Raw genomic sequence first — 144,179 nt, forward strand, 5'->3', positions numbered from 1 at the left:
CCGACCTTAAAATAAAAATTCCAAATCCAAGTTTACTAGCTTCGTTCCGAACCCACTCAATCAATTGTTCGCGACTACCGAAGCTCCGATCATTTGTAAATTCTTGCCGAACATCAACCGCATTGATCACAGGATTAACGTCGATAACCGGATCGTTATTAACGCTGACAACTACTGGAACTACTGCGTCATCGTCTTGCACAATATTGTCCGGATGCACCATACCTAACAAATGAAAAAATTAGCAAAAGTTGGCCAAAACAGTTTTTTTACTGCCAGGGCATATTTCGGAAGTTCATTTCCGAAATTTGTTAGGTAATATATTTCGGAAATGAACTTCCGAACCATATCAGTTTCAGCATAAAATTCATCAATCAATGTAGTGAAATAGGGGAATAAATGAGTGATGTTTACCTGAAATTGTAGCTTTATATGCTCCCTTTAACGTGATCAACGGTTTGAAACTTGATTTTAGGACGAAAAATGGATGGAGATTGATTGGGTTTTGGAGAGGGTTTGCGGAAGTTTTAGAGAAAAATGATGAAATAGTGAAGGAGGGAAATTTGTATATGCAGCAATATTTTCGGAAATGAACTTCCGAAAATATTCACGGTTTTGAATTTTTTTGACTTCGGAAATGTATCTCCGAAAACACCACTTTTTTGGTGTTTTCGGAGATGCATTTCCAAAGTAAAAAAAAATTCAAAAAAAAATAACTTCGGAGATGCATCTCCGAAGCAGGGGCAGTTTTGGGTTTTCGCTGGGGGTGACCCCCATAGGGAGGTGGGTAAAGAAATTTTCAATACACAATCCCTTGCCCTCTTATGTAAAGTATGTTACATTTTCCTCTCATGAGAGATGCTCATCTCACAATATCTTTCTTTTTGTCTAGTTGTCAAAATTTTACCTACCCCTTAAAGGTGAATAAATACGATTTTGCGGATTTGAACTCATACTCATGCAATCACTTGCTCATTAAAGATGAAAAATTTATACATTTACATCCATTTTCTGAAAAAACATATTAGAAAAAGTATTAGAACGAATTGTACAATCACATGAACGTGCACCCATGCAATCGCGTAAGTGTGTCTCTGAATTCATACTTGCTTTATTGTTTTGTTTATTTATTGTTTTCACCAGGTTAGACTATGTTTTCCCCCAATTTGTTTGTATTGTTTCTTTTTTAATATATTATTGTGGTAACTATTAAAATTTTATTTTAGAAAAAACTACATTCTCCTCCCATAAAAGATAAATAAATTACATTATTCATCCTCCTCAGATTAAAATATATCTTTTCATCATTCTTTTATAAGCTACTCTTCAATCTCTTCTTAAGTATTTTAGTATAATTTAATATATTAAAACTTTTATGAGGGAACCCTTGTGAAACTATCTAAGTCATGGCCAACGTGGTTTTTTTCATGCGGAATCTCGTTTACTTGGTCACTTTTAATATTTCCTCATTTTCACCCCTTGAGTCTTTCTTGAAGTTGATAGGAAATGTCTCTGTTTTTAGCCACTCGGACTATTACCCTCTTTCTCATTTGCGGACTTACTTCTTCTTGCCTCTTTTCCTTAGATCTAATTTTGTCTTAGGGAGAAAATCTGGACAACTATCCCTTCCTGATTAAGTCTTTGACATCATCCTCCACTTGTACGCATTTGTTTGTGTTGTGGAAGTTACACATGTCGAAATGATAACATCGAGATTTGTCCACTCCCGAACGTTCTCAAAGTGGTTTTGGTGTTTCAACTTGTTTTTCTCTAAATATTTTGTTGATGCATTCTTGCAAGATACACTCTATTGGTACATTTAATGACGTGTAATCTTTGTATCAAGATGTAATGCTCCTTTGGCCTCTCGGTTGCCCCGTGAAAATTTATTGGCTCTTTTTGTTTTCTTGTTTGAATTTTTTGTTTGTTTTTCCTTCTGCTTATTTCTTCCTCCTGAAATCCTTTGTCATAAATTGCCTTACTGACAACCAGTTTTACCTTATATTGTATGAACTTTTCGACCTTTGCCATTAGGACGTTAAAGGTTTTACGAACCCTGATTCAAATACTTCGACAAATTTGGAACCTTTTTTGAGTCTTAGACTTAACATGTACTTCTTCATCGTCTTGCCGGTGCTCATAACTAGTATCGCTTCTCCATTGACCCTTTAGATGTAGGATTATAATGACCCTCTTTCCATTTTCTGATGGATCTCAGACTTTCCAAAAACATGAGTTGTCTTCTTGACGTCGTCAAGTGTATGAAAAGCAAGCACTTTAAAGGGTCTAAATTCGCTGAAAGTATTGGATCTAGAAAAAGATGTATTCAGTTTAATTCACGGTGTCTAGAAGGCCACCCAAGTTAGTGGAAATCTTAGGATCCATCAAACAAGGGAAAGACAAGCTGATATGATCCTACATTAAAAGGTTCAACGTAAAAGTGATACTTGTCAAGGGCGCCAACAATGAGAGGAAGAACTACATGTTAAGTTTATAACTTCAATCGGGGTCCACATTCATTGAAATTATTGGAATCAAGACTTGTAAAATCTTTAACAACTTTGACGAGCTTCTCAAACAAGTGAAAGACGAGCCACTAAGAAGAAGGGAGAATGTAGTTTATTCACCTTTTAGGGGAGGAGATTGTCATTTTAGCTAATATATTTTGTCAAACAAAGGATTTAAGTGTATAATTTATTCACCTTTATGTAGTGTCTGATTGCATGTGGGTGGATTTGTAACCACAACATCCTATTTATTCCTTTTTAAGAGGTGAAATTATAGTCATTGGGGTTGGAAGTTTAATATATTTTGTATAAGATGGGGGGTTAGTGTGTATTTTAACACAAGAAGAGTATAATGTAATATTAATACTTCTCAGGGGAAGAAAAATGTAATACATTTTGCATAAAAGAGGAGAAAAAAGGGTAATGTAGTATGAGTATCTCTCGAAGTAGGAGAGTGTAATTTATTATTCATTTATTTATGTTTTCAACAATAAAATAAATAATATTAATAATTTTTTAAAAATTCTATGAATAATGACAATTTCAATAATATTATTAAAATTTAACTAAATCTAGATATTTGGGATTTGATTGAGGAAAATAAAATTTAATCCGCTTTTAAGATTACATGTTCGAATCTTGCTCCGCAATAACGATCTTTATGTTGGACCATTTCTTACAAAATTTTGTTTCGACTTTAAATAAATTTTGTCCTCTTAAAATTTTGTCGACTTTAAATAAATTTTGTCCTCTTAAATAACTTACTTTTGACAATCCTTATCCAAAATTAAAATAACGCTGAAGTAGTATTTTGTCCTCTTAAATTCGGCCAATTTCTCATCCCACCTTTGCTATATAGGACGCACCTCTGAAAATTCAAAAATGTCTATGGATGAATTTAGTGCGTCTTCGAACGCACAAAATCTTATTTTTTATTAAAATTTAGTTCGGAGATGTATCTCTGAATTTTTGGATGAATTCGGAGAAGTATCACCGAAGATACTATTTGTTTTCCAATTGTCATCAATTTCTCAACAAAATTGAATAAATCAAAATAAATTTTTTCTTGAAATAGAATTTTGTATTATTTCTATAAATATAATTATTATTTATTATTTACTATACTAATAATTATTTTTTATAATAATTATTTCTTAACTAATATATAATTTACATAATAATTATTAGTATAATCATTTTCTTGACTAATATATAATTCATACGTTATTATTCTTTATAATAACTATTTTTATATTATTATATTAATATTTTAGTAATAAAACAAACGATCTAGATTGATATATTTTAATAATAAAATCATGTAAAAGATAATCCATCAAAATACTTTAAAAATAATAATATTTTATTTATTTTAATTCAATGTTTTTTAATATATTATATTATTTTTAATTATTGGTTTTTATATAATTTATTATTTTTTACTAAATATGAATTATTTAATAGAAAAACTTAAAATATAATTATATTTTTACAAGCTTAAAATGAGGTCAAGTAAGAGTTTAATTATTAGTCTATATAGTAGAAACAGTTGTTTTTCAAAAAGAAATAATTATAGTAATTATCAATTTAATTATTATATAATAGTCTATAAAAATATTCTATAATAATTAGTCTACATAAATTATATATTAGTCAAGAAAATAATTATTGTAAAAAATAATAATTTTATAAATAATAATAATATTTATATTTATACAAATAATTAAAAAATTCTATTTCAAGAAAAGACTTTAGAATTTATAAAAGTGAATCCAGAAATTGTCTAAATTTGTAAGGTTGCATATTAGAAGTGTTCAAAATCAAACCGGTCCAATTGAAAATCGTAAAATCGAACCGAACCTGCAAAAAATCATATTTAGTTCGAATATGTTTGAGTCATTTTCTAATAGAACCGTATGGTCGGTTCAATTTGCGGTTTGTATTTTGTAAATCGAATCAAACTAAATCAAAGCGCATTATGTTACAAAATCTTACTGATCAATATATAATTTTAATCAGTACAAGTCAGACTGTAATTTTAAAAAAACTTATATGACATGGCAAAACGATTTGTTTCTATTGGATGACAGTGTAAAACTTTTTTACACTGTCAGTGCACTACCTTTAACCTCATATTTTATTATATTCTTTGTATGATATTTATTTTAATTTACATATCAACAAAAAAATAAAATATTATTTATTTATAAATACTATTTTAAAAAAATAAATTTTATCGTATTCTTTGTATGATATTTATTTAAGAATGTAATTTCATGTATATAATTTTGTAGACTTAAGATAAATTTGTAAGACGCAATTTTACATATTAAATTTTGATTTATTTTGATAATTATAAATTCTTTTTATGGTAATGTATGTATGGTTCAATATTTTTTTTTTTAGAAAAATCGAACCAACTCAAATACATTAGTTTGATTTGGTTTGATTTTATTTTTAAAAATCAACCAAACTAAAACGAACCGCATGTTTTTTCTCTTGCAGTTCGGATAATTTTTAGCGTCAAAACCGTCCAAATCGCACCGCGATAACCCTATCGCATATAAAAAAATAAACTTACTTTTCACAATCCTTATCCAAAATTAAAATAACGCAGACATAGTTGTGTGAATACAAGTCAATTTGATTGATTGAGGAACATGCGTTTGACCGGAAGGCGTGACATGGCGATTCCTTAAGCATTACGTTGCAAAAAATCAGATCAGAAAGTTAAAAATACCAATGAATCATCTTCTGATTCGATTTCCACCAAACAACGCATGAGATGAAGCTTCGCGTTTCAATTTTCTTCTCTCTATTCTTCTTCTTCATCTTCCTCATCTCCACCTCCATCGCCGATGATTCCATCTCCCAATCCCAACAACTCTCCCTCCTCCGCAACGGAAACGAATTATCTCCTTCCGCCCTCGTTCTTCCACCATCACCGTCAGTTCCCAATTCTTCTCATTCTCCACTTTCATCATCTTCTTCTTATTCTGTATTAATAATTCTCACATTTTCATTCAAAAATTTATTGTGCAGAAAACCTGATACGGCACTAGTTGCTGCCCTAGACGGTACTGTTTATCTCGTTGAAAGTGCTTCCGGGAGGGTAATTTGGTCTTTTTCAACTGGATCCTCAATCTACCATTCTTCCGCCAACACTCCTTCTTCTGAACACGTCGAATGTGGTGATGACTGGGAATTAATCTTTCACGATACTCACTTTGGCAAAACGGTATTCTCATTTTGAACTGTATGTCTTGTTTTTTTACTGTACCTTTAATTCATTCTGAAAACAACTTATAGCTTTTCTTCAATAGTATGATCAATTAGTTGTGTTGAAACTTGAAACCTGTAGAGGCTCAAGGAATCTGTTGCTGATTATGTTGCTGTTACACCTATTGTGTCTAAAGATGGAGCTGTTATACTTGGATCCAAAAGGAGCACTGTATTTGAAGTTGATGCAAAAACTGGAAAGCTCCTTAGAAGTTATGGTGCTGCTGATTTTCATAATGCTTCTACTACTGCAGTGTGGAGTGGTGACAAGGACAGGCAAAAAGTTAGTACTTTTGTCGGTGCAAATAATACCGAACTTGCTGATCCAGGAAAGCTTGATTTACCGGAGTTCTTGCTCCAGATAGTTAGGACCGATTATTTTTTACAATCTGTGGGTCCTGGTTCAGGAATAGTGTTGTGGACTATGTCAGTAGCTGAATTTGAGGCTGTATTATTTTGCAAACATAATGAAAATCCTACCTTCAAGGCTTCCCTTGATGCAGAAGGTGAGTATGCTTCTGATGTTGACAGTGGCTTGGATTTTGCTATGCCGTATGCGTGTCCAGACAGTAAGCTCAGAGAAGTCTATCGCCAGCGAAAGAGTTTTCTGTTTGAACCTGCTAACTTCGAAAGATTATCTGATGTTAGTTCTTTTCAAGAACATGATATCCTCCCGATGCCGGTTTCACATCTGATGCTTCCATCACAACCTAAGAGTGAAAAATTCCTCCCCGGTCACAATGGTAATATGATGCTTCCCGGGCCTGTGCCTAATTCTTTGCAGCCAAAAATTAGCTTCTACGATAGTAATGATGATAATGCAGTTGTGCTCCCTCAGCCGCATATGGAGATTGCTGCACCTAGGGAAATTGATCTGAACAGGGTGATTGAATTGTCAATGACATTATTGGCTGTATTATCTGTGGTGTTTCTTTTGATATTTTACCAAAATCGATCTACAAATAAAGCAAAGGTTCAAATCAGTGGCACAGATTTGAAAAGCCCACCTTCTAAGAAAAAGAGAGCACGCAAGTCAGGAAAAAACAATGTCATTGTTGAAAAACAGGATAATCATCTCTATTCAGTTGAGGAGAATATACGAATATATAAGGAAGCAGAAAATGAAGCACGTTTGCTGTATAATAAAGTCAATGGACGCAGGATTGGTAAACTGCATGTATCTAATAAAGAAATTGCGAAGGGGAGTAATGGTACTATTGTTCTTGAGGGGATTTATGAAGGTCGATCAGTTGCTATCAAACGTCTTGTTCAGGCTCATCATGATGTAGCTCATAAAGAAATCCAAAATCTCATTGCTTCTGACTTTCATCCAAATATTGTCCGATGGTACGGCGTGGAATATGATCAAGATTTTGTTTACCTTGCTCTAGAACGTTGTGCATGCAACTTGGATGATTTGATTACTATTTATTCAGATATGTCAGAAAATCCAGTGCTAAACAAAGATCGAGCTTTTGAATTTTTCAAGAAGACCCAGATAGAGACGCAGGGAGATGATACACAGAGTCTTTGGAAAACAAATGGTTATCCATCTCCTCTTTTACTAAAGCTGATGAGGTTAGTAAAACAACATAATTTGATGAACTATTACAGGTCACAGTATATTATTGTCACACCCACTACGTAATTTAAAAAAAAAAAATGTAACAGTTCTTTCTCAGACAAGGCAGAAGAAATGTTAACTGTTGAGTTATAGCAATTGTACCTCTGGATTTTTGTGTATAGTTTGTATTGTATGCTTTAAGGGAACGCTGCTTAAATTTTTCGTACTAGTGAGATTAGTCATGTATGGATGATTGTTACAGTCCCATCAATAAATGGTGCAGCAAAACACAATTAACATACTGTTGCTATAAGGAGGAGTTTGTTAGGACTTAGGATTTGAGATAAGGAGGTGGTTAGGATGTAAAGTCAAGGGGATTTTGTTAGGATTTGACGTATGGAGTCAGTTAGATAGTTAATTATTTACTTGGAGAAGTATTTGTATAATTAGCGGAATACAATGATAGAGGGGTATGATTTGTAAAGGGAAACCCCTGGGAGGAGAGATTTCTCTCCTATTTTCTCTTATCCTTTATCTGTCAATAAAATTGTTCACTTTTTTCAACTCTAAAACATGCCCTAAATGTTTTGATAGTAGAAGTAAAAGCAAGGGCTTTATATGATGGTTCAATTATAGGTTAAGAAATGCTTTTTGTTAAGGTTGATGTGTAGGAGCATTGCTGCGATTAAGGAGAGATGTTTTTTATAAATAACAAGGATGTGTTATCAATAGGGGTGGCAGATCTAGAATAATTTGGTCATTGCCTTGGAATTAGGGAATCCTGGAGGATGAGTAAGATACATGGACGACATGAATGGAGGTAAAACAGAAATGGTAGTAGCAAAAAGATTGAAGGATAGTAAACAAAAGTGATTTGTAAAAGTATACACGACGGGCCCTGTTTTGTTTCCATCTAGGACTACTATATTTAAGCCAAGTATCTGAGGTTGACAGTTCTTCATTTATTGATAGAAGATGAATCCCCACTTTGTGTGTTTAATTTATACATATTTATTTATTTTTAGTTAACACGTTGACTTTTGCATTTATATTGCAACACAGGGATGTGGTCTCTGGGCTTGTTCATTTGCACGAACTAGGAATAATACATCGCGATTTGAAACCCCAAAATGTTTTGATAAACAAGGAAAGATTATTATGTGCCAAGCTTTCTGATATGGGGATTAGCAAGCGACTTCTTGAAGATATGTCTTCATTAGGCCATAGTTCTACTGGTGAGTACAAAAGTTAAGATTGTGTTTTTTTAGCACTCACTGTTGCTAATCAGTAATGTTATTAAACTTGGACCAATCCTTGGCTTGGTTGGGGTGTTTAAGGTCAGTGGGTCACTAGCCGAACCAATGAATCACTAGCTAAACCGCATGAACCAATATATGTTCAATGTATAATGAATATAAATATATAGATATAAATCATTTATATAAGAAATAGATTATTTATCTTCCTCGTATATATGGTTAAATGGTAGCTTTGTTTGGCAGTAAAGTTTCCAATTTGAAGCATTAACTAGTTGAACAAAACACAATTCAACTTGATTCAGTCCGGTTCGATTAGCTTGGAGTTCAAACAGAGTTATTAATCCTAGATAGCGGAGCGGAGCAGCTGACCCCAAAAATGCATTAACTAGTGGAACAAAACACAATTCAACTTGATTCAATCCGGTTCGATTAGCTTGGGGTTCAAAATGAAGCTGAACCGACCGGCGAACTGCCCAGTTCCTTTTGAACGTCTGGACTTTAAAACACTGTTATAATGCACTTTTACCAAAATTATGATACCAAAAACATGATACCGTATGCAACATAGAAAACAGGGAATATTTTTTAAATAGGCTTCTTATTACAGTTTTTTAAGAGCATCTTCCAAAGTTTGTCCCGCAAGAACTCCGATCGTATCAGCAAAGTGGCGACCTTTTCCAAATCTGGTCAAGCGGTTCAGCTGAATTTTCTGGTTTTAAACCAAATTTCGGATGTCATCACCGGTCTGATAGCATTTCCGATCCAATATCGTGACCAAACCAACTTTGGGTCTGATTTTCGGCCGAACAGATCCGATCAGCTGCTCTGGTTCTAATAACATTGCTAATTGATAGTTATGTCTAGTATGATATAAATCTATCCCTATATCATTTTGGTGATCTATCTAACAAATATAGTTCAAAACTTTTTGGCATATTTTTCCCTTCATTTTTCAATTTGAGTGGGTATGCTTTAGCACACTTTATGTATTGCTTAATTTTATACATGAATAGTTCTCCAGCCCTAAATTCTGTATGCTTTTCTGACCACTAAATATGCTGATTCAAACATGCACTTATTGTCTTAATTGCAGGATGTGGCAGTTCGGGTTGGCAAGCACCAGAGCAGCTTCTTCAGGGACGTCAAACACGGGCTGTGGATTTGTTTAGTTTAGGCTGTGTCCTCTTTTTCTGTATGACAGCAGGTAGACATCCATTTGGAGAACGTCTTGAGCGTGATGTCAATATTGTTAACAATAAAAAGGATCTTTTCTTAGTGGAGTTCCTTCCTGAAGCTGAGGATCTTGTTTCTTGTTTATTAAACCATGAACCCTATCTAAGGTATATCATTCTTATTCAATGTGACTTTTAGGAGATTGGAATTTTATTCTTCTGTAACTTCATTAATAGTTTGCAGTATGACATGACTTAATTGATATTCATGTAGCATAAATGATGGATTATATGTGAAATTTTGTTTAGTTTGTTAGTTGCCATCTCAAATAACATGTCAATTGAGTTTATTCCTCTTGTGTTTCAAAATTCAAATCAATATGTATTCACCCTGAATGAACTGCAGAAAGCAGTTACTCAGCTTGTTTTGGAACTAATGCAACCATGCTACTGGTAGATATTTACATCGACCTTCAATGATGTCACTGAAAACCTGTATTTAATGCCGCCGCATGTGTACTTGCAACTGGCTATGTTATATCCAGTATCATTTAAGACATTGCAAGATGAATGAATCCTAAAAAGATTTCACGTGAATAAATTAATTTTTGGTGATTATGGGCCATGGATGAATCCTAAAAAGATTGAAGGGCATTGCCAGAAAATGGTTCATTGTTCTTGTTGTACATGCAAGGGAGCAAAATAATTTATATTCCCTGGAAACTGACAAAGGGATTATGTTGCATGTCATTGTCAAAATGACAAATATATGATTTGACTGCTTAAACTATTAACAATTGGACTGTCTGATAGCCTCTTAGTGACTAGAGGAGCTAGAACTGTGTGTATTTGTGCGTGTGTGTTTTGTCTGGTTGGAAGCTAACACTTTCACTAATGAAATTATTTCATTTAATTGTCAGGCCAAAGGCGATTGAAGTATTGCATCATCCTCTATTTTGGAATTCTGAGATGAGACTTTCATTTCTTCGTGACGTTAGTGACAGGGTGGAACTTGAAGATAGAGAGACTAATTCTGTTCTTTTAGATGAATTAGAGAGCACAGCTCCAATGGCTTTAGGTACAAAATGGGACGAAAAGATGGAACCGAATTTCCTTGCTAACATTGGTCGTTACAGGCGGTATAAATTTGATAGTGTTCGAGACTTGTTGAGGGTCTTGAGAAACAAGCTAAATCATTTTAGAGAATTGCCTCTAGAAATTCAGGTTTCTTCTTGAACTAGTACTTTTTGTAATTTTCTTTTGCCTTATTCTCTGGTTGAGGATTAGGCTTGTCTTAATAAGTTAATTAAGGTTTCTTTTTACTGGCTTATCAGGAACTGATAGGACCTATTCCAGAAGGATTCAATGAGTACTTTACAAGTCGATTTCCAAGGCTTTTGATTGAAGTGTACAAAGTTATATGCAATAATTGCAAAGATGATGAATGTTTTCAAAGATATTTTAGAGACATTGATTAATGCATTAGCCTTTGATCAGATAGATAAGCTGACTTGATAATTTATCAAATAGTAGCAAAGAACAGTTGTATGCATGCAAATTATGTAATGTTATATGTATATTATTACTATTACTATAGTATACATGGCTAGTGAATGTAACCCTTTTAGAGATGAAGGAACCGTAAAGTTTAATGTATTAAAATGTGATTTTTGTTCTTTGAATCAAATAAATTTGTAGAAATAGTGATCCACTTCTTCAAATATCTTAACACTATTTATAATTCAACTTATAATTATTGTTATTGATGAATTGATTATACAAACAAAACATGAATCATTATCATTAAAATTCTTTAAAAAGTACACCATTAAAAGTTATACAATCATAGGTATTTTGTATATCAAAATATAAAAGTGCCATATAAATCATTTCAAAGATTTAAGACACATGATAGTGTTCTCAAATTCTAAAAAAGTGTAATCAATAAACTGACGCTTCTCTCTAGGAGTTATTCTAACAAAACCAAACGATTTTGTCCAAGTATTTATTGCATCCTCAGAGGAGTGCAGAATCAAGCTCCCAACACCTAAGACAATCAATTGTTTCTCGAGCTCATTCAGTAACAATCGACACATTCCTCGTCCTCGATATTGTTCTTTGGTGGCCACGAAAACTATCTCCGCAACATTTTGCCCATAAATCCTTATAGTTGCCACCGTAATCACCTCGCAATTTATCTCTAAAATGACAGTAAAGAACCCAGAAAAATTCAAGCGATTGTTTTTTGATTCTCTGCTAAATATCAAATCTTTAATCAAGTCTCTTCCTGATAAAACATCGATAGTTGGATTAAAACTTTCATACAATAAACTAAGGGCCGCAATCAACTTATTAGAAGTAAAACCTCCACCAATATCTCCATTATCATCATCTATATCACTACTCACATTTTTCACTAATGTCCAAGTTATGTTATCTGCAACCTCAATTGGTTTCCCTAACAACTTCATCAGGTCTAAGAATATGTTTCCACAAACTAAACTGCAAAACCAATCCTTCTTTTTCTTATTACTCTCCACATACCATAATCCAAAGTCTATAAACTTTAAACATCCAAAGTGATACCTTTGCGCACATTGAGCACAAACAAGAACATTATTATCCATGTGATCTTTACACTCTTGTTTGCATTTGGGTCGGCGACATACTTTGCAACAACAGGTTGAACAAAACCAATCATCCTCAGGAACATGATCGAGTCCTAAACAACTAATGTGAAATGAAGAAGGACATCGATCACATAGAATTATATCACCTCCAAGACCACAAACTAAACAAACACTATCGTTATTTGCTTCAACATTCTCTTCGACAACAAAATGATTTTTATTTTGATCACGCTGATCACGCAAACTCAAAGCATCCTTTTGACATTTTAACAACGATCTTCCATCGTCCAACAAAATACTAGTGGATGGTCTATGTCTTGTACAATCCGCATGAGCCTCAAATTTAGTGATAGGAAAAATAACATTACAACAATCGCAAACTATACCGTCATAAGATAAACGCCCTCTCTTGACAATATTATTTCTTCCACGACAAGTCACTTTAGTCCCCGGAGATAAAACTCGATTCCTTATCAACCAAGAAACAAGTGTAGACCTCTCCCTTGCACGACCACCCTCCGAATTCTTCTTAGATTGAGTAACATATTTCTCACTTTTCTTTGATGTTAATGTTGATGTTGTAGTTATAATAGATTTTCCAACACTGCTAGAAATAGAGGTTTCATAATCCTTATCAAAATTTCTTGGTCGCTTTTTTGAACATTCCATTAGAGCTTCTGGACAATACTCCGGTTTAATGTTAATCTCCAGTGAAGGTGAAAGAGAAGTAAAAAATTAAACTAAAAACTTTGTATTATTGTTCAGAAAAGTTTAGCCTATATATCTCTACACATGAAAACAAATGTATTAGAATTTAAACACAATTGTGTTACAATTAAGATATTTCAATTTAGATTTTTTTTTTTAAATATTTGATTTTTTTTTAATGAAAAAGATCTTTGATTTATTTTTTTTTAAAGGAAAATATCTTAGATTGATATTTATTGATTTTTTTTTACTAAAATGTGCAAAATTTGTTAGCTATGAATATTAATTTCATTTCACATAATTTAATATTTCTAAAAATATTATCAGACATAAATAAATAAAAGATTTTAGAATAAAATTTTAAATTTAAAGATTTACTAATTTTACTTTTAAATATGAAGATACACTGTATGCTTGTTTATAATGTATATTTTTTTCGTTGTCGAAGAAAATAATAGTTGACGTACATCATAAGTTATGAAAATAAGCTTATTGTTCATAACAAAGTTTAAGTTTAAGGTTTTGGATACATTTTTAACAACTAATATTGTTCTATTAATCGTAAAATCTATATATGAAAAAGAAAAAAAAAACAATACAAAGTGTTATCAACTTACCGATTTAAATATATGAAGTAAACAAACAAAGTTTTTCTTTCTTTTCAACTTCTTCACCTTTTGAGTTTTTAAAAATCAATAACTAAACAATTGAGATAATTTCTTATCAATTTCTCTCCTTTTTAATATCAAGAGGGGGGTATTTATAATGCCAATTTATAATAGATATTGAAGGAAGGAAATAAAATAGATTGACAAAACTGAAAAATCATATCTTTTCTTTTGAATCTTTTCTTTTGAATGAATCTTTTTTAATTAATTAAATATAGATTTGTTAATTAATAATATAATCATTCCATCTAAACTTGATAACGTGGCATTACTATGATCCTTCTCAAAATTTATTAATTATTTCATATAAAAATCATTTAGATTTCATATTTTATTATGCATTAAATGCAAAAATTACAAGTTCATAAATAAGGAAATATATTATACTTTCCAAAGTAGAAAATTTCAAATTTATTACAAACAAATACTGACATTATTAAATTATTTTTCACTATATAAAATTCAAAAATAAAAATAAAAAATATAAATTTGTCTTTCTACTAAATATATATAAATTAAAGTCTAATTAAAAATCTCTATTTCATCCGTACAAAAAATATGCTTAGTATTCATTCTTATGCTTAGTCTAATTAAAAGAAAAATAACATAGACAATAATACAATCTCTTTACATTATAATAATAAAATGCACTTTTTTAGTATATTAAGGAGCATTAAATGTGTAACCTTTAATTTTAGAACCAACATTCATTTTCGTCCCTCATAAATCCTACATAATCTAAATTACTCCCTCACAAAAAATAGATCTGACTTAATTTTTTATAAAATTTAATCGAATTATATTAGTTCTTGTGTTAATATTTTTTTCAAATTGATTTTTTTCTACTTTTTAATCTGTTTTTTTTTTAATACTGTGACTGCCACGTTAGTTTTTTTTTATTTCTTAAATATTAAATTGATTTTTATTTTTAGTTTTATTTTTAAACACTTATGAATTAATAATATAAAAAAAACCAAAATTGTTTCTTATAAAAAATCGAACTCAAAATCTTTAGAAGACATCTATGTGTCTTAACTACTAGGCCAATGTACAGATAAATAATTTTCATGATTTCTAATAATATTAACAAGTTTTATACATAAAATTTTATCTATGAGGTCTCAAACCTAAATTCCTTTAGCCTAAATATTATTCACTTTACAACTAGACAAATCAATTTCTTGTTAATAATGACTATCATTTACCACTGTAAAAATCAATTTCTATTGTTAGTAAAGCGACTATTATTTACAACAAGACAAATCAATTTCTATTGTTAATAAAGTGACTATCATTTACAACTAAACAAATCAATTTCTATTGTTAGTAAAATGATTATCTTTTACAACTAGACAAATCAATTTCTATTGTTAATAAATTGATTATCATTTACAACTAAACAAATCAATTTCTACTGTTAGTAAAGTGACTATCATTTACAATTAGACAAATCAATTTCTATTGTTAATAAAGTGATTATCATTTACAAATTACAACTAAGATAATCAATTTCTAAGGTTAGTAAAGTGACTATCAATAATAACTAGACAAATCAATTTCTATTGTTAGGAAAGTTACTACCATTTACAAATAGACAAATCAATTTTTATTGTAGTAAATTCACTGTCATATAATCTGAAGGGACTTAGGTTCGAGACACTATTGGTACAAATTTTGTATTTTTTGTTTTAAATTTAGAAATGTTTAACATTACTAGAAATCGTGGAAATTACTTATCATGAATGTACATTGGTCTAGGGGTAAAGACATAAGATATGGTTTAAAGGACCTAGAAAATTTTAGGACTAATATGGTCCCTTTAAATTTTTTAAAGGATTAAATCGAATTGTGTAATTTTTGTGAGGGAGCAAAATGGGTCTTCACTCTTAATTTTAAAAATAAAATAGTTAATCAATTAATATATATATATATATATATATATATATATATATATATATATATATATATATATCAATTAAAATAGTTAAAAGAATATTTATATCAAACTCGATTTATGCCCAAAAATATTCTTTTATGTTAAATATTAATAAAATATAAATTAAATAATAAAATTTTTAATTAAATAAAATTAATATTATTATATTTTTTATATATCAGATAATTCACTTTTTAGATTTATTTAGTTATCAATGTATTTAATTTATATATTAAAATTAAAGTTTAATGAATATACATTGACGATGTAGAATAATTTTACACGATCGTCCAACAAAAAACTATTCATTCGTAATATGATATAAATATTTTACAAATACATGTATGATGTGGAGGGATACACGCCGTTCATTGATTGACAGTCAGAGTCGGCCCAATAAAATTGGAGACCCCGTTCTAATTTAAAAAATAGTCCAATTTATTTTTAAAAAAATTACAATTATAATAATTTAAAATAACACATAAAAAATATAATTATATTAATATGAAAATTTAAAAATATTTAAATATAATTATTTTGACATTGATCAATCTCATTTTTATAATTTATTGGTTTTTATCATAGTATTTTATTAAATTTTTTATTTATTAATTATTTTTATAACATTGTTCTTTTTATAACATTTAATGTAAAAAAAAAAATCAATTTTTACAGATTTTGGGGCCTTTAAAATTTGAGGTCATGTACTGTATATAGAGTCTGCTACTCCTGTACAGGAGTGATCTGATGACAGTTTTAACTGTTAGTGTGTTTTCTAATTAAATTAAACAACTTAAATAGCTGAATTATTAATTATATTTTTAAGCATTAATGAAACAATCTTGGTTAACATGTTTTGTTTTTGTTACAAAGATAAGAACAAACAGAAAAACAGAAAAAGAAAAAAAAAACACAAAATTAAATTATGAGAAATCAAGTTTTAACAAAGTCAGCTATGAGATAGAAGGAGAGTCCTAAAGGAAGAGTCAAATATAAAAATATATCATGATTCTTGGAAGGACGAAACTTAAGAAAAACATTAGCATAAAATTTTCTTTTTCAAAAAAATATGAATGATGAAAGGAGGCCAATTATGGGGAGGAAAAATCAAGTGTTCTAAATTAAAATAACAAATAAAAAGGTTGAATTTAGTTTTTTTTTTTTTAAAGAAAGTCATATAAAATACCTTATATCTCATAATAAAGAATATCATAAGAGTTTAGAATGAATCCAAAAAAAACTTGGAATTCAAGATCCATTGAAGTTACGAAGCTCACTTCTAAAAATAATTTTGATGATTTGACGTGACCCATGCCGTTAATGTTATAGATAATGCCATCATGTCTTGGTTGATTCCATCTAACCAAAACATATTGACTAAATGAGGGATGGAAAAGCAAGAATTGAACATTGAGGATATGTTGCAAGAATTCATGATCAATCAGAAAAGAAATGATGAAACATTTGTGAAACAATATTAGGTTTTGTTTCACCAAACACATTAAAGAAAAGATTAGAATTTTTTACTTGAAATACAATTTTAAGCTAATAAATGGTGTCGGTCTCACCAAAGAAGACTTCAGAGAAAAATTGAGAGCTACTCATAGATTCCTAGCAGGGTCGGCCCGGTGGTGGTGCAAGGAGTGCTACCGCACAGGACCTCTGATTTTTTAGGACCTCAAATTTAAAAAATGAGTTTAATATAAATTAAAAATATATATTATATACGTTAAATTCATTTTTTTATCACATGTTATAGTCTAGCAGAGTGGAAACTACATCATAAATAAAATGAATTTTATTTTATTTAAAATTTAATGGTGTAATTAACTTAATCAATTTTTATTTCTATTATTACACTATGCCAAATTTGTCTTTTAGCAGCACCCCTACGAAAGCGCTTTTAGGAAAAAGCGCTGCTATAGGTTTCGCTAAAAACAAAATTAAAAAACACACAAAAAAAGCGCTCTTATAGGGGGTTACGAAAGCGCTTTCAAAAAGCGCTGGTAAAGGCATGGGTACGAAAGCGCTTTTCAAAAGCGCTCTTATAGAGGAGTTATGAAAGCGCTTTTAAAAGCGCTGCTATAGGTGTAAGGCTACGAAAGCGCTTTTACCCTAAAAAGCGCTGGTAAAGGCATGGGTACGAAGGCGCTTTTCAAAAGCGCTGTCATAGCTGTTTTAAAATAAAAAAATTTAAAAACAAAATTAGACAAAACACGTTTGCCCCTCACAAATCCCTAATTCCCTCTTTCTCTCTTGCCATTATTGCGCCCATAGAACTCAGAAATCCGTCGGAGAAGAAGACCAAGACCGTGAGCCACCATTCCAAATTAGAAAACTCACCGTCTTCGTTGCCATCGTCGTGCGAGAAAACCGTTAGCCACCATACCAACTCAGTCGTCGGAGAAGAAGACTCACCATCTCAGCCACCAGAAGAGGTATGTTTCTAGTTGTTATTACTGTTGTTGTGGTTCTGTTGTCTTTTTTTCAATGGCCACACCTTCTAGTTTTCATTTGAAATAATTTGAACTAGTTCAGTGTTGTTGCCATTACTCCAGTGGTTCTGAGATTAAGATATAGTATTAGTAATCTTCCAGAATTCAGATAGGTTTCAATTGATAAAACTTGTGTTTCCATATTTCTACCATTTGCACGAATTGCCATAGTTGAAATAGAAAAATGGAATGGATTCATGTTGTCATATATGAAAGCGTCTCATTGTATCTTTGCTTTGCTTTAACATTCACTAGATAAGTCTAATCTTGGGTAGTAGGGGGAGCATTCACATGAAAGTTCAAGTAAATGATAGTGAGTGCAGATTCAACGAGTTTAATGAATGATTCTGTTTAGTTAAGATCAACGAACAATGATGTTCCCAATTGATTGAAGCTCTGTTTGGTGAAGGGGAATTTAAACCAAATACTCCCTTTATGATTTGTGCTTACTTGTTGGAGAAACATCAAAAATATTTCCATTGCTTCGTTACTTGCTTTGCTAATCAATCATGCACAACAAATGAGATTTAAGTTCCATATTTTTAAGGTAGCAGATACTAAACAAAGTTATTAACTCAAAACTAGAGGGTAATGAGTATTACTGTATCAGGGAGCAACTTTTTTCAGAACTCAAAAACATTTTAAAAGTACACATTAGAAAGAGAGAAAGAAAAAAAACTTTTTTTAATCTTCTAAAAATATATTTAAGGATAAGAATAGAATTTATTCCTGATCAAAAGTATAGTTTTAATTAATGTGTCCAACTTAGAGGATAATTTTGTTTGATAATTGATTTTGGTTTATGCATTTAATTTATACTGGTATTGTGATGAATTTGCCTGAAATTGCGTGAATATATATGTTGCGTTTTATTGCTCCGGATTCATTCTGTATGCTTGTCTATCCATGTCATTTTATACTCTTCAATTAACTTTTTTATTTTATATTTTTCAGGAATATCTTTGCTAGATAGGGGTTACTTGTGAAGAGTGAAAGTTTGATCGTTTTCAAGAATCTTACATTGTGAGGGTCTAGAAGTTGCTTACTTCTATACAGGTAATTAATTGTTCTCTCTCGCCAAAGTAATATGTTGCGTTTTATTGCTTTAGATTCATTCCGTGTATACTTTGCGTTTTGACAGAAACGCATTATACCGTTTTGTGCCTTAATAATTAGTTGTTTTTGTTTAGCTTAATTAAGACATGGATATGACATGGATGAATTCAAACCGATTGTCGAAAGAGTGCGAGAAAGGGGTATGGGAATTCTTTAAGTTTGCGGTTGCGCACGCTGAAGACCCGATTCGAATGACGTGTCAGGATCTTTAGAACGTGGGACAACAAAAGCAAAGCTTTAGAAGGGCTCCAAAGCTTCCTTGAAAAGTTACGATCAGAAGCTCTTGTACTAACACTCCTTAGAACTGTTGCATAAGAAGAATTCAGGAATCTTGACTTAATTTTGTACACACCAAATGTATCCAGAGTGTTGAGTTTAGAGTCTGATAACGCCACACACCTTCTTACCAAAGTCATAACATATTTAGCAAAAGCTACTCACTACACAAAAACTATTTGAGTACACAATTATTCTCTAAGATACCATGTAAAGTTATCATCAAAACTCGAGGCCAGAGGTAGAATCAATCTTGTTCTTACAATCATGACTAAGAGTGTATTCTCTTCATCCAACTCTTGTCTAGCAACCTTGGCTTCATCACCTTGAGGTTTTCTCTGTTTTGCATTGCAATATCTTGCAAAATGACCAAGTTTTTGACAATTAAGGCATTGTGCTTTACTCTTGTCAAACTTCTTGGTATAGTTGCCATGGCTATCCTTTCTGCAGCTGCTCTCACCCCTTTGATTCGTCGAATTCCTTGAATTTTGTGAATCTTTTCCACCAAAATTTTGAAAATTTCCTTTGTTCTTCACGTGACATTTTCCTTTCAATTTCTTGTTCTTTTCATTGAACTGCGCTTGCAAAGCGACCTCCGTCTTTGCTTTGTCGTTACTCCTCTTATCCATCCTTTATTCATGAGCCTCAAGAGAGCTTTGAGGCTCCTCTTTACTCAACGTCAGAAGATCCTTCGACTCTTCAATCGCCACTACAGTGTTGTTAAATCTTGGTGTCAATGAACGCAAGATTTATGACACAATATTCTGCTTCAAAATAGCTTCTCCACAAGACTTGGTTTGATTCATCAATCGCGTAATTCGCGTTACGTAATCGTTGATTGTTTCCTTTTCCTCCATTTGAATTAATTCAAGTTGCCGTTTGTGAGTTTGTAACCTCACCACCTTTGCTTTAACAACCCCTGCATAAGCCTTTTCCAAGATCTCCCAAGCTTGCTTTGCCGATTCGCAATCGCCAACCTTCTCAAAGTTGTCACCATCCACACAAGAATGAATCAAGAACAACGCCTTGTAATCCTTCTTCTTTTCTTCCTTATGGGCAACCTTTTGTGCATCTGTAGCGTCTACGACGAGTGGATTAACCTCATTCTTGATCACTTCAAGAACATCTTGATACCCAAACAACACCTTCATTTGTTTGGACCATTTGTCATAATTCTTCGCATCTAGGATTGGTAGATTTGTGGGAACATAATTGGAAACGGTGTTTATGTTTGCACGGCGGATTGTGGATAAGAACTAGAGCTCTTGATGCCAAATGTTAGAACATATAATTACACTTTGCAAATCAACGGAGGTTTTTGGTATTTGTGGAGAAGATGGTGATAGATGAAGAGAAATTAGAGAAATGGAGAGTAATTGAGGGTGAGTATCTAAATTGCATTAACCAACTAATACAATCATTCGCCAAATATTACATTATATAAGGGTATTTATACAAAACAAATTGAGACCTAAAATAAGTCATAAAAGTGCCTAAAACCCCAAAACTCGGGCTGGTAATCGGTTACAACAAAAGCTCTAACAGGTTACCACTGAAGCATAACCAAAAATAAAAACAAAACATCTCAGGTGTAACCGGTTACCACTATTACGATAACCGGTTACAACATCTCCAAAACAACTTATCAAGTACCCGAAGTGCTTTTTTTTCGACCCTGTAACCAATTACCATCCCGTAATAACCGGTTACAACACTTGAATTATTGGAAATTCACTTAGCATGTTGAACACCCGCCAACACAAAAGAATAATACTTTTCATAAATTTGATTTTCTATTTAGAGTTACTGCAATAATATCATTTCAGAAATCTGACATTCAATGATAGTTACTGCAATATCAGTTGCAATGGTAAAGATAGAGATGGTTACTAACTAGCAATTTGTATATTATATATTCTACTTGCATAGTTGGTGCAGTTTAAACTTTTTCACTTCCCATGCAAGTTTTATTTCCTAAATAAAACTTTTCAATTTTGTATATTGATCATACTTACACTACTTTGATAAATACTTGTTCACTTCCACCATTAGAAACAGAATCAGCTATGCATGAAGAAGACTGAGCAACATAATCTTTATTAGAATTGATGGAGATTGATCCTCCCTCACTACTTCTATACGAGATTCTCTCCATTTTCTTTCTCTTCGAACGGTTTTTAACAGTCTCTTCTTTTTCATCTACAAAGGTGAGGAAACTCTTCAAACACGTCGATCCCGAGCCAGAGTTTTGGTCAGGAGAATCATGATGTTCTTCTGAGTGGTGCTTGTAGTACTGTCTTATTATCTGTATGAAATATATGAGTAGAGCAAGCAAACAAGCTGATCCACATATTACATAGAGGCCCCAAAAGCTTTTTAGCTTGAGCCTTTCAACTTCAAGCTTTGCACCTTGTGTTAAACAAGCTCTACTCAAAAGCCACTTGTCATGGATTCTTTGTAAGTCTCCATTGTCTACCATTTGCAAAATGGCGGTTGATAGGTCAACTGCTAATGGCGAGTCTCTTGGAAAGGCCTGAAAAATAAAGTTCGAACCACAATTCATCAGTTAGAAACACTAGGCAGATATTTTTGTCGCGAGAAATTGCTAAGAAAACTTGAAAGATACTTACAAATCCCCAACCGTTTCGGGTGAACTCTTGACCTACAACAGTAAACTGACATCGGCTTGAAAGGAATATATCGATATAGGCACGTTGATCGATATAAGCAGCAACACCACCATCTTGAGGACCTTTTGTCAGTGCTCTAGTAACTTGTTCTGGTGTTGTTAAAGGAACAAGCCTAGACTCATCAATACCGATTTCTTGGATTAAATAATCTTTAGCAAATGAGCCTTGACTGTAACCAATTGGTTCTTTCATATTTACTAAACTTTCAATGCCCTTAATTGGTGAAGAAAGTTGTTGTACAGTGAGGATTGATGTTAGACTTGCTGTGTAACTTGAAGTAATTATGAGAACTACAAATAACCATATAAGTAGCACGCAACGACCGAGCGTGCTCACTGTATTTTCCCCTACATAGTTCAGAAAAATATAACATGATTAATCAAAGAGAAGTTAAAACTTCTACTATATAAGTATGTCATAGAAGACAGAGAATTTGAACTTACTATGTGAAAAGAACATTGTTGAAAAGCTAAACCTGCCAAATACAACACAAACAAAATTGAATCCATGCATGTGCTAAATTATTTCAAGCATCATCAACATTGATTTGGCTTTAAAAAAGGCTCAAAGTAGAAAATTTACTTACCAACAAATAGTAATCAATTGTTTTCTGGGTGGTCCTCTAAATTCATCATTCACCCTATGCTCCAAAATCCAAACAACAGTTCCAACTATTATGAAAAACAATGCAGTGACAAACCACATTCTTGGTGTAAATGGAGCCAAAAAGGCCAAAGCACTTGTTTCAGACCCCCTAACAGGTGCTACTACCACTAAACCAGACTCGACGTATGGCTGAGTAAAATCCACCATTTTTGTTCTTTCTGTGGTAATTGCAATGTCACCTACGGCACCGTCGAATTCCTGTAAGAAAATTTGAAAACCGATCTCATAAGATTACTATAAAATCACCCAAACTCAACAAAAGACTATTGAGATGATGATACTCACACCGGTTGTTATTAAACGGACAAGCTCGGTGTTGCTAGGATTGGTCTTGCCATCCCCATATGGAATGAACTTATAAGGGACAGCATAAGGCAAGAGGTTAACTGCAGAGAGAAACACATCAATGCAGAATCCTTGAAATGTATCAGTGCCTGGTACTTGTGACAAAAATTGGCGGTAACTAACGCGTTTCGGTACTCCAATTCTTAATAGCCTTCCGTTGTTCGGAAAAACCCAACCGCGAGGCTTCTGGTATATGTCGCCAGGCCAAATCACAGGGAGTAGCTTTTTGCTTTCCCTGAAATCGTTGCCCGGTTTGGAATGATTTGTTTCTGGAGGAACGGCCGATAATCCAGAATGATTAGACCAATAACCAATCCTCCGTGACCCGGTTCCAATCACATTGATGATTTCATATGCGGGATTAACAAGGTTTCCATCAGGTGCATATTTGAACAAGCCTGTCACACCTGTCATGTTAACCCCATAAAAGTTTTTACGTAACAAGTTTCCTTCATTGAAGACGTTCAACGCTTCGAGATTCAAGCTGTCACCATGCAGTGAAAGTAGTTTTGAATCATTTGTGAAGGTGATTTTGTTCCCTTGCTTGAAAAATGCATCAAGTGCATGAGCAAGAGCATAAATAGTATCATATGCATAGAGAGACAAAAAACTAAGTCCAAGAGGGCCATTAGCAGTATTTCCGCGAGTCAAGTTTTTCCATTTCGAAGCAAACCTTCTTTTAAGCTCCGAATCCGGCGTGTACACGCGCGTTGTCAACACTCCTTGGATTTCATCCATTTTATCAGAAGATAAAGGACTACTTATATCAAGAATAGCTGAAAGAAAAGCAGTGGCTATCCATACATAACCAGTTCCCATCATTCCAAGATTCTTTGCAACACTAAACACTTTCGGACCCCAAAGAGTGTTAGCATGAACAACAATAATTCTTGATTCTGCAAGAGCCACCTGAACAAGCACATTCGTAATCTCCTCCGGAGTTGCTTCGGGGCTCACAGGTGCTTTATATGAGATCCTGCAGCGTCTCTCAGCAAGCTTATCGCCTAATGCAACGATTCCGTTCCTTCCATTGTCATCATCTATATACACAGCAATGACTTCTTTCCATCCATAGTAATCAACAAGGTCTGCTATTGCCGCCATTTGAAAAAGATCACTGTGACATGTTCTAATAAAGAATGGAAATTGAAGCGAAGAAAGCGTAGGGTCTAAAGCTGAAAATGAGAGAAGAGGAACTTGAAGCTCGTTCGCAATATGAGTTATGACATGAGCTGTTACAGAACTATGAGGACCAATTATTGCCACATTGTGTCTAGCCATGACCTGCAAAACTGTAATTAATTATAGTTTAGTTTCGATACACTCTGTAAAAAGTTTTAGACTGTCAACAAATCACAAACATTCATATAATTATGAAACACATACCCTCAGCAATGCTAAGAAAGCCTCTATATTTAGAATCTTCTTGAAGAGAGAGCTTCAACTTGGTCTCGCCGAGAATATTTGGATCTGAATTTACATCTTCAACAGCCGATTCAATCGCGATTTTGATAATCTTACCAACACTAGTATTGAAAGAGAAGAGAGCTCCAATATGTACAAATTCAGGTCTTGTTGAATTATGAATACCAAACACACTTAAAGAGAAGCCATTGTAGAGAATCATTAGAGCCAATAACCAAACTTTAACCATTGTGGGATGAATAATGAGTTGCCTATATAAAAATAGCCATAAAGACAGCAACATAACATAACCTTAAAAACCAAATTGTGTAAATGGCTTACAAAAATTGAGAAGCTTAAGAGACACAAAGCACCAAGCAAAACATAAACACACAACACAAGCAATATTTTGTAAATAGGAAAGAACCAAAGTATCTTCTAATAAAGCAAACAAAAGTAATAGCTTACAATATCAAAACCCCAACAAGGGAAAGAACAAAACTTTAAGGAATATGGTGACTGTGTAAGTAAGTAAGTTGATGAAGTTAAGAGAACGCATACCTTGGAGATTTATAAATGATATATGATGTGGATTCTATAAAAAAACAGCAAAAGGGTGCAGGAAAAAGTGAAACTTGATTGAATTTAAGAATAAAAAGATGAACTTTAACCTGTGGCTAAAAATTGTAGATGGAGAAGGAACCAAAAGTTGGAATAGAGAAAGAGGTTAATAAGCATTATGGAGAAAAGGGTCAAGGCACTAAAGAAAAATGGAGAAAACAACATAAAATAAACGTAAAATAAGCAGGATATTTTTGTTGCTCAATCGATTATCAGTCACAAATGGATATTCTCTCTGTCTCTCCTTTTGTCTTTTTCATTTTTTGTTAGGTCCATTTTTTTTAATCCTTTTTAGTTATTATTTTTTTAGTGTTGGACTGGGAAAAGCCTGGTCCAACAAATGGACTGGAATACCTCTCGAATATGCTACAAGAATGTACGAGATTATAAATTGACTTGATTGTCAGAGTGTTTACGAGTGTATCATCAGTGTCTCTGATCAGTTGTTGTCATATTTTCACAACTTGGATTATTGATCTAGGTTCAGTTGCAATCAATTTGTGTCGATGAAAATGACAATTAGTAGTGGTTTAGCCAGTGAGAATATGTGGGAGATTTGCATGTAATAAAATGAAGATAATTGTCGCTGTAAAGTGTAAAGACAACACAGTCATCTTGTGAGTTTATAATAATTAAAGAAACAGCAATAACACAACCATCTTGTGATGTGAATGTGATGGTTTAGATCTGTGGACTTTTACTACTTTCTCTCAGTGTGTCCATTTACATAGTGGAGAGTGTTGTGGAAGTGGATCTGATTCTGAAAATCATAGAAAAAATCATGATGTCAGTGACCTCAAATTCTCTTCATAGAAAAAATGCAATTGAAAATGATAAGTATATTTTTATTAGGGGTAATTAACTACTATTATTATGGGATTAAGTAGCCTAATCAGATAAGTATATCATGGATTATCTAAGAAAGAAACCTACTTGAAAATGAGTTAAATAGTTTACAAAAATGCTACACCGTATGTACGGACGACACTGTTCATGTACGGACGACACTGTTCATGTACGGACATTTATTTTTAATACCTGAAAGTGCATTAACCAACTTCATTACTGCATTAACCAAATTTTTACACTGCATTAACCAAGTTTGATGACTGCTAAAAATTAATTTTAATACCTGAATGTTGCATTAACCAACTTTATTACTGCATTAACCAAGTTTTTACACAGCATTAACCAAGTTTGGTGACTGTTAAAAATTATTTTTAATAGCTGTATGTTACATTAACATACAGCTGCTAAAAATTATTTTTAATAGCTGTATGTTACATTAACCAACTTCAGCACTGCATTAACCAAGTTTTTACACTGCATTAACCAAATACGGTGAACAGTGTTTGGTGTAAGTATTTGGTGTAATAAATGGTGTAAGAATAGCAATACTCAATAGTTTAATAGCAAGGTTCAAGTCCTAGACCATATGGGGTGTTTGTTCACCTGGATAGATAATATGAGCTCATATAGGTAAAAAGATGATGCAACGCTGATGTCATTCCCATTAAATTATTGGTTAGCGCTATCATGTGTCATAAGGACACAAATTAGAGTTAAATGGAAAAAATTTATCTTAAAAATTGTATGTTAATCTTATTAAAAGTGTATAATTAATATTTTATTATTCTTTTCAAAAACAAAATTTTTATTTGTAGCTTTGTTATATAAGAGCACATGTATAAAGAATCTATATACATGACATGTATTTGTTTCATTGTTCGACATAGCTATGATAATAGCATGATATGTTTTAAGTATTATCAACTTTGCCTTATGTCTCTTTATACCATCCACGCCTTAACCCTCAAATTTGATTGAGAATTATTGTTGAACACACACCCCCAACTCCAATGAAGTTAAGTTTCCCCGCCTCACGTTGTTGGTCCCTAGAAAACAAAATTTTATCAAAATAAAGCATCTTTACATGTTTTCGAGTATTTATATTTCGTTCTTTCGTAAAATAAAAAATTAATAATTAAATTAAATAGTAGATTCAACATAAATTAATCATAAAACTTAAATTTTAAAAAAAAATCAAAATTCTAAATGTGAAATCATCAAAACAATGTACTATCATAATAAGGGTAAATAAATAATAAATTTAATCATTTTTAGTAGGTTGGGTGAGGGCGAGAGTGGCGCAAAGAGTGTCAATACCCCAACCCTGCCCAATTTTTAAAATTCGGGGTTTTTCCCGCACCCACACCTCCCCCAGTTCAATTAATTTTCCTCATTAAATTTGGTGTGAGTTAGTCTAATTCGGTCGGTTTCAAATTTTGTTATCATATTTGACACATCAAATAGCTCATATAAATATTATACGAGTTATCCTCTGTCTTGAATTCAATTTCAATAACAAAATAAGTTTATCTGATATGCATTCAACATGAAGATAATAACAACTTGGAGCATACCACTTTGAAGTCACGCTATAAACTAGGAGTCTTTTCTCAGGTACAATCACCATATTTTTACAACATATTCCATCTATTCACTTTCTACCTACTAACACAATACCTAACTTAGACATCAAAGTATCTTTTGTATGTACACTATACTCTTCTAGAAAAACAATGGAACAAGAAAATAGGAAATGAGATTATAATAAAATAATCTAGTAATGCAAAGAATATAACACTTACTCAATTGATCCAATTTTAAAACTGGAGTATCATCATTGTGTTGCTTATTATTCCAACACTCAATCTCTTATAAATCGATAATAGCGTCAAACTTACACTGGCACCAAGATCAATAAGAGTTTTCTTGAATGTTTTATCCCTAGTTGTATAATGGAAGGTGACACTCCCAGGATTTTTGCACTTTATGTGTATTTTTCTTTGTAATATGAAATTGCACTAATCGCATAATTTGACAATTTCATCACCTATGGTCTTCTTTTCATAAATGATGTTCTTAATAAATATTGCATGATTAGGCATCTTTTATAGTGTTTCAACAAATGGAATGTTGATTTGCCGCTTTTTGAACATTTCAAGGAATTTACCAAAACTTTTTTCATCTTTAGGTTCTCTCAATCTTTGAGGATAAGGCAATCTAATGTATGGTTTTGGTCATTCCCCCTTTACTTCTCAGAGAATTCTTGCCCCTTTTATTGGATTTCAACATTTTCATTTGCTTTAGTGGTGTTGTGAATTTCTTCCTCAACTTTTATAGGTTCGAACGATGAAGTACTCTTACTCATTATTTCTTTAAGTGGAGTTGGATTATCGACCCTTTGAATTCTGATGGTAATAGCATTAAGTTTGCATGATCTCTAGGATTAATGATTTTATTGCTTTGAAGACTTCCTTGAACTTGTTGTGAAAGTTGCTAAGAAATTTGACCAACCTGGATTTCCAAAATTATGATTGATGGGGAAGAACTCTTTTGATCATTCCTTAACTCTTCTTAAAATTTTGCACTTTGGGCAACCATCTTTTCAAGAGTTGTCTCCCAGTATGGCTTCTTTTGTTGAGTTGCAGGTTGATTTGGTGGATTGCCATAGTAATCTCATTATCTTTAACGTACACTTTATTGGTCTCTTTTTGAAAATTTTGGATGAGCAAAGGCATCCTCAGCTAAAGCTATGGAATCAATACTTGTATCTCAAGCAATATTGTTAAATATGACCTTGGACCTCTTGGGAGCTTGATCATCATCTTCTAAGTACAAGTTGCAAATCTAATATACTATAATGCACATAAATATTATGTTAATTTCATCCATATGCATAACTTGTTTCTAAATTAACATCATGGCTTCTGCATACAAACCGTTTTTTATAAGTATTGTTCAAATTAAGAGCAAGTGTAACTGATTACAAAAATTGGTTAACCGGTTACATGAACGTAAAAATGGTTTTTCAAAAATTGTATCAAACATTTTGGTTTTGGTAAATTGTGGCATTTGAAACCCTCGTAATAGCATATTAAAACCGTCACAATTCACACCAGTTAGTAACATTACCTTGTTTTTGAAAAAGTGTCAAGTGTAATTGGTTACACCTTTTGGTTAACTGATTACACCTTTTGGTTAACCTGTTACACATACAAAAATTTCAAATTTTATGCATTACTTCAGCTGTAATCGGTTACGATGATGTGTTAACAGGTTACCACTAAAGCAGTGACATTTTTTGGTTAAAAAATCTAATTCCAGGGTATTTCAAACTTCATCCATCAATCAATTTATTGATTCATCATATTATACTCTTTCATAATGGTATGATACATGTATAAATACTCTTTGTTTCAGATTTTGAAAAATTACCTCTTTCAATTCAATTCAAACTCATTTTCTCTCAAGTTTCAAAACAAGTGCTTCGTGTCATAAACCTTTGTGTGAAACTTACTGCATTCAATTTCATTGCATCATTTAAAGTTTCAACATTACTTCTGAGCACTAGTGTATCATATTATGAATTGCCTACTTGAAAGGGAAGATCAATTCTAGTAATTGATATACATCTTACATATCCAAACTTCTTATTAAAAATACAGAATTCTGTTTGCATACCTTGAGGTCCAGGATTAATGGAAGCAATAGAGTGGAAAAGGAGAGGATTGTTCTCTTTTCTACTTGGTTGAATCATAAAGTGATTTGCCTTAGTGATTTGGTTAATGACGTATGTATAGAGACTAGGATTAGACTTGTATAAGGTTGTAACACTATTGAAATTTAGTACATGTTGTAAGGGGACTATACGTACTCTCGGACTGTGAGAGGAACTCGTATAATCCCTCCATGTTCTTTATTTTTCAACATTTTGACATTTCAGTCAGTTTGATTTTTAACCAGAATCTACCACCTTTTGAAATTCTCAAAAGTTTCATCCTTAGTCTTCTAAATGAATACCCATAATTTTCTAGAATAATCATCTACTATGGATAGAAAATACCTTGCTCCTAAATGTGATGGACACCTAGCAGGCCCCCAAAGATCAACATAGATGTAATCAAGGGATCCATGTGTTATTTGTTTGCCTTTGTTGAACTTCACTCTGCAAAATTTTCCAAGTACACATGGTTCACAACACTTCAGCTTTTTGATTTTGTCTCCACCAAGCAAATTTTGTTTTCCCAATTCGACCAGACCCCTTTCACTGACATGGCCCGATCTCATGTGCCAAATTTATGTCTTCGACAAAGGTTTCGTGGATGCAACATTTGTCGAACCACTTACAACTTCAGCCTCAATGGTATACAAGTCTTGTTTCTTCACGCCTCTCAAGAATTCCTTCGACTCCTTCATGACTTTTAGGATACTTTTCTCTCCTTGGAAAATATATCCTTTCTTGTCAAATTCACAAAGAGAAATTAGATTTCTCTTCAAATCAGGAACATGCCTGACTTCAGTCAACATCCTTATTGACTCATCATGGAGCTTGAATCTCACAGATCCAACATCTTCAATCTTGCAAGCTTTGTTGTTTCCCAACAACACATATCCATCATCTTTATCACATAATTCCTTGAACAAGTCTTTGTTTAGAGTCAAGTGCCAAGTGCAACCCGAATCCATAATCCACTCCTTACTCGAGTCACCGCTTGAAACCACAAGAACATCAGATGATTTGAAATCATCTTGAACAATGGCTGCGTTTCCATTATCCTTACCTCCATGATCTTTCAGGCATTCAGGGAATACCTTTCTTGTGTGATCCTCCTTATTACAATGATAACATAGAATACCAGATGCTTCGTGTAACATCCCATTTAAATATTTAGTCATTTGTGTTATATTTTTATAATTGAGATTGGTAGTGGTTAAATTAAGGGTATTAGTGCAAGGGTAGACTCTAAGTTAATGATTGGGTAATTATTGGAAATGTAATGAGAGTAATATAACAATAATAATAATAGGATATTAGTAGTAGATAATATAAATTATTGTTATTATTGATATTATTATTATTATTCATATTATTGTTATTATTACTATTATTTTAATTATTAGAATTATTGGATTAATTAAATAATAATTGGAATAATAAGAAATTAGGGAATATAGGAGATAATAGAGAGTTAGGGAAAACACTTTTCACATAAAAAGAGAAAGAGGGGAGCTAAGGAAAAGAAAGGGAATCATTCAGTTTCACTATTGCCAAAGGAAATCAAGCTTGGAATTAAGGTAAAGGGAGAATGGGTTCATCCAATGTTGTTTGAATATGAAAGGGTAGTGAAGGTTCCTTTCCCTATTAGGTTTATGTGTATTTTTCTGTTTGCCATGAATTTGATTGTGTTGATACATATGTTGTGACTAAAATTGGTGATTGGATATGTATGAACAATTGTCATGCTGAGTATCTCATAATATGTTGAATTGTTGCTTGAAAATTATGTTGTGATATGTTCTTTATGAACCATGTTGTTGGTGATGGAAATAAGAGATTAGGCATGTAATTGGTATGAAAAATTCCTATTTGTTGAGGGATAATTCTTATAGGATGAGTATAGGTTGATAGAATATGAATTGGGACTGTTTTGGATCGATTTTAGGAGCTTATAAGTGCTACAATGGATAAAAATCACACAGATGCATTTCTGATGCAAATTTGGAAAATTTTTGTCTAAGACGGCCCATATGCGTAATGGGTAAGGCATTACGTGTATGGGGCAAGGCATTACGCGTATGGCAGGGCCATCACGCGTATGGTGGGTGATGGGGAAGTTTTGAAGGGAATTAACTCTGGTCATACGAGTAAGGACTAGCCATTACGCATAAGGACAGGGGCGAGGGAGCAAGGCATTACGCGTAAAACTAGCCATTACGCGTAATTATTGCTAGGGAAACAAGGCAATGCGCGTAACAAACTAGGCATTACGCGTATGACCAAGCCTGTGTAGAATTTTCCCATTTTTGTTATTTCTTTCATGATTTCGCATGCGACGTAAATTCTAAGGATCCCAGAGAGTAATAAGAACATAGATAACTAGAAATTAAACTAGGTCGGTGGCAAATGAGTAAAATGTGGGAGTTTTACGGGGACTTTAAATAGACGAGAGGCTTGTGTGCTCATTTTGTGGATCTCTTACTATTGGATGTTCTACTGGGAATGGTGTAATTCATTGAAGGAATTAGGGTGAGTATGTGGCTCACGTCACGTGTGATCAGTATGGATCGTGATATGTATAATATTATATTGAATTGTGTATAATTGTATGTCATGCATTATCATGTCGTGTTAAGTGGAGATGAGCCTAGGTGTAATTCTATGATGGGTACCTAGTCTCGTCCGGACTCTTAAGGTAGAGTCGTATGGAGATAATTCGTAGTTCAGAGAAATAATTAAGACTTATCCGAATTCTGACGAGAGTCAGGTTAATATAATTGAACCGTATTGGTAATGCTGGTACCACATACATGGAGTTGTGATGGGTGAATCACTGACATACATAATTAAAATATGATTTGTGCATCGTGAATGTGTGGGGTGTTGTTATGTGATTTGTTTGTATATGTGATTGTTGCATTTATGTTGTGAATGCTACTCCTTAGCATGTGATATTCACCGGTTATTATTTGAATGGGATTCTCACCTCTTTTCTGTTGTTGTGTTTGTGCTTCTTTGAAAGTACAGATAATCAAGGTACTTGAATAAGCATGGAGCATGTGTTGCTCGGTTGAGTCTTAGGAGTCGCTCTGATACGTAACACTGGGGAACATGGGATTGCTTTATTTGCATTGTTTTATTTGTTTCATTGTTACATATCTTGTTTTGTTGGATTTATGTTAAACCACGAGTTGGTGAAGTTATTTCTCTTGAGGCCTTAGAGCCATGGAAGTGAATTATTTTTGAACTTCCGCTATAAGATTTATTTGCTGAGCAATAAAAGATAAAGTGATTTGATACTTCATGAGTTTTTACGGGATGTGACATTCCTACTTGTGTGAACTTTGATTGATCTGTGAAAATTATGTTGTTATTTTATAATTAAGTTATGGGAAAACTAGGGTGTTTCACTTCGCCACTATAAGACTTCTGCTAATTTTTACCTTTCTTCTTATCGAACTTATCATCCTTTCGCAAGAATTTTCCCTTAACAGTCAAACCTTCACCAACCGTCGAAGGTTTATGCTCCTTTCATTCGTTTAAGTCCTTAGAATACAAGGCTGATTGAACTTCTTCAAAGATCAGAGACTCCCTTCCATACAAGAGAGTTTCTTTGAAGTGAGCATGTGACCTAGGCAAAACGCACAACAACAACATTGTTTGATCTTCATCATCGATCTTCACATCAATATTTTCAAGATCAAGAATCAGCTTGTTGAACATATTCAACTGCTCTGCCAACACTTTGTCTTTAATCATCTTGAATGAATACAAAGCTTACTTCAGGTAGAGTCGGTTTACTAGTGATTTGGTCATGTACAAACATTCAAGTTTCACCCATAACCCTGATGTCGTCGTCTCCTTTGATACCTGTAGAAGAACCTTATCACCAAGGCTCAACGGAATTGTGTTGTGGGCTTTCTCGATCATGGTCATCATTTATTTTTCCGTTAACGCAGCGTCCATAGCTACCGCTCCCTTCAACGCTCCAAACAACCCTACTGGACTAGTAGGGCTTACATCTTCAAGCGCCACAGACCGAAATCGTTCACTCTGGTGAAATTTTCAATCTCATACTTAGTTGAAATCATCTTCTCCATGCTCACCACACCAATTTGTTATGAAAACGATGCCAAGAACAGAGTATAATAGGGAACACAATGGGAAGCAAAAAAGAACAATAAAGGTTGATTATAACTGTTATTCTTTACTTTCTCTTTGAAACAAGATTATAAGTGTTACAAGAATAACAAATAACTCTCTCACCCTAAATTAGGATTTGTTGTATGCAATAATGAGAGATTAGTATGCTATTTATAATAAACTTAACATACTAAACTAACTAACATACTAAACTAATGGACTTTTCACAAATACCCATTACAAGCTAACTTAGGGTACAAGTTAACTTAAACAATTGGACATAACAAACAGACTCAATTCGAAATACTAACAATCCTAGCATTTCGATACCCACATATTGGAACAAACTTCGATTACAGTATGTAGATCTTCGACAGCAGCATGCGAACAAGCTTCGACCTTATGCATATTCTCTGTCGAACCAGAGGCTACCCTTCGACATAATAGAATTCAATTCAATTCTCACATTATCTTTTAAAGATAGTATGTGCTTGATCTTTTGCAATAAACAAGAAAGCTTGGATGTAAAGTTAGAAGAAAAGTGGCAAAGTTGACAAGGGTCGGTGTCAGCGCAGAGTTAATCTTTTACAAGGCTGAATTTAGCATATGCAATCAATGTGGTGGGTAAATTAATACATAATTCGATGGTGAGACATTTTTGCAAGCTCTAGAGATTATGTTCTATCATATCTCAAAGCAACTTTTAGGAGAAGACTCTTGTTTAAAAAAGGTGGAACTCTAAGTATGAAGGTCTAAATTAGTGTTTATTATGCAAGTTCAGAATTACCTCATGCTATTCTACCTTCTTGTATGGAAATCTTGTTGCTTTGAAAAGTAAGAAGTAAAGTCTAGTTATTTGATCATGTGCTAAAGCAGAATAGAGATATGTCACTACAAAGTTGTGAACTATTTTTGATGAGACAAATGTTATATTATTTAAACATACGCACCTTATTCTATCAACTCATAGATGTTTTTTGTGTAATCAAGATGGAATTAATAAGAGAACTATGGGTTCTCAAAACCAAGAAACACGAGAAGTCGGTATAAAAACCCCGACTACAAAAAGAAAATAAAATTACACGCCAATTTGAACCTATGAAAGATAAAACGAGGGATCTTTGTTTGTTAAACTCATAGAAGCTACAAATGGGATGAGTAATTTTGCCTATAATGGACCATTTTCAAATCAAAGATTTGATATTCCACACCGTATTATCCATATTATCAACTCATAGATGTATTAACAAAATGTTTTACCAATAGAACTATTCAATCTTATTTTAAAAAACTGTCGATATCTCTTCACTAATTTGAGAATGAGTAAGATTAAAATGTAAATAATTACATTTGTATTATTTACATTTATTAATGATATTTATATTAATAATGTAAATATTTTACTTTATTCATATGAAGGTTATTAAATTTAGATTTATCCAACAAGTTAATGTTAATATTGTAAAAACAAGATGATGTTGCACTATAGAAACACCACATGAACAAATGTTCAAGTTGTAGTAACACAAGAAACAAATGGAAGCAAAAGAAGCCACATGTCATTTCTTCTATCTCCCTTTCAATGGTTACCGAAAAACTTGCAATGGCCAATCACTCACACTTTACATTTACCTGCCACTTCTTATCGCTCTCCCGTTTTATCTCTCCTACCTATTTGCTTCTCTTCCTTTTTCTCCAATTCATTCATTATTCTTCACCCCTTTTTGCCATCACCATGTGTTTTCTTCACCATCTCCAAACCAATACCTACACTCTTCTCAATATTTCTCACATGCAAAAATATATATAAATTATCATATGCCATGATGTCACTCACGTTCTTTGCATGGCCTAAATTCTACCTTTTTTCTCAGATCAAGTGAATACCATGTTTTGTATAATAGCTATTTCTTGCTGTGCAATCTTCTAGTGTGTACTTGTTTGAAGAAATTATTATTATTATTTTTTGTGAAATTGGAGTATTATGTAATGGAACAAAAATGGCACCAGGGAATTATTGCAGCTCTCAGTTAGTAGCTATATTAAAAGGTGGTGAGTGTTCCATGGAGGATCAAAATGATGATACTTTGGGGAATTTGAATCAGAATATTGTTGGCAAACCTCCAAGGGATCATTCTGTTAGTATGCGTCATTGCACCAGCTCTTCATGGTTGGCTGATTCGGTTAGTATATCATAACCATCAAATATTTCTTTTACTATTTCACGAATCAAAGCGACAAAGGCCTAATACCGGTGTATCTCCAAACCTTACCAATTTTATTTATATTTTGTTAATTGAGTTGATTAACAACTATGGTATATTTTGGTTATATAGGAATCAAATATTAATAGTGTTAGCATTAAACCAAACACAGAAGATAAATCAGAGTTTCCTCTTATATTAAGATCTGGAAGTTGTTCTGAGAAAGGACCAAAGCAATACATGGAGGATGAATTTGTATGTGTTGATATTCTTCTTGAATTTAAATGTGTTGCTCAACAACTAGATCTTCCATCTCCATCAGCATTTTATGGGGTATGTATATTTCTTCCTAAGTTGAGTTATTTGCATGCATTTAATAAACTCATGGAGATTGTGTAATATTGATTACTATGTAGGTATTTGATGGACATGGTGGTATTGATGCAGCATCATTTATCAAAAAGAACATGTTTAACTTTATAATTGAAGATTCTCAATTCCAATCTAGCACTAAGAAAGCTGTTAAGAATGCATTTGTGAAAGCTGATCATGCATTTAGAGATGCCAGTACACTTGATAGTTCTTCAGGAACCACAGCTCTAATAGCTCTTGTCTTGGGAAGGTAAGGCCAATGACCTAACCACCATCTAGAGTCTGTCTTAAGTTTTTGGAGACCTTGTGCGATACCCTGCCTTGCACACCCTCAAATATGGGTCTGACACCAATTATTTATCTACATTTAATTAAGCTATAAAAATTGGCTAACTTCTTATGTTGCAGGGTCGTGCTGATTGGGAATGCAGGAGATTCACGCGCGGTGTTAGGGAAACGCGGCCGAGCGGTTGAACTTTCAAAAGACCATAAACCAAATTGCACATCTGAAAGATTAAGAATTGAAAAACTAGGTGGTGTTATCTATGATGGATACCTAAATGGACAACTATCAGTGGCACGTGCACTAGGAGATTGGCATATAAAAGGTTCAAAAGGTTCAAAAAGTCCATTAAGCTGTGAGCCAGAGTTAGAGGAAATAGTCCTAACAGAAGAAGATGAGTTTTTGATATTAGGGTGTGATGGATTATGGGATGTTATGAGTAGTCAATGTGCTGTTACAATGGTTAGGAAGGAACTTGTGCAACATAATGATCCTGACATATGTGCTAAGGTACTTGTTACTGAGGCACTTCAAAGAAATAGTTGTGATAATCTAACGGTTGTTGTGGTTTGTTTCTCAGAGGATCCACCTTCTAAAATTGAAATTCCTAGATCACATAGGAGAAGGAGTATTTCTGCTGAAGGTCTTGATCTTCTCAAAGGTGTTTTGAATGGTAGATGAATGGATAAGATTTTAATTATTAGAGATTTGTACAGATTGAGTTGTTGAGTGCTCATACTAGAGATATATGGATCATCAATAAGTCTCTTTTAGCCAAGTGATGAATTGAACAATAGATGACATAATTTGATTGTTGATTCATTCAATTTTGGGTTAGGAGAATTAAGAAGTAAATTAGTTAATTTTTTTTTTTTTTAATGTTTTTCACTTCTTATTAGGTTGTCTTTCATTTTTTTATTTTTGAGTTTATTATTGTATATTTGTAAGGAACATTCAATTTTGTTTTATGATTATGTCTTAAAAGATAACTTTACTTTTTTTTTATAGATGTGTCTAGTCACCATTTAAGCGTCATTATTACTCTTTCTTATCTTAACTATTTATATCAATCGGCAACTCGCTATTGTTTTTTCTTCAAGTAAGGGAACCAAATCCCAAATATCTGCAAACAACCATCTCATATACCATAGCATGCATAACATTCTAGATTGTTTTTAAGTATTATTGACTATCCTTACATATCAACATAAGTCATTTCTACGTAATTTGCGCTCACTCATATACTTTTTTAAAAAATGTATCAAAATACCACTCTTCCCAAGTGTGATTCATGTGAAACTTGCTTAATTAACAATGAAAAGAAGATGCATCTTGTTAGTATAGCTACTATAAATTATTTCTCATAAGACTTCTTTTAACCATGTATATTCATACATGCACAACCTCAAATATTTTATATTCATATGTGAATTTGATTAGTTTATTTAATGTCATTTCACCTAGAAGCATTCAAGATCATGTTGAGTCACACCATGTGTTTTGAAAACTGAAATAACAAGTCACTACACTAATATCTGCAGGGAGGTTGGTATCAGTTTATTTATGGTCATTACACTAATATCTGCAGGGAGGTTGGTATCAGTTTGTTTCTTTGTTTTTTTATCTCATTAGTATTGTCTTAGATTGATAAATAATTTGTTATGGCCAGCTACTCATTATTTAAATTCAGATATAATTGTTATGTACATATTATCCGTTTTATTATGTGTGGCAGATAGTATAGAAATTCACAGGAAGTTATGGAGAACAATAACCTGCATATCTCTGGAAAAAAAGCAAGGGCACGACGATCGCTTATTATGAAAGAAAACTGTTCAAAACGTCAAAGACAGAATTGCAACCAACCTGATTCAATCAATGATACGTTCTATTCTCCTAATTGCTTCACAATGAGACAACCTTTGTCTGAAATCACTCCCTCGGCTCAGAATCAAAAGACTATCGCACAGATTGTCGAAGAAGGGATTATGCTGAGTGCGCGTATGCAGAATTCTGAACCGAGTATAACCAGACATGTGTTTCGAAATAACATGAAGTCATCCCATTTAGATTCCTTGGGAACAAATTTAATGTCTAAGTTTTCTACTGATTGTACAAATGAGAATGGTCATCCAACTACAATTGAGAATGCCCAACATGGGGTGATTTTTTCAACCAACCAATTCTATGATCCTGGAAGTTCTTCCAAGAATCCCATGTAAGGTTCATTTGACCAAATATGCATGCCTGTAGAATGTAACTAATTAGAGTTTATTTAACTTTTATTGACTTTCATATTATGTCAAATTTTATAACAGAAATACCGAAAAGAAAAAACCTATTTGTGGCAGGCCTAAGAAGCAGCTGGGAGTACCAAGTCTTGCCATGAATTTGAATAGTAATCCCCCTAATGAAGCTGTCAACATATCTGTAGCACAACAGCCAACGAGGTACAAGTTCTTAGTTTCATATATGCTCTGTCTTCAATGTTGATGATAATTATAATATTTTTTGAATAACTCACGACCTTAATGATTATGCATGTGTTCAACCATTTCCATGCATGAATATGACCAACTAGCAGTGTTAGCAGTAGAAAAAACAACCGTCGTCAACAAATGCCAATGAAACAGCCACATCATGTATCTGATCGAGCATCACCTGTGTCACCCCCAAAGGCATAACACCTGAAATAAAAGAGCCAGCATGTCCTGTTTTTACCCCTGTAGTCAACTTAGATTTCAACAGCGACTCGGACGAAGATAGCGATTACGACCCTTTTGCAAGTGAGTCAATTGCAAACTCATTAGTTCTGTGTTCAATATTCCCACCTTATTTACGGTTTTATATAAGAAATATATAAGAAACATGTTCATATATTTTATATTACACTTTTTCATCCATTGATAGCTTATTTATCTGATGAGAACTTCTGTTCCGAACCTGAAGATAACGAGGCACCTTTTACAATTCACGACAACTACACCCGTTCTTCTGAAGGTATATCATTTTTTTGACATTTGCTATTTTACAAATATCATAGTAATTTTTTCCTGTCTATTACAATGTAGCTTATTACGACATAGGGGACCCGCTCATCGAATGTCGTTATTGTAAATCCATGATGTGGTATCAAGAACGGATGAATAAAATTTCCCATTCTGCTAATCCGAAGTTTATGTTGTGTTGTTGCAATGGGAAAGTTGAAATACCACTACTAAAACAACCTCCAGAAGTTCTTGCAAAATTGATGTTTGACCAAGATAACGTAGTCAGCAGAAAGTATCAACAACATATTAGAGTTTACAATATGATGTTCGCGTTTACATCGCCGGGTGCAAAGTTGGACAATCGTTTTAACAATGGAGGTGGACCACCAACTTTACGGATACAAGGTCAAACATGCCATCAAATTGGAAGTTTGTTACCTTCTCGAAGAGACACACCCAAGTTTGCTCAATTATATATTTATGACACAGAAAATGAGGTCCCCAATCGAATGAAGTGTCTAAGGTATAAATAATACTAACATGCAATCGTTTTATTTATAAAAATAAACTGAAATTATGATGTATAATGCAGCTGGATATTTATGTAGTCATTACTCACATGTATGCATCTTATTCATAATACTGTTAACCATTTCCTTATGCTTTTATTACTTAGGACTACCAAGAACATTGATCCAGAAGTTGTACAACAACTATCTACAATGATGTATGAACACAATACTCATGTCAAGAGCTTTAAAATGGCAAAACAATGGTTCAATGAAGCGGATACTCAAAACCTGAAGTTGAGACTCATAGCTGACAGATCCACGGATGGAAGAGTGTATAACCAACCGACAGTGTCTGAAGTTGCTGCCTTAGTTGTCGGTGATATTGACACAGCAGAAATGAGGGATATAATTATGCAATACCAAGGAGGCGGACTTAAGCGAATCAACGAGCTCCATGCAAGTTACATGGCCTTCCAATATCCTTTGATTTTTCCCTATGGTGAGGACGGTTATAGACCAAATATTGCCCATAGAGACTTGCCAATTTATCAGAATAGCTTACGAAATAGGCTTACAATAAGAGAATGGCTATCATATCGCATTCAAACAAGGTTAGCTGAACCTAAGACTTTGTTATCTTCACGAAGGTTGTTCCAACAATTTCTTGTCAATGGTTACACGATGTTAGAATCTGAAAAATTAGAATGGATTCGCAAGAATCAACCTAAACTTAGGGTGTCCAAGTATAATTCTGTTAATGACGAGGGTGAACAAAGTCAAATTGCAGGTTCAAGCATCGGTAAAAGAGTGGTTTTGCCTTCGTCCTTTGTTGGCGGTCGTAGGTTTATGGATCAACTTTACTATGATGGCATGGCTATTTGTAGTAAGATTGGTTTTCCGGATTTGCTCATAACTTTCACTTGCAATCCTAATTGGCCGGAAATTCATAGAGTTCTTGGACCACTGCATTTGAAACCACAAGATCGACCGGATGTCGTTTCAAGAATATTCAAAATCAAGTTTGATCAATTGCTAGCAAATTTGACAAAAAATGGTGTATTAGGCAAAGTACTCGCATGTGAGTTGTCCCTTAGCACTTTTCTGGTACTTCTTTTTAATACTAATGTGGATTCTTATGTGTTTTTAACTTTTGTATTCTTTTGATCACTAGATATGTACACCATCGAGTTTCAAAAGAGAGGATTGCCACATGCACATATACTACTCTTTCTGCATCCGTCCAACAAGTATCCACGACCAGAAGACATTGACAGGATCATTAGTGCAGAAGTTCCTGATCCCTTGCAACACCCCAGGCTGTACAATTTGGTTAAGTCTCATATGGTTCATGGTCCCTGTGGCTTGGCAAATTAGAGGTCCATTTGCATGAAAGATGGGAAGTGCTCCAAATATTACCCAAAAAATTTCAACCTAACACTATAGTTGACCAAGATGGGTATCCAGTTTATAGGAGAAGAAACAATGGAAACACAATTGACAAAATGGGATAATCTTTCATAGTGGACATGTTGTACCGCACAGCCCAAGTTTGTTGTTAAAGTACGAAGCACACATCAACATGGAATGGTGCAATCAAAGTACTTCTATCAAGTACCTTTTCAAATACATCAACAAAGGTTCAGACATAATTTCTGCTGTTATACAAGGCCAGTCCAAGGATGCAAATTCGGGGAAAAACAATGTTGACGAAATTAAACAATATTTGGATTGTCGATACATTTCCCCAAGTGAGGCATGTTTGAGGACATTTGCATATTCCATACACGGAAGAAAACCAGCAGTAGAGAGAATGTATTTTCACTTGGAGGGAGAACACTTTGTTTACTACAGAGATCACGAGCAAGTTGGTGATGTTATGCTCAAACCAAGTGTTACCGAATCAATGTTTACAGCTTGGTTTGAGGCAAACAATAGTTTTGAAGAGGCAAGGCTTTTAACTTATGGTGACTTTGTTTCTAAATTTGTTTATCATAAGTAGGAGTTGGAAGCCAAGGAAAAGAGGGTATACCATTGGTCGTCTTTGTTGGGTGCCTCAATGCTCAGGTGAATTGTTTTATTTAAGAATGATGTTAACTGTTGTTAAAGGCCCTTTATGTTATAATGACATCAAGAAAGTTGATGGTGTTCAACATAAGACTTTTAGAAAGGCATGTTTTGCTATGGGTTTCCTTCAAGATGATCGAGAATTTATTGAGGCCTTCAAAGAGGCACATGTTTGGGGTTCAGGTTTATTCTTACGAAAGTTATTTGTGACTATGTTTTTGTCCTCATCCATGAATCGACCTGCACACGTATGGAGAAAGTCTTGGAAGTATTTATCTGATGGTATTCTTTACGAACAACGGTTGGTGGCAAGAAATCAAGGTATCAATTCTCTATATTATTTTACCGTCAATGCTAACTTTGTTGAATTTCATTATACTATAAAATAACTTTGAAAGATTTCCAATATTCTTCTACATAGTTTCTTTGTTCTAAAAATTTTAACACTGTCAAATAATATTCATACTGGTATGTATTAGTATTTGTAGGTAAAATCTCACTTTATTTGTCATTTACCATGCTGCATTGTTTCTTGTTGTCTTTGTTCCAATATCCATTCGCAATGCATCTAACTATGAACATGTTGCTGGTAGTTTTTGTTTATAAAAACAGATACGTGCACATGCATTATGTCCATCAGCTTAACTCAAATACAAAGTGGTGCAGCTTTATTATTCATATTTCAACTTGAATATTTATTGCCATATTAATGTAACTAAACTTTTTCATGGAACCATCCTTAGAATTGACACTTACCGACAAGGAACTTCAACAACTGACTTTGATGGCTATTGAAACACTATTACAAAATAACAACAAAACATTGAAAGACTATAAGCCAATGCCATATCCTAAAGGTTATGTTGTTTCCTTCTCGGGTAATAGGCTTATTTATGATGAGCGTCAATATGATCCTATTGCTCAACAACAGCTATTTGCAAGGTTATACGGTTCTCTAACAAGTATAATGGCTAACAAATAGCCTCTTATATTATGGTTTACATATAAATACCGAGTCTCAATTTCTTATGTACTTATATCATATTTTACTTCATTTCCGTATAGATGAGCAAAGAAGCATTTATGAAGAGATCATGGAAGCTGTAGAGAAACAAAGAGGCGGCGTGTTCTTTTTATATGGATACGGTGGGACCGGAAAGACTTTTATGTGGAACACTTTATCAGCGGCCCTTAGGTCTAAGAAAAAAATTGTCTTGCCTGTTGCATCAAGTGGGATTGCAAGTTTGTTGTTACCAGGTGGAAGAACAGCTCATTCTCGATTTAAGATTCCAGTCCCTACTTTAGATTCTTCTATTTGCAACATTAACAAAAAAGATGATATTGCTGGGCTTCTCAAAGTTACAGATCTAATAATATGGGATGAGGCTCCTATGGCTAACAAGTATTGTTTTGAGGCACTTGACAAGTCATTGAAAGATATTATGAGTGGAACTACACATGGTCAAGATAAGATATTTGGAGGTAAGGTTGTTGTTTTTGGTGGTGACTTCAGGCAAATTCTCCCCGTAGTACCAAGAGGTACTAGATCTGACATTATTTATGCAACAATCAATTCTTCATATCTTTGGGATCATTGTAAAGTCCTAAAGCTCACAAAAAACATGCGGTTACAAAGTGGTGCAGCTACTTCTACAACAGAAGACATTAGGGCATTTTCTGAATGGATTTTACAAATAGGTGATGGGACAATGTGCGAGCCAAATGACGGTTATGCTGATATTTGTATTCCCGAAGAGTTTTTAATTGCAAATTTTTCAGATCCTATTAAAGCTATAGTAGAGGATACATATCCTGATCTTATTCATAATTATCTTGACTCCAACTATCTTCAAAGTCGTGCAATTTTAGCATCAACAATTGAGGTGGTGGATGATATCAACCAATATATCACAACTCTTATTCCAGGTATTCATACAACATTTTATGTAGTTAAATATCGGATTAGAATTGAATGAGTAATACTTAAATAAATTTTACCTAATATGGTATTTTTAATAAATATTGTAGGGGAGGAGAAGGAATATTTTAGCAGTGATTCTATTGACAAATCTTATGCAAATAACTTTGATGGATACGAGCATGTCACACTCGAGTTTCTTAATGCACTCAAAACATCAGGATTTCCAAATCATTCTATCAAGTTGAAAGTTGGTGCGACTATCATGCTAATGCGCAACCTAGACTAATCTGAAGGTCTGTGCAATGGGACACGACTAACAGTGACTAGGCTTGCTAACCATGTCATTGAAGCTAAAATCATTTCTGGTAAAAATGTTGGTAACATCATTTATATTCCAAGAATGTCTTTGTCTCCTTCCCGATCACCATGGCCATTTAAATTGGTGAGAAGACAATTTCCAATAATTGTCTCATTTGCAATGACAATAAACAAGTCTCAAGGACAATCTCTTGACCATGTTGGATTATATTTACCTAAAGAAGTATTTAGCCATGGTCAATTTTATGTGGCTATCTCTAGAGTTAAATCAAAAAAGGGTCTTAGGATTCTTATTCATGACAAAGATAAAGAAGCATTGACTATTACCACCAATGTTGTGTTCAAGGAACTACTCCAAAACATTAAATAGGTATCCTCTTTGCTTCCCCAATGTGAAAATATACTTGCAATTTACTTTATAATTCAAGCTCATACAAGATTTCGCTTTATTGCAAATTTCTTATTCGGGTTACCAATTCTCATTGCAGGAAAACAATTCAAGCATATGGTGCTGGTTTTGAAGTTGGTTGCTTTAACAAATATTTAGTTACTCAATGTAAACAATTATTTGTTAAATCATATTTAAACAACATTTCAGTTTCTACCAAGGTTCTTATTTTGTTAACATGTATTTTGTTCCTGTTACAACTGTCGCACCCCAATTTTTGACCCGCATATTTCATTCATCGTTGGCTTGTCCCATTTTATTTCAAGTATATTCATCATTTAAACATCGCATTGTTGCATATTCTGGAAAAAATGACTTTTTATTAAAGTCAACAAAAATAGCGTATATTTCGCATCTTTTTATATTCTTATTCGAATTACTATGTTTTCGAAATTTTATTTTAGACTCCATAGATTTTAGTTTTTTGTCATCATCATTTTAAATAAAAAATTAGTTTTAGACTTAGTTTAGATTAATTTTAGTTTTAATAGTATTTTGTTTTTTAGGTTAGATTTATTTTTTTTAATAAATTGACTATATTATTAACTTTAAAGTTCATTTTGCTTTTTTTATTTAATTTTTTATTCTTTTGTTTCCAACTATTATCATTATTGTTATTATTTTCATTATTATTATTTCATTTCTCTATCTTTGTTGTATAAAGTCAAAAGAATAAGACAAAAAAAAAGCACATGATGGTCCTTCACGTTTTGCTCATATCACCATCATCCTCCTACAAGCCATACAGAAAACAACAAAGCTCTGCACTTTGCAGTCCCAATACTCCAATTCCTACACCAATTTGTCCAACACAGAATCTGCATCAAGAAAGAACATAAATTAGCAAGCCACATTTGTTCAAATCTGATCCCAATTTCCCCCCAAAACTCATTGATATTCATCTATAAAAGCAGGGGATAGGACAGACGGAAGGGGGGAGGAAACCGATTCAGAGAACAAAAAAAAGAACACACAGAAACTCTACTCAAATATCTGTGAAATCTTCCTCCAAATTTCAGTTTCTAAACCTACAAAAATCTGAATCATCTCCATCTAAACAACTTCACGATTCCAAAAGAACAACTCCATTTTCGATTTCAAAAAAATCTTTCATACTCCCTCTAAAACTGTCCAAAGATCTCTCCAAAACCTCCATAGTCCTCCATCAGAATACACCTCACAAACATTCTTCAAACAACAAAAAACTTTCTTCAATCGACCCTCTGCCCAGAAACCATAACCTTAGCGTTAAAAATCATCCCCTTCATTCATCACTTGCAAAACCGTAACAATCAAAAACAAATACCTCTCACAAAATCAAACAGTGGCTCACGACCTCAACCAACAACCACACACCTCAACGTCATACCACCACGCTTAGCCTCCCATCCATCTTCAACCTTGTATCGTCCATGCTACACCTTCAATAATACTCAGCAAACACACAGGAGACGCATAGATTCAGAAGCGAAAAAGAAGGTATACGAACAAAAAGAGGTTCATAGAGCAAAAAAGTTGAGAAGATCAAGAACATACCCGGGTTTGAATCTTGTTTTCGTTCGCCTTTGATTAAATGTCGTTTTTCCTCTTCTGGTCCCGTGATTTTGTTTGTAAATCATCTCAGAAAATCGTTGTTGAATTACTTTAGAGTTCTTGCTTTTGAACATGTTTTTTTGTTTGATTGATACGCGAAAGTGAGAGAAACAGAACGTGAGTAGAAATAGAGAGATGGAGAGGAAGAGCGTGATTCTTTGTTTCAGAGAAGAAGCGCCGTTTTGGCACTTTAGGTTTTTTTAATAACCTACTTGTTTAGTTTAGAAAGAGCTGGATTCTGGGTTGACCCGGTCCGGCCCGGATTCAATGTTTTTTTAGCATTTTTGTTCAACTTTTAAACTTTGGGCCTCTCACACCCCCATTTAGTTCTTGCTTTAAGTGTATGGTGTTTATTTTTTTTTCTCTTTGTTTCTATTTTAAATTTTAATTTTATTATTTGTTATGTCTTTTTACTATAAGAATAAAACACAAAAAATATTTGTATTATGTAAGTTTTGTTAGATTTTTACTTCTTATATTAAAAATACCAAAAAACATTATGTTGATCTCATTCCAAAAAAATCAATAAACCTTGGTCCAACGCCAAGTCGTTACAAATAATTTCTCGATCCAATGTCGAGTTCCCTTTTCAAAAATTCTTTAAACTATACCGAAAGATCGAGTGACAAGAAGTGTACACCTCTTGAATACCTCGGTCCTTTTGGATTAAAACATTAAATAAAGAGCTTTCTTAATCAAATCAAAGTGATCAAGTGACAAGAAGTGAACACCTCTTGAATACCTTTGGTCCTTTGAATTAAAATCTTCATTAATCAAATCAAAGTGATCCTGTGACAAGAAGTGCACACCTCTTGAATACCTTGATCCTTTGAATCAAAACACACTAATCAAACCGAAAGATCCTGTGACAAGAAGTGCACACCTCTTGAATACCTTGATCTTTCGAATCTTTTTTAATCAAATCAAAAGATTAAGTGACAAGGGGTGCACACCTCTTGAATACCTTGATCTTTTGAATTAAAACACTTTAAGCAAACCAAGAGGTTAAGTGACAAGGGGTGCACACCTCTTGAATACCTTGATCTTTTGAATACATTAATTAACAAGGACAACAAGTGACAATGGGGCTAGCTCCTGTTCAATACCTTGGGTAAAGACGCGCTAGGTGCACACCTATGCTCAATCCTTTGCTAAATGTCCCTTTAAAACACAACCTTAATTTCATTCAAACCTTTTTGCCTTATGGCCATTCTCATTTTAAAACTCTTTTCATAAACGAGACACTTTGTCAAGTTCATATGCGAACATACTTCCACATGTGAAGATCGAATATCTTCCACTCGAATGCGATGATGGCCAAAATCATGTCTTATCTTGATTTAGTCATCCATTCTTGTAGTGATCTCATATCCATGTGCGCGTAGTATTTCCATTTGAAAGCGATCGAGTACCTCTTGCTAAAATCAACCAACAAACATTCGTGGTTCTTTGTCCGAACTACGATTGCTCTGACTTTCCCATTGCACTAGGGAATACGTAGGCACAAGATACAAACGTCTTGGCGAGCATATTAATAAAAAATCATTTCTTTTTTCTTCATAATAAAAAACCTAAAAAATCTTTCTTTTATCTTTTCTCGATTAAAAAGCTAAAGAACGCAAACATTATACTAACACTCAAACACGAAACTAACTAAATGGGTCCCATCGAGTACGATGGAGGTGAGGGGTGCTAATACCTTCCCCTTGCTTAACCGACTCCCGAACCCTAATTTGGTTGCGATGACCATCTTATCCATTTCCTTTTTATTCGTGGGTTTTATCGATATTTTCCCTTTCCTTTTCTGGAATAAATAAAGTTCGGTGGCGACTCTGTTGTACTTCGAGCGCGCGATAAACGCTCGAGTCACATTTTTACCGCTACAGAAAGTGGCGACTCTGCTGGGGATACAATCCTAAGAGGGTCAACCCTAGTTTAGTTTGTTTTATGTTTGAGTGTTTGCTTTTGTTTGTTTATACTTGTGTTTTTTATGCTTATGTTCTTTATATTTATTCTTGTACTATTTATGTTTCTTTACTCTTGCTTTACCGCTTTTTATTTTATTTCTGTATATACTCAATTATGGGTATGGGAATGATATTTGAGTGAAGCTCTCAACCCGAGCTTTTGAAAAACAAGAGAAAAAAACATAAGTTAGGAGGTGGTTGTGTAGTGCTAGTCCCCAAGGTGAACACCTTGAATGGCTAATACGAAAACCCCACTTGGAGGAGACTTATTCATGAAATTTGTCATAAGATGGTTCACCCGTCGCATGACGAAAATCTGATTTCGTCGTTAACTCCAAGGACCTTTAGAACCTGTTCCATCTATGGTGATGTAGACATCTCTACTATCAAAAACCTTAGAGCTAACCTTGTGAGGGGATTCTTGGGTAAAATAATATAGAACTATCCTATTATAAGAAGCTTTCCTCAGTAGGTTCTTTTATTCATTTACATTTATCATTTTAATTCAGTCTTTGTATATCATCGTGTTGCATTCCATATCATATGACATTGCATCATTCCTGCATGTAAAAAAAAAATCATGCATCTTCATTCATACATTCAAGTTGTCAACAAAAGACTCATTTCATTTGTCTTCACCCTCAAGTGGTCTATTTACCGTCAAGTTGATTCCTCAACACATTAAGCTGGGGGCATGAATCTGAAGACTATGGAAAAACTTCAACGAGACCAAGATTTGCTAAGAGCGAAAGTTATCCAGTTGAAGAGCCAATATATCAGACATGACAGATCATCCTCGTCACTGATTATTCACTAGGCCTTGTTTCCTTCTGTTTGCAAATTCCTTGTGTTGTATTGTGTACTGCATTGAACTTTGTTTGTCCCTGAATGTTAATTTTAATGAAATGAACATTGCATATTTGAATCAATCCATTAACATCCATTGTGTGCTTCTTTATGCTTTATCTTTCAAAAAAACAAAAATATATCTCTTGTTCCTTTTTCTTTTATGCAAAGATTGGAGGGAGGATGATGACAACGAAATACCCAAATTGTTAAATTGTATTCTTTTAAATAAAACTTTGCTGATGATGTACAGGCATTGTTTCAATCCCCAAACACTGGAGAAATAAGGAAGTTAATCCCTTGTCAACCCCTTTGAGCCTTCGAAGTTGGAGTTTCTTTTTAAACGAAAAAACCGCAATTTTAACCTGGGGCAGGGTAGTTCTCAGTTAATTTGTTTGTGCATTCAATTACAAGTAAATCATTAAGTACACCTTTCAATAAGGGTTTCAATCAAAAGTGATCAAGATCATTAACCATTATCAAGGCAGTCATTATCTTTCCAAATACAAAAAAAAATATTTCAAAAAAAAAAGAGCCCGCTAAGTCAAAACCTACGAAGGAGACTCAGGCAAAATTGGGGCATCCCGCTGACTGTGATCTCAAATGGAACAGTTAAGGCAAAAGTTAGGGATAATAGAAACAAAAAAGAGAAGTCCATAAATTCCTTGAACAACAATAAAACATTGTGACTATCAAAAGGAAGAGGTGACTGCCATCTCGAAGATTCCCTAGGCCTTTAAACCATCATCATTATCGTAGGTGCAAGTCCAAAAGCCTTTTGGAACCTGAATGCATAATTTGAGTTAATTGAGCGTAGGATTGAAGTTCATCACGAAGAATGGGGTGGGTACAAATGTTTTTGAGCCTATATCCTTTGTTTCTAAAACCGTGAACCAAGCCACGTTACAACCTTCAAAAGACCTAATTGAAGCAAGGTCTATTTTGAAAGCATACTACAACAAGGTTGCGTTAACCTGACTCCTAAAGATCTTTGCAAATCGTTTGTTTTACCATACCTTTTGCTTTATCCATCAATTTGAATGTCTAGACAACTGTGTTTGGACCTTTGATTCACTTTCTATACATCAATAACATCATTCCAATAAATGACTTTGATTTCAAAATATGCTTTGAGCATTGCATTAAAATTACCATTTTTGAATGAACATTTTATTTGCAAGTAAGCACTCATCTTCAAGGAAGTTCAAATGGTCAAGAGACTTGATCAGTGATCCTATCAGGGGCACGTTACTTCAAGATCATGTTGTTCAAGATTTATACTGGGGCAAGTGTTCCCAATATTCATTTCAAGGAACTGAAGCAACAATCAGTCAACAATCAGACAATCAGGGGCATTCTTCTTCGGTGATCCCCAAGCAGTTTAGCAGTCCTTCCCAAAAGGATCATCAGCGTGACATATTAGAATTGGCAATGTTCTTGTGTTGAGGAATCGGAGTTCCAATCTTCCCTCACAAAAGAGTCTACCTCAGTTGCCATAACCAAATGCATTACATTAATCATTCACATCTCATGCATAGAAAAATTCAATATCATGCATCAAAACAAAATCCATACTCATTTTCATTCTTTCAAGGTCCTGTTGTTATCAACACTTTATCTTGTGATCAAAGCCCAACTTACTTAGCATCTACCAAAAGATTTTTATCTCTTCATCCAAAGCTAATCTTGGATTTGTATTTGTCTCTCTTCGTTCAATGCTACTATTGGATGTCTTTTTGTTTCTCTTCGTCCAAAACTACTCTTGGATTTGTATTTGTTTCTCTCTGTCTAAAGCTACTGTTGGACATGTTGTTTCTCACCTTTTATCCAAAGCTACTGTTGGATATCACAACCCCTAGTAAAGTGTTATTCAAAGCTACTATTGAATGATCTTTATATCTTTGAGCGGAAATACCATTCTTTTCTCATCCAAAGCCACTCTTGGATGTTCTTGAGTTTGTTTTTTCCTTCCCCATCCAATGCTACTATTAGATGGTCGCTCGTATTTTCCAAATTTGGTATCCATTTCATCTATTGCTCCTTAGGATGGCTCTCGTATATTGTCAGCTTCAGGTTTCCTTTTTGCATTCAAAGCCACTGTTGAATCTCTTTGGTTTCCGTTTTATCTAAAGCTACTGTTGGATTGTCCCTGATGTTTTTCAGAGTTTGGATTCCATTCGTTCAAAGCTACTCTTGGACGTCTCTGCCATAACTCCAAGTTTGTAGGTCTCCTCTTGCATTCAAAGCCACTCTTGAGTCTTGTTGGTTTCCTTCCATCCAAAGCTACTACTGGATGCCTCCGATGTTTCCCCAGAGTTTGGATTATTTTCAGATTCATTCAAAGCCACTCTTGAATGTCTTTGATGTTTGGTGTCGTCTAAAGACACTCTTAGACGTTCCTACCCAAAGTTTTGTTTCAGATTCATTCAAAGCCACTCTTGAATGTCTTTGATGATTTCCATCGTCTAAAGCTACTCTTAGACATTCCTACTATCTTTTTACCCAGAGTTTTATCCCTCTTTTCTAAGTTTCTCCATCAACAGTTTGTCACTCGTGGCACTAGTTCCCCACATAGTTCAACATATGTCTCATATCATATTGCATTCAAAACAACAAAAAAAGAGTCCATGCATTGCATTTCATTTGCATGTGAAGGACAAAAATTGTGTACTTTGTATTTAAGTCTCTTCACATCTTCGATAGAAGAAACTTAAATAGGGGCATCTGTCGCACCCCAATTTTTGACCCGCATATTTCATTCATCGTTGGCTTGTCCCATTTTATTTCAAGTATATTCATCATTTAAACATCGCATTGTTGCATATTCTGGAAAAAATGACTTTTTATTAAAGTCAACAAAAATAGCGTATATTTCGCATCTTTTTATATTCTTATTCGAATTACTATGTTTTCGAAATTTTATTTTAGACTCCATAGATTTTAGTTTTTTGTCATCATCATTTTAAATAAAAAATTAGTTTTAGACTTAGTTTAGATTAATTTTAGTTTTAATAGTATTTTGTTTTTTAGGTTAGATTTATTTTTTTTAATAAATTGACTATATTATTAACTTTAAAGTTCATTTTGCTTTTTTTATTTAATTTTTTATTCTTTTGTTTCCAACTATTATCATTATTGTTATTATTTTCATTATTATTATTTCATTTCTCTATCTTTGTTGTATAAAGTCAAAAGAATAAGACAAAAAAAAAGCACATGATGGTCCTTCACGTTTTGCTCATATCACCATCATCCTCCTACAAGCCATACAGAAAACAACAAAGCTCTGCACTTTGCAGTCCCAATACTCCAATTCCTACACCAATTTGTCCAACACAGAATCTGCATCAAGAAAGAACATAAATTAGCAAGCCACATTTGTTCAAATCTGATCCCAATTTCCCCCCAAAACTCATTGATATTCATCTATAAAAGCAGGGGATAGGACAGACGGAAGGGGGGAGGAAACCGATTCAGAGAACAAAAAAAAGAACACACAGAAACTCTACTCAAATATCTGTGAAATCTTCCTCCAAATTTCAGTTTCTAAACCTACAAAAATCTAAATCATCTCCATCTAAACAACTTCACGATTCCAAAAGAACAACTCCATTTTCGATTTCAAAAAAATCTTTCATACTCCCTCTAAAACTGTCCAAAGATCTCTCCAAAACCTCCATAGCCCTCCATCAGAATACACCTCACAAACATTCTTCAAACAACAAAAAACTTTCTTCAATCGACCCTCTGCCCAGAAACCATAACCTTAGCGTTAAAAATCATCCCCTTCATTCATCACTTGCAAAACCGTAACAATCAAAAACAAATACCTCTCACAAAATCAAACAGTGGCTCACGACCTCAACCAACAACCACACACCTCAACGTCATACCACCACGCTTAGCCTCCCATCCATCTTCAACCTTGTATCGTCCATGCTACACCTTCAATAATACTCAGCAAACACACAGGAGACGCATAGATTCAGAAGCGAAAAAGAAGGTATACGAACAAAAAGAGGTTCATAGAGCAAAAAAGTTGAGAAGATCAAGAACATACCCGGGTTTGAATCTTGTTTTCGTTCGCCTTTGATTAAATGTCGTTTTTCCTCTTCTGGTCCCGTGATTTTGTTTGTAAATCATCTCAGAAAATCGTTGTTGAATTACTTTAGAGTTCTTGCTTTTGAACATGTTTTTTTGTTTGATTGATACGCGAAAGTGAGAGAAACAGAACGTGAGTAGAAATAGAGAGATGGAGAGGAAGAGCGTGATTCTTTGTTTCAGAGAAGAAGCGCCGTTTTGGCACTTTAGGTTTTTTTAATAACCTACTTGTTTAGTTTAGAAAGAGCTGGATTCTGGGTTGACCCGGTCCGGCCCGGATTCAATGTTTTTTTAGCATTTTTGTTCAACTTTTAAACTTTGGGCCTCTCACACCCCCATTTAGTTCTTGCTTTAAGTGTATGGTGTTTATTTTTTTTTCTCTTTGTTTCTATTTTAAATTTTAATTTTATTATTTGTTATGTCTTTTTACTATAAGAATAAAACACAAAAAATATTTGTATTATGTAAGTTTTGTTAGATTTTTACTTCTTATATTAAAAATACCAAAAAACATTATGTTGATCTCATTCCAAAAAAATCAATAAACCTTGGTCCAACGCCAAGTCGTTACAAATAATTTCTCGATCCAATGTCGAGTTCCCTTTTCAAAAATTCTTTAAACTATACCGAAAGATCGAGTGACAAGAAGTGTACACCTCTTGAATACCTCGGTCCTTTTGGATTAAAACATTAAATAAAGAGCTTTCTTAATCAAATCAAAGTGATCAAGTGACAAGAAGTGAACACCTCTTGAATACCTTTGGTCCTTTGAATTAAAATCTTCATTAATCAAATCAAAGTGATCCTGTGACAAGAAGTGCACACCTCTTGAATACCTTGATCCTTTGAATCAAAACACACTAATCAAACCGAAAGATCCTGTGACAAGAAGTGCACACCTCTTGAATACCTTGATCTTTCGAATCTTTTTTAATCAAATCAAAAGATTAAGTGACAAGGGGTGCACACCTCTTGAATACCTTGATCTTTTGAATTAAAACACTTTAAGCAAACCAAGAGGTTAAGTGACAAGGGGTGCACACCTCTTGAATACCTTGATCTTTTGAATACATTAATTAACAAGGACAACAAGTGACAATGGGGCTAGCTCCTGTTCAATACCTTGGGTAAAGACGCGCTAGGTGCACACCTATGCTCAATCCTTTGCTAAATGTCCCTTTAAAACACAACCTTAATTTCATTCAAACCTTTTTGCCTTATGGCCATTCTCATTTTAAAACTCTTTTCATAAACGAGACACTTTGTCAAGTTCATATGCGAACATACTTCCACATGTGAAGATCGAATATCTTCCACTCGAATGCGATGATGGCCAAAATCATGTCTTATCTTGATTTAGTCATCCATTCTTGTAGTGATCTCATATCCATGTGCGCGTAGTATTTCCATTTGAAAGCGATCGAGTACCTCTTGCTAAAATCAACCAACAAACATTCGTGGTTCTTTGTCCGAACTACGATTGCTCTGACTTTCCCATTGCACTAGGGAATACGTAGGCACAAGATACAAACGTCTTGGCGAGCATAATAATAAAAAATCATTTCTTTTTTCTTCATAATAAAAAACCTAAAAAATCTTTCTTTTATCTTTTCTCGATTAAAAAGCTAAAGAACGCAAACATTATACTAACACTCAAACACGAAACTAACTAAATGGGTCCCATCGAGTACGATGGAGGTGAGGGGTGCTAATACCTTCCCCTTGCTTAACCGACTCCCGAACCCTAATTTGGTTGCGATGACCATCTTATCCATTTCCTTTTTATTCGTGGGTTTTATCGATATTTTCCCTTTCCTTTTCTGGAATAAATAAAGTTCGGTGGCGACTCTGTTGTACTTCGAGCGCGCGATAAACGCTCGAGTCACATTTTTACCGCTACAACAACAAACTATGGAAATTTACTAACAGTAAGGAAACACCTAAGGGTGATTTTTGGATAAATTTTATTAGCATGCCAAGGCGAGTTTTTGATACCTATTTGGCAATTGGGTACTATATTTGAATAGGTTTCTAAATTTATATTCATGGCACACAAGGATACCTGGCAACTTTTTATATTGCATACTATATTTAAATATATATCTATTTAAATAAAGCATTACAGCAATTGGATAAACATGGCACACAAGTGACTGCAACTTTTTGGAAAATTTGAAACAACTAACCAAAATCCATGTCTGCAATATTCCTTTCTATAAACCAAGCATTCTTATAGTAAATTAAAACTCTCATATGATAGGAGGCTTGGAGAAGGTTGGAATTTCATCTTATTCACACCCAAGTTCACCATCATATAAACAATTGTAATCATAGAGTTATAAACAATTTTAAGCATTATGTTATAAACAATTGTTCACCGGCATATAAACAATTGTAACAATACAACTAATCATAAAGTTGTTTTTTAAGACATTGCACTAAATATAACTTAACAACGAACGAGATATAAATACACGGAGAAACATAACTTCATTAACTTGGGGAAGCAAAGTGGAATCACCCAAAATAAAAATCCATTACATGAACGACCAGTACAACATAAATACACGTAAACGCGATTACACTCCCTCCTTAAACGGTTCAACAGCCAAACGACCAATGTGTGCGCCTCCCTGTTTATCCTCAAGGACAACTTGTCTCCTCTCTTCAGCCTTCTCTGTCTGGCATACTCATACCATCCAACCCCTATGTACGCCTCCTCCTCTGTATTTCTCGGCGCGCATCGTAGATCTTCTTGGTACACAATCCCCATATCTGCATCGAAAAGATCGATTTGCGTGGGAAAGGCGGTTAAGAACCTGCAAACTTCCCGCAGAAATACCTGAACAAAAATTAAATTCATTACATCATCATACTGAATCCGGGAAGTTGTTTTGTTAGTCATTATTGTGCAAAGTAACTCTTACAAGTACATTACGCTGCGCAATTCGACCGGATGCAATTGTTTTTGTCCACGAAATTGTATCGTCTTTGTGGGAAAAACTCAAATTTGAATCCATGCTTCCAGAACTGCACAACAGTTACGATAATCAATGACAACCTATAACAAATTTACACATCATGGATTACTATGAGGAAACAATTTCAACACATCCGCCTGGACATTTATGCTGATCATACAAGGGAAATAACAATCGGCAAGTAACTAATTCATACACATATCAGATTATCACTACACACGAAAAATATGAGAAACGCAAAACATATTGAATCGTATGAATTTTGTAAATACAATTTCTTCAGCAATGTGTCAGTTGCAGTATATCAGTTGCACACAATGCATCGATTGCACCATATCATGAGCAGCTTAGAAAACTTCTAAAATTCATTGCATTCTAAACTTCATGGCGTGTGTGATGATATTCAGAACAGTGAAATTCTTCCCAACATATAGTTCAATTTATCAAAGCTAGAAATCATTGAACATTAGGTCAAAAAACAATTTTCAGTTCCTAATAATCTGAATAACTTACCTGAACTCCGACGAAACATCTGAAGGTGGCTCCACAAAGGCTTCCATTTGCAAATCGTGAAACAACTTCAAAGGGATTCATCGTTTGCAGTATATACAATCCCCTTTTTATAATTGAAAATTTGCTTCTCCTAATAGCCAAACAGTCGCACAATGGAGTGCACATTTCAACAAAATATTTTCACCACTGCTATGGGATTCCATGGAGCTCTATAACTTTACCTATCCTAACACGTTTAATGGCTCTTCTATGTTTTTTTTAGATTTTTTACCTGACACGTATCCCCTCCTTTTGACAGAAGTTATCAACAACCTTCAGCTTTAAATGGACAATCTTGCCTATTTTGATTTTGGGCCATGTCAATTACAATCTTTTTATATTTGGGCCCATTATCTTTTATTTTTGGTGGAGCAAGGTTTAAAAAATAAACCTATTTTACAAAATACTAATTTCTAAATTTCTTATGAAACAATAACTTTTTTAATATAGCTTTTTTTCTAAGCTTTTTATATTTCATTTAGGTCAAACTTCGTTACTGCGCATTTTTCTTATCGTTGTTATTATACTACACCACCAAAAAAATGCACCCGTGCGACAGCACGGGTCTCCGACTAGTTAACAATGAAAAGAAGATGCATCTTATTAGTATAGTTACTATAAATTATTTCTCATAAGACTTCTTTTAACCATGTATATTCATACATGCACAACCTCAAATATTTTATATTCATATGTGAATTTGATTAGTTTATTTATAGTCATTTCACCTAGAAGCATTCAAGATCATGTTGAGTCACACCATGTGTTTTGAAAACTGAAATAACAAGTCACATCAAAGACAAAGACACATGGAATTTGGTTATCTAGTTCGATCAAATTTATCTACTATGAGAGTGAGGGGAAGAGAGAGGTTCATTGATCCAATATACTTCAAGAGTTGTTATAAGAGATTATTAGATGGGTTACAAGAAAATAGTCTTCCAAATTCACAAATTCAACTCGTATATTATATTCAAGTGTTTCTCAATCTCTCCTCATTTTAATATATGAGTCACACAAACTTTAGAAGTGTCTGTTTGAATTGGCGGTGGACAAAATTGATTTTGACAGAATTGATTTTAATAGAATTGAGTTTAGTAGAATTGATTTATGTTTTTATACAATTATACAAAAGTGAGTTGAATAGTAAATTTCACTGTAAAAATCACGTTTAAACTCAGAAGCTACAAATCTTAGCTTATAGTACAATCAATTCTGGAGGCAGAATTAATTCTGCTTCAAAAGAACCAAACACCTCAAAATCACTCCAAAATCAATTCTATACCCTTAGAATTGCTTTTGACCTTTCCAAAAATCAAACCAAACATGCACTTAAACTACCTATCAAACACATTGGTCATTTAAATAACACTAGTAGAAGACCCGTGCTTCCGCACGGGTAAATTCATTTATTTCTTAGATTATTCAATAAGATTTGATTGTTGCTCATATATAATTGTTATTATAAAATCACCAATAACTAAAGTATTTAAAAATAAATATATAGCAAATCACTAACATTATAAATCTAATATTTATAATAATTATAAATATTTACAAATATTTTGTTAATTAAAATAAAAAAGGTACTGTGGTGATAGTGACCCGTGAAAATTATGAATTTCCGTGATAAAAATTACAGGAGTTGCTAAAATTTATAAATATCATTCTCATTGTTTCCTTATAAATTATAATACAATAATAAATTGATATTTTCAATGATAAAATTTACAAGAGTTGCATTATAAATTACAAAATTGTAATTTGGAAAAGAAAAATGCATCTGTATATGAACTCAGAGGGTTTTGAAACATCACTCTCCTTTACTCTTCTTCTATGGTTTATATTTTCATCACTTTTAGTACTTGATTCTTTAGCACTTTCCGCCATCTCTCTAGCCTAACGTTAAATATTTACAAATCACCAACATGATAAACTAAATAGGTATAATAACTATAAATATTTATAAATATTACTAATAAAGTAAAATATTTACAAATATTTTATCTAATAATCATTAAACTCTTTGGAACATGGGCAACTTAAAGATTTGTAACATGAACATTCATCATGATATCGGTATGCTATGATTGTACAGTGGCGGATCTTATCCAAAATATTAAGGGATGCAATAAATCCTAGCTTATAGTACAATCAATTCTGAAGGCATAATTAATTCTACTTCAAAAGAACCAAACACCTCAAAATCACTCCAAAATCAATTCTATACCCTTAAAATTGCTTTTGACCATTCCAAAAAACAAACCAAACATGCACTTAAACTACCTATCAAACACATTGGTCATTTAAATAATATATCTAAACTACCTATTACATAACCTAATGCTTAATTTCTTCAATATATATAAAAATAAAAACAATACATAGAAATAAAAAACTTATCAAATGTGAGTTTGATGTTGAATTCTTTGATTGATTGAATGTTATCATGTTGATGGTAGAAATTTGAACATGAATTGAATGAGTTTGAGAGTTTGTGACTTGAGAGTTTGTGACTTGAGAGAGTGAGAGTTCAAAGATTTCGAGAGTTTATAAGTTGGGATGGTACAATTAAAATAAGAAAGGAGAAAAGACTCTAACATATATTTAAAAAATATATTTGGTGCTTCTCAGTAAATTATACATAGATGTATTTCCGTATTATTTTTTAAAGTAGCTTTATGAATTAGTTCGTCCTAAAGTACATTTTCGAAAAGTTTCAATTTTTTATTAGGATGGGGGAGTGAAAAGCAATTCCCATGATAATAATAAAGATTGATTTTGTTGATAGTAGAGTAGTTGTTTGTAACTTGGTTCAATCACCCAGAATTGTGATCCGAGAAAGTTTGACTCATTTGATATCAGAGCTGATCCTCCAAAATTTAAACCGGAGCATATCGGCGGTGGTGATAAGCTAAAAATAAATAAATAATAAGGATTGATTTTGTTGAGAGTAGAGTAGCTGTTTGTCCGTCTCCTACACCATTTCTTGAGAGATGAGAATATTGCAACATTCTTCAATCGGTTCAAGTCCTTACGCACGTTTTATGCAGTGTTATTTGCACTTCCAAGCGCGTTACTCTTCATCTTCTTCTTCTTTGCCCCCAACAGAAGATCACCTATGTCAGCTCATACTTGACCAAAAAACCGCTTCTGAGGCACTCCAAACCTTCAGATGGGCCTCAACCTTCTCCAAATTCACCCATTCCCAATCCACATATCGTGCTTTAATCCACAAGCTCTGCACTTTTCGCCGTTTTGATACTGTCAAGCAACTGCTCGACGAAATGCCTAGCTCAATCGGAGCTTCTCCTGGCGATGGAATCTTCATAACCATAGTCCGGGGACTCTCCCGGGCTGGAATGACACGAAGGGTCATCACAGTTATTGACTTGGCTTACAAGTTTCATGGTACACCTTCGTTGAAGATTTTCAACTCAATTTTGGATGTTCTTGTGAAAGAGGACATTGATATGGCTAGAGAGTTTTATCGAAAGAGTATGATGGAGAGTGGTGTTCATGGGGATGATTATACTTTTGGGATTTTGATGAAAGGTCTTTGTTTAACTAATAGGATTGGTGAAGGTTTTAAGCTTTTGCAGCTTATTAAGTCTAACGGGGCTGCCCCGAATACTGTCATTTACAATACTTTGCTTCATGCACTTTGTAGGAATGGAAAGGTTGGTAGGGCTAGGAGCTTGATGAATGAGATGGTGAGCCCGAATGATGTTACCTTTAATATTTTGATATCTGCGTATTGTAAGGAAGATAATTTGGTTCAAGCTCTTGTTTTGCTTGAGAAGTGTTTTGGAATTGGTCTTGTACCTGATGTTGTTACCATAACTAAGGTGGTTGAGATTCTATGCAACGCTGGCCGTGTAACGGATGCTGCTGAGGTTCTGGAGAGAGTTGAGAGCTTGGGGGGTTCACTTGATGTTGTGGCTTACAACACATTGCTAAAGGGGTTTTGTGGAGTGGGGAAGGTGAAGGTTGGACTTCACTTCCTGAAGCAAATGGAGAATAAAGGCTATCTTCCAAATGTGGATACCTATAATATACTGATATCTGGGTTTTGTGAATCTAGGATGTCGGATTTGGCTCTTGATCTTTTTAATGATATGAAGACAGATGGAATCAAACGGAATTTTGTTACTTTCGACACAATGATTAGAGGTTTGTGTTCAGAAGGAAGAATTGAAGACGGTTTTTCAATTTTGGAGTTAATGGAGGAAACCAAAGAAGGCTCTAAAGGGCACATTAGTCCTTACAATAGCATAATCTATGGTCTATTCAAACAAAATCGTTTCGACGAGGCAGCCGAGTTTCTAACAAAGACTGGAAAATTGTTCCCTAGAGCAATCGACAGAAGCATGACGATTTTACAGCACTGCAAGGAAGGTAATATTGAAGATGCAAAGAATGTATACGATAAGATGATTGATGAAGGTGGAATTCCAAGTATTATAGTTTATAACTCTCTTGTTCACGGCTTTTCGCGACAAGGAAGTATCCGAGAGGCCGTAGAGCTTATAAACGAAATGATAAGTAATAACTGTTTTCCCATTGCATTTACATTCAATGCTATCATCGCCGAGTTTTGTAGAGAAGGAAAAATTGAAAGTGGCTTGAAGTTCATGGAAGATATCACTGCAAGAGGTTGTGTACCAAATACAGAAACTTACAGCCCTTTGATTGACGTGTTATGCGGGAAAGGGGACCTTCAGAAAGGCTTGCAGGTATTTTTGGAAATGGTAGAGAAGGGTATCATTCCTAACCAATTTATTTGGAAAACACTGCTACTTAGTATGAGTCTGCAAAACAATATAAGTAAGAATGTGTCCAATATAGATTATTTACTCTAATGGATTAGGGAGAGTTCAACTTTGTTCTAAAGGGTGGTTACAGCATAGCGATTGTGACATCTTCTTTGGAGAATTCCATGTCAGGTATCAAATAGCATATAAGCTGATAAGAGAATCACTAAATTAGTTTATGAAACTGTAGACTTTGTATCATTTGGTCCCTAAATTATACAAAATCCAACATGCACCTAGTAGTTACTGGTTTGTGCAGACCCCATCTATATGGTTGTGGGTCTCCATGACAGGAGTGAAGACTTGTTTGATGAAATAGATTGAATTATCTTTGCAGAATTCATCATTTCCAATTTTAAACTGTGACTAAAAGTTTTAAAATATGTTAGTCCTCCATAATCTACACTAGTATAGTATTCCTTATTTCCACGTTTCTATAGTCATCCTTTTTCAGAATCTGTATAACCTTCCTTTGTGACGTGCATAAGACATAAAATAAACAAGGACAAGTCAAAGTTTATTATTTGATTGGTCGGTCACAGATTTATAATTTGATTGGCGGTCACGACTAAGGCTCTGTTTGGCATGCCATTTTTTGAGCTTATGTCTTATAGCTTATAACTTATAAGCTCATATAACAATAAAAGACATGTTTGGTAACGGTCTTTTCATTACGAACTTATAGCTTATTTTACTAGCTTATAGCTTATTTTTCAGACGCTATTTCAAATAGCGTTTTAGCTTATAGCTTATAGCTTATCATTTTTTCTTCCATTTTTACCCTTATTATTTTAACTAAAATCCACTTTTACCCTCTATAATTTATTTTAATTTAAAATAAAATAATTATATATTAAATGTCCTTTATGTCATTTCAATTAATCAGATAGTTGAACCGCTAATTTTATCAAACACTTCAATCAGCTTATCAGCTATAAGTCATCAGTCATCATTTATAAGCTATAAGCTATCAGTCATCAGCCATCAGCCATCAGCCATAAGCTAGCTTATCAGTCAACGGCTATTTTTACCAAACAGAGCCTAAGCCAACGAGGCAAGGGTAGTTAACCTGTCACATTTATACCATAAGAATATTTATATTTTTGTTTGGATCATCGTCTCTAAGATAACAAAGAACACACTTTCTTCATTTTTGTTATCACAATTCATAAAAATCCGTCCAACAATGTTTCAAAAACGACATGAAATTCTACAAAACTGAGTTGTAAGGGAAAAGTACCAATCTATATAAATCTTTTGTAGGTTTTATTTTTAACTTAAAATAATTTTGATTTTTTTCCCAATCGGCACCAAATACTATTGAGTTAGGTGCTCATATATAATAGTAGGTGACTCTAAACGATAGGTTCGTGATACTATAATATCATTTGTAGGATGGATATAACTCAACTTTATAAAATCGATTGATAAGGTGAGACGTGACACTATAAATTCTTATAATTGTAGGTTCTATTTTTAACCAATGTAAATCTTGCATTTTTTATACACCCTCTCACATCCATCACTATTAGATTTGATGCGTGGCATAAATGACAGATGACTTGATTTATAGATACGTACGATTTGATTTTTCCAATACAACCTCGTACGCCAAGACTATTGGATCGGTGTGCATATATAAATGGTGAGTAACTCGAATCGATAACCTCTTGATACCATATTATAGTTAGAGTTTGAACTAACTCATTTTTACAAAATCGATTTATAAAAATGTCATTTATTATAAAAAAAATATATATTATTGTAGTTCTACCTTTAACAAATCTCCTTAACAAGAGCTTCCATAGACCTATCTTCAAGAGCTTGGTCACCCTTGGAAAGCTCATTCTTGATTTGTGATGAGGATAATGGAAATCTCCACATTTCACTCATATTTTTCTTATATAATTAAAGAAATTCAATAATTTTGGTGAATTGTGTTTAAAATATATAATTGCTTTTCTATTCTACCTTTGAGGGAAATTTCAAAGTTCCAATATCTATATTTCATACCAAAATAAACTTGACGTCTCTTTAAAAAAAACTTGAGCGTGTAAGAGAAAGCAGGAGAAAGTGTGTGTGAACGTATGGTTGCTATTAGGAGGGGAGGAGAGAGAGAGAGAGAGAGAGAGAGAGAGAGAGAGAGAGAGAGAGAGAGAGAGAGAGAGAGAGAGAGAGAGAGAGAGAGAGAGAGTACAACAGTATGGCCCACATATAAGAAAAACAAACTGAGTATAAATGAATAGGATATATGTGGGAAGTGTAAGGATAACATTTCTAAACAAACAAATAGGTTACACAAAAATGCTATCCTTACACTTCCTACATACACTACATTGTATTCTCCTATTCATTTATACTCAATAAAATAATTAAATAATGTTGATATCTTTGTTTTTCTTATATGTGGGTCATACTGTTGTACTCTCTCTCTCTCTCTCTCTCTCTCTCTCTCTCTCTCTCTCTCTCTCTCTCTCTCTCTCTCTCTCTCTCTCTCTCTCTCTCTCCTAATAGCAACCACACGTTCACACATACTTCACACATATTTTCTTCTGCTTTCTCTTCCGCGCGCCTATTTTGCTTCTCCCACCATTTTACCACTATGCCCTTATTTGTTTCGTAAATGACATAAAACCCCTATTTACATATGGTGTAGTATAAGTGGGAAGTGTAAGGATAGCATTTCTGTATGTGGAAATGCTTCAATGAAAAATAAAACACGTTGATGCAATAAAAAGAAACACACAACTACAAGAGTGCATATTAGTAGGGGTAGCGAAACAAATACGGTTTATTGGACATGTTAGTTTTATCCTCATTTTTTCGCCGAGCGTATCAAGATTTAAGGCTTGCATTCTCTAGTTTTAAAAAATAAAAAATGAATAGATAAAAATAATTTTGAAAAGAAATTAATTATTATATTGTCAATTTAAAACATTTTACACGACCGGTGCATCACAACTATTCATATATGATACTTTACATGAGTTTAAAGGAAAAATCAAAGATTTACACGGTCGATGCATCATAACTATTTATATGTGATATCTTACACGTGTTTAAAGGAAAAATCTAACCTTTATAAAAATCTGACGGTTACGATCAAATGACTGTGTAAAATAAATTTATATTGGGACAATGCATTTCAATTAAATAAACATGAGAACAAAACTTATTTTCTGATAATCTTATAAGTGAACAAAATAGTATGAATTTTAAAAACCTGTTATATCATTGTTGAGAGCTAAACTATCGGGCTGGAAGGATAGCTTGTTGTTTATTGGGGTAGAGTCACTCTAATTAACTCTACTCTCACTAACTTATCTGTGTATTATTTGTCCTTTTTTAAAGTTTCAGTGAAGGTAGTGCAGGAAATAATCATCATCCAGAGGAACTTCTTGTGGGTCTGCAGAAAAAAGGGGAATAGCTTAGATAAGTTGGAAATCCATTTGCAAAGATAAAAAGGAGGGGCTAGGGAATCAAATATGTGGAGAGATTTAATATAGCTTTACTTAGTAAATAGATTTGGAGGTTCTTGAAGGAAGATGACTCAATTTGGGTGGAAATTCTAGAAGAGAGATATGGTAATTTACATAGAAGATTGTGGTTGAAAGAATGACCCAGGGCAAAAAAAGTATGAATCTCTATGGTGGAAAGACCTCATGAAGATTGGAGACTGCTCAGGTGCTAATGAGATTTTGCAGATGGTCTCTCACATGTTAGGTTATGGAGACAATATTCCCTTCTGGTTGGCTAAGTGGATTGGACATGCTTCCTCGGCAACTCAATTGCCAAACTATTTCCAAGCATGTTACATTAAAATTGTCTACATTAGGGAAATGGGTGAGTGGTGTGGAGTTTCTTGGCAATGGAAAATTGATTGCAATTTCTCAAAGGATGCTCATGTCAAAGAATCAGAAATAGCAGAAAAAGAAGTGTTGTTGGTTATTCTATCAGAGATTACACCAAGTAGTAACTATGAAGACTTTATGGTGTGGCCTTTTGAAAGCAATAGGATCTTTACTGTTAAGTCACGTTACAGTTTTGCAGGCTTCTGGTTCTTCCTTGCCCGACGACAACATAATTCAAGCTCTTAAAGTGGTATGGGAGTCCTATATTACATCAAAGATGCAGATTTTTGTTTAAAAAATGATTGTTGCATGAGAGGTTACCTACAAAGAGGAGTTAGTGTGAAGGGGAATAATCTATAGCCCTCATGAAAAATCGTGTGTGTTATGTTTTAATTAGGAAGAATATCTAAATCATGTCATGCTAAGTTGTTCTTTGATGAGAATCGTGTGAGACATGATTCAAACTTGGTTGGGCATAGGTTGTAAGGTGGGTGAAGATTGTTGTGACTATTTCCTAAGGTTTGTCTTGATGATGAAATGGCTGGTTAGCAAAAATAGAGTTGGTATTATTTGGCTGGCTGTGTATTGGCGTTCATATATAGAGGTTACGTAATGACATTTTGTTTCATGATGCAATTGGAAATCCAAAAAAACCGTATACAAGGTATAAATATTTTCTTGGTGGTGGCTTGCAATTGGGTATAAAGGGAAGGTTCATTGTAATTTTTATGACTGGTGCAAGAGTTCTCTAGATTACCTTAATTCGCCCATGAAATTGGATTTGTATGTAACTGTTTATTTTGTAACTGGGTTTGAGTATTTCTAATACTTGTCTTTGAATACAAAGTTGCTTATTAAAAAAAAACAACAAAATAGATATAATAACAAAACTCATAAAATCGATACCATGCAAATCTACTTTGTGTTTGGTTGGAAAAGTTTGTTTCGTAAGAATTTGAATTTGAATTTGAATTTTTTTCCAATATTAAAATATAGAAATTAATGAGACAGGTAATTAAGATAAAGGTATTTATCCTTATTAATAATTTATATTTTTTTATAAATTATAATATTAATCAGTTGATTAATATATTTACATTTTAATTTCTATTTTATTACATGAAATATGTATTTGATATTTTTAAAAATTATTTTAATTTGTTATTTATAACATATGTTAATGTTTGATAGAATTTAGAATAAATTGTGAATTTGAACAAATAAACTATTTTAATTTTAATGTAGACATGTGGCGGAACAAAAATACCTAAATTCACTTAAGACAGATTTTTGTGTTTAATTATTTATTTCCATTTTAAAAAAGTATTTAATGACGCTAAAAATTACTTTGGATTTTTTCTCTCTTTTTCCTTAATTTTTTTTTCTAAATAACAAGTAGTAGTCATAATAAATTAGTACGAGTGAAAGAGGAACCTGATGTACTTTTGACTTATTTTTAAGAGAGTAATTGTTATCTCTATTAATTGAATTTTGTGAGATGCCAGAGATATTTAATAATCCAATTATCTAGATCAATAATTTTCAAAATTTCTCTAAATTCTCTTTTCACAACTCAAACTCGAAACTACTTTTGTTTCTGCTGACACAAAACCACAACAATTCAAATCAAACTCTCTTTCTTCATTTTTTGAACTCCATAAAAAACTCAACCATGGTGTTCAAAGAACAAGGTTCATCATCATATTCACTTGCACCACGCCCTTAAGAAGACACTTTGGTGGATATGATTGAAAATCTCATAAGCAATAAAAGTGTTATTTGTTATCAGCTTTTGTCCAACAAAGGCACTTTGGTTTTCTGTAATTATATTAGGCATAATCTTTTTTATTTGTTAGCAATGGTCTTAGTGATTATTTTCATCATCACATTACAAAAGAAAATAAATTTGTATTTATAGGGTGTTTGTTGGAGCATGGATTCGAGGGTGAACATGAGGGAGCATTTATGTTAGAGCCTTTCTTTTATGAGCAACACACTTTTGTGAAAGACATATCACATATTCACCAAAAACCTTAAGGTGACATGTGTGTGGGTTCTCCCAGTTATAAATGCTTAAGTCTCCACATTTCTAACTAATGTGAGACTTCGCCACACTACTCATACATGTTATTCTCAACAGTGTTGAGGTTTGGTCTTCTTAGTAATTAAACAAATGTAGGTATTGTTGAACATAGTTGGATCCCCGTTTTTATTTAGAATATCAAGAATAGTTGAGAATATATCATTCCCAATGATATTTAAAAAATGATGGTAAAGCAATGCAGGAATGTCACAAGGCCCAAGGGCGACCATCCCTTTCATTAGATGCATAACCCTATACACTTCCTCATTAGTAAAAGAGTTGTTTAAGTCACTTATCCTCATAGGAGTAAGTGTGTATTTCATGATTTTTTTTGTTTGTTTAAGTTGGCAAGATTAATTGTTATAGATTGCTCCTTGTTGAAATTAATGAAAATATTTTAGATCTCATCTTCATTAGTAAACCCCTCATTACCATTACAATGCAACTGATCCTATTTTGTCTTTTCCTTTGGCTAGACTTTTGGTGGAAGAATTTCCTTCAACCAATGCATCTTAACGGGCCCACCACATCTATTATTTTAAACATTTATATAAGTCTTCTTGAATCTGATGAACGTGCTTCTTATTAATGTTCCTCTGGTTATTTCTTTGAGCATCTTGTAGCTTCATCTAAAGATCTTTGATCTTATGCTTAGTATTACCAAAAGTAGTCTGGCCCTAACTCCACATATTCTGAAAAGGTGATATCCAATTTAACTTTTAGGTGTTAATTATAATGATTCGAGCTCTCCTTGACCACTTCTATGATAGAGGGGTTGTCTAGCCAAACTCTCTCAAATCTTTTAGGTTTTTTCCATCAGGTATAATTTTTCCTAACCATTCCAGTATTATTGAAAGTAGGCAAGATAGAGTTATGATCTGATTTCTTCTTAATGAGATGAATACTTCAGTGGTGTTAGAAATAGCTTATTCAATTATGGTTAGCCATAAATCTGTCCATCCTAGCTGATATGAATTTGTTTCCCTATTGGTTATTATTCCAAGGGCCCATCATTTTCTCAAAACATTGGTCAATCGAACCACAAGAGCCAAAGGAGTTATTAACAGTAAACCAAAGATTAATATCAATGAGATTTCCTCCCATTTTCTCATTTTAATTAGTTATAACATTCATATCTCCAAACATAATCCATTTATCATAATTATATCTTTGGGCGAGATTATTAATGAGATTACAAGTAAGGATTTTTTTTGTTCTTTTTTTAGAATAGCCATAGATACTCGTGCCTATTCAAATGTAGTCATTATTATCAATATTATTGTTATCCATAATATAAAAGTCAATGAAATTCTTATTCAAATCCAAAACATGTAAATTTACATCATTTTCCCAAAATATAGCTAAACCACCGGCTTTGCCCCCTCCCAAAATATGACAACACCCTTAATTCTATCATAGACTTTGTCATTAACACAATTCTTAGTTTCACATAAGAACAAAATATTAGGAAAGGCTTGCCATATCTCACGGACAACCTTTCCAAGAAGGCTAGCCAATTATGTTATTGTTTCTGAGCCATTGGATCCAATTGTATCTTTTATCTCCAATATCCTTCTTTTTTTGTTGTTTATGTTTTTTCCAAATACCTATTTTTCATCTTCCTTTTCCTTTATTGATAGATTAGTTAGTTAGTTTTATCATGGTCTTTGGGGTTTGGCTGTATTGGGTGATACTAGGCTTTTGTGTAAGGTTACTGCTATAATATTTCTCTCTTTATTGAATTTTCCTTCGACTTGGTTGATTAGTCTTTACCCATGGACCTAATGAATATATTTTAGTAATTTCATGCCCAGGATTTGTAGAATTTTTGCAATGCTCCTCGTTGTGTCCCATTAGCCCACATTCAAAACAGAATATGGGTAGATTTGCATACTTGAAATCCACCCAATTCACCCCACTAGTCTTGCTTCCAATGTACATTGTGGGTTTTTTGGCTCGTGGATGCCGAGCTTCACCTTAACTTACACTATTATAGTTTGATAAGATATTTCAAATACATCTGCTTCACAAACATCCCCAAGCTTTTTCTCTAGTTTTAGGCCCATTTGTGGAGTTTTCCCATTGATGGGTCGACCCCATATCTAGACCCAAATAGAAGTTCTAGAAAACTCATGGAATTTAAAGCATATTTACCATTCCATTATTGCAAGATGAACCAAGAGTTCATGTATATCCAGGGACTCCCTTTCAAATTTTTGGTATAGTCTTCTTTTTTGTCCATAGTGATCTTAAAGATCATAAGTTCAATTTCTTTGACAAACAGGTTCTGAGGGTTGCACCATATGTTGGATAATGGAACTTGGATTGAACCTTTGTGATTTTTCAGTGATAATCTTTCCCAATATAACCCTCTATGCAATATCCTTAATATCCTGAATTTCTTCTTTGTAAACAAAAAATTCGGGTTCCATGGTAGTTTCTTGGTTGTCATTACCTGTTGTGATATGATCTTGTTGGTACTCATTACTGTTTTGGTTGAATTTTTTATGCGGAGTAACAATGTTTCCCATATTATATTGTTTTCTGATTTTTGGTACCGATATGAATCTATTATTAGTGTTCATGATCATCTCTATTTCTGTATGCAGATACTTGGAATCTTGAAATGTATTTGGGTTAGTGCTGGTTTCAACGTGATCCATGAACACAGGAAAATGGATGAGCAAAAAGATGGAGAGAGAGATTATGGGTAGAAATCAAAAGCTGGCCTTGAGATGCTAATCAGAGAAGACAACACAGAGGAACCCAACACCACACCAGCAACCAGAAGCAAAAAATAAGAGAAAGAGAAAAACTCTGAAAACCAAACGCATGAGATAACAAACACCCAACTCAGGATATGACACCACTAAAAATACCTAAATTCATTTAAAACAAGTTTTTGTATTTAATTATTTATTCTTATTCAAAAAAAGGAATTTGTGTTTAATTATTTAATCACATCTACAAGTAAGTAAGTTTGTACTTTATTTTCACTCTTTTTCCCTAGTTTTTTCTTCTAAATAACAAGTAAATTTAATAGGAGAATTTGATGCACTTCTATTATATATATTAAAACATAGACCAACATTATTTACCACATAATCTAATTTCTATCATGTCAAGAAATTGCTGATGTGGCAGCTCTTATTTACAAGTTTTCATTTTGGGTAGATTTTCTATAACTTTTAGGAACATAATATGAAAAATATTTTCTAAATAAATATGATGTCGGGTCATTGCTGAAAGAGTCTCACTGTCGTCGTCGTTATTCTCATGTGATGTCGCTAGTTGATTCTTCCATGTATGCAGAATTTTGTAGGAAAAAATTTAACTGCCTTCGCCATCATCGCCTCACTGCCTTCACCATCATTCTCATATAATGCTGCTCTTTAGTTCCACTATGCAGAAAGAATTTTAAAGAAAAGTGAAAATTTTGAAATTGTGATTGATGATGTCTTTCTTTTGTTATACATTTTTTTCACTACAATTTTTTAAATGAAAAAAAATCTTTTCACCAACTTTATTCAAATGTATTGTGTACTTCATACATTATTCTATATAAATATATTGTTTCATTTTTTAAAAACATTTTAGTGTCCGCACATCGCACGGGTCAGATTATACTCTAACTTATTCTTAAGAGAATAATCTCTATCTTGAGAAACACTTATTTGGTCAAGAGCATAAATAAAACTCATTTAAGCACACACATAAATAGAAAATGATATTTAAGAGAAAATAATTAAATATCATATATTTTTAAAATATTTAAACATTGTGTAGTTATCTAATGATTGTGTGCCAAACTGATTTACATTTGGGTTTGTGCCAATATAAGTATTTCCCTCTATTCATTGAATTTTGTGAGTTGCACTTCCAGGAAGAGAATTTAATAATCCAATCACCTAGTAGATCAATAACTTATCATAAGTCATAACTTATCTATAAATTCTCTTTTCACTACTCAAACTCCAAACCATTTTTGATTCTCCTGAAACACAGTCAACAACAATTCAATTCAAATCAAACCCTCTTTCTTCATTTCCTTAACCCCATCAAAAAAACCCAACAACAACAATAACCACAACCATGGTGGTCGCAGAACAAGGTTCATCATCCTATTCACTCCCACCATACCCTCGAGAAGACACCCCTCTTCTCACTAATTCACCCCCCCTCTCTTCCCAATTCAAAACCTGCGCCAACATCTTCATCTCCATCGTCGGCGCCGGTGTCCTCGGTCTCCCCTACAGCTTCAAACGAACCGGATGGGCCACCGGTTTAATCATGCTATTCGTCGTCGCGTACATCACCTACCACTGTATGTTACTTCTTGTCAACACACGCCGCAAGCTCGAATCAGCAATGGGTTTCTCAAAAATCAAATCTTTCGGCGATTTAGGGTTCACCATTTGTGGCCGATTGGGTCGGTTCTCAGTTGATGCCATGATTGTTCTTTCTCAAGCTGGGTTTTGTGTTAGCTATCTGATTTTCATTTCTTCCACTTTGGCTTTTCTCGCCGCCGGTGACTCTACCGGAGAAACGATTCCGGTGTTTCTGGGTTTGACTCCGAAGGTTTTGTTTCTTTGGGGGTGTTTTCCTTTTCAATTAGGGTTGAATTCGATTAAGACTTTGACCCATTTAGCTCCTTTGAGTATTTTTGCTGATGCTGTTGATATTAGTGCCAAGAGTGTTGTTATGGTGGAAGATGTTTTTGTTTTCATCAACAATAGGCCTAGTTTAGAGGCTTTTAAGGGTTTCTCTGTGTTTTTCTATGGTATTGGTGTTGCTGTTTATGCTTTTGAAGGGATTGGGATGGTTTTGCCTTTGGAAAGTGAGACTAAGAATAAGGAGAAGTTCGGTAGGGTGTTAGGTTTAGGGATGGGTATGATTTCTCTGTTGTTTGGTGCTTTTGGTTTGTTAGGTTACTTTGCTTTTGGTGAGGAAACTAAGGATATTATCACTACTAATCTAGGTCAAGGTTTGGTGAGTGTTGTGGTTCAATTAGGGCTTTGTGTGAACTTGTTTATTACTTTTCCTTTGATGATGAATCCTGTTTATGAAGTGTTTGAGAGAAGGTTTTGTGATTCTAGGTATTGTTTGTGGTTGAGGTGGTTGTTGGTTTTGGCTGTGAGTTTGGTGGCTCTTTTGGTGCCGAATTTTGCTGATTTTCTTTCGCTTGTTGGAAGCAGTGTTTGTGTTGTTCTTGGATTTGTGTTGCCTGCTTTGTTTCATTGTATGGTTTTCAAGGAGGAGTTGGGTTGGAGATGCTTGGTTTCTGATGGCGCTATTATGGCTTTTGGGATTGTCGTTGCTGTTTATGGAACCTATAGCTCTGTGTCGGATATTCTTTCTCCTAAGGCATGATTTGATTTGGAAGAAGTGAAGTTTGAAAGATGAAAAACTGAATTTTCAGATGTTTTTGGTAAGGGAACCATTGTTCATGTGCTTAATGTTGTATTGCTGCATGCTGAAGTATATGCTTGGTTGTTCCTTGATGAAGATTTTTGCCTATGCTGTTCTTCAGTCTTGTTTGTTGATTAATGATGATTGTGTGATAAAACTACGAATTTTTATTTGTTGTATTTTGTCTTTTTTTTTTTATGTAAAAAGTTACGAGAATAATTGCCATACGGTCAGTGCATTACAACCATTCATAAGTGTACCGTCAGTGTAAAAAGTTATGATTCACTAACTAGTGAAAAATTTCTTTGCACCGTCAGTGTATTTCAATTAAATTCATAAGTTATAGCTCTAGTTTGTTGGGATTGATGAAAATAAAGGGAACATGTGTAAGTGATGTTCCTTGAATATTTTTTAAGTTAGTTTGGGAAACATTACATAAGTTGCTGTTTGAAACTTTCTTCTTGATTCATAAGCACATGAATTTCTTTTGTGGATTCATAAGGGAAAAAGAAGAAAAAAAAATGTTGCTGATATGGATCAAAGAGAGATCTGCAAAAGTTGTTGATTGTGTTTAGCATTTAGATTTAGATTATAGTTTAATTGGATAGTTTATTAATATATAAGTTTGGTTTATATAATAAAACGTGCTTATTAGCTATAAACCACTTGATGTAACTTGTAGAGTAGTATATTACTTCTTGCAGTTTTTGTTTGTTTGTAACTTTGTGTGAACATGCAGAAAATGATACTAATGGATGGAAATGAAAACATGGGACCATTTGAAAATAGAACTAATCCTCCTAACACAATTTCCACCAATAATGTTGTGTTAGATTTAGCAATTGTATCCCTAGCCACCATAACATGCACCAGCTCCTTGGACCATACTAGTATATTCTTTTTAATAGACTATATGCACTGTTCCAAAACCTAGTAGGTACAAGTACAACCATCAAGTGGATTTTTTTTATTTATTAAAAAAGATGTTTTATTTCTAGACAACAACAGCCAAACTTTTTCTTGTTAAGGGGAGTCGGCTATAAAAGGATTAAACTATATGCATTAATGTTCTATAAAAAACGTGACTCTACCCAGGTCATAAATTTTGAATTTTTAATAAAATTATTTAGTCTTTATTTACGTTTAATGGCTTGATTATCATTTATCTATTTTCTTTATGTAGTGTAGTGGCTAGAGTTCATCCTTTAAAGATAAAAAAGTAAGATGTCATAGGTTTAAATTTGCCATCATAAACTTGATGTCTCAATACAACTATTAACTGAATTGATTTAACGAAATTATTTATGGCTCTGTTTGGTAAAACTAGCTGATAGCTGGTAGCTGGTAGCTGATAGCTGGTAGCTGATAGCTTTTAGCTGGTGACTGGTAGCTTTTAGCTGGTGACTGATAGCTGATAAGCTAACATGAGTGTTTGGTAAATTAGCTGTTTCATTAGCTGATAGATACAAAATGACATAAATGATCATTTTAATTAATAAGAATAATAATATTTTATTAAAGTAATAAGGGTATAAATGGAAAAAAAAAGTCACAAGCTAAAAGCTACAAGCTCAAAAGCTACTTCAAATAGCTTTTGATAAAAAAAGCTAAAAGCTAGTAAAAAAGCTACAAGCTAAAAGCTAAAATAGCATTACCAAACAGTGCTTTTTCATTAATGTTAGCTGAAAAGCTAAAAGCTAAAAGCTCTTTTTGGGTCTTACCAAACAGACTCATAGTACAACTATTAACTGAATTGATTTAACGAAATTATTTATTTACTCCCTATGTTTCTTTTTAATTCTCACTTTAAAACTTTCTACATATACCAAAAAAAGCTAATAATTATTATTACTTTTTATACCATTGTTCTCTTTTTACCTATAATATCCTTAATTATTTGTCACATGCATTTGATTTTTTTTTTCTCTCTATAATAAATGATTAGGAATAATTTTGACAAAAGTGCAATTAATATTACCTTGAATTTACAAGTGACAATTAAAAAAGAATAAAAAATATTTTAAAAGTGATACTTAAAAAGAAACGGAGGGAATATTTTACTATTCTTATTTTAGGTTTTTTTACACATGCTCAAATCACTTATGTCTAATTTTCAGTATCTTTTCTATTTTAAATATTACTTCAGTACTTTATATAATATTGTCATTTTTAACTTTATGTCATTATTTTTACTACACATTCAATACTTCACTTATGTTGTACTTAATTTATCCTTGTATTGATTCTTTATAGTTCAACATTGTGTTCCGGACAAGTTTTAGCATTTCTGCACCAGAGTCAGCCATGTGCATGTGCAGGAAGTGCTACAGCACAGGGTCCCAAATTTTAGAGGCCCCAAAATTTTAAAAGGTCCAATTTTTTTCCGTAAATATTAATTGAAATAAATAAAATGTTATAATAAAAATTCAATTAATCAAAAAATGCTATAATAAAAACTCAATACATACAAAAATTGAGATGGATCAAAACTCAAAATAATTTTAATTAAATATATTATTGATTAATACATAAATGTAATTTTTATGTGTCTTTTTTAATTATTATAGTTGTATTTATATTTTAAATTTGAGCCTATTTTCAAAATTAAAACGGGGCCTCTGCGTTGATTGGGCCGACCCTGTTCTGCACTTAGATCAATCTTTAATTTTTTTTACTTTAACTTTATTATAAACACTTTCGTTTCACCATCACAGTTCTTTTACTCATTTGTCTAGAATCATTTGATTCTCCCAATGTTTCTTTTGCTGCTTTTCTAAAATCATGTGTCATCTTGTCCCACATATAATTCGCACATTAATGGGGTTGTTCAAAATCTTCTCCAAAATCTTGTGTTGAAAATTCTTTACTTTTCACCCTTCAAATATTATCACTTGATTCGTGGAGATTCCATGTGACTTCTTGTCCACTCTATCCTCTTGGCCTTTACATCCAGAACTAATATTTTATCTTGAATAGTCAAGCTTTCTCTAGATATGACTTTAAAGTCTAAGAAAATCAGGTATTATGTTAAATCAATCTGAGGCGCGTAACCATTGATAACATTAAAAGTGTCTTGTTCCATTACAAATTTTAGGGCGGTGGTTTGATCTCATACCCTTTTTACATCTACAATATTCTTCTTTCACTCATTGTCAACCAATATTTTTACCCCATTTTTTATTTAACTTTAGTGGTGTCGTGAAGCTTAAATCTTGAGTGATTTAATTTTTTTGAATTTTTACTCGTCCACTTGGTTTCTTGTAGGTACATAAAAATTACTTTCTTTATAAATATAGTGTCCATTTTTTTTCTAGGTTTTCTTGTAAGTGCGCATGTATCCATGTTCCAAAATAAATCATACTCTTATGAACTATTTTATCCACCACATTCGTTCATAAAATGTGTGGAAATTCTTGCTTATATTTCAATGCACTCAGGCGGCCATGCCAATGCCCTTGTCACTTGACATTGTATCTGAGTTGTATAGCATGCTATTTTTGAGAAATGACTTAACATTCACATTATTATGTATTTGATTTATGTCATAGAAATTCGACGAAGACTTACATTAAATATCAATTACATAGCATAACTTTTTCCTTTTAACCGAATAGAGCTCTTTCAAAGGAATTACAACTGAAATCTTAACGTTTACATCATCGTAAATTCATAATGGTGTATATAGAAGATTCGCATTAAGGAATTAATGTATGCTTATTAAGATTTTGTAAAATCCATAAATTGAAAACGTTACAAAAATAATTTTTGTAGATAATTCAAATCATATTTTCGAGAATGTGAGATTGGAAATCCATATTACCGTCTTTGTTTAACTATTAATAAAATATACTTGAATATGATTTACTCATGAAATTTTTAATTTTTAAAAATAATTAATTATAATTAGGGATGACAGAAAAAACCCGTACTCGTGGGTATTTGCGCATAAAATTGTCACGAGCATAAATTTGATGGCTTATTCACTAGCACAAATTTGATGGCTTAATCACTAGTACATAGACAAATTTGTTGATAATCGTGTTCGTTAATAATTGTCAAAATATTTTAAATTTTATTTGAGAAAATAGGATATGCAACGTCAGTGTAAAAAAATTTATATTGACAATCAATTATCACCGTGTACTCGATCAAATCACACTTAAATTTTAAAATTGTTTTGATGATTTGACAAATTGTTGATTTTTTATTGGACGACAATGTAAATCTATTTTACACTGTTATTGCATGTCTATTAAACTCATATTATTTTGTAGAACTTAAAATTATTATTATTATTATTATGTTAAGCATGAAATTATTATTATTATTATTATTATTGTTATTATTATTATTATTATTATTATTATTATTATTTTGTTGAATCTAATGTAATTATGTGGTGAAAGAATAAATAAAAAGTGTGATTTATTTTGTATTAAATTTAAAATTATTTTTATATGTTTTTTAAAAGAGGATAAATTTTTTAGTTAATTATAATTTTTTTCAAAAATAAAATTATTTAAATAATAGTATTTATAAATATTTGTAGATACCCACGGATACCTCAAAATCTATAGATACTCGTTTGGTAGATATTCACACGGAAATGTCATGGCCCATGAGCACGAATATCATATTTATCTAACAATGTGAGCGTGAGTAGCGATAGATTAGCACTTGTCCCATGAGCATTTATCCTTTGTCATCCCTAATTACAACTACTCACTTCTAGGGTATTTTAACATCTTTGTTTTTTTATTTTTAAATTTTTTAATATTATAAATAAGATAACCCACTTCTAGGTTATTTTAACACTTTTGTTTTTTATTTTTAAATATTTACTATTATAAATAAGATAAAGTTTAAGAATATTTCTTAACCTTAATAACTTGTAAAAGTAATTTATGAGAACAGAATTTTTGATAATAACATTCTTAAAAATAAATATTTTTTAAATTTAAATTTTAAAGAATATATTCCTTTTACAATTTTTTAAAATGAATCTAATACTCATACAAATATTTAAAATGTTAAAATAGTGTCTTCTTGATTGTTTACATATCAAATTGTATTATATAGTATCATTTTATTAGGTTTCCACACATGTTTGTATGATATATGTGATAGAATGGATGTTCAAAAAATTTCTTCTTCTCGAATTTATGTTATTGGTGTGTAATAGCCTTTAGGATTTGTTTGTTATACACTTTTTAAAAACAATTTTTATAGTATTATTTTGTTAACAAGATTTTAAAAGATATTCTTTTAGAAAATAAATTTAGGTAAAATTCAACTTAGATAGTTTTTTCTTATAAAGATTATTTTAAATAATTTATTTTTTGCTACAATTTTTTAAATCATATTTATTTTCAAAAATATATTTATAAAGAGAAACTATTATTTTGGTACAAGTGAAAAAAAGAAATAAAAAGTTATTTAGAAAAAAAGTCCCACTAGCATCAACTAACAGGAGAGTGATGATTTAAACATGAGACTCCACAAAGGACTGCTAGGGGTGGACAACGGTTCGGTTCGGTTCGGGCCCAAACCAGTGAACCGAACCAACCCTCAGGTGTAATAGCTAGAACCTAATTTCGACCCTATTAGCCTTCGGGTTTTTTCGGTTCGGATTAAACCGGACCGGGTATTAAAACCGGTTTAATTCGGATTGGACCGGACTAAGTATAAATTTATTTTATTCCTTTTTTTTAAAATTTTATTAGATTCCTTCTTTTTAAATTTTTATTATTTGGGCCACTAAACATATTTAGAATGACAAGTTAGAAAATTACGTCTATTAAGTATTAAGCCAAAATATATATTCCATTAAATTGTGCTAATAATTAAGTTATATTTAATTAAAATTAGTTTTATTATTCAAAAGATTAATTAAAATATAGATCAATTTTTTAGCCTCCAAAATTAGATTTTTTTAATAGAAAAATTAGGCTTTTTTTGGTGATTTCATATTAGACTGCTTTAGTGCAAAATATAAATATTTGATTCATATTAAAATTCATCAAATGCAATTAAAACAACTATTCAAGTCCATAAATTAAAATACATTAATAATACAAAAATAGAAGATTAATTCAAATAAAATTCATATGTAAATACAGCCCAACATAAATTTATGGTTTGTCCAAGAATATTGATAACCAATCCTCATCTGATATACTTGCAACACCTGAAACATAAAACAAAACAATTGCAACAGCTGACCTGAAAGACAGAAACATAAAACAAAAGATCAATGGTTACTCACTTATAAATACAATTTTGAATAAATTGTTTCTAGCTTCCCTAAAATATTATAATGGTTTTAAAACTATTTTACTTAAGTTATTTACAAACAAAACATACCCTTACAAACAAACAAAAACTCAATAAACTTTTCACTGCATCTATCTATTTAAACATATCAAAACAGAACGTAAAAGGGGAGGAAGCCAACTGCAGTGAAACTCTAAACCACATCCATCTAAAATGAATTACATCTCCACTAAACCTCCTTTCTAAATCATTTCCATCTTCAACTTGCAACGTTTTCAGATCTAGAAACCTGCAAGTGAAATGAAAACCCTAAAATGAAAACCAAACAACACTAAGTGAATGAAAACCCTTAAATCATAGTTAGCTAACACAGTAATAACTCAAACAGTAAATAATAATCCCTAAAAAGAAGCCAAGACTTTACCTTTGTAGATTTTCATGTCTTCAAAATGCTAGAACAACATCTTGTAACATTAAACAGATTCAATAAATAAAAATAAAACAATGAATGAAGGACAGACGACGGTGAAGATGAAGAAGGGTGGGCTGTGAGAGACGAAAACTCAGAAGAAAATTCAGAAGAAAATTTTCTTCAAAAAATTAGCGCCGTTGCTCTTAAGATTTGAGAGAGATGAGAGTGAGGTTGTTGCGGCTAGGGTTAAGAAGGGGGAACATATATAGAGAATTGCTGATGACAACTTAAAAACTGGGTTTGGATCTTCAAATAACAAGAGTATTGGGCCAAAAGTATTGGGCCTAACATACCTATTCCATGGTTATTCGGTCGGATTCGGACACCGACGGTTACAAAATTATCAACCGAACCCGACCATTGATGTCCGTCTACATCCATTTTAGGCATCCGACAAAACCGATAAACCGATCAAAACCGTCCGAGAGCGTTTCGGAAGAACGGGTTCTTCGGTTTTCGGTCGGTTCATGAAAGCTTGTCCACCCCTAGGACTGGCTACATTATTATCAGTCCCATGTTTCGTCAAATAGTCAACACAAACATTCTTCTTCCTAAGAGTATGAAATATTTGAACTTGTTATTCTCTTGAGAGAAACTTTTTAATATTGTGAAGAATTGCGGCATAGTGATGTCAAACATTAACAATCTAGGAAATAAACTTGATAATAAAGTTGAAGTAAGAATAACACATCAGGTATTTGATACCAAATTCTCAGGCCATACACAAATCATGGTATCGCCTCATCAGCTCCGCACGAAGAATGTTGTAATAATTAATATTACATACAAAATCGTGAATCCAAACACCATTAGCATTTCGAATCAATCCATCTAAATCCGAGATGTCGGGATTTTCAAGACTACTGACATCATATTCAAAATCATATTACTATCTTTGTGTGCAATCCACGTAATCGTTCTCGTTGGATGAGGCAAATAATGCTTGAAAAAATATTTAACTAAAGAGATTAGCATAATTCACTATGAAGAGTTTCAAAATATAGGAAGATATCACTTCATTCACAAGATATAGTATGTTCCTAGTGCGCCACAACCATCGACAAACTGGCGAAAAGATAAAGACACCATCAATGTATGTCTAATCCAATCATATAAACTATCCTCTTGAAAGAATAAAGGGTCCAAGAAGTCAATAGATTTCCAAAAGCGAATAACAAATTTACAATCTCCTAAACAATGTAGAGTCGTCTCAGCATCCTATTTGCATTTATGACAAATTTCGTAGGAAGAGACTTGTATAAAATCGTCTAAAGGAAGAATTTCAGCTTCTCAATAGCATGAATATGCAACATCCCTCTTCAAGAGTTATATTCTCAACAAATTAGGCAAATTATTTTGAGTGGCTTCTCATAACTTTTATTGTTAATAAATATTATTTTTATAAAATTGTAAACTTATGTTTTTAAAAAAATATTTAATATTTAAACTATTCTTTTAATTTATAAGAAATAAATTTGAAATAATATATATTATTTTTAATTTTTTGTTGTTAAATATACTGATTTTTTTATCAGAAGAAATCTATAACAAACAGAATTTTCAAAAGACTTTAAATGAAGTCTCTCTACTCTAATTCAATTATGATTTTTTAATTATAAGACTTGGATTGGTTAATTAAAAATCTAAGTCAAACTCCATTCAACAAAATGTTGCTAAACTTTTAAATGTTAGTTGATTCAAATTAAATGAATAAGAAAAAAAACAGTAAACATTAATAACTTTGCATAGATCATGTCAAATTAAAAAGCTTTAGATAGATATAAAAAAAAGCTTTAGATAGATATAGTTTTGACAATTTATTTATCATTGAAACAAAATTAAAATGGTCAATTTGAACTATAATAAGCAGGCAAAGGTAGAAGAAGATTAGAAGAAGAAAAGGTAATAAAAAGTGTACATTGAAATCAAAAAATGAAAGACCCAAATTATTAGAGAAAAAAGTGGAAAAGAGAGTGTTTCATACGTGATCCATTTCCAAAACCTACCTACACCACAAACTAATTTTCCCCTTACTTTAAAATCAAACAAATAAATAAATAAATAAAATACCCAATTCATTGGTGATTCTCTAAATTGAAAAAGATTTGATTTTTCCATCTGGGTCTTTTGTTTTGTTGGTGAATCTGATCAGAGAAATAAAAGGGCCATGTCGTGTTCGTCTTCATCGGGATCGGAAGATGATAACGAAGGGTTTGAGTCTTACCGGAAAGGTGGTTACCATGCCGTTAGAATCGCCGATTCTTTCGCGGCTGGGAGGTTTATAGCTCAGCGGAAACTTGGTTGGGGTCAATTCTCCACCGTCTGGCTCGCTTATGATACTATCACCTCTGTATGTTTTTCTTCTCTCTTTTTTGTTTTTAATCATTTATGTGATTCATGTTTTTTGATTTCATAGCTTTGTTTATTTAATGTTGTTTTCTGTTATTGAATTGAATGGATCTGAATTAGATTATTTTGTTAATTGATTATTTTGATTTTGCTTTTCTTCAATGTTAGTTACAGTTACAAATTCCCAAATTTCCTTTTTTTTTGTTGGAATTGGGTATGGCTGAAAATGGGTGAATGGTCCTCACAAAAATGTGTCCTTTTTACGTTTTTTTGTCTTTATGCTGATGAGCAATAAATGTTCATTCATGTTTCAACTGGTTCAGATTTTGTTCTTGTTTTTAGTGTATTATGATCCTCCTCGGTAACCGCGATGCATTATACTCTTTGTCTTTAATATCTAATCTAACACATGTAGATATACTATTTATGTTTGTTGGAAGTATATGGAATGTGAATAATTGTTGTTCTCAAGTTAATTTCTGATTCTGTTGTTTTTTTTCTCTCTCTCTCTCTGTTAAGATTTAGGAGCTAGCCTTTTTATGACATGAGTTATTGGAAGATCTTGCTAATGTTTGATTATTTTTGTCTACCATTTTGCATCTTTTTCTAATTTTAAGATTTTGGGTTTCAGTCATATGTGGCTCTCAAAATCCAGAAAAGTGCGGCCGATTTTGTTCAGGCTGCCCTCCATGAGATTGATGTTCTTTCATCCATTGCGGAAGGTGATCCATCAAATTCAAAGTATGTTATCCAATTGATTGATCACTTTAAGCATACAGGTCCCAATGGGCAGCATCATTGCATGGTCCTTGAGTTTCTCGGCGATAGCTTGCTTCGTTTGATCAGATATAACCGATACAAAGGTCTTCCACTGAATAAAGTTAGAGAGATATGTAAATGCATTTTGATTGGTTTGGATTATTTGCATAGTGAACTCCGTATAATCCATACTGACTTAAAACCTGAAAACATTCTTCTATTTTCAACTATTGACCCTGCCAAAGATCCTTTTAGTTCTGGTTGCTCCCCAATTTTAGAACGGCCTGTGGGAAACACAAACGGTGGACTTACTAGTCTTATTGAGAAAAGGTTGAAGAGGAGAGCGAGGAGTGCAGTTGCTAAAATATCAGGAAGAACGGCTTCAATTGAAGGAAGAGGAGAAGCTGCAAAATCTCGTAGAAATATTGATGCAATTGACGTGAGATGCAAGATTGTCGATTTTGGAAATGCGTGTTGGGATGATAAGAAGTTTGCAGAAGAAATACAAACAAGGCAGTATAGAGCCCCTGAAGTTATACTGAAGTCTGGTTATTCGTTCCCTGTTGACATGTGGTCTTTTGCTTGCATTGCTTTTGAGCTTGCCACTGGAGATATGTTATTTACACCCAAAGGTGGACAAGATTATAGCGAGGATGAGGTATGATGATTTTGCTAATAAACTAGTATTATGGTTTAGTTTTTATTAATGTTCTACGACTATCATGAACTGTTAACCATAGGTTTCCTTGCATTATTTAAGATAAAACTGGTTACACAAATTTGATTTAATATACGGTTAATGAGTTTTCAGAGGTGTTTTGGGTGTGTCGTAGGTCCTTGGACTAAATCTTGATGAATTGCTTTCATGGTTCTATAGACGTAAACACTTGGACTATTTGTTTCTAGAATAATATAAATGACCATTATGCTGATTTCAGGATCATCTTGCCCTGATGATGGAACTCCTAGGAAAGATGCCGCGGAAGGTGAGTTACACTCCCACTTTCAGCTTGTTTTATTTGGACCTAGATAATCTATAATAGTAATTTCACGCATTAAACAATATCGACGTTCATCTGAGATTGGACGGTTATATTGCACACTAACAAAATTAGCTTGAAATGATGTCGGCTGTTAATTTGAGATCGTACGTCGAGCTTAAAAACTGTGTGATGTGTATTTGCACCAAATTCAAATCCATTTTATTTCGTGAACTAATATTCTGGCATATCAAACGCTCGTTGATTGCAGATTGCTATTGCCGGAGCACAATCCAAGGATTACTTTGACAGGCACGGTGATCTGAAAAGGATTCGAAGGCTAAAATATTGGCCACTTGACAAATTACTAATCGATAGATATAAATTTTCAGCGAATGACGCACGTGAGTTTTCAGAGTTTCTTTTGCCACTTTTTGATTTTGCGCCAGAAAAACGACCAACTGCACGACAGTGCATGCAACATTCCTGGCTGAACTGCAAGGAGTCAGCATCAAATGAAACGAGAAACGAAACTACTGTCGAAAAGGTTAATGTTGGTATGAGCAATCTTCAAATCAAGGTAGGAAAGTGAAGGTGGAAAACATGTTCTTGACGGTGCATTTACCACAATCAAACATTTTGGAGGATCAAAACAAAAGTCAGATGTGAATTGTCAGATCTTAATCACAACTTTAACATGAATGACTATAGTACTGATTGCATTTTCTTTTTAGTTTATTCGATTTTAATGAGATTCTTTCCATTTGATTTTTAACTACAGAGATGTAAATTAGTACGGAATTTTGTTCATGCAGAGATATCTGACACCAGAATTTGAATTTGCTTGTATATTATTCACATGTTGTAAGTTGTAACATTCATCTAAGTCTAATCTTGTTGAAAATAAGAATGAGCAATATTTAATCAAGCACTTCAATAAGAAGTCTATAATGTATTTCTATTGGGAAACCACAATACCGTTAACGAGCAACCTCACCTCCGTACCAAGAAAATATCTCATGGATCCCAAGTCTTTGATTTCAAAATTTACATCTAATTTCTCTTTTACTCTTGCCATTTTAACTCTATTTATCATCGTGGGAGAACTTTGTGAACAAGGTGTGGTCAGTTTGTCTTTGAATGTACCCTTATTTCTTCATGGATTAAGTGATTTTTTTTAACCAAGCTCTAGGGAACTTCTTTAATCCATACAAAGACTTGTTTATTTTGCATGCATTTGATCCAAATTTATTTTTAAAGACAGGAGGAATGTCGATATATATATATATATATATATATATATATATATATATATATATATATATATATATATATATATATATATATATATATATATATATATATATATATATATATATATATATATATATATATATATATATATATATATATATCTTCTTCTAGATCGCCATTGAAAAAGACATTCTTAACATCCAACTAATATAGGGGCCAATTCAAGTTAGCAATGAGAGATAAGAGAATTTTGATAGTGTTCAATTTTGCAACATGAACAAATGTCTCTGAGTAATCTATATCTATACCATAGGTATGAGTAAAGCCCTTAGCCACAAACCGAGCCTTGTACCTTTCGATTGACCCGTCTGAACTATATTTCATAGTAAACACACATTTGCATCCAATTGTCTTCTTGCCATCAAGTAGTATCGTAACAGTACTCCAAGTTTTGTTCTTTTCAAGAGCTTTCATTCCTTAAAGTACAACTTTCCTCCACTTTGAAATTTCTAGAGCAATCTGTACACTTTTTAAAATTTCTACACTAGACAATTGAGGTGAAGGTAGACAAAGATAAAGACAAATTTGAATATGATATAAAATTGGACATAGGGTGTTTAGTGCAAGATCTAACAGGTTTTCTAATAGCAAGAAGATCATCTATATCATGATACAAAATACGACTCTCAGAAACAGAGATAGACTTACCTTTCCTTTTCTTAGGACATTGATCATTCCTCGATTCAGATTCCTGAAAAAGTTGAGATGTAGACTAATTCCTTTCTTTGTGGTTCTTTTTCACTTAAACATTTCCTTTTCAAGTCCTGTTTCTTGCTTCAAATATGTTCTTTTAAACTAACTTATTATTTTGTGGCATTTCAAGTACATCATCATTTTCAAGATTGTCATTGTTTTCTTCGTGAGAAGATGTTGGCTCAGATTACCAAGTTCCTTACTCATAACAGTAGTAGGATCAGATAAAACATTTTGGTCATTTTCTGTTGGGGAAGAAGTCTTAGAACTTTATGGTACGGGCAAAGATAAATCAGTTGAAAAAAACCACGCCCTCAGTTTGAAACGAGTTTAAAAAACTCATGTTCTCAGTTTGAAACGAGTTTTCCTATATACCCCCCCTTGAATATGAGTGTTAAAAAAAAGTTTATTTTCAAAGGATGTAACATCCATAGTGACAAACTTTTGTTTTGGTTTTTGGATCAAAACATTTATATCCTGTTTGAATGGGGGAGTATCCAACAAAAACACATTTTATAGCACGTGGCTCATGTTTTGCCACATTTTTATGTTCATGAACAAAGATTATGCAACCAAAGATTTTTAATGTCAAATTAGTTGAAACACGAGTTCTAGGAAAATATTCTTTAAAAGTATTAATTGGAGTTTGAAAATTGAGAACTTTGGAGGGAATTTTGTTATTTAAATATGCAGCTGTTAAAACAGGTTCGTCCCATAAATAGTTCGGTACTTTACTTGAGAAAAGTAAAGCTCTAGAACCTCCATTAAATATCTATTTTTTCTTTCGGCAACTCAATTTTGTTGAAGAGTATTAAATGTCTATTTTCACTAATGGCAGTGTCTTGAGCGTTGATACTCATTAAATAGACGACAAAAATATATTTAAGGAGTGTGAAGAAACTAAATAAACACGCTTATATATCCCTATTGGCAATGAGTTAAAACCGAGGTAAAATGTGTTTCATTTTAATTAAAAAATACAATGAATTATGTCCCATCCCAAACGCCACATTCTTCTCGATTTCTGTTAAAAACCGAAGGAAATACACATTTTTTTTAATTTTAAAATATTACATTGTTTACACGGAATATTAAAATAAATTGTTTACAATAAGGAGAACAACAAATCTCTGTTGTTATTCAGATTTTATTGCATACCCTTTCCACGCATTCTTTTAAAGTTCAATGGATTGCATGCATCCAACTTCTAATAAGTTATTTGTTTCAACCACTTGGAAATTTTTTCTGCACTGATAATCCATCCTAGAGAACTTTTCCAAACTTCTTTAACTTCCAAAATTTCATTATCTGGAGCAAATGTTTTCATGACAAATGCTTTCACAAGAAAGAGAATAAGATATATAGTGGTGTATGTAAGGCATATATTCGTTGTGGATTGATGTCTTGGAAATATCTTGATCATTCTTACTTTATGAATGTAGGACATAGATTATTTGTTGTAGCTGTGTAACAAAATTCCCCGGTTCTATTTTAAAACTAAGGGGAGAAAGTTTTTTCTTTTTTTATTAAAAAAATAAAATAAAATAAGGAAACCCCTTGATTTTATTAAAAAACCGAGGTAATATGTTACTTACAAAAAATGATAAATGATAAATAATTGAAAGTAGGATGTCATGTTTCCATTTTTGTGTGTTGGAATTGCTTGCAATTTACAGCATGTTTAGAAAAAAAAATTCTCAATGTTGTCAACTAAGAAAAACAATGGTATTTTCTTTTATTGACAACATGGGAATGTTATTTCAAAATTACAACAACAACATCACCATCGTTATGTGAGATAGATTGCAAGGGTAGAAAAAATATTTTATTCAAGATAGAAGAACATTGGAGATTTTTGCTGTCTTGCAATCCATCTCAAAGAATGATGCGTATGAGTTTGGAGCGGCTACATATAAGTTAGGTTTATGGTAAAATCTATTTAACGAGTGCTTTTATAATAAAATATAATTATTTAATCCCTTGATTATTACAGAAACCGAAGGAGTGGATCATTTAATTTAAAAATAAAAAGTAAAATAAAAAAAGACATCACTTTTAAAGAAATGAAAACATAAACTGCATTTGTTGGTATTTGAAACATGTCTTGAATTGTTTTTCCCTTAGTTATATTCAAAAATTGAGAGAATATGTGGTTTTTATTTTTCAAACAAATTAAACATGGCACGTGTTCACATTATACCTCAATTTTTTGTTGGATGGAGGATGAAAACATTGTCATGAAATGCATTATTTGTAGTAGTGCTGGTTCTGCACCATTGTAATAAAAACCTTTACAGCCTGACAAACATCTGATTTTCCCTTTAACAGGTACACCCAACATACTTTTCAATGGTCGTCTATAAATGTGATAAGCCATTTTTTGAGAGAATGTACTTTGTACGGTTAGGGCCCCAAATATCACTATGAATAATAGAAAAATGATTTGATGGTTTATAAGGTTGTATTGGAATTTGAGAATGATGATGCTTTGTAAACTCACGTGCTTCACATTTACATAAAGAAAAGTTCTTATTATAATAACTTAGGAATCAAGTGTTTTGTTGTGAAAAACGATGTCAAGAACAAAATATAATAGGGATTAGGGAAGATAAAGAACAGGGAAGAAGAAGAACACAAGAAATTGGTTATAACTGCTATTCTTTTACTTTCTCTTAAAACAATATTACAAGTTTACAAGAATAACAAATAACCTCTCTCACCCTAAATTAGGATTTGCAGCTTTTTGCAATGATGAGAGACTAGTATGTTATTTATAATAAAACCTAACATACTAACTAATGGGCTTTTTCCACAAGGCCCATTACACAAGCCAACTTAATAAACAAGCTAACTTAACAAATTAGGGTTTAAACACTATAACCTAATTTAACATGTAAACAACCCTAGCATCTTCGACACAAGCATGTGAACAACCTTCGACTTCATGCCTAATCCTGTCGAACCAAGAAGCTACCCTTCGACTATACTAGAGTTCGATCCAATATCTTACAAATCTCCACCTTGGATCTAACTCTACAACATCAAGGGAACAAACTAGCTTTCTTCATGCAGCTTTATCAACTGCATACAATGGAAAAACTTGTAACTCGGCAATGTCTTGGTGATCATATTAGCAGCATTGTCTTCAGTCGAAACCTTCAGTACTTAGACTTCTCCACGCTCGATTACTCCTCTGACGAAATGCAACCTCACATCAATGTGCTTAGTTCGCTCATGATAGGCTAAATTCTTCGACAGGTGCATTGCACTTTGACTATCACATTTAACAGTGATACTTTTACCTTGAAGTTTCAGCTCCTTAGCAAAACCTTCAAGCCACAATGCTTCTTTCACAGCTTCAGTTAGAGAAATATACTCCGCTTCTATGGTTGATAGTGCAACAACCTTCTGAAGTGTTGCTTTCTAACTAATTGCAGTGCCAAACATAATGAAAACATATCCAGAAATAGATTTTCTGGAATCCATACAACCTGCATAATCAGAGTCGACATATCCTTCGATTACTGCTTTACTATATTCACCCAAGGCTCCACCATAAATTAGGACTCTGTTCAGAGACCCATTTGTGTACCTTAAAATCCACTTCAGTGCTTGCTAGTGAGCCTTTCCAGGATTTGCCATTTACCTGCTTACAAGACTTACTGCATATGCTATGTCGGGTCTAGTACAACCATGACATACATCAAAGAACCAACTATATTAGCATATGGGATGCTATTTATATAGGCTCTTTCGACATCAGTACTGGGACACTGATCAATACTCAACTTGAATTGAGGGTTTGTTGGAGTCACGACTGGCTTCGAATTCGACATACCAAACTTTTCGAGAATCTTTCATAGATATGCCTTTTGAGATAAGCATAACTTCGACTTCTTTCTATCTCTTCGAATGTCAATTCCAAGAATCCTGGAAGCAGCTCCCAGATCCTTCATATCGAGCTCCTTATTGAGTTCAGCCTTCACCCTTGTCACATCTTCAACATTGTTGCTTGCTATGAGAATATCATCCATATAAAGCAACAAAATAACAAATGAATTACCAGGTCGAAATCTGAAGTAAACGCAGTGGTCGAACTGACTTCTAATGAAACTTATGCGTGCCATGAACTTGTCGAATCTCCTATTCCACTGTCGAGGAGATTGTTTCAGCCCATATAAAGATCTCTTCAGCTTACACACATATTCTTCCTTCCCCTTTTCGACATACCCTTTAGGTTGTCTCATCAGGATTGTTTCGTCTAGATCACCATACAAAAACGCAGTCTTCACATCCATTTGTTCTAGTTCAAGGTCGAACTGTGCCACCATGGCAAGCAACATTCGAATGGATCTATGCTTCTCAATAGGAGAAAACACATCATTAAAGTCGACACCTTCTTTCTGAGTGAAACCCCTTGCAACTAACCTTGCCTTGTATCTTTTCGACGCCACTCCTTCGATTCTTTCCTTAACTTTGAAAATTCATTTACAACTGACTAACCTTTCCCCAACAGGTTTCTTTATCAGTTCCCAAGTGTGATTATCGTGAAGAGATTTCATCTCATCATCCATGGCCTTCAGCCATTCAGTCTTATTTCGACTCCTCATAACTTCCTTGTAGTCTCTAGGTTCTTTGTCTAGAACCTCACTTGCAGAGATTAAGGCATAAGCTATAAGATCTGCATATCCAAGTCTCTAAGGTGGATTGATGGATCTTCTCGACCTATCTCTTGACAATAGGTAGTCATCGACAGTTTCCTCAATTTCCTTAGCATCTTCTGCTTCTTCTTTGACTTCATCAGGGATATGCAATTCAGCATCAACATGCTCCACCTCAACAGGAATGTCTACCTGTTCCAGCTCTTCTATACTTCGACCATCATCATCAGTTTTCTTGAAAGCCATTTCAGCTTCATTGAAAACTACATCTCGACTGGTGATACACCTCCTGTGACCTGGCTCTAGGCACCATAGCCTATAAGCTTTGACTCCTTCAGGGTATCCCATGAACATGCATTTCAGAGCTCTAGGCTCGACCTTATCTTGCCTAATGTGAGCATAGGCTACGCAGCCAAATACTCTCAGTTTGTCGAGATCTGGTGGATGTCCCGACCAAACTTCTTTAGGTGTCTTCATATCTAACACTGTCGAAGGACACCTGTTTATCAGATATGTTGCTGTCGAAACAGCCTTGGTCCAGAACACCTTCTTTAACCCCGCACTAGTCAACATGCATCTGACTCTCTCCAAAATAGTTCGATTAAACCTTTCAGCCAAACCATTTTGCTGTGGAGTACCTGCAGTAGTTCTGTGTCTTGCAATACCAGAGTCAGCACAAAAACTGTCGAATGCTTCATTGCAAAATTCAAGGCCATTATCGATTCTCAACCTCTTGACCTTCCTGCTAGTCTGATTTTCGACCAGAGTCTTCCAACTTTTGAAATTCCCAAAAGTTTCATCCTTAGTCTTCTGGATGAATACCCATAATTTTCTGGAATAATCATCTACTATGGATAGGAAATACCTCGCCCCATAATGTGATGCACACCTTGCAGGTCCCCAAAGATCAGCATGGATGTAGTAAAGGGATCCATGTGTTCTTTGTTTGCCTTTGTTGAACTTCACTCTGCAAGATTTTCCAAGTACACAGGGTTCACAAAACTTCAGCTTTTCGACTTTGTCTCCACCAAGTAGATTTTGTTTCCCTAATTCGACCAAACCCCTTTCACTGACATGGCCCAATCTCATGTGCCAGATTTCTGTCTTCGACAATGGTTTCGTGGATGCAACATTTGTTGAACCACTTACAACTTCATCCTCAAGGGTATACAAGCCTTGTTTTTTCACGCCTCTCAAGACTTCCTTCGACCCCTTCATGACTTTTAAGATACTTTTCTCTCCTTGGAAAACATATCCTTTCTTGTCGAATTCACCAAGAGAAAGCAGATTTCTCTTCAAATCAGGAACATACCTGACTTCAGTCAACAACCTTATTGACTCATCATGGAGCTTGAACCTCACAGATCCAACACCTGTAATCTTGCAAGCCTTGTCGTTTCCCAGCAATAATGATCCACCATCTTGATCACATAATTCCTCGAACAAGTCTTTGTTTGGAGTCATGTGCCAAGTGCAACCTGAATCCATAATCCACTCCTTCCTAGAGTCACTGCTTGAAACCACAAGAACATCGGATGATTCGAAATCATCTTGAACAATGGTAGCGTTGCCATTATCCTTACCTCCATGATCTTTCAGGCGTTCGGGACACACCTTTCTTGTGTGACCTTCCTTCTTACAATGATAGCATTGAATGCCAGATGCTTCGCCACTGTAGGACTTCGACTGGCTTTTGCCCTTCTTCTTGTCAAACTTACCATCCTTTCGTAAGAGTTTTCCTTTAACGGCAAAACCTTCACCAACAGTCGAAGGTTTATGCTCCTTTTGTTCGTTAAGGTCCTTTGAATATAGGGCTGATTGAACTTCTTCAAAGGTCAGGGACTCCCTTCCATACAAGAGAGTTTCTTTGAAGTGAGCATGTGATCGAGGCTAAGCGCACAATAGTAACAACGCTTGATCTTCATCATCGATCTTCACATTAATATTTTCAAGATCAAGAATCAGTTTGTTGAACATATCCAACTGCTCAGCCAACACTTTATCTTCAATCATCTTGAATGAATACAAAGCCTGCTTTAGGTAGAGTCGATTTACCAACGATTTGGTCATATACAAACTTTCAAGTTTCGCCCATAACCCTGATGTCGTCGTCTCCTTTGATACCTGACGTAGAACCTTATCACCAAGACTCAACATAATTGCGCTGTGTGCTTTCTCGATCATAGTTGTCTTCTCCGCTGCCGTTAATGCAACATTCATGGCTGCCTCTCCCTTAAACGCTTCCAAACAACCCTGCTGAACCAGTAGGGCTTTCATCTTTAAGCGCCACATATCGAAATCATTCACTCCGGTGAACTTTTCAATCTCATACTTTGTTGACGGCATCTTCTCCACGCTCACCGAACCAATTTGTTGTGAAAAACGATGTCAAGAACAAAATATAATAGGGATTAGGGAAGATAAAGAACAGGGAAGAAGAAGAACACAAGAAATTGGTTATAACTGCTATTCTTTTACTTTCTCTTAAAACAAGATTACAAGTTTACAAGAATAACAAATAACCTCTCTCACCCTAAATTAGGATTTGCAGCTTTTTGCAATGATGAGAGACTAGTATGTTATTTATAATAAAACCTAACATACTAACTAATGGGCTTTTTCCACAAGACCCATTACACAAGCCAACTTGATAAACAAGCTAACTTAACAAATTAGGGTTTAAACACTAAAACCTAATTTAACATGCTAACAACCCTAGCATCTTCGACACAAGCATGTGAACAACCTTCGACTTCATGCCTAATCCTGTCGAACCAAGAAGCTACCCTTCGACTATACTAGAGTTCGATCCAATATCTCACATGTTTTAAGAAACGAAAACTAGGATGAGCTAATCACAAATGCCATAACATAACGTTGTCATCATTATTATTCAAAACAAAAAAAAACTTAGAGAAGAAAATTATTGTTTTTTAAAGTAGTTGTGATGCAGATCCAATGTCAAGGTAGTAAGTCCTCCATTATTCTTAGCATTGCCAATCATCTTCCATAAGTTCAAATCCTAAAAGACATAGTGAGACCGAAAATAATTAGTTTGACAATTTATATCCTAGGCTAATTTACTGACATACATTAAATCATATGATAAGTTTGGAGCATGAAGGACATTGTTAAGAGTTAACAATGGAGACAACACAACTAGCCTTTTACCTGCAACGAATGAAAAAGAGTCACTTGCAATTTTTATTTTTGATTACATGCACATGAATTATATGAAGAGAAAAAAGTAGATTCACCTATCATGTGATTAGAGACACCTGAATCTATTATCCAAGTATGACTTGGGCTGACACTATGAAATGTAGAATTACCTTTTGTTGCTATAGAGCACCAAGGTGTTGGAGACTCGAGGAGTTTGAACAGTTTGTGTAGTTATTCCTAGTGAGTGAAATCTGAGTCGAAGAGGACTGTTGCCCTTGATCATAATTATTAGCCTAAAATGCACGACCACCTTTCTTCTTTCAGTTAGGAGATTTTCCAACAAGTTTCACATGTATTCCATTCGTGCCTGCAGTAATCACTCCAAGGAACTTTGTCTGACCTTTTTCCCTCATCGAGGTTCCTTGTAGCCAGAGTTGAGTATTCAGATTCAAAGCTTTTTGGTATCTTACCCATCATAATTTCTTGTTGTGCCTCATCCCTTCTTATTTATGCAAAAGTTTCACGAAAAGTTGACAATGATATTTTTCCTAAAACTCGACGTCTTACGTCATCAAGATCTTTATTCAACCCAACAAGAAACATGAAGACACAATCATTTTCTTGTCTATTGAAAAACAAAACACTATCTTATGCACACCTCCAATTGTCATCATAATAGAGATCCAACTCTTGCCACAAGGTCAACAACTAATTGAAATAAGCAGTTACACTTATGTTATCTTGTTTAGAATATGCCATAACTTTGATTTTAAACTAAAAATTTGGGAGGAGTTTTGAATACCAGAGCATGTTTCCTTGATTGCTTCCCACACATCCTTTATAGAAGGCAAAAACATGTAAGGCTTACCTATCCCAATATCCATAAAGCTTACCAACCAAGCAATAATCAAGGAGTTTTCAGACTTCCATTGTTTGTAAAGAGGGCACCCTCTTGCCGACTCAACTACTTCTCTTATTAAAAATCCAAGCATCCCTTTGATATCCAATACCAAACGAACGATTTGGGCACATTCATTGTAGTTATTCCCGTTCATCTTAGGAATACTGACCTTGAGGGAGTATAGGGAACCCTCTTGGTCATTGTAGCCTATGTTGAAATTATTGTCACCATAAACATTGTTGTTTCTATTTCCATTGTTGTCGCCATTACTGCCATTGTTTGCGACAAACTCTGGTATGTGAGCTGCGTGTCCACTACAAATGCCACGGTCACCACTGTCTTCTCTGCCACTACCATCTTCGTGGCCTCTATCACCGTCATTTCCGCGACCACAGCCGCAATCTAAGCCCGACTCAGGTAGTTGTTCACCATGGTTGATTATGGAGGATTCAACGTAGGCTTGTGCTATGGAAGACCACCTATTGTGATCCGTTATATGTGGCTAAACGGGTATGTGAAAACGGGTCAGATAAGGAAAGGGTTGAACATGAATTGTTTTCCCGAATCCCACTAATATCAAACTGTAGAGTATCTGATTCTCTAATTGCAGAAAATTATACGAGGTGGACCCGTGACATTATACTTATTCCCCTAATTCTAGTCTACTTAACAAAGAAAAAAAAGAATAATTTATTTGTGAAAATTTAATTTATAACTTAAAAAAATAATCAAATTTATAAATTAACAACATATCATAAGGGTCGTCGGAGACAGTTTCTAATTCCTTTTTGGCTGACAGTTTTCTACCGGCACAACCATCAGTTTCACGGAGTGAGGAGCAGCACTGCCATGCACAGTCTCAAGATTGTGTGGGAATTCTTGACGGCGGAAACGGTTTGTTTGATAACGCGGTGTCTTCGGCTAGAGTGAAGAAGAGTAAGTTGCTAAAGAAGGCCAGGATTAAAAAATTAACGGATGTGGGAGGTGTTATTCACAAGAGGTCAATTCGGCCTGTTAAAAAGATTTTAGGGAAAACTCAGAACCCGTCGGGACTATTCACAGGAAGGAGGCGTAAAGCCATGTCAAATAATGAACTTCCAGCCTCTAAAGGTAGTGGGACGGATATGTTGTATTCTGCCCCAGCTTTATTGTGTGATGATAAGGCTTCGGGGTCTTGTGGTGTTGACAGTGGATTTTCAGACATCAACAGAAATAATTGTAGGATGTGGGGCAACTTGGACTGTGAAGCCGGTTCAAAAATGTGGAAGGCTATGGAAGCATTAGGGGTTTCGGGTGTGGGCAATGAAAGTGTTATCTTGGAGTGACTTGAGTTTTTGGAAAAAGAAGCTTTAAGAAAGGAGTCCAAAAAAGTTGTATCATGATTATTGGATCCTTAAACATTAGAGGGGGTGGTAATGCTCTAAAAAGGAGAAGAATTAATTCTTTGATTTTTAAGGGTAATGCGGATGTGTTCATGTTACAAGAAACTAAATTGGTAGATATTCAAGACTTTGTTGCTAAAAGTTTTTGGTGTACAAACGGTATTGGATTTTCGTTTTCTAATGCGACGGGTAGATCGGGGGGTCTTTTAACTTTGTGGAAGGAAGATGCGTTGGAGGTAATTACTAGTTTCAAAGGAGAAGGTTATCTTGGCATCAAATTTAGGAAAAACAATAATTTCTTTTACTTAGTGAATGTTTATTCCTCTTGTGTTTTGGATAAGAAAAGAATTCTTTGGAGAAGGTTGTTGGATTTAAAGGGGTTGTTCAATGATGGGGAATGGATTATAGGAGGGGACTTTAATGCGATTAAAGAGCGTGGAGAACGAAAGGGTAGGATGGTGATGTCTAACACAAATGAAATGGAAGAATTTGCGGATTTTATTTCGGAAAGCATGTTGGTGGATATTCCTTGCAAAGGAAAAAAAATTTACTTGGCAAGGAGGTGATGGTAGATCGAGGAGTAGGATTGATAGATTTTTGGTGTCAGATAAAGTGGTGAACGATTGGGGGATTGTTGGTCAATTTGTGGGGGATAGAGATTTATCCGACCATTGTCCTATTTGGTTAGAGGTGGATAATAATAATTGGGGGCCAAAACCGTTCAAGTTTAACAATGAATGGTTCTCTATTGATTCTTTTTTACCTTTTGTGAAGAAGGAGTGGGAAGATCTAAAGGTAGAAGGAAGAGGGGATTTTGTCTTGAAAGAAAAACTCCGACTTCTTAAAGGAAGACTTAATTGGTGGAACAAAGAGGTGTTTGGTAGAATCGATTTGGAGATTGAGGAGGGCGTTAGGGATATTAATTGTGGGGATGAGTTGTTGAATGAGATGGAGGGAGATTTTCAATCCGAATTTCTTCAAAATAGGAAGGAGGCTACTAGTCGGTTTTGGAATAAGTTGAGAATTAAAGAGAATATGTTGCTTCAAAAATCTAGATTAAAGTGGCTAAATGAGGGGGATTCAAATAGCGGTTTTTTCCACAAAGTTTTGAAAGATAAGAGGAGACAAAATCACATTGGGCCGTTAAATACTCCGGGTGGATCCTTGAATTCCGTAAGGGAGATTAAAGATGAAGTTTTTCGCCATTTTTCAAGTAAATTCGAAGATGAGGGGGACTTTGGCATGACGTTAGAGGGGATACCGTTTGATTTTATAAGTGGGGAGAACAAAAGGTGGATTGAAAGGCCTTTTCAAGAAGAAGAGGTAAAGGAAGCTTTAGCTTGTTGTGGGGGTTCCAAGAGCCCGGGGCCCGACGGTTACACTTTTCATTTCATCAAGAAATGTTGGTCTTTTCTTAGTGCCGATTTCATGCGATTCCTTGATCATTTTTATGCGGGGGGAGAGTTGTCAAAGGCGGTGACATCTTATTTTTTGGCTCTTATTCCGAAATCTTCTAACCCGTTAGATCTTGATGACTATAGGCCTATTTGTTTGGTGGGGTGTATGTACAAGGTGGTAGCTAAAATTTTGGCGGGTAGATTGAAACTTGTTTTGGATTCTATAGTCTCTCATTGTCAAAGTGCTTTTGTTCCGGGAAGGCAATTACTCGACGGTGCTCTCGTTGCTAATGAAGTGGTAGATTATGCTCGGAAAGAAGGTAGTTCTTGTCTTCTTTTCAAAGTGGATTTTGAGAAAGCTTATGACAAGGTTTCATGGAAGTTTCTTCGGTTTTTGTTGGTTAAAATGGGGTTTGGTGATAGAGGGAGGAAATGGATGGAGTTATTAATTTTCAATAGCAACATGTCGGTGGTGGTAAATGGTAGTCCAACCAAGGAGTTTGTTGTCAAACGGGGGCTTAGACAAGGTGACCCTTTATCTCCTTTTCTTTTTGTTTTGGTAGCGGAAGCACTTGCTCGGTTGGTTAGAAAATCCGTGGATTTAGGGGGTTTTGAGATGTTTGATATTAATCGAAGGTGTAATGTGGATATTCTCCAATTTGCGGATGACACTTTGTTGGTCGGAAAGGGGACGTGGAAACATGTTAAAGCAATGAAGTTGGTGTTGAGAGCTTTTGAGTTGGTGTCGGGTCTTGGAATTAATTTTCATAAAAGCAAGTTGATTGGAATTAATGTGTCGCATAATTTTTTGGAGGCCGCCGCTTGTTTTCTTTCTTGTAAAAGGGAAGAAAGTAACTTTTTATTTCTTGGGTTTCATATTGGTATAAATCCTAGGAAGGCTTCTTCTTGGAAGCCGCTATTGGAGAAGGTGAAAAATCGTGTGGCGGGTTGGAAGAATTGATTTCTCAATCTTGGAGGTAGAATCACTCTCTTGAAATCTATATTGTGTTCTCTTTCTATCTTCACTTTATCTTTCTACAAGATGCCGGTTAAAGTGGTCAAAGAATTCAATAAGATTCAAAGCAATTTCTTATGGGGAGGGGTGGCGGAAAAAAGGAAAATTCATTGGATAAGTTGGAAGGTTGTGACTTTACCCTTTGTAAAGGGGGGTATAGCTATCAAGGATATTTCCGACTTCAATTTAGCTCTTTTAAACAAGTGGAGATGGAAGATTATTAATGGTTCCAATTCTTTGTGGTATGAGATCTTGAAAGCCTGTTACGGAGATTTATCCTTGCACATCCTATGCGGAGGCGGCGCTCATGTGTGCTCTTCTTCATCCCATTGGTGGAGGGATATTCTAAAGGTTGGTTTTTTTAACTCATCTATTTCATCCCTTTCTTCCGGTGATCCGTTGATTTCTAATTGTTGTTTCAAAGTGGGAAATGGTTTCAACACACCTTTTTGGGAGGTGCGGTGGTTAAACAATTGTGCTTTGATGGATTCATTTCCGAATCTTTTTTTGCTATCTTCTTTGAAAAAAGTTTCGGTGGCGGCTATGGGAGGGTGGAGTGAGGGTATTTGGAAGTGGGGGGATTTAGGTATTTCGGGGACGGCGTTTCTTGAGCCCGGAATTGCTTTGGATTATTCGATTTTGCGAAATCTTTTGGAGAGTTTTGGCGGATTTCAAGAAGGGAAGGATTTAGTTGAATGGTCTCTTGACTCGGAGAAAGGATTTACGGTATCTTCGTGCTATTCCATTTATGCGCAAAAGCACATTCCTTTTGGTCCTTTTAATAGGCACGATGAGGCGTTGGAGTTAATTTGGAAGATGGAGATTCCCTTTAGGATTAAAAGTTTTGGTTGGAGGCTTTTTGTGAATAGGCTTCCCACAAAGGATCTATTGGTGTATAGAGGTATTAACTTAACTTCTACTAATTTAAAGTGTGTTTTTTGTGATTTGCATTTGGAAGATAGGGACCATATCTTTTTCAAATGCGTTGTGATTAATTATGTTTGGAAGGAAATTGCAAAGTGGGTGGATTTTCCGGGTTGGAACATGGAGGATTGTATTCCTTTTTTTATGGAATGGTATTCGATGGGCCGTAGAAAAGGTATTAAAAAAGACAAATTGGGGGTGTTTTGGTTAGCCACTTTTTGGATTATTTGGTTGACAAGAAATGGTTTTTGCTTTAGGAATGAGGCTTGGAATGTTAATAATATGATTTGGAATATCAAGATCTTGATATGGAGATGGTCTTTTATAGGCGATATTGCTCATCCCAATTGTAGCTTTTACGATTTTGTTAAGGACCCGGTGTCTTTTATGTCGTAATTATAATTGGTTTGTAATATTGACTTTTGACGGTATTAATCCGTTTCCTGTGTAACAGGGTTGGAGAACCCTTAGTTCTCCGGTTATTATATTCTTGTTTACACAAAAAAAAAAAAAAAAAAGCACTGTAAAAAAAAAAGTATAAATCATACTAAGTGGTTAACCACTTAACCGACACACGTTCCTTGCAAGTTTCAGTTTGAAATCAAACCGCCAATATTCGCACAGCTTCGAAAACAGAAACACATACAGCTCTGGGAGTGAGTGAGCTATTCCCCGATCAAACGTCGACGTTTAATCAGAAACCCTAGGATCCCTCATTTGAGTATCACGCTGTTTATATTCGTCGCGATCCTGGCAGCGAAGCTTGATGGCGACGATAAGGCCATTGCCGGAATCTGTTCGTAGCTCAATTCGTTCTGGCATTTCCTTGTTCGATTTCACAAGAATCGTCGAGGAACTTGTTTTCAATAGCCTCGATGCCCGTGCTACAAAGGTATATCATACTCTATTATATCTTTGCTTTCAATGTTTTGGTAATCGTTGAAAAGTGCTTATGGCTATACATGAACTCTGTGTTGTTTTTTGTTTGTTTTAGGTATCAGTGTTTGTTAATGTTGGGAACTGCTTCTTAAAAGTAGTTGATGACGGTAATTTTTGTTTTATTTTGGAAGTTTATGTTTTTTATTTGCATGCTAAACTTGTGGCTAACTTTAGTTTTTCGTCTAATTTTTGAATTCGATGAATGGGTTTGTAGGAGATGGAATTACTCGAGATGGACTGGAATTGGTGGGAGAAAGATATGGTGTGTTATGTGTACATCTTCATTTTTGGTTTTTTATCTTTGATATTGTGGACTTGTCGATGGTTTATTCATGTGAATATGTGATCATTTTGATGTGCCCGCATGTTCCCTTTCTTGATGTGTTTTCTGAATGCAGCAGTCTCAGGCTGACATTAGTTTTTTTTTTGTTTTGTTTTGTTTTGTTAAATAATGTCTGGTGGAAGATATGTGGTGATTAAGACTCTCTTTGAAAGTTTGAGAAGATATGTGGTGATTAAGACTCTCTTTGCGAGTTTGAGAGTTAGAGGGCAAGAAAAGGGAGGACTTTTTGGAAGGAGGAAAATGAAATGGAAGAGAGGATAATCCATTAACTTGAATAGGGGGATTTTTTTTCTTCATAATACAAAATTCTCCCATAAAATGGGAAAACTGAAAAATTGTATTGAACTGAGGGTTAAGGAGGGTTTCAATAAATTCTTCAAATTCAATCAATGTTATAATACTCTCATAATTAAAAATAGATTAGTGATAAGCATTCATTTATCATTCTTCACAAAAGCATCCTCTTAAAATACGTGAAGCTTTCTCTATTTTTTAATCTACTCTCCTCCCCCCAAATTCCCTCATCTCCAAACTCGCAAATAGGGCCTAAAAGGCCACCAAAAGACATTTATATATTGTTTTTAAATATTTTTCTACTTACTTGTGGGCCATAGTTACTAGATAAAGTTGTCTTTATGCGGTGAGCTAGATGACTAAGCATGTATTTGGAAACTTAATTTTCCACTTTGGAGTCATGCGTTGGTCTTGAAGCTATGCCTACCAGCAAGTGGTGGCTTACCATGTTGGGGATGGCTTGCTACTGCGTTTCCAAACACACGCCAAGTGATTTTGCCTATCCCCTGTCACACGATCAATTTTCTTTTGTGGTTATATGTGATATGATTTGATATTTGATTGATTTATCTGCATTTTGGTCATATATGCGGCTACACTTCATGGTTAGTGTTATACATGTGTATGTGTAACAACATAATCTGCTGTCCCAGGACTCTGAATATTACCCCTTCCGTCTCTAATTATAAAATTCACTTTCCATATTTGTAGTCCATTTTTTTAAGACCCTCTACAAACTTTCATGTGCACAAATGGTATCTTTTCAACATAATCCTATTAAATTTATAATTGAAGGAATATTTATGTGAAATTAACACACTTTTACAAATTTATTGTAACAACATTTTTTAATACTTGTAAAATTTGTAAAGGGTCTTACAATAAGGAACAAAGGGAGTTGCTAGTAGAAGTAACTGGGTGTATATGGTCTGTTGCTTTGTTTAAAACATGACATGTAAAATTTAACATTGAGTGAGTTTCCTTTAGGTGCTTATCTTCCGTGAATAAATTTTCCTTGCTGCCTTTGATAATACCGTGAATGCATATTTGTCAAGCAGCAACATCAAAATTTCTTAATTTGGCTGACCTAAATACCACAAGTGAAAACTTTGGTTTTCGTGGTGAAGCTTTAGCTTCCATTTCCGAAGTCTCTTTGTTGGAAATAGTGACAAGAGCTTCTGGAAGGCCAAATGGTTATAAAAAGGTATTGAAGGTAAGGATAACTTCCAACCTTTTATTTTAGTAGACTAATCATATTATAGCTGCTATTAATGCAATGTTTGATATTTTATTTTATTGACTGCAGGGGTGCAAGTGTTTATACCTTGGTATTGATGATGATAGAAAGGAAGTAGGCACAACAGGTGATAACGTTTGATTAGTCTAACAGTTGTATAGTTTTTGTTTCTTTGTATGACTAAAGATGGCACCTATTAATGCATACACGATATTCCTTTTTCCTAAATCTACATGTTGCATGAGATTTAGGTAGTGTTTGGCAGATAGATTAAAATAGGGCATATTATAATATATGGAGTCTGTTTCATATGATTAGTGTAGATTATTCATATAATTAGTTCAAAAAGTTATTTAATCTGCATTAAATATATAGGTAGATTATTCATATAATTAGCCCAAAAAGTTATCCAGTTATCCGCTATCCCGCTGTCCCATTTTTGGGGTCGGCCGCTCCGCTCCACTATTTGGGATTAATAACTCTGATTTTATGTCTTTGAACTTTTGACTTTCAATTTATTGATTTCTACATCATCCCGCACTTGATAATTAATCTTCACTTTGGCTTTCAGTTACATTATTTTCTCTCATAGTAATATCTCTTCCACACAGGGAAATCTGGGATATGTGTTCCATATTCATTGTATTTATGAGACTAGAAAATCCTTTCTTTAATGATGTGATGACTACTTTTATCTGGTTTACTTAATACAATTAATTATTTACTAATTAAGGCCTTATGTCTTTCAGTCATTGTCTGTGAAATATTTTACAACCAACCAGTTCGGAGGAAGCACATTGAGTCCAGGTTGCTTTTCTCTTGTCCACCTTACAAGTGATATGTTTTCTGTGGTCGTAGTTTTCTTTTATGGAAACTATGTCTCATTCGAAAATTTGGATTGACTGATGAGTTTCATCTTTGAATTGGAAGCCCCAATAAGGTACTCCAATCAATCAAGAAATGTGTAATGCGGCTTGCACTTGTGTGCCCAAATATTTCCTTCAAAGTTGTTGATATTGAAAGGTATCTTCTCTGAAAAATTTCTAGTTGTATCTTTATAATTTTTTTCTCACACTTTTTACACCCTATATGTAGAGAGGATGAGCTTTTCTGCTCACATTCTGCTGCTTCTCCACTGTCACTTGTAACCGCTGGCTTTGGGGTGGAGGTGACGAACTCTCTTCATGAATTAGAAGTTGAAAACAATATCATAAAGCTTACTGGATACATATCAGATCCTTGCAATACCCTAGATATGAAGGTGATTTATATTTCTAATGCAAAACGTCAATCTTCTATCTCATCTCATTGTAACTTCGGGGTTGGTTTTTCTGTCTCATCCCCTAACTTTTCGTGTGTTAATATGTTTTCTTTGCAGGCTTTACAGTATCTCTGTATCCTTGTGAAAATACAGGTTTAGATATTGAAATTGTAATAATAGTACAAAGTGGATGTGTTGAGGTTTGGAAAAGAATCAAATTTCATAAACATTTGTTCGTAGACTTTAACATGGTTAGATATTAACTCACAGTTCGTTTGCAAGGGACCTATTCATAAGCTTTTAAGTCAACTGGCTATTAGGTTTGAGCATCGTAACTCATGGAGTGCTGATAATGAATGCAAAAACAAAAAGAGAGACAGATCACAGCCATGTCCGGCTTATATCTTGAATTTAAGGTGCCCCCGCTCTTTATATGTTTTGAGCTTTGGGCCATCAAAAACTTATGTTGAATTCAAGGTAGTCTCCTGGTTTTTCTCTCAACTACTCAAGTATTATCTTATTAGTAATTTTGAGTTTGTGCTGTATAATTGTTTGCATAATATCCATAAATGATTTTTGTATGGTACACAACTAGTGACATGAACATAGAAGGGAAGTGCAAAAGATTGTCTCGTAACTATAAGTGCCAAAGGTCAACTTTGAGTGCTTATCTTGATTCCATTTGTTCATGAGATAGTATTGTGGTACATTTTTTTGCGATATTGCTTTAGTTGAAAAATCAAGAGAAGAAATGATTGAGAAGTTAGAGTGATTTCTTTCTAAGATATAGAAGTATAAAACAAAGTATATGGAATACAATTTAGCAAGAGAGACATAAATACTTGTAGAGGTAAAACATGGAGAGCATACCATAATACTGTGGGTCCATTGTAGAAAGGGATGGCGAGATAACATCAAGTAGATAAACTAGATGTTGTAAATAATTAATTTTTACTATTGTTATTAGTAGTTTGAATTCGTACCTTTAGTCCATTAGTCACGGCCCATTAGGCTAGAATAGTCTATACGAAAAGATTAGTCCTTGTACATTAATCATACTGAAAATATATTATTCAGTTTTCACATGGTATTACAAGCTCTCGCTCTTGAGGCTCTCATTTCCGCTTAAAGACCCCTAGCTGCCTTCATTCTGGTTCTGTTCTTTTTCTTTCTTTCTGAAACCCTAACCACCTCATTCTGGCCCCTGCCTTCATTGCAATTGTCTTCCCTTTGTTTAACACAACATCCTAGCCACAGCCTCTCACTACCCATAGGCAGTTCTCCACCCTATTTTCCCAGATCATAGATCGGCTCGCCCTCTTTCCCTTATGTAAGATTGAGTTAGGTCCAATCCAAATTCTATGAATAGAGAATGTCTTGGCTATGATCTATAATAGATAAATACCACACATACTTAGAGGAAAACTATACTACAGGAATAAGACCTGTAATGTCTTATGGAATTGAAAGTTGAATAGTAAGGACTAAAAAAAAGAGAGAAGAATACTTAGTATCTCAAATATGAGAATATTACATGGATGAGTGCTTTGAACAAGACAAGATAGAATTAGAAAAACAATCATTAGAGTAAAAATTAGGATAGCTCCCATTGTAGAAAAGATGATAGAATCTCGTCTTAGGTGGTCTAAGTGTCTGTAAAGAAGTGTTGGCAAAGAAGGTTAAAAAGATAGAAGATTGTTCAATTGTTAAAAGTAGAGAGAGGTCAAAGAAGACTATTTGTCAAACTATTAAGAGAGTATAGAGAGATAAATAGTCCATCTTTGGACCAAATACATGACAAGATTTTATGCCATTAACTGATCCATGTAGATGACCTCATTTAGTGGGTAAGTGTTTGGGTCTTGGTGTTCTAGTTTAGTTTTTAGCTTATATAATACTTCATGTAATCTGGGTGGTGTAAATAAACTTCAACAAAGAACAGCTAGCAGAGATTCAAAGCTTCTTTCCCATGCTAGCTATAGTTTCAGTATAAGTTATTTTATCCCAGCCCTGCATCCTACACAAATTTGATTGTTTTCTTTTTCCCCACTTTCTAAGGATTGGACTCCAATACTAAACTTCATTGAAAAGGTCATCAAACATTTCTGGGAGGGAAGCATAGCATATGGTATACCCTCTCACTGCGTCTTATTGATGATATATATAATATAATGAATTGTCAGTTTTTATGCTTTTACTAATCTTTGAGATCCTTGCAGGAGATTCCATCAATAAAGCCACTTATACTGTTCAAAAAGATCAACAGGAAAAAGTAGATCTAGATGTCAACACCATTTCAGCGGAAGCAGGTAAAATTCTAATTTGGCGATCATGTAATTTCCTTCCTTTACACTAATTAAGTCTGATAAATTCTGATCAAGTAACATACATATCGTAGGAAAATATTATTTGAACAATAATTGCATAAATGCTAATTAGGCTACAGAAGATCATGTTAGTTTGGTTTCTCTTTTAACATTTAAAGATTGTTCTCAAATATCTTCAATGCAGATATATCAAAATTTGGAAACCAAAATCGTAAAGGTTGTTTAGACCTCTTCTTTTCCACTTCAGACAAGCTAACTGAAGATGACAATCATGAATGCAAAAGGGAGGATGTTAGAACCAATGTTGGTTACTTACATCGAAGGACTGAGATGTTCAAAGATAAACAAAACATGGGAGGGCTTCATTGTTGGACCGGTTATTCTGGAAATTTACTAGACGTTTCATACGCCAAAAGCATGGTTACCACTAAGAAAAAGAACAACAATTTTTTGACGTATGATAACAATGATTTGTTGCAAGGAGTTTATTTTTCAGATGGTATGCGTCCTGCTGTAGAAAATTTATATGATAATATACCTTTTTATGCAACAAGCTCTTCACATGGAAGAAAATTAGATAAAGTAGATGCTAGTGTGCTATGTGAATCATTTGAAGGTGATTCCATTTATGACTCCTATGGGTTCGGTTATGATGTAGAGATTGATGGGGATTTTCAAAAGCCTTTTCTAAAAAGCTGCTCTACACAAAAAGGAAGTATTCTGCATGAGAAGGCTTTGCTCGTAAATAATGAGCCTGAACTCCAAACCTTTAGCTTTTGGAGCAAGCAAAATCTAGGGGGGGATTGTTTCATAGGTAAGGATTTAAATGCCCTTCCATGTGTAGAAGTTGCAAAAAAATTGAAGATGTCTGAAGATTCTGATTTTCTTTTAAGAGCACAGTCTAAAGAAAATTGTCGACCTTCAGTTTCATGGTATTCAGCAACACAAATAGGAAACTCTAGTTCTGGTGATCAGTTACCAAACTCTGAAAGGCATCCTGTTTATCAAAGTCCCTCACCTAAGGCTACTGCATTGGGTGTTTATCATACCAATGATATTAGTGATCTTCAAAGAGCATCTAGATGCTATGAAAGGACTCACCATACACAAAATTTTTACGATGAAGAAATTGGGAACAACTTCAGTTACAATCTTGAGGGAGCATCTAAATACTGCAAAAGGATCCATCGTACACATGTTTTTGATGATGAAGAAAAAGAATACAATTTCAGTTATGATATGTCAAGGCATGCTAACCAGCAAACCTGCACCTCAAGTTTTGCAAATAGTGGATTTAGTTTTGATGGTGCTGTTGATTTTAATGAAATTCTTAACCGATTGGTTGACTGGCCTGATTTCAGTGATTCATATTTCCCAAAAAGATCGGATATTTTAAATGAGGAAACCAACTTGCTATTAACTGAGTCATATGTTGGAAACTGTACGAGACCCAACATTAGCAACGGCAAAAGGGATCGTTTTAGGCATCCAGTTTTGGAGAAGACTCATGTTAGATCGAAAAGAAGCTTCTCAGCTCCACCATTTCATAGAAGTAAAAGGAGGTTTTTCTCTTTAAATCAACTTCCAGATATGATAGCTGAAAGATATACTGGCCAAGCATCCCAACCTACTACCAATCTTCTAGGTTTTCCATTTTCTTGCTTAACATCCTTTGCTCCCTTTTTCTAATGTAACAACATATTTAATAAATCAAATTGGACTAATGCTTTTGAATCTGCAGAAGCCAGTGATTTTAAATATTCTCAACATCCTTCTGGTGCTTTTCACCCCAGCAATGAAGATCTGTTGCAAGATTTGAAGTACAGTATTATTATCTTATTGACCCTTTCTTAAGCTGCTAAACGGTTGGTAATAACTTCTCATTGACCCTTTGTGGTTTTTCCCTGATCATAGAACTAATGAAAAACGGAGTTCAGAGTTTCTCGGGGCTCCACAGATTGATGACATTGCCAAGACTGATGGTTTTGAAAGTTTCAATGTTCAACAGAATGATCAATTCAGGGGTAAGTTTAATGTGTTGGCAAATCTTGTCTCATAAGTCTTGCCCAATAACATCTGCTAATTTGAAATAGTTTTGCCATAGAACCATGTCAAATATTGCCCAGCCTTGAATGAGGAGTGAGTTGAAAGGGATCATGTCTTATCTCTGGATAGTATCTTGAGAAACTATTTATTTCTTAAATAAGAAGTTTCTTTAATACAAATTACCTTATGCTGTGTAAAACTGGGAATTTCTCTGTTAAATCTGCCATAAATAAAGACTAGAGATTGTTGAAGTTTTGCATTTTCTATTATCTTTTGTGCTGAAGAAGTTTACTGTCAATTGGAATGGATTATGCTTGTAATTTTCCTCCATGTTTATATGATTAATAAATGAGCACTTAAATTATTTGTCTAATCTTTCACTTAGTAATTTGCTGTCAAACCCATGTTATCTTGTATTTCAGAATTGATATCTAGGGAAGTGCAAGATCCCATAGATTATGGGAACAAATGGAGGAGCCACTCACCTCAAACTCAAGTAATTTTGTCAATATTTGAGACATAATACATTACATTGGAGATGTTAGTTATTATGTTGGAGATTTTGTGATCTGACTAGGATTACAATCATTGTGCAGAAGAACGATAAACTAATTGATATTGGAAATCAAAACAATATACTTGACATTTCTTCTGGATTCTTGCATCTTGCCGGAAATTCACTAATACCTGAAACAATTAGTAAGAAATGCCTCGAGGATGCCAAAGTTCTCCATCAGGTCGATAAGAAATTCATTCCAATCATGGCTGGCAAAACCCTTGCCGTTATTGATCAGGTCTGTCGTTGAACATTATTGCATTATGGTTAAATTTCTCTCCTGGTTAACATGCATAGGGTTGGAGAATATTCACTATGACACATCACATCATTACAAAGACATAGCATAACAGATATTTACAAGTTAACCTTCTGAATGCACATGCAGCTCCTGGTTAGTCTTTTTGTTGCATCTGTCTAGTACAGTTCAACTTGAACTGTGGTTCAAAGCACAACCCAAGATGTCTTTTATCTCACTTTCCTTTTGAGCAGGCATAATGTACTCTACGGAGACACCCACACAACACATTTCCCCCAACACTACTTGCCTCTACCATACATACCCATTGGGTTGTGTCTTCTTCCTCACCTCCTTGACTTCCCAGCATGTCTTAGATGACTTAAAGAGCATTCAGAAATGCTTGTCAAGTGCATACATTACGTGCGACATTCCTGACCTGTGGAAACTGAGAACCCCCCTTCAGGAAAGTTGGATGTGTAACATTGTGACAATAGTTTTTTTTTTTTTTTTTTTTTTTTCACAGCATGCCGCAGATGAAAGAATCAGACTAGAAGACTTACGTCAAAAGGTAAACTGTTTGCATTTAATAGGGCATCAATATTTCTCCAGAATGACTTACCAAACTAGTTGAATATTTAGGTATTATCTGGAGAAGCAAAAGCAATAACCTATCTAGACGCTGAACAGGAGCTGGTATGTATTAGAGATATATTTCAGCTAGACTTTTAAATCATGTATTGTTGCCTAACTGATAATTAACTGTTCAGTTAGTTCTCCCAGCTCTCTAATGCCACTGACAACTGTCAGTATGTAATAGGAAAACCTGCTATAGCAGGTAAACTGTTTGCAACTATAAATACAAACAGTTTCTCTCTCTTGCAACTTTCACATCAATGAAAATCAGTTGCAACTGAAAATGTCTATTCTCTCTATACTTTCTATTATTATTTAGATGTCAAGCGTGGCATGTTTTTTTAGCTTTGAATTTCTTAAATTGTTAGAAAGATGTTTCATGCAGGTGCTGCCAGAGATGGGTTATCAATTGCTTAATAGTTACAGTGAACAGATAAAAGATTGGGGATGGATCTGTAAGATTCATACTCAAAATTCTGATTCCTTTAGAAGGTATACCTCATTTTGTCTGGTGGAGTTTGAAATAGTTATAAGATAACCATTGTTTCTGTACTGCAGAGTCTTTGATTATCTCTGTAATGAATCAAGATTTTGATTATCTTTGCAGGAATTTGGATATTCTCAACAAACAACAAATGACCATCACCCTTGTTGCGGTCAGCACTATATCTTTTTACTTTCTTTTAAATACATGTGACTTTATTTTGCTTTTCATATTACTGATGTTAATTATTTACTTGTAGGTACCGTCCATTTTAGGTGCCAATTTAAACGATGTTGATCTATTAGAGTTTCTTCAGCAGGTTACAAAAATCTTGTTTAAAACCTTCCTACTTCAAGTTATCATTGTTTAATAAATGGACAACTTTAGTACTTTTAACTTTAAAATATATTTACCTTTAGCTTGCTGAAACTGATGGATCATCAACAATGCCACCCTCCGTTGTACGACTCCTAAATTCGAAAGCGTGCAGAGGTACATGCCTAATCTTACTAGCTACAACCACTTACGCTCAGAAGTTTGGAAAGCCTTGCTCTTACATGTAAACGAGGATCTTTTTTCCAATGAAGCTAGAGTGCTCTGGACATAATAATCTACAAAGGCATTACCAAAGTCTCCCTATTTTTGGAGCTTGCACGGAATTATTCTTTTATTTTCTGAATAACATATGCCATAATTCCCATCTTTTATGATGTGTTCATCCACATATTGCAGTTTCTTTTAATTTTATAAACGCTTTTTTCTGAAGGTGCAATTATGTTTGGGGATTCATTGCTACCATCAGAATGTTCCCTTCTAGTTGAAGAGCTAAAGCATACATCACTCTGTTTCCAGGTAAGATATATTAGGTTTTTCATGTTTATGGATTTTGGAAGGCAATTTTCATGATAAATTGAGCGATTCACCTTGCAGTGTGCTCATGGACGACCAACCACTGTTCCTCTAGTCAACTTGGAGGCACTGCATGATCAAATTGCCCAGTTTGGACTGATGAATGAGGGCTCAAGTAATGATAAGTGGCATGGCTTACAAAGACATAAAGTGTGTTTAGAACGAGCAGTCCAGCGTTTAAGTTCTGCTAGGAGTTGAGACTTATGAAGAAACCGAAGTTGTTATTACTACTAGTTGTGGAGAGATCAGTTCAACATAAATAATGCTCTCATACGAAATCAGACTTTTTGATTTGAGTGTACAGCAACATTACCAAAGTTGTAAATAATGAAACACACACACACTCACACAGATATTAGTGTAATGCCATTTGATAAAGTTTTGTTATAATAATCGATTGAGTTAGAATGCAGACACACAATCAACCAACAATCAAATACAATTTTGAATGCAGACACACAATCAACCAACAATCAAATACAATTTTGTTCAGAGTTTATTATCAGTGTGGCACAAACACACAGATAAGTAAACACCACTAATGTCTAAAACTAGTTATAATTATGGGTGAAACACGTCAAAATAATAAATATAAAATAACTAAAAAATGTGGAGGAAAAATAATGATTTGGAGTTTCTTAATAAAGAGAGAAAATTTGGGTGGAATAAACAATTGTGGTGTAGTGTAAATATAAACAGCAACAATATAAGAATATACTGTTGGGACGTAAGTATTTACGTTAAAACCTTAAATTAGAATATACTCTTGTGTAAATATTTCATATATAAGACTTAACCAATGAGATTTATATGTCAAGAATATTAATTTTATAATAAAAGTAATTTCTATTAAACTGTTTATCGAACATAATTTTGACAATTTCTGTTAAAATCACAATACATTAAAAGAATTCATTCTATCAACTAATTTTCCTCATTGGCAGAGAAAACGATTGTTTATTTTAAAGATAATTAAGCAAAGAATAGCATGTAGAAATTTATGAATATATGATAAAATAATTTTAAATAATAAAAAGACATAAAATTAACAAATCAGCCCTTATAGCTCAGTGGTAGAGCGCCAGTCTTGTAAACTGGAGGTCCGCAGTTCGATCCTGCGTGAGGGCAATTTCGTTTGCTTCATATATTTTTCTCACACACAATAAATAGTTATCTGTTTTTTTCACTATTTTTTTCTTCAGTTTTTGTTCTTATAAATTATGCATGTTTTGATCAGCTAGTTAAACACATTTACATAAGTTAGAGAAAAAAAAAAAAACTCAACAACAATAAGCATCAATAAATTAGCTGTTTTGAAAAAATAATCTACTTATTCACTTCACTCATGTACACTAAGAATTATCACTCAAAATGTCCCCTACATCACAAAAACTCACAACACTTTATATACACACATATCAATATCCATCAGCAAAACTATATCAATTAGGCTTCTTCTATCTTCCACTTTGTGTAACAATCATGTATAATATAACCCTTACTACAATCTGTGGAACTCTTTATTATGTGAAACTTTACTTCTCAAATCAAATCCTTTGTGAGTTCTTCAACAAGATCATTAGTTATAAGACATTCTACCTCTCTTCCTAATATATTTATCTCATCATTGATTATTCCAGACCAAGGAATTGAACTCAAGTGTTGAGCAACCAAAGTATCAACTGAATAATGAGATATATCAGATGAAGGATATAACAAAACGCGGATATTTTCCCATACTAACTTCAATAGTTCCTTTCCTTGAGGCGGCGGCAACATGGAAGACTTGCATAATTTCTTTCTGAATCTAGACAATGTGGAAGGCGGTCCAAGAACAACGGAAAGTGCCTCGTTTAACAAATCGAGCAAAATCTTGTGGCTATTCTCGCTTTGATCCTTTGTAAAATTTGCATCATTCTCATTGATTAAGTTCTTATGAGATTCTTCAACTTCTTCAAAAACGGAATTTCCAATAGGCTTTGCATATGTGTCCCCTCTTAACAAAGATTTGTCCCAAGAACCGAAGTATAGACCAGATGCTAGAAGTAAATCTCTTATGTAAGATTCTGCTGGATCGTTTAATTGCATCAACTCAGTCTCAGTAGGTTTATGTTTCATAGAGAAATCCTCAACATCAACATCATCAGAATCAAGTTGATTGAGTTGTCTTCTTAACTCTATCATAATCAACAAGCAAAGAAATCTATCAGAAAGAGTTTGAAAATATATTCACACTGCATTGCTCAATACTTGAAACATAGAGTTGTATCATACCATTTAAACCTGAGCTGATATCTCTGAAAACTTGAGGCATAACAGTATCATCTCTTGATGACACATCAGGAGTTGATATTGGACTTAAATATTCGGTTCGCCTCCAAAAGTCTTCATGAACACTACTGCATACAGATGCAGGACTAGGAGGTACCTCAGTGTAGTTCTCCTAGAAAACATATACAGAAAATCAAATGATTTATTTAAACAACTATGTATGAAATATAAAAGAGTTAAAAAATAAATATATGGTGAACTTACATGTCTTTCGCTTCCACAGTTCATAAGCACTGTTGGGCCACTTGTGATATCTCTTGTTGCTGGACGATATTCATTTCTGTGTGATTCGCCCATTGATTGATTCCTCTTGCCGAAAAGCCTCCCTCTTAGTGCAAAACTGTATCTAAAATTGGAGACCCTTTCTTTAATATGATTAAACCTCTCTTTTTTCGGTTTTTTAACATCAACAGACATAGTTTCGACAGCTTCAAGCTTTCTGCGAATATGAGCGCCAGTTAAAATGTGTCGGTCCTCTAGAAGAAGCTTTCCAAATGATGTTCCTGATCTTGATACAGGAGCAGACAATGATCTTACAAGGTTCCTTGGAGACAAGAACTCCTTGTGAAGCATAATGTCGCTGTCTTGTTCGTGCCTAAAGGATCCCGTTTGTATTTCCGTTTCCTCTTTCGATATTTCCCATTCATTTGCACAATGCAAAAGACCTTCCGTTTTCTTGAGTCTAACTCTTGGATTGTCAAATGCATGTGATCTTGACTTCACTTCATAAATATCATCATCGCGTCCTTCACTTGTTACCGTGTTTGTTAGCTTCTCTGACAAGTAACTCCTTGTATTACTGATAAATTCCGGATAATTCGGTCTTTTGAACTTCTCTTCACCTTTGTATGATCTTGTTGATTCTGAGCAGCCTGAATTTGAGTCAGAATCTCTATTCACATTTTCTTTTACCTGCTTTACTATTTGACGAGCAATGAGTTTAGGATCGGATGGTTTTTTATTGCGCAGGGCCTCAATTTCACTTCCTCGAACAGCATAACCTTTTGCAACATTTTTTCCTTGGAGTTCGCATTTCAGACGCTCTTTCACCTCCTCAAGAAAATCTTCTATACTATGTCTCCCTGGTAAAGCTCCTGATGCACTGGTCCAATTCTCTTCATGACTGAAGATACTATCAGGACCGGGCTTCAAGATAACTATTCGAGTCGGAGAAGATGCCCCTAATCTGTTATAAGATTTTATCATTAAGGACTCTTCAAAGTCTCTACTTAGAGTTCTGCTATTTGAAGGAAATACTTTCCTTTGCATGTTTGTATTATGTGCAACCTTTTCCTTATTCAGATTCTCTTGAAAAATCAATCGGCTAGAAACACTGCCGATTTCAGCAAACCTCGAACATTCTTGAAACCTTGCTGCTTGATATGCTTCAAACTCTTTCTTGAATTTCTGAAGTTCCTCTTCCTGTGGATGTTCCCGTGGCCTTGGTTCTCCAAAACTCCGGCTCCATCCATCATCATCGTCATCTATGATTTCATAAACCGAATCAAGTTCAATATGGCTAGAAGAATTAAAGTTGGAACCATTCATTCTCTTGTTCGAATACTTCTTCGCTGTATTTTCACTTATTCTTTTATCCGATGGAACAGCAGATTTAGTCTCTACCGGCATCATGTCTAACCCCATCAACCTTGCCACAATGCTTGGTGCATTTTGCCTTGTGCTTGATCGCACCGATAGCTCTTCATTGATCAGCTTTTTCATCGAACCCGTGTTTGAGTAACCATTATTTTCAGGCCAATCTTCTTCTACTTGATAATAGTGCTGAAAATTCACATCACAGTACAATTCAATTCAAGAATGAGAGTAGAAAAACATAATACCTTCACTAAACTTTCTATTTTGCAATCATTATGGTGTTTTCAAACACTTAACAAGACACATGAAGCTAAACTTACCGGTAATTCTCCTCGTGGACCGTATTTCCGAGATGTTTCTTCTTGCAGATCTAAACTATTTCGAGGAGTTTCGAAGTCTGCGCGGAGCACAACGTAATTACGAAATCAGCAACATGTACTCATAAAAAGTTGTAACAGACTAATCACTTTTTTTCCAATCTTAGCAAGAGTGAAGATTTTATTTTTCATCTTAAACATATAAAAACAAGACTTACCAACATGATGTCTCTTGTGAGCATGAACTTTCTTGGCCATCCTCCCTTGACTGAATTCAAAAAAAGGCAATAAGCCTCCCATACAGTCTACCAAAAGACTCTCATGCCCTCAATTTCACCTTCCAAGTATCACTCCATTAGAATTTCGCCGGTTCCGACTTTTGTAAAACAATATCCCTTTGTAGTTTGCACTCTACAATGCCACAAGTTATTCAGTACTTGAATAGTCTAAAACAAAAATTCAAAACCAACACAATTTTCTTGAAGTTTGATAAAAATTCTGAATTGAGAATTTTAATCAATAAATTACAAGATTCCTTTATAGATGCATACCAATTTTATCTATATATAGCAAAATTAGCAGAAAAACAACTCAATAGAAACAATAAAGTATTCATGCAAACCAATCTTTGAAGATTCATGGCAACAGAAGAAGAAAAAGACTTTGTTTTCATCCTCAAAATTCACCCATTAAAAGCCAAATCAGAGAAACCAAAACCAAACCAATCATCAAGTTTCTGAAAAAAGTGCTACAAATAGAACACTGAACCAATTTACAGAATCCAACTATTCAACCTTAACAACAACAATTGGATTACAGTTACAATCACTGCGAGCAAATTCATAGCTTTTTTTGAAGATTACCAAACACAGAATAATTCACTGATTCAAATTTCACATAGAACAAATCAGCATATATACCAATAACTGGTATGAAAACTGAGAATTGTGGAAACTTGAGCTGCAAATCAATGAGGCATTGTGGTAGAGAAAAGAGACATGTGGGTATAGTTGAAAAGTAGCAAAGATTGAAACTTTGGTGAAAAAAAGTAGAAAACAACGAAAGTGCAAGTGTGTGTAATAATGAGAAAGAAAGCCAAAAAAATGAAGACTTTTATGAATAATTATAGTAATAATTAATGAGAATGACAGAGGAAAAGGCTACGAGGTTAGTGTTTGTTTATTCGGTAATGATTCTGTTTGGAAAATGAGTTAATTGTTTTTTTCTTTTTAATTTTTGTGTGATAAATATGAAGCCAGTGGTGTTTATGCTGTTGTTGAAAATCATAGTGCCCACATGACATGCACTACCTTAGCCTTGTAGGCCTGTCTTTTCTTTCTTTCTTGATTAAGATACTAAACTTGTGACTGTCGACTTTCCTTATACTTTGGTTGTTATAGTTTGGTTTTGAAACATGTTATTATTGTCGGAAGATAAAGTTTACTTTACTGCATGCATATTTAAAAGTAGTTCAAATATAAAATTAAGTAATTTTAAAGAAGGGAATGATTAATGAATATGAATATGATGATGTTGTACTTAAATAAACAAAGAGTTTATTTATGTAACTGAGATTGATTATTGGTTTGAATTTGATTAGTTATTATTTATTGCACGCAACTAACAGCTCAGAGTTGGTGGCAATGGATTTATGCACTACATTTGGCGTTACAAAACCTTATCACATTCCCTTTGCTTTTTTCTATTTGTCCTCTTCTCTTCACATTCAAATCATTTAATTAATAGCAGCTGTTTATTTGACTTTACCACCATCTTTACAATTGAGCTCAACTCTAACTGTTGGTCTATTTAATTTTAGAGTAAGAATCTAAAATGAGGATTAGAGTAAACATCAATTTACAATCATGTTTTTGAAGGTCAAGTAGAAATCCACTACTTCAACAAGAGAATTTTTATAATTTCATTATAACTAGTACATAGTTGTGACTTTAAGGAGAGATACTAGACTAATTTTGTTATTTAATCTAATTTTATACATAGATATATTGCAGGTAGCTTTGGAGTCATAAACTAGTATTTGAATCGAACACAAAACTTGATAAGGGTGGCTTCAGAATTCGACAGGGTCGAATTAACATGTAGGTGAAGTATGTTCGTGCAGTACGCAACATTGATGATGTTGTAGATATGCAAGTTATGTATTCGTGTTATCATCATACATTAGATATATATGTTAGTAGTCTATAAATAGGTTGTTCTCTCACTTGTTAGAAAAGGGGTTGGTTGTTATTTTTCACTTGTAATTATTTAACACTCATTGAAAAAGTGAATTAAATAACTGTTTTAACCAACCTTGTTTCTCTCCCTTCTTCCTCACTCTTCTTTGTCTCCTTGAACTGAAAGTGAATTGAATAACCGTTTTAACCAATCATTTAACCATTTTTTGGTGAAGGATTGTCCATAAAAGGAAAATTCTCGAAGTATGGTAAGTTTGAGAAGAAAAAGGGTAAAGTTATACAAAATTCTTATGGTGGTAATTGCTCATGCTATTAGGAGTTACCACTCTACGAAGGAAGGTCGTATTAGAAAAGTGTGCCATGATAGGCTGAAAAGTTATTGCGATAGCATGGACAATGGCAATTTGTCATTGTTTAAGATGATTACGAATCATCTGATGTCCTGGTTGTTTCGAGCAGAAATTCTAGCAAGGAATGTATTATAAATTCAGGTTGCACTTGGCACATGACTCTAAACAAAGATGTATTTGAGGAATTATGTGACCAAGATGGTGGATCAGTGCGGCAGGGAAACAACGAAGCCTACAAAACTGTAGGAATTGGATCTGTGAGATTAAAGCTCCACGACGAGTCAATAAATTTGTTGACTGGCATCAGGTATGTACCTGGTCTTAAGAGAAATTTGATTTCTCTTGGTCAATTCAACAAGAAAGGATATGTTTTCAAAGGAGAGCAAGGTATCCTGAGAGTCATAAAGGGGTCGAAGGAAGTCTTGAAAGGCATCAAGAGGCAAGGCTTGTATATCATTGTGGTTGAGGTTGTAAGTGGTTCAACAGATTTTGCATCTACAAAGCTTGTGACGAAGACCGAATTATGACACATGAGTCTTGGCCATGTCAGTGAAATGGTTCTGGTCGAATTAGGGAAAAAAACTCTACTAGGTGGTGATAAAGTCGAAAAGCTGGAGTTCTTTGAACCCTGTATATTCAGTAAAACTTGCAAAGTAAAGTTTAATAAAGGAAAACAAAGAACACATGGATCCCCTGATTACATTCATGGTGATCTTTGGGGGCCTGCAAGAAGTCCATCACACTCAGGTGTAAGATATTTTCTATCTATAGGTGTCCCTCGGCTGCCTTGAGAATGAAGACACCTGAAGAAGTATAGTCAGAAAATCCACCAAATCTCGACAGAATTAAAGTATTTGGTTGTGTATCCTATGCTCATATTAGGTAAGAAAAAGTCGAACATATAGCTCTGAGATGCATGTTCCTTGAGTATCCCGAGGGAGTCAAAGCTTATAGGCCATGGTGCCTAGAATTAGGCCACATGAGGTGTATCACAAGTCATGATGTAGTTTTCAATGAAGCTAAGACGAATTTCAAGAAAACTGATGACGTTGGTCAAAATGCAAAGATTTCAGAAGAGGAGCAAGAACATGAAGATTTTCCTGTTGAGGTGGAACATAGAGATGTTAAAGTTCAAGACCAAGATGAAGTTGTAGAAGAATCACAGGATGCTGAAGCAAATGAGAAAACTAATAATGACTACCTGGTAGCAAGAGATAGGTTAAGAAGAGTCATCAAGCCACCTCCAAGACATGGTTATGTAGATCTCATTAATCTCTTCTACTGAGGAGCTTGATGAAGAACATCTAGATTATAAGGAAGCTATGAGGAGTTGAAATAAGATTGAGTGGCTGAGAGCTATGAATGATGAGATAAAATTTCTTCATGATAACAACACTTGGAAGATGATCAAGAGACCCGCATGGGCCATATTAGCCAGCTATAAATGGATTTTCAAAGTAAAGGAAGGAGTCCAAGGCGTTATGTCGAAGAGATTCAAGGAAAGATTAGTTGTAAGGGGCTTCACTCAGAGAAAAGGGGTGGATTTCAATGATGTATTCTATAATGTTGTGAAACATAGACCCATTAGAATGCTCCTTACTATGGTGGCTAGGTTCGACCTAGAACTGGAGCAGATGGATGTTAAGACTGCCTTTCTATATGGTGATCTGGACGAAACAATTCTGATAAAGCAACTTGAAGGGTATGAATAAAAAGGTAAGGAGGATTATGTGTGTAAGTTGAATAGGTCACCATATGGCCTGAAACTATGGGTGTTAAAATGGCGGGTTTGGATTTTGCGTCCACTTATCTGCCCCGCCAAAACAAAAAACCCCGCGAGCTAAAGATGTAAAGGGGAGGGTTGGCCCGCTAAGCCCGCTTAATTTTTTTAAACTATAACACGCTTTTGAAACTATAACACATGAAATCCTTAATTTTCCATGATTTGTTGGATATGGTATCACTAATCTACTAAAAAATACATAACAAACAATGTTTATATTTGAAAATGAAAACTGAAAAAAATTAAATTAATCTGTGTTTCCTAATTACACACTGGAAGATACAAACACATATAATATATACAAACACACAATATATAATTGTATATTGAGAAAGTGAATTTGAAAGAACCAGTTATAACACCAACAACTGAACAATTCAAGTTGGGTATAGCTTAAAGTCCTAGTACTGAATTCAAAAGAACATAAATGAATGGCATACCATATGCTAACATAGTAGGTTCTTTGATGTGTGCTATGGTCTGTACTAGGCCAAACGTAGCATATACAGTAAGCCTTGTAAGCAGGTACATGGCCAAACTTGGAAAGGTGCATTGACAAGCTTTGAAATGGATCTCTGAGTAGAGTTCTGATGTATGGTGGAGCTAGAGGTGATGATGCCAAAGTCGAAACTAAAGGATTTGTTGACTCTGTCTATGCAGGATGTATGGATACAAGGAAATCTCTTTCTGGATATGTGTCCATTATGTTTGGTACATCAACCAGTTGGAAAGCGAGACTTCAAAAGGTTGTAGCCCTATCAACCACTGAAGCCAAATATATTGCCCTCACTGAAGTTGTAAAAGAAGCATTGTGGCTTGAAGGGTTTGCTAAGGAACTGAAACTTCAAGGTCAAGTAATCACTGTTAAATGTGATAGTCAAAGTGCCATACATTTGTCCAAGAACTCAACTTATCATGAAAGGACAAAGCACATTGATGTGCAAATACATTTCGTCAGAGAAATAATCGAGATATGAGAAGTAAAAGTGTTGAAGGTTTTGACTGATGACAATGCTATGATATGATCACCAAGACATTACTAAGTTGAAAGTTGTTCCATTGTATGCAGTTGATAAAACTGCATGATAATATGTAGTTTGTTCCCTTGGTGTTTTGAAGTTTATTCCAAGATGGAGATTTGTAGCTTTGGACTCAAAACTCGACAGAGGTAGCTTCAAAATTTGACAGAGTCAAATTAACATGTAGTCGAAGTATGTCATGTATTCATGTTATCATCATACATTAGATCCATATGTTAGTAGTCTATAAATAGGTTGCTCTCTCACTTGTTAGGTGAGAGGTGGTTGTTATTTTTCACTTGTAATCTTTTAATGCTAATTGAATATTTGTGAGATATTGGATCGAACTTTAGTATGATCGAAGGGTAGCTTCTTGGTTTGACAGGATTAAGCATGAAGTCGAAGGTTACTCACATGCTTGTGTCGAAGATGCTAGGGTTGTTAGCATGTTAAATTAGGTTTTAGTGTTTAAATCCTAATTTGTTAAGTTAGCTTATTTATTAAGTTGACTTGTGTAATGGGCCTTGTGGAAAAATCCCATTAGTTAGTATGTTAGGTTTTATTATAAATAGCATACTAGTCTCTCATCACTGCTAAGCTGCAAATCCTAATTTAGGGTGAGAGAGGTTATTTGTTATTCTTGTAAACTTGTAATCTTTTTTAAGAGAAAGTAAAAGAATAGCAGTTATAACCAATTCCTTGTGTTCTTCTTATCTTCCCTAATTCCCTATTATATTTTGTTCTTGACATTGTTTTTCACAACAAATTGGTGCGGTGAGCGTGGAGAAGATGCCTTCAACAAAGTATGAGATTGAAAAGTTCACCAGAGTGAATGATTTCGGTCTGTGGCGCTTGAAGATGAAAGCCCTACTGGTTCAGCAGGGTTGCTTGGAAGCGTTGAAGGGAGAGGCAGCCATGAATGCAGAATTGACGCCAGCGGAGAAGACGAATATGATCGAGAAAGCACACAGCGCAATTTTGTTGAGCCTTGGTGATAAGGTTCTCTGGAAGGTATCAAAGGAGACGACGGCATCAGGGTTATGGGTGAAACTTGAAAGTTTGTATATGACTAAATCGCTGGTAAATCGACTCTACCTAAAGCAAGCTTTGTATTCATTCAAGATGATTGAAGACAAAGTGTTGGCTGAGCAGTTGGATTTGTTCAACAAGCTGATTCTTGATCTTGAAAATATTGATGTGAAGATCGATGATGAAGATCAAGCGCTGTTACTATTGTGTTCTTTGCCTCGATCACATGCTCACTTCAAAGAAACTCTCTTGTATGGAAGGGAGTCCCTGATGTTTGAAGAAGTTCAATCAGCCTTATATTCTAAGGACTTGAATGAACGAAAGGAGTATAAACCTTCGACTGTTGGCGAAGGTTTGGCCGTTAAAGGAAAACTCTTACGAAAGGATGGTAAGTTTGACAAGAAGAAGGGCAAAATCTAGTCGAAGTCTTACAGTGGCGAAGCATCTGGCATTCGATGCTATCATTGTAAGAAGGGGGTTCACACAAGAAAGGTGTGCCCTAAACGCTTGAAAGATCGTGGAGGTAAGGATAATGGCAATGCAGCCATTGTTCAAGATGATTTCGAATCATCTGATGTTCTTGTGGTTTCAAGCAGTGACTCGAGAAGAGAGTGCATTATGGATTCAGGTTGCACTTGACACATGACTTAAAACAAAGACTTGTTCGAGGAATTATGTGATCAAGATGGTGGATCAGTATTGCTGTGAAACAATATATCTGATAAACAGATGTCCTTCGACAGTGCTAGATATGAAGACACCTGAAGAAGTTTGGTCGGGACATCCACCAGATCTCGACAAATTGAGAGTATTTGGCTGCGTAGCCTATGCTCACATTAGGCAAGACAAGGTCAAACCTAGAGCTCTTAAATGCATGTTCATGGGATACCCTGAAGGAGTCAAAGCTTATAGGCTATGGTGCCTAGAGCCAGGTCACAGGAGGTGTATCACTAGTCGAGATGTAGTTTTCAATGAAGCTGAAATGGCTTTCAAGAAAACTGATGATGATGATGATGATGGTCGAAGTGCAGAAGAGATGGAACAGGTAGAGATTCCTGTTGAGGTGAAGCATGTTGATGTTGAATTGTATATCCCTGATGAAGTCGAAGAAGAAGCAGAAGATGTTGAGGATGAGGAAACTGTCGATGACTACCTATTGTCAAGAGATAGGTCGAGAAGAGTCATAAAAGCACCTCAGAGACTTGGGTATGCAGATCTTATAGCTTATATCTTAATCTCTGCAAGTGAGGTTCTAGACGAAGAACCTAGAGACTACAAGGAAGTTATGAGGAGTCGAAATAAGACTGAATGGCTGAAGGCCATGGATGATGAGATGAAATCTCTTCATGATAATCACACTTGGTAATTGATCAAGAAACCTGCTGGGGCAAGGTTAGTCAGCTGTAAATGGATTTTCAAAGTTAAGGAAGGAATCGAAGAAGTGACGTCGAAAAGATACAAGGCAAGGTTAGTTGCTAGGGGTTTCATTCAGAAAGAAGGTGTCGACTTCAATTATGTGTTTTCTCCTGTTGTGAAGCATAGGTCCATTCGAATGTTGCTTGCCATGGTGGCAGAGTTCGACCTTGAACTGGAACAGATGGATGTGAAGACTGCGTTCTTGTATGGTGATCTAGATGAAACAATCCTGATGAGGCAACTTGAAGGGTATGTCGAAAAGGGGAAGGAAGAATATGTGTCCAAGCTGAAGAGATCTTTATATGGGCTGAAATAATCTCCTCGAAAGTGGAATAAGAGATTCGAAAAGTTCATGGCACGCATAAGTTTCATTCGAAGTCAGTTCGACCACTGCGTTTACTTCAAATTTCGACCTGGTAATTCATTTGTTATTTTGTTGCTTTATGTGGATGATATTCTTATAGCAAGCAACAATGTTGAAGATGTGACGAGGGTGAAGGCTGAACTCAATAAGGAGTTCGATATGAAGGATCTGGGAGCTGCTTCTAGGATTCTTGGAATTGACATCCGAAGAGATAGAAAAAATCGAAGTTATGCTTATCTCAAGAGGCATATCTACGAAAGATTCTCGAAAAGTTTGGTATGTCGAATTCGAAGCTAGTTGTGACTCCAACAAACCCTCAATTCAAGCTGAGTATTGATCAGTGTCCCAGTACTGATGTCGAAAGAGCCTATATGAATATCATCCCATATGCTAATATAGTTGGTTCTTTGATGTATGCTATGGTCTGTACTAGACCTGACATAGCATATGCAGTAAGTCTTGTAAGCAGGTACATGGAGAATCTTGGAAAGGCTCACTGGCAAGCATTGGAGTGGATTTTAAGGTACATAAATGGGTCCTGAACAGGGTCCTAATTTATGGCGGAGCCTTGGGTGAAGATAGTAAAGCAGCAATCGAAGGATATGTCGACTCTGATTATGCAGGTTGTCTGGATTCTAGAAAGTCTATTTATGGATATGTTTTCACCATGTTTGGCACATAAATTAGTTGGAAATCAACACTTCAGAAGGTTGTTGCTATATCAACCACTAAAGCGGAGTATATTGCTCTAACTGAAGCTGTGAAAGAAGCATTGTGGCTTGAAGGTTTTGCAAAGGAGCTGAAACTTCAAGGTAAAGGTATCACTGTTAAATATGATAGTCAAAGGGCAATACACCTGTCGAAGAACTCAGCATATCATGAGGGAACTAAGCACATCGATGTGAGATTGCATTTCTTCAGAGGAGTAATCGAGCGTGGAGAAGTCCAAGTGCTGAAGGTTTCGACTGAAGACAATGCTGCTGATATGATCACCAAATCATTGCCGAGTTGCAAGTTTTTCCACTGTATGCAGTTGATAAAGCTGCATGAAGAAAGCTAGTTTGTTCCCTTGACGTTGTAAAGTTAGGTCCAAGGTGGATATTTGTGAGATATTGGATCGAACTTTAGTATGATCGAAGGGTAGCTTCTTGGTTTGACAGGATTAAGCATGAAGTCGAAGGTTGCTCACATGCTTGTGTCGAAGATGCTAGGGTTGTTAGCATGTTAAATTAGGTTTTAGTGTTTAAATCCTAATTTGTTAAGTTAGCTTATTTATTAAGTTGACTTGTATAATGGGCCTTGTGGAAAAAGCCCATTAGTTACTATGTTAGGTTTTATTATAAATAGCATACTAGTCTCTCATCATTGCTAAGCTGCAAATCCTAATTTAGGGTGAGAGAGGTTATTTGTTATTCTTGTAAACTTGTAATCTTTTTTAAGAGTAAGTAAAAGAATAACAGTTATAATCAATTCCTTGTGTTCTTCTTATCTTCCCTAATTCCCTATTATATTTTGTTCTTGACATCGTTTTTCACAACAATAATCGTTTTAACCAACCCTGTTTCCCTTTCTTCATCCTCCCTCTCCTCTCTCTTCTTGAACTTAAAGGTTTGTTGGTTGATCAAGAAACTCTCTCTTTTTCACATATTCATTTTGATCTTGACATTAATTATTCACAATAATGCATGATTTAATTTCATCGAAACAACTATATAGTGTAAGACCGCCTCCAATTTGGTCATGTATTTCCATAAAATCACAAAAAAATATATAACTTTTTCACTCATTCAAAGTTTGTATTCACCGGTTGACATAATCACATACATTTTTATTTAGGCCTTTAAGATATGTTTAGCCTTAATAAATTAATGTATTAATTGAGATTATAAGAATGATTCTCTCCGTCTTGGACTCGAGTCACAACCATCTATTTTAATTTAGTATAATTAACTTAGAAATATGTTTTTCTTTTTTGTTAGTGTTATTTAGCTTCTTCATTTTTCGATGCATTGTGGTTTTAGTGTTTTTATGAAATTGTTGTGGATCATTCTATTCATTTCATTACTCATAATGGAGCCAATAGAAGTAAATTCAAGCTTGATAAGAAGGACAATAAGAAGGGAAAAGCTCTACTAAAGGTTAATGAGGGTGGAGCCCGAAAAGAATGACATATATTATTTCTACAAGGAGAACAAACACTTCAAAAAGGATTGTCCTAAAAGTAAGACATGGTTCAAAAAGAGAGGTAACTACTATATTTTATAAATTTCAAATGAAATCTTATTGAAGTAACAAATAATACTCATTGGCTTGATTATAGTACAACTACTCATGTGTCACATATTATGCAGAGATTCTTTTCGATCCAAACCACAAAAGGAAGTGAAATGATTATTTATATGTGAAACAAAATGAAGACACAAATAAAGGAATTGAGAAGTATAAATTGATCTTGGATATTGGATGTCATAAAGATTTGAAAGTTGCCTTTATGTACTTGGATGTATTAAAAATTTAGTTTATATTGCAGTTAGGTGAATTGAATTTTAATTTTATGATTAGAAACAATCTAATTTTTTATTTAAATATCCGTACTAGTATGGTTCATACACTTTAGTTGATGGTTTATATCGTTTTAATATTGATATTAATTTTAAAGAATATTTGTTTAATATTGAACATGTTGTTGGTAGTAATGGAAGTACATATGATGAAAGTTTTTCTTATTTGTGGCATCAAAGGTTATGTCACATATCCAAAGAAAGAGTAGTCTTGATGTTAATTTTAAATAATCTTTCTTTAATATTGAACATGTTGTTAGTAGTAAAGGAAGTACATATAATGAGAGTTCAACTTATTTGTAGCACCAAAGATTATTTCACATATCAAAAGAAATAGTAGTGAAGTTAGTAAAAGGTTAAAGATTAATTCAACTAGATTTTGGTGAATGAAATATATGTTTTGATTGCATTAAAGGAAAACACACCAAATAAATATCAAAGAAATAATCCACAAGAATTGTTACTTGTATGAAAAAGCTCAATCAGTAAACACTCTAAAGATATTCATTGATGAGATAGAAAGGTAGGTGGATATAAAATTAAAGATAGTAAGGTCTAATATAGGTAACAAATATTCAATACTACAAATAATACATTTTAGGGTTAATACCACTTTACCCCCTGCAATATATATTTTTTCCGATTTACCCCCTGTAATATTTTTTTTGGATTCCCCCTAAGCGTACAAATTAAACACTGAATTTGGGGGGTGTGTTTTATATATATATATATATATATATATATATATATATATATATATATATATATATATATATATATTACAGGGGGTAACTTGTGCACTAATTAGGGGGCAAAAGACATAGAATTTTAACATTACAAAGGGGTGATCCAATTTTTTTTACAAAGGGTAAAGCAAATTTCGTCGATATTACAGGGGGATATTGTATATTTAACCCTACATTTTATGGCAATGATTTCACCCCACCTAACAAAAAAATGAGATATAACTCCTAGACGGGCCATTTTTTCTTTCTAAAAATGACAATCTTTTTCGTCGATTGTCGTAGATAATTAAGGGGTAAACTAATTCAAGATACATGTTTCAAATCCAATAGCCGCAGTTTATGTTTTTATTTAGTTAAAAGTGACGTCTTCCTTCATATTTTATTTTTAATCCAAAAATAAGTCAATTTTCACCTCGGTTATGTTTTCCAACTGATGTGAAATAGTTTACTCTTATTATATATAACTTAGCTTGTAGTTATCGGTTTCATTCGCCTAAAATAATACACTAAGACAATACACACATAACCCTAATGAAGAGACCTAAACAACGATAGCCCTAAACACATATCATCCTCTGTAATAATGAGATGTGTTTAGAGCTTTCTTTTGATACTTTCCAGAATGAAAGACCAAAATTATTTCTTTCACTTATTCTTGACATATCTGGTACGTCAAACATCTCTACTCATATTACATTGTTGTTGTTGTTGTTGAGACCCTATATCCTAAAGGTTGAACCTTTTTTTGTTGTTTGAACTGAGAATGAATGTTATATGTTATTTTTGTTGAGATAAGTGCATTATATGTTTATTGTTGATGTTGATGTAGTTTTGTTGAGAGATTGTTTTTTTTTTTTTGTTATTGTTTAATGTTGTTGTTTAGATCGAGATTGAATGTTAAATTATTGTTGTTGTTTAGATTAAGATTCAATGTTAATATTGTTGTTATTTATTGTTGTTTTTGAGTTGTTGATGTTGTTATTGTTGTTGTTATTTAGTTGTTCTACTTAGCAATGTTTTGAAAACTATATGTTGTTTTTTAATTGTTGTTATTGAGTTTGAGTTTGAGATTGAGATTGAGATTATGTTTATGTGATTCTTTGTGTAGCTCTCATCTTGCTCCGTCGAACATGTCAAAAGGACATTAGAGTGACTGAAAATACAATTGAGTTTATTATATTTAATGTCGAATGTCTGTTTCACTAAACTCTCTTGGAACATATAACCTATTAAATTGATTTTGAAAATAATAATATGAAAAATTATGTTGTATTTGAAAGATATCTTACATTGATTAATGATTTTTTGAGCATTTTGTAACTCATCATTTATCTCATATTCTTTGATGATAAAAATCTCTTTGAATGCATTGAAGAATATTCTAGTTTTGTTCAACTTTCTTCTATACTTGTTCATTTCGCAAAGCATCAAATTTTATGCATTGAAGAATGAATTAGTAGAGAAGAAAGTGTTCAAATGAAGAACTTGAAACACTGGACGAGATTTGAACCATTAAACAATGTGAGATGAATAACAAGTTACAAAATGCTCGAAAATCATTGGTTAGTGTAAGTTATATGTTTAGTTAGGGTTTGGTGAAACAAGAAATCCACATTAGATATAATAAACTCAATTGCGTTTTAGTCGTAGATTAAATGAAAAAATAGAAGGGAAAGTGTTTTTCGCCGTTTAAATTTTTTACAAATGTCATCGATCGGGATCGAACCCATGATCATTACACCTTTCTCGTCGGTGGAATTCCAACTGATAGGTAATATGACACACTTTTATGACACCCTTCGTTACCTCACATATGAATCTGAGGTAACACGTCATATATAACTGAGGTTAAATATGTTTTCGATAGTAGTGGTTATGAAAAATATAATGAGAAAGGATAATGTCCAAGTTCATTTGCAAAATTTCTCAAAAATCGTGGCATATGTGCATAATATACTATGCATAACATGCAACACAACAAAAATGGTATGGTTGTGAGGTGAAATTGTACTCTCATAGATATGGTTAAGTCAATGTTAAATTATAACATTTTACCGTTATTATTGTGAACACACTCATTAAGGACTGCTGCATAAACTTAAACTGTTTTCATATGGATTGTTTTAATTTCTACAAGAATAAGGAAATTATACTTATTTTTTAAAAAGTGAACAACATAATGTAAAAAGGGGGATAGGGGGATACGTGTAGCATAATTGTATTGGTTGTGCAAATAATTGTAAATATACATAAAATAAACTAACATGTCAAAAATTCTAAAGAGGGAAACAATTAAGTCCCCCCTTTGAGTCATTTGCCTCACTTTATATGGTAATCCTTCCCTGAACCTGTAATGAATCCTAATATATCAAAACTATGTTAAAAAAGAGACGTGTGCAATTTTTCTTCACATAACTTACTTCGTCGGATTATAATCCTATAATATCTCGGGTGAAGTCGCAATCTATAAAGGTTTGATCAACCATAAAATATCCATGTCACAACTAATTGTACCATATTTTTCATATTATGAAAATCCTGTTGTGAAGCATAGGTCCATTCGAATGTTGCTTGCCATGGTGGCACAGTTCGATCTTGAACTGGAACAGATGGATGTGAAGACTGCGTTCTTGTATGGTGATCTAGATGAAACGATCCTGATGAGGCAACCTGAAGGGTATGTCGAAAAGGGGAAGGAAGATTATGTGTGCAAGCTAAAGAGATCTTTGTATGGGCTGAAACAATCTCCTCGACAGTGGAATAGGAGATTTGACAAGTTCATGGCACGCATAAGTTTCATTAGAAGTCAGTTCGACCACTGCGTTTACTTCAGATTTTGACCTGGTAATTCATTTGTTATTTTGTTGCTTTATGTGGATGATATTCTCATAGCAAGCAATAATGTCGAAGATGTGATGAGGGTGAAGGCTGAACTCAATAAGGAGTTCGATATGAAGGATCTGGGAGCTGCTTCCAGGATTCTTGGAATTGACATTCGAAGAGATAGAAAGAAGTCGAAGTTATGCTTATCTTAAGAGGCATATCTACGAAAGATTCTCGAAAAGTTTGGTATGTCGAATTCGAAGCCAGTTGTGACTCCGACAAACCCTCAATTCAAGCTGAGTATTGATCAGTGTCCCAGTACTGATATCGAAATAGCCTATATGAACAACATCCCATATGCTAATATAGTTGGTTCTTTGATGTATGCTATGGTCTGTACTAGACCCGACATAGCATATGCAGTAAGTCTTGTAAGCAGGTACATGGCGAATCCTGGAAAGGCTCACTGGAAAGCATTGAAGTGGATTTTAAGGTACATAAATGAGTCTCTGAACAGAGTCCTAATTTATGGTGGAGTCTTGGGTGAAGATAGTAAAGCAGTAATCAAAGGATATGTCGACTCTGATTATGCAGGTTGTATGGATTCTAGAAAATCTATTTCTGGATATGTTTTCACTATGTTTGGCACTGCAATTAGTTGGAAAGCAACACTTCAGAAGGTTGTTGCTCTATCAACCACTGAAGCAGAGTATGTATATTGCCCTAACTGAATCTGTGAAAGAAGCATTGTGGCTTGAAGGTTTTGCGAAGGAGCTGAAACTTCAAGGTCGAGGTATCACTGTTAAATGTGATAGTCAAAGTGCAATACATCTGTCGAAAAACTCAACATATCATGAGCGAACTAAGCACATCGATGTGAGGTTGCATTTCATCAGAGGAGTAATCGAGCGTGGAGAAGTCCAAGTGCTGAAGGTTTCGACAGATCACAATGCTGCTGATATGATCACAAAATTATTGCCGAGTTGCAAGTTTTTCCACTGTATGTAGTTGAAAAAGCTGCATGAAGAAAGCTAGTGGTTACCTTGATGTTGTAGAGTTAGATCCAAGGTGGAGATTTGTGAGATATTGGATTGAACTCTAGTATGGTCGAAGGGTAGTTTCTTGGTTCGACGGGATTAAGCATGAAGTCGAAGGTTGCTCACATGCTTGTGTCGAAGATGCTAGGGTTGTTAGCATGTTAAATTAGGTTTTAGTGTTTAAACCCTAATTTGTTAAGTTGACTTGTTTAAGGGGCCTTGTGGGAAAAGCCCATTAGTTAGTATGTTAAGTTTTATTATAAATAGCATACTAGTCTCTCATCATTGCTAAGCTGCAAATCCTAATTTAGGGTGAGAGAGGTTAGTTGTTATTCTTGTAAACTTGTAATCTTGTTTTAATAAAAAGTAAAAGAATAGCAGTTATAACCAATTCTTGTGTTCTTCTCATCTTCCCTAATTCCTATTATATTTTGTTCTTGACATCGTTTTTCACAACACATAGAAACACATAATATATCATTCTACACTAGATTCTCGAAAATATAAAGCATACCCTTTGGTCCTTCCTACTGCTGAAAAAAGCAACCTAGATGGGGGAAATTAATTCCTGCAAATTTAGCCATGACGGTGAGCCAAAAATTGCCATCGATCCCCGCCATGGCAGATATTTGACAACACTTCTCTGAACGATGTGTATACAAAGTAAAAAAATAATCAAGTTACAAACAAAAATGTAACACGCATAGTTGATATGGTCAGTAACTTTTAATTCATTGAAATAATATCTTCATAGAGAAAAACGATTCTCTAGATGTCAAAATTGGATATGAGAATGTCCTATCACAAGTAGAAGTTAATTTATTAATGGAACTGCATGGAAATACAAGGGAAAAGAAACACCAATGTTAAACAAGGTTGCCATTGAACAAACACCACGAATAACAACAGTTCCAGCTTGCCTATGAACAAACACCGCGAATAACAACAGTTCCAGCTTGTGAGATTGTAGCAGCAATGGGACTCATGACTTTACAAAATAGATGCATGCATTTTAACTAAGGTGGTAGCCGATAATTGAGAGGCTACAAAATTCAACAATCTAAGCTTCAAATGATGTAGTTCATGGTCGAAAATCATATTGATAGATTTACAAAGTTCGAATTAAGCTTCTTGAGCTCAAATCTAATGACAAGTGGTAGATTCACCATATTCGAAGGATTTAGAGAGGTTGTAACTCCTACAATCTAATGTATTTTTTGTAGTCAACCAAGATGTTGACTTTAAGTGACGTGGCGTGTCCATCAGCTTTCTTTAGAGGAAGTAGACGACAAAGATCAAAAGTGTGGATAGAAAATTTTAGGAGGACTATTATTTGAAAGAAATCTTTATAGGAATTAAAATTGAATGATGAGATATTTTTTAGGATCTTTGTCATATTTAACCCTTGTATATATAATAAAAAAAATTATTTATTATGCTTGTTTTCAAAGTAATAAAGTCCCTATAATAATTAATTTGTTTAATAAAACGTTAAGTGTGACTTAAATATGAGACACCATTAATTATAATGATGTCATTCAAAAGGCTCGATAGTTGCGACCCAGTGAATAAATGGACCTATTGTGTCTCTAGTAGAGAATCCATGTTATCATGACTTAAAGCACATATGATCTATGCCCAAGATCCATCCAATGTATCACTATATCTCGCGCCTAAATATTAGCAAGCTATTGTAATCTTTATACTATATAAGGATGAAACGTGACATATTTTAATTACAGTTTAAATTCAAACTTCATTCGCTTCTTACTCTCATTCTGACTTGAGTGTTGGAGTGCTAACCTTGCACGTCAGACCCTTTTCCATCGTACTAGAAGCTTGAGCCCACTGTTGCAATCCACAACCTCTGATCTCTGATCAAATCAGGTTCCTTCACCAAATATTGGCATCCTTTATGGGAATCAACATTTGGTTATCTCATTTTTCATGTTTGAACTTTCATCTCTCGATTCACCGTACCGAAGCATCTTCATCCTAGAAATTCATATTTCCTAGAATTGAACCACATATTTATGTTACTGATTTTCTCCAATCATATATCAACTCTGATTATCATATCTTCCACTAATGACAGATTTCAAAGCCACTCCTTCTGTCGCACAATGTGAGATAGCTGCAATTGCTCAACTTGCGAGAGGTTCATCTCCTCATCCTTAATACGGTGGTGATGAAGTCATCACAAATGCTCTTCCACATCAAGATTATTTTTAGCCTTCCCCATTTGTAGATTCTAATCCAAGATTCCGGCAAGGAGAATCGTTGTTTAGGCCTCCAACATCGCAAGTTGTACCAAGACTAGAAACATTTCCTGAATTCTAGTTGGACATAAGGCACCATACTTCTTCCTCGGTCCTGAAGGAGGCTGAAGCAGTTACAATTATCCTAAGGAACATTTGTGATCGTATATCAATCACTTTAAACAGCAAGTTATGGAAGTGGCAGGCTCTAACGAAAGCCTCAGATATTGGATTTTTTGAAATGGTTTAAAGCAGAACAACTCATTTAGGGAGAATCTAGGGCGCAAAGAGGCCCACGATTTGAATGAGCTTATAAACAAGGCTTAACCCTTCATTAATCTAGAAGAAAAATTATTTCCTCGGGAGCCAGTCAAACAACTATAGATGCTAGCTCTACTTGGCAATCAGGGAAATAATCCAACCGACAAAGGGAAAAATCTAACCACGAGACTTGATGTCGACATGACAAGTACACTCCCCACACCACTTCCTGGGAGAAGATTTACCAAGAGTGTGCTAACACCAAATTCCGGAAGGCTGGGATAAAAAAACCTTTTTCTAGTTAAAGAATCCTCCTAGACTGACAAGACGAATTACTGTTATTTCCATGAAAGTCACAGTCATATTGCCGATGACTGCATCCAACTAAAAGATGCAATCGAGGGTTTGATAAAGAGATGTGAACTTTCTGAATACATCAAAGACGACAAAAGGGATCAAGAAGATTATCAGAAGAGCAAGTCTCCGGACAAAGTAGTTGACAGGGTAACCAATGGTAAAGAGGCAAGCATTAAAGAAAAGGATGCGCACAGAGGGAAATGCCAACATATTTTTCCCATCAGGGTAGGTGCGCCTTAGGAAAATGCTCCCTCTAGAGGGACAATGAAGAGGATGATTTTATAATTAATGGTCGTCGACAGGAAAGGCGGAAACACTTCGACCAAAAGTCTGGATAGACTTATGCTTGGTTTCTAGTATAGTGAGAAAATTGGAGGTAATCCCAAATGATATCTTCTCTTTGGTCATAACTATCACTATCAACTATTTTGATGTTTCCTTGATATTGAATGATGGTGGCAGCTTCTGTGACATAATATACTCAAAATTGTTCGAGAATATGTGCCTAAAGAAGGAAAACTTATGGCCTTGTGAGGGATCCGAGTTGCATGTGTTCAACGACACGACAATCCTTCCTTGGGGATACATTAAATTGATATCTCCACGCATGGGGAAAGGGAATGATGTTAGTATTTTCGATTGGCAATTCCTTATGGTCCCCGAGAAGAGCGTCTAAAATTACATACTCGATAGAATCTTTGCAACAATCTTAAGCAATATAGAATCTCCGGCTCACCTTAAGCTAAAATTCCACAATCTTCACAAGAAACCAGACACTGACAATGTTGACCTCGTGGGAGCCAAGATTATCTACTAGGCATTGTAACATGATCAAAAGGAAGGAGAAGGCAAGAGATCAACGTAGCCTCCATCACCGACCAACTAAGGAGTATGAATATTCACCCCGATAGGTAAAATAGATCATACCAGCCATTTAGGAAAGAATGGCTGACTAAACAAGCTGCAAAAGTGAAGCAAATAAATGATGACAGTCCAATCTGGTTATATTTGTTTAACAAGTGACCTCAAGCTCACGAGGGGTGCATTTTGGTATTCAAAATTCATGATTACTTTTAAATCTTTCTCGACTAAGACTACAATTGTGTTAGTAGATTATTTAAGAGTAAATAGAAACGGAGATAAAATAGTAAATAATAGAAAAATAAGAGTAAGGGTTAGAGAGATTTCACTAGAGAGTTATCCAGGTTTGGCCGAACGTTTGCCTAGTTCTGTCCCCAAGAGGTTTTCTTCAGATTTTGCCTATAAACTCATGAGCTTTTACAGGTTTTGATCACGAACCATAATACAAGCTGATATTGATATTTTTACAGACTTATTCCCAACCATTATCTATTACCACAAGTTAAGCTAACAAATCTACTTAGAGATTTTCATGCTTATCTCAAAAAACCAAAAATCGAACTTTTTCCGACAAAGCTCAATAAACCTTAACAGAGATCTTATGACTACTTTATCTCACGAACCTAAAACAATCTTCTTAAGAGAATCTCACTCTTAAGAATTAAATAAATAACACGTCTATTTACAAAATATTCCTCACAAGAAAAAGTTTCACTCAAAAACACTATGGCAACTTTAAGTGGAAGAAAATGATTCTAAAGAGAGGGAGAATGGAGAGATAAATTTCAAAGAAAATTTAAATCATTTGAAAGAGGCGTGAAATGAAGAGAAGGCCAACAACTTTATATAAGAGTTGGAAAACCAGAAAACGAAATAACCCATCGGAGAAATTAATTACTCAATTAGTTGGCATAATGCTCTAATGGATTGACCAAATTATTTTTAATCGATTACCATGCCCAAATAGGAAATATTCGATATAGAGCCATTGCAAGCCATTAAGATATTGTTCTAATCGTTTGGTTAATCAATTGAATTAATGCTCCAATCGATTGACACAAATTACCAATCAATTGGTTAGTTCAAAAAATATTTGGAAAGAGATTGGATGTAACACCCGTATTTCGATTTATTAATTAATTCGAATTATTTCAGTAATTATCAATTTTTGGCGAATTTCGAGCGACCGAGTCGGTAGTTAATCGTAAATTTCAATATTTTTAGTATTAGAAATATTATTAAAATAATATTTGACGTGTTGGGAATTTTTCGATTAATTAAATTAACCGGTTAAATATGACATAGAGTAGTTAGGGAGTAGATTGTATTAAGTAAATGGGCTTAGGGAGTTATGTTGTACGTGTGCATTTGAGTGGCCCAAATTGGAATAGAAGTGAGGTAGTATCACTTAGGTTTTTGAAAACCAGAAAAATAACATTTTGGAGAAAATAGCAAAGTAGCAGAGAAGAGGAGAGATAGGAGAAGAAGAGAGCACGAGCAAATTGCTTAGCGGGACGGTTTTGGGGATTTCGACCGAAATGAAAAGTAGAGCAACCTTCGATCCAAAGGTAAGGGTGGGGTTCTTTCTCTATTAACAAGGGTATGATGGGTTGTATGTGGGCTTAGGGAATTATATGATCTCTGTGTTTTCGGTTGATTTCTCTGGTATGTATGATAGTGTTGTGTTGTTGTTTGAAATTTTGTGTACAACCAATTGCTGCTATGAGTCTTATTTGTTTTATTGTGTTGTCTGTGATTGTTGAGAACGATTTGAAATTATAATCGATAATGAGTTCTGTATTGAGAATGAATTTGTGATGTGAGAATGAATTTGTGATGTTGGTGATGCTATGTTGATTGAACTCTGAGACCGAAGTGAAAACACAAGCCTGAAAAGAAATAAACAGGAAAAAGGGAAGAAATTGGTTGAAGGGCGGGGAGCCCTAAAGGAAGGGACGGGCGTCCCTTAAGAAGCAAAGTGGGGAAGGCTTAATATAGTTGTGGGGCGGGCGCCTTTGCCTCCTAGGAGTCCCACATGGGACTGTAGGTACCAGAAGAGGGACGGTAGTCCCATGTCCATTATGTCAATTTTCATTTAATTAAAAAATTGTATACCACCTTTAACATATTAAGTACTGAGTTGTAATTAGTATTATTTAGTAACACTGGTGGATTAAATTAACAATTTAAATCAATTCAATTAGCAGCCTTAGAATAAATTAGCAATCTCTTGAGTAAAATTCAGAAGCCGATGAATAGCAAGCAATCAATGAAATAGTGTCAGTAACTCTATGGCATGATAGAAGTAGTGTTAATAGCAGGTTTCCTTGTACCTGCATAATAATACTTAGCAGAGTTAATTTTTAGAAGTAGCAGGAATAGATCCTTGACAGTAGCAGAGTAACATTAATTAGAGTAACATTAATTAGTGAACAGAGAGTAAATGGTTAATGGGATGAAATGAATAAATGGCAAACTGGAAATAATTAACCGAGTGGAATAAATTAAGAGTACCCGGAAATGATTCGATATCCATTATTTCGTGATGTTTTGATGCGATGAGATATTATGAAATACTACAAAGTTTATGAATTGCAGGAGAATAAAGTGATGGTAATTATCAATGATTATTGATACTTTTGGTGATATAGGTGATTGCCTTTGTAACGATATTTTGTGATGTGTTTATGATTGTTGCATTTCATCTGTGTCTCATGAATTGCATATTTTAGTGACGGCCCGAACTTGGCACACGGTGACGAAGGCTTATGCCTATTGGATTGCCTCTATTTATTGGCAACTGGCGATGGGGGCTGAAGCCCTGGGTACCACATGCATTTTGCATTGCCGTGTCTCATTCATCTGAATTGTTGTGACATTGTATGAATTTTGATTTATAAACCGTTTTGGCGGGAAGTGTGAATTGAGATATATTGTGACTCTAACCGTAATATACTATTTATCATAACTTCATTTATATTGTTTGATATCTCACCCTTTACTTGTTTTCGCCGTTCCTTTTATTTTGGCAACATGCAAGTGATGGCAGTGAGTGAATATTAGCCGCCATGAGTCGAGTCGGTTGTCGCTCTGATACGTACTGGGGGGCAGACGGATGTTTTCGTTAATTATCCGTTTGCAGAATTTTTAGAGCTGTCAATATGTATATATGAGATTTGCTAACGTAGATTCACTTGTTTTTATTAGAGCTGTCAATATGGGCTACCCGGCCCTAAATGGGCCGACCATAGCGGGCCCTGGGCTTTTCAGGGCTGGGCCAAAAAGGCCTTGTGTAATATGGGCTCGAGATTTACTACCCGGGCCCGGCCCTAGATGTGCTTTGGACTACCCGGCCACAAATAGGCTTTTTTATTTAAAAATATTAAAATAAAAACTCCATAATATTTATTATAAATAAAATTAAAAATTATATTATTTTAAATATAATACATTTTTAAGTACTGTATTATCTCTTATAAATACGATAATGTGTTTCTAAATACAATATATGTCTAAATTGTATAAAATAATACTTGAATATTTATTATAAGAGAAAAATAAATATAATATGATGAAAAAATATTGATTATATTAATGTATAATATTTAAAAGAGAATGACTGAATAAAATTGAGATAAAATTTAGTGAAGTGAGAAAAATCAATATGCTATTTTGGAGTAAGATAATATTAATATATATATTTTTAAAATTTATAATTATACGAGTCTGATGGGCTACCCACGGCCCATATAGGCTAGTCCTAATGGGTAGCGGACTTTTCAGGACTGGGCTAAAAAGGCCCTGAAAAATATGGGCTCTAATTTTAAGGCCCAAACCCTATGATTTTTCGGAATGACGGGTAGGCCTATATGGGCTAGCCCATTTTGACAGCTCTAGTTTTTATGAAGGTCTATTTTAGAAAGCATTAACTAAAAAAATAGTTAAATGCACATTAAGGTGCATGTTGTTAAAACACTTTCATAAATATAAGTTGGTGTATTATAGCAAACTCCTGTGAAATTTGCTAAAATACACCCACTTATTTTTATAAAGGTGTATTTTATCAAGCTTTAACTAAAAAATGGTTATATGCATTCTAAAGTGTATGTTGCTGAAATAGACCTTCATAAAATCAATTGGATATTAACAACAAATATTTATTGTAAAGTAGCAAATTATCTTTTATATAGTGAAGTTAAGCTTTGTTTAAAATTCTAAATATAATAAAATAATAATCAAAACATTTTATGTTCAAAAAAATTGCGTTGAGACTTTTTTTTACATGAAATCTATTAAAATATTTAAACATATTTTTAAAATGTTTATAAAAGAAGCAAATTATAATATTTCTTGTTATTTAGTTATCAGCAATATATTAATTATTGTTACTGGATTAGCAACAAATATATTAAATATTTGTCAAAAAAAATATTAAATATGAAAATAAAAATTTAATTATCAGAAAAATATTTAATTCTTACAAGCTTTATTTATTTATTAATTCTTTTTTATTCATTCTTATTTATTAATTAGCAGTAAATATATTAAATAATTATTTCATATTATTTTAACTATTGAATTATTATGTTTACTATTTAATATTTTAACTATTAATATTTTAATTATTAATATATTTATTATTTAATATTTGAACTATTAATATTTGAACTATTAATATTTTAACTCTTAATATTTTAATTATTAATATATTTACTATTTAATATTTTAACTATTAAAATTATAATTATCTAGTTCATTAAATAATTATTTTAACAAATATTTCAGTTATTTATTAAATAGTTTAATTTTTTTATATCACTAAATAATATAATTAATGTGTAATTGAATTTTTTTATATAATATATTTAATTATGGTTGAATTGTTAAATAGTTGATATATTTAATAAATTAAATAGTTTAGTTTACTTTAACTATTTAATGTTTTAAAGATTTTATAGTTGATATATTTTAAAGATTTAATGTTGTTGTTGATTATTCTAATTGGTTACAAATTCCCAGAAGAAAATTTTTGAACGGTTGTTCAAAAATTTGTATTTTTTTTTGTTGTTCTTGTTGGTTAATCATTTATTTTAATTTTATTGTTAAAAGATCATATGTGTGCTATTTTAGTTTTGTAATTGAGGTAAATAATAAATATTTTTAGTACATAAAAATGTTTATGATTCAAAAATGAACAAAATATTTAAAATAATACAAATTAAAACGAAAACGTAAGAGAAAAAGAATTAATAACAGAGATTTCCACTCTGCTATTTTAATGAATAGGAGTAACAAGACTAAGTCAATTACGTCGTTGTTTCATATAACCAATGACTAATAACTCTTCTCTTTAAGTGTAAATCAACTGAGAAAAAAAAAACACATTTTTAGGACATTTTTTGTTATCTCACATAAAAAAAACTAAAATTAAATGCTAAAAAGATATTTGTCGTGATAGTGGATTGATAGTTGAGTTAGATTGCACTCGCTTTAGGAATTTCACAACTCTCACATAATTAGCCTATATAATAACTCTCTTACAATCATCTCTCTGAAGATGGTCATTACTATTATATTTTTTGTTCAGTACAATCGGGTGTTGTATATAGAGGTGTGAGTAAAATATACGGTTGTGATGTTCAAATCTATAATCAAATTTAAATTATTTTTAAATATTCGGATATAGTTGAATGATTATTAATCAGTTTAATTATTAATGGTTTGGTTATCTATTCATATAATCCGGATATAATTAAATGGTTATTAATCGGTTAAATTATTTTGGATTTGATTATAATTCAGTTATTGTCTAAATCCAAATATTTTAATTGTAAAACTAAATGCACGCCAAACTAATCCGGTTGTTATGCCTTTTATAAAATGCACGCCAAACTAAATGCATTTTTCAATTTTTCTCTTCTCCCTCTTCCGTTTAAAATATTTTCGAGTCACTTCTCTTTTTTTTCTTTTTTAACTCTTTTTTAATGATTTTTGAGTGGTCTTAATATCACAGTTAATATAATGAATCACCATGTGTAATGTTTAGTAGAGAGATATATGCTAAAATCCATTAAAATAGTGTAGAATCCAAAAGAAGGGACATGGTTCCCATTCAAAAAGGAAATTAAATCTCTTACAACGCATGAGGTATAATGGTGCCGATAGAACATAGGTTGTAAAGGGTCCCTTTATCATCCTAATTATGTTGATATTTTTGCTTTGCTCATGTGCATGAGAATGAGAACCTAAAGGAGATAACATGACATCGATGATGAGAGTAATGATTCCATCACTATAAATGATTTGGCTTTCAATTGGGGACCATTCAATTTATTCTAAATTTTTAATAACTTTAGCCAAACTCACGTGGCTCTATGACAAATTATCTTGCTTTTTCCTTTTTAGAGGGACATGCCTTTTTGTTATGTTTTTGGGGTCTTTCGTAGGAGTTGGCAAGTCTTTGTTAGTGCCGTTTTAGGGATGGTGTTACACAGATTTTAGGGTCAATCTCCCATGTCCCATTTGTAAGTCGGCTAGACTAATGCTTGGGCCCATTCATGATATTGTTTGGGCTCTCCATTGGGCTTTAGCCTGTTACATCCTTCTCATAAAGAGTTTATTTTTTGGTTGCTCTTCCCACCACCTAATGAGGTTGAACAACATCATTGAGAAACTTCATGTTAGTTTAATGGCAGAAAATAACAAATATAGAGTGGCAGAGAAGTAGAGAAAACAGAATGTTGAAGGAAAGAAATTGATTTGATCAATAGTAACGTTACAATAAATAATGGAAAGGAAAAACTGAAATCTATCCCACGTAACCAGGATTTTAGGGAATTGAATAATTAAACTAATTTGCTCCTAAAGTATAGCAACTACTACTAGCTTGCTCCTAAAGTATAGCAACCACTAATTGACTAGGTTGCTAAAAAACTGAAACAATAAAATAAATAGTAATAAAAATCTAGCAGTTACAAAAGCACATGTTTAATACTCCTCCTTGCTTTAGGAACTGCAAACTTCAATCAGTTGCCTTAGATATTCAAATTTGCTGATGATAGGTAATGGCTTTGTAAACATGTCAGCCAATTGATCTTCAGACTTGCAGTAAACTAAGTTTACTTCTCCACTTTGCTGCATCTCCCTCAAAAAATAGAGCTTGATGTTGAAATGTTTAGTCTTCCCGTGACATACTCGATTGTTTGCAATAGCAATTGCAACCTGGTTGTCAACAAAAATTTCTGTTTTGTTCTTCTGCTGCAAAGATAAATCACATAAAATCTTCTTCAACCATAAAGCTTGATTTACAGCGGCTGTTACTGCTATAAATTCAGCCTTAGCGGTGGATTGTGCTACAATCTCTTGCTTCTTTGTGCACCATGAGAATACTCCTGAGCCTAGGCTGAAACAGTATCCTGAAGTGCTCTTCATATCATCAATGGATCCAGCCCAATCACTATTAGAGAATCCATACAACTTGAATTCTTGACACTTATCAAATTTGACTCCATAATCAATAGTGCCTTTAACATATCTCAATATTCTTTTTACTGCTTGCAAATGAATTTCACTTGGACAGTGCATAAAATGAGACAAGAGACTTACCGCAAATAGAGTGTCCGGCCTTGTTGCAGTGAGATACATTAGACATCCAATCAAGCTTCTGTAATATCCTTCATCAATTTTTTCAGCACCATCATCCTTGCTAAACTTCTCCTTTTGATTCATTGGTGTGCTAACAGATTTGCATTCCTCCATTTGAAATTTTTTCAAAATTTCCTTTGCATATTTTCTTTGACAAATTAACACTTCATTCTCACTTTGTTTGATCTCAATTCTAAGAAAATAGGTCATAAGACCAAGATCTGTCATTTCAAAAGCTTGCATCATTTCTTACTTGAACTCGTCAACTAGCCTTGCATCATCTCCTATCACTAAAAGATCATCCACATAGAGGGAAACTATGAGAAAATTATTTCCCTTATGTTTCACATCAAGAGTGGACTCGGATAAGCTTTTTGAAAAGCCTATGCTCAATAAGTGATCATTAATTTGGCTGTACCAAGCCCTTGGCGCTTGTTTGAGGCCATAGAGAGCCTTTTTTTTAGAAGATAGACTTTATCTTCTTCACCTTGCTTCACGAATCCTTCTGGCTGGTCTACATATATTTCTTCATGTAGCTCTCCATTTAAAAAGGCTAATTTAACATCTAACTGAAATATTTTCCAGCCATTTTGCACAGCAACTACTAACATCAATCTAATTGTATCTAATCTGGACACAGGAGCAAAAGTGTCAGAATAATCAACACCAAAAATTTGTGCATACCCTTTAACTATGAGTCTGGCCTTGTGCTTGTTGACTGAGCAATCTGCATTAAGCTTTGTTCTGAAAACCCATTTAACTCCAATGACTTTTCTATTTTCAGGCCTGTCAACCAGCTCCCATGTTTTGTTTTTCTATATCATGGACATCTCCTCCTCCATTGCAATTTTCCATTTCTGGTCCTTTTGTGCTTCCTTGCAGCTACCAGGTTCACAAACTGCTACATTACATCTTTGATAGATGTCAGATAACAACCTTTTGCCTCTGACTGGAGGGTCGTCTTCTAATTCATCCTGCAATAACTCTGTTGTTTGCTGTCCTGGATGCTTATCATCAATGTTGCCAAATAGTTTAGTTGTTCTTTGTGAGTTCTCCCAATTCCATTGTTGTTCTTCATTAAAGTGCGCATCTCTAGTAATAGTCGTTTTTCCGGTTTGAGGATGATACACTTTGTAGGCCTTTGAAACTGAACTATAACCCACAAAGATGCCTGGAGTTGCCTTCTTATCAAGTTTGTCACGCTTAACCTGTGGAACATGTGCAAAACAAACACAACCAAACACTTTAAGAAAGGTTAGTGACGGCTTATACCCATACCAAGCCTCAAATGGAGTTTTATCCTTCAAAACTTTGGTTGGAAGCCAATTTTGGAGAAAAACTGTTGTGTTAGCCGCCTCTGCCCAAAATGTTTTAGGCAACTCCTTCTCATGCAGCATGCATCTAGCCATCTCCATCACCGATTTATTTCTCCTTTCACTAACCCCATTCTGTTGTGGAGTGTAAGGGGCTGTGAGTTGATGCTCAATACCAGCTTCTTCACAAAATTGATTAAATTTTGTTGATGTATACTCTGTCCCATTGTCAGATCTTAAACATTGCATCTTGCAGCCACTTTGAGTTTCCACCATTTTCTTGAACTTCATAAATACTCCAGCCACTTCATGCTTAAATTTCAAGAAGAATATCCAGCACATTCTTGTAAAATCATCTATGAAAAGAATGAAGTATAGACTACCTTGTAGTGATGGTGTTCTTTGGGGTCCTGCCACATCAGTATGAACAAGCTGCAACTTTTGAGAAGCTCTCCAAGCTGATTTGGGGAATGATTTTCTTCTTTTTTTACCAAATTGACAAACATTACAATTTGGTCAATTATCAGAAAGTATTGGCATACCTCTTGACATGCCTTTTCTTTGCATGTTCAACATTCTTTCAAGATGACAGTGGCCAAGTCTCTTGTGCCAGAGTTTTGTGGGACTGACTTGAGTAAAATAGACCTCCTGCTCCTCCTCTGTTGGATCAAACGAGAAGCTTTTACCTCTCATTTTAACCTGTAGAACTTCCCAGCCAGCAATGTCGTAGATAAGACAATGTTGATTTTCAAAGGATGCTTTAAATCCCTTTTTAATCAACTGACCTACACTTAGCATGTTTTGGTCAATGTCAGGTACATTAAGAACATCAGATATAATTTTGGTACCTGAGCACGTTGAAATTGCAATGGTTCCTTTTCCTTTTGTAGTAATATAGCCACCATTCCCTATTCTGACCTTTGAAACATTAGTGGGCTTCAAATCCTTGAATAGAGTCTTGTCATATGTCATGTGGTTTGTACAACCACTATCAATCAACCAGCATTCAGA

At 33.9% G+C, this 144,179-nt stretch overlaps 10 protein-coding genes, 1 long non-coding RNA gene, 1 other non-coding gene and 1 pseudogene across 20 annotated transcripts; 9 read left to right on the plus strand and 4 right to left on the minus strand.

Annotated features, from left to right (window-relative positions):
• The first annotated feature begins 5,154 nt into the window (after positions 1 to 5,154).
• On the plus strand, positions 5,155 to 11,598 carry LOC131651951 (serine/threonine-protein kinase/endoribonuclease IRE1a-like). The gene is made up of 7 exons (XM_058921691.1): positions 5,155 to 5,453; positions 5,550 to 5,745; positions 5,869 to 7,364; positions 8,413 to 8,585; positions 9,703 to 9,949; positions 10,702 to 11,005; positions 11,116 to 11,598. Exons 1-7 carry the CDS (start codon positions 5,293 to 5,295, stop codon positions 11,257 to 11,259), a joined length of 2,721 nt encoding a protein of 906 aa, XP_058777674.1. The 5' UTR covers positions 5,155 to 5,292; the 3' UTR covers positions 11,260 to 11,598.
• A 69-nt stretch (positions 11,599 to 11,667) lies between these two features.
• Positions 11,668 to 13,080, minus strand: LOC131649911 (increased DNA methylation 1-like). The gene has a single exon (XM_058919650.1). It carries the CDS (start codon positions 13,078 to 13,080, stop codon positions 11,668 to 11,670), a length of 1,413 nt encoding a protein of 470 aa, XP_058775633.1.
• An 8,422-nt stretch (positions 13,081 to 21,502) lies between these two features.
• On the minus strand, positions 21,503 to 25,495 carry LOC131651952 (glutamate receptor 3.6-like). Of its 4 annotated transcripts, none has more exons than XM_058921693.1 (7): positions 25,277 to 25,495; positions 24,698 to 24,987; positions 23,252 to 24,603; positions 22,887 to 23,164; positions 22,744 to 22,775; positions 22,241 to 22,647; positions 21,503 to 22,143 (listed from the first exon to the last, which is right to left on the minus strand). In XM_058921693.1, exons 2-7 carry the CDS (start codon positions 24,963 to 24,965, stop codon positions 21,622 to 21,624), a joined length of 2,859 nt encoding a protein of 952 aa, XP_058777676.1. In that variant the 5' UTR covers positions 24,966 to 24,987; positions 25,277 to 25,495; the 3' UTR covers positions 21,503 to 21,621. The 4 variants fall into 4 exon arrangements, with proteins under 4 accessions (XP_058777676.1, XP_058777677.1, XP_058777678.1 ...); XM_058921694.1 differs by having other exon boundaries at positions 25,184 to 25,495; XM_058921695.1 differs by having other exon boundaries at positions 25,387 to 25,472.
• A 10,282-nt stretch (positions 25,496 to 35,777) lies between these two features.
• Positions 35,778 to 37,796, plus strand: LOC131646716 (probable protein phosphatase 2C 47). Its single transcript, XM_058916686.1, has 4 exons — positions 35,778 to 36,226; positions 36,380 to 36,580; positions 36,664 to 36,869; positions 37,028 to 37,796. Exons 1-4 carry the CDS (start codon positions 36,044 to 36,046, stop codon positions 37,581 to 37,583), a joined length of 1,146 nt encoding a protein of 381 aa, XP_058772669.1. The 5' UTR covers positions 35,778 to 36,043; the 3' UTR covers positions 37,584 to 37,796.
• Positions 37,797 to 38,662: 866 nt separating this feature from the next.
• Positions 38,663 to 41,778, plus strand: LOC131649912 (uncharacterized). The gene is made up of 7 exons (XM_058919651.1): positions 38,663 to 39,120; positions 39,221 to 39,352; positions 39,651 to 39,688; positions 39,813 to 39,902; positions 39,974 to 40,415; positions 40,569 to 41,482; positions 41,576 to 41,778. Exons 1-7 carry the CDS (start codon positions 38,663 to 38,665, stop codon positions 41,776 to 41,778), a joined length of 2,277 nt encoding a protein of 758 aa, XP_058775634.1.
• Positions 41,779 to 41,983: 205 nt separating this feature from the next.
• On the plus strand, positions 41,984 to 45,077 carry LOC131649913 (uncharacterized; annotated as a pseudogene).
• Positions 45,078 to 60,024: 14,947 nt separating this feature from the next.
• Positions 60,025 to 63,223, plus strand: LOC131651953 (pentatricopeptide repeat-containing protein At2g17525, mitochondrial). The gene has a single exon (XM_058921696.1). It carries the CDS (start codon positions 60,192 to 60,194, stop codon positions 62,055 to 62,057), a length of 1,866 nt encoding a protein of 621 aa, XP_058777679.1. The 5' UTR covers positions 60,025 to 60,191; the 3' UTR covers positions 62,058 to 63,223.
• An 8,564-nt stretch (positions 63,224 to 71,787) lies between these two features.
• LOC131651954 (amino acid transporter AVT3C-like) lies at positions 71,788 to 73,662 on the plus strand. The gene has a single exon (XM_058921697.1). It carries the CDS (start codon positions 72,036 to 72,038, stop codon positions 73,311 to 73,313), a length of 1,278 nt encoding a protein of 425 aa, XP_058777680.1. The 5' UTR covers positions 71,788 to 72,035; the 3' UTR covers positions 73,314 to 73,662.
• Positions 73,663 to 79,381: 5,719 nt separating this feature from the next.
• On the minus strand, positions 79,382 to 80,592 carry LOC131646717 (uncharacterized). Its single transcript, XR_009297599.1, has 3 exons — positions 80,050 to 80,592; positions 79,716 to 79,914; positions 79,382 to 79,574 (listed from the first exon to the last, which is right to left on the minus strand). It is a non-coding gene; the product is annotated as an uncharacterized LOC131646717 (long non-coding RNA).
• Positions 80,593 to 81,994: 1,402 nt separating this feature from the next.
• Positions 81,995 to 85,113, plus strand: LOC131651955 (uncharacterized). The gene is made up of 4 exons (XM_058921698.1): positions 81,995 to 82,447; positions 83,078 to 83,863; positions 84,144 to 84,191; positions 84,457 to 85,113. Exons 1-4 carry the CDS (start codon positions 82,265 to 82,267, stop codon positions 84,775 to 84,777), a joined length of 1,338 nt encoding a protein of 445 aa, XP_058777681.1. The 5' UTR covers positions 81,995 to 82,264; the 3' UTR covers positions 84,778 to 85,113.
• A 15,100-nt stretch (positions 85,114 to 100,213) lies between these two features.
• On the plus strand, positions 100,214 to 111,461 carry LOC131651956 (DNA mismatch repair protein MLH3). 5 transcript variants are annotated; one of them, XM_058921700.1, is made up of 25 exons: positions 100,214 to 100,526; positions 100,629 to 100,680; positions 100,788 to 100,835; positions 102,269 to 102,423; positions 102,517 to 102,574; positions 103,197 to 103,254; positions 103,378 to 103,470; positions 103,543 to 103,708; positions 103,826 to 103,841; positions 103,965 to 104,185; positions 105,767 to 105,836; positions 105,928 to 106,017; positions 106,220 to 107,680; positions 107,777 to 107,855; positions 107,950 to 108,059; positions 108,504 to 108,577; positions 108,681 to 108,875; positions 109,402 to 109,446; positions 109,518 to 109,571; positions 109,897 to 110,003; positions 110,119 to 110,167; positions 110,255 to 110,314; positions 110,415 to 110,487; positions 110,762 to 110,847; positions 110,926 to 111,461. In XM_058921700.1, the coding sequence occupies exons 1-25, from the start codon at positions 100,401 to 100,403 to the stop codon at positions 111,100 to 111,102; spliced, it is 3,723 nt and encodes a 1,240-aa protein (XP_058777683.1). In that variant the 5' UTR covers positions 100,214 to 100,400; the 3' UTR covers positions 111,103 to 111,461. The 5 variants fall into 5 exon arrangements, with proteins under 5 accessions (XP_058777683.1, XP_058777682.1, XP_058777684.1 ...); XM_058921699.1 differs by having other exon boundaries at positions 108,678 to 108,875; positions 110,926 to 111,459; XM_058921701.1 differs by having other exon boundaries at positions 108,678 to 108,875; positions 110,415 to 110,554; positions 110,926 to 111,061.
• Positions 111,462 to 111,960: 499 nt separating this feature from the next.
• On the plus strand, positions 111,961 to 112,032 carry TRNAT-UGU (transfer RNA threonine (anticodon UGU)). The gene has a single exon. It is a non-coding gene; the product is annotated as a tRNA-Thr (tRNA).
• Positions 112,033 to 112,184: 152 nt separating this feature from the next.
• Positions 112,185 to 116,360, minus strand: LOC131651957 (uncharacterized). Of its 2 annotated transcripts, none has more exons than XM_058921704.1 (6): positions 116,069 to 116,360; positions 115,367 to 115,559; positions 115,152 to 115,228; positions 113,440 to 115,017; positions 113,179 to 113,347; positions 112,185 to 113,081 (listed from the first exon to the last, which is right to left on the minus strand). In XM_058921704.1, exons 2-6 carry the CDS (start codon positions 115,446 to 115,448, stop codon positions 112,447 to 112,449), a joined length of 2,541 nt encoding a protein of 846 aa, XP_058777687.1. In that variant the 5' UTR covers positions 115,449 to 115,559; positions 116,069 to 116,360; the 3' UTR covers positions 112,185 to 112,446. The 2 variants fall into 2 exon arrangements, with proteins under 2 accessions (XP_058777687.1, XP_058777688.1); XM_058921705.1 differs by having other exon boundaries at positions 116,012 to 116,360.
• Positions 116,361 to 144,179: the final 27,819 nt, after the last annotated feature.

This window comes from Vicia villosa, linkage group LG2 (genome assembly GCF_029867415.1).
Source record: "Vicia villosa cultivar HV-30 ecotype Madison, WI linkage group LG2, Vvil1.0, whole genome shotgun sequence".
Lineage (NCBI taxonomy): Eukaryota > Viridiplantae > Streptophyta > Magnoliopsida > Fabales > Fabaceae > Vicia > Vicia villosa.

Excerpts from the sequence above, each read along its gene's own strand:
- LOC131649912 (XM_058919651.1), top strand. The coding sequence starts at position 38,663 with ATGGAGAACAATAACCTGCATATCTCTGGAAAAAAAGCAAGGGCACGA. Across the intron at positions 39,689-39,812 it reads CGATTACGACCCTTTTGCAA|CTTATTTATCTGATGAGAAC; the intron begins GTGAGTCAATTG and ends ATCCATTGATAG. Across the intron at positions 40,416-40,568 it reads AATCGAATGAAGTGTCTAAG|GACTACCAAGAACATTGATC; the intron begins GTATAAATAATA and ends TTTATTACTTAG.
- LOC131646716 (XM_058916686.1), top strand. The coding sequence starts at position 36,044 with ATGGCACCAGGGAATTATTGCAGCTCTCAGTTAGTAGCTATATTAAAA. Across the intron at positions 36,581-36,663 it reads CTCCATCAGCATTTTATGGG|GTATTTGATGGACATGGTGG; the intron begins GTATGTATATTT and ends ATTACTATGTAG. Across the intron at positions 36,870-37,027 it reads ATAGCTCTTGTCTTGGGAAG|GGTCGTGCTGATTGGGAATG; the intron begins GTAAGGCCAATG and ends CTTATGTTGCAG.
- LOC131651952 (XM_058921692.1), bottom strand. The coding sequence starts at position 25,019 with ATGTTGCTGTCTTTATGGCTATTTTTATATAGGCAACTCATTATTCAT. Across the intron at positions 23,165-23,251 it reads TCCGTTTAATAACAACCGGT|GAATTCGACGGTGCCGTAGG; the intron begins GTGAGTATCATC and ends ATTTTCTTACAG. Across the intron at positions 22,648-22,743 it reads AACAATGTTCTTTTCACATA|GGGAAAATACAGTGAGCACG; the intron begins GTAAGTTCAAAT and ends TGAACTATGTAG.
- LOC131651953 (XM_058921696.1), top strand. The coding sequence starts at position 60,192 with ATGAGAATATTGCAACATTCTTCAATCGGTTCAAGTCCTTACGCACGT.
- LOC131649911 (XM_058919650.1), bottom strand. The coding sequence starts at position 13,080 with ATGGAATGTTCAAAAAAGCGACCAAGAAATTTTGATAAGGATTATGAA.
- LOC131651955 (XM_058921698.1), top strand. The coding sequence starts at position 82,265 with ATGTCGTGTTCGTCTTCATCGGGATCGGAAGATGATAACGAAGGGTTT. Across the intron at positions 83,864-84,143 it reads AAGATTATAGCGAGGATGAG|GATCATCTTGCCCTGATGAT; the intron begins GTATGATGATTT and ends TGCTGATTTCAG. Across the intron at positions 84,192-84,456 it reads TAGGAAAGATGCCGCGGAAG|ATTGCTATTGCCGGAGCACA; the intron begins GTGAGTTACACT and ends CGTTGATTGCAG.
- LOC131651957 (XM_058921704.1), bottom strand. The coding sequence starts at position 115,448 with ATGGGAGGCTTATTGCCTTTTTTTGAATTCAGTCAAGGGAGGATGGCC. Across the intron at positions 115,229-115,366 it reads TCACAAGAGACATCATGTTG|ACTTCGAAACTCCTCGAAAT; the intron begins GTAAGTCTTGTT and ends TGCTCCGCGCAG. Across the intron at positions 113,082-113,178 it reads TATCAGCTCAGGTTTAAATG|AGTTAAGAAGACAACTCAAT; the intron begins GTATGATACAAC and ends TGATTATGATAG.
- LOC131651951 (XM_058921691.1), top strand. The coding sequence starts at position 5,293 with ATGAAGCTTCGCGTTTCAATTTTCTTCTCTCTATTCTTCTTCTTCATC. Across the intron at positions 7,365-8,412 it reads CTTTTACTAAAGCTGATGAG|GGATGTGGTCTCTGGGCTTG; the intron begins GTTAGTAAAACA and ends ATTGCAACACAG. Across the intron at positions 11,006-11,115 it reads AATTGCCTCTAGAAATTCAG|GAACTGATAGGACCTATTCC; the intron begins GTTTCTTCTTGA and ends CTGGCTTATCAG.
- LOC131651954 (XM_058921697.1), top strand. The coding sequence starts at position 72,036 with ATGGTGGTCGCAGAACAAGGTTCATCATCCTATTCACTCCCACCATAC.
- LOC131651956 (XM_058921699.1), top strand. The coding sequence starts at position 100,401 with ATGGCGACGATAAGGCCATTGCCGGAATCTGTTCGTAGCTCAATTCGT. Across the intron at positions 100,681-100,787 it reads CTTAAAAGTAGTTGATGACG|GAGATGGAATTACTCGAGAT; the intron begins GTAATTTTTGTT and ends ATGGGTTTGTAG. Across the intron at positions 110,315-110,414 it reads TATTAGAGTTTCTTCAGCAG|CTTGCTGAAACTGATGGATC; the intron begins GTTACAAAAATC and ends ATTTACCTTTAG.